The 144179-nt window shown below is 40.0% G+C and overlaps 2 protein-coding genes across 3 annotated transcripts; both read right to left on the bottom strand.

Moving 5' to 3' along the window:
• Window positions 1-63086: 63086 nt before the first annotated feature.
• Window positions 63087-111013, bottom strand: LOC136884439 (pyridoxine-5'-phosphate oxidase). 2 transcript variants are annotated; one of them, XM_068229896.1, is made up of 3 exons: window positions 110492-111013; window positions 69965-70075; window positions 63087-63622 (listed from the first exon to the last, which is right to left on the bottom strand). In XM_068229896.1, the coding sequence occupies exons 1-3, from the start codon at window positions 111009-111011 to the stop codon at window positions 63375-63377; spliced, it is 879 nt and encodes a 292-aa protein (XP_068085997.1). In that variant the 5' UTR covers window positions 111012-111013; the 3' UTR covers window positions 63087-63374. The 2 variants fall into 2 exon arrangements, with proteins under 2 accessions (XP_068085997.1, XP_067012705.2); XM_067156604.2 differs by lacking the exon at window positions 69965-70075.
• Window positions 111014-123647: 12634 nt separating this feature from the next.
• Window positions 123648-143903, bottom strand: LOC136884438 (pyridoxine-5'-phosphate oxidase). Its single transcript, XM_067156603.2, has 2 exons — window positions 143346-143903; window positions 123648-129348 (listed from the first exon to the last, which is right to left on the bottom strand). Exons 1-2 carry the CDS (start codon window positions 143890-143892, stop codon window positions 129101-129103), a joined length of 795 nt encoding a protein of 264 aa, XP_067012704.2. The 5' UTR covers window positions 143893-143903; the 3' UTR covers window positions 123648-129100.
• Between the last annotated feature and the right edge of the window lie 276 nt (window positions 143904-144179).

Genomic DNA, 144179 nt, shown 5'->3' with positions numbered 1-144179 from the left:
TATTATTATTAGGTATTATTATTATTCGATATCGAGAATAAACTAATGAAAATAATCCTGTATCATATGATTCCACCATTGTTCCGTTAGTGATCGTATTTCTTTCAACTCCCTGGTCGTGTTATTTAAAAATTGGCTTTTTTAAACAAACATAGCTACCATACTTTTCATCATTAGTACAATCTCATTTGTCATCCGATTAATTTAACAAACGAGATGGCCATGTGGGGGTTTGCCAACTGCACAACTAACCATACGTAATGGTTACCGTTAACCGAAGTTTACTGGGACAGGCTATTTCATTAAGAGTAATGATTTGTCTGCTATTGTTTGGTGGTCTAACCTAGGTATGTGCAATGTTTTTCAACTCTGTCGTCCTTTATTGAATACTGATCTACAGTAGTAATGGGTCGGGGTGGAAATATTGGTTTGCTAGATAAACACAGCGCCAACAATTCCACCGCAACAAACATACAAGTTTGAATGAAAAACGACAAACAAGTAGACAAGGTCTGTCATCCAGGACCCATTTTGTCATTTTGTCATAAGCAGGGACCAAATTTCTACGCAATACTAGCAGGTACCCGCGGCTTCGTCCGCGTTTATTAATTCAACCGCGTTAGACGTTTCTAAACTGTTTAATTAAATGCAAAAGAAAAAATATATTTATTAATATACATCGTTTTTACTTTTAATATAGGTCGTTTATATTATTTTAATATTTCACCCCTTTCCACCCCCCACCCGTAGGGATGTCTTACCCTACAGTTTTCTTTCCCAAACAGTAAGTCATATGAGTATCATGTTTGGTTCAGTGCTCTGCTGGAATGTGCACACGTACATCCATGATCTCGGTGATTTTGGACATTCCTTTCACCGATTCTGGGAATGAACTTTGGCTCAAACGGCATCCAGATTGTCACGGTTCATCTTAGCTATCCCAAAGACTATGAACTCGCCACTAATATCGGTCTTTTTTTTACATTTCACCACTTTTTTAGCGGTGCTAGGGGTTTCTTGCCTCCACAGTATTTTTTTTTTTCACATAGTACTGATATGTATCTAGTTTGGTTGAGAGCTATGCTGCAACATACACATTCAACCGTAATCTCTGTCACTTTCGACATTTTCTTTCTTCACTCCTTCTCACCCCTGTGCAATGGGGACTGAACTTGGACTTTTCATTTTTATATACCGTGTATAGAAGAAGAATTTAAGTTTAAAGAAACACATCATAATCTTCACATACTGTTGGTTAGGCAACCCACTGATCAGACTTGTCATGCGGTTTACTTACCTTCCCCTATTTTCTTTCTTTCTTTTTCACTCTTTCCACCCCCAATACCAAACTACCCATCAGTTTTCGTTCAAACCACTTTTTAAACGCTCCCAGGAGTAATAAGAACAAATTGTCAAATTTTTTGACCAGATCGCTCCAGTAGTTTTTGAGTGCATTTGTGACATACATATAAACATTCATTTTTATATAGAGAGATAAAATTGCGAAATATGTACATGAAAATATAGCAAATATCAGTGAAATATAATCTATATGTATAAAAATCTTGTCCTAACTGACTGACTGACTGACTGACTGACTGACTGACTGACTGACTGACTGACTGACTGACTGACTGACTGACTGACTGACTGACTGACTGACTGACTGACTGACTGACTGACTGACTGACTGACTGACTGACTGACTGACTGACTGACTGACTGACTGACTGACTGACTGACTGACTGACTGACTGACTGACTGACTGACTGACTGACTGACTGACTGACTGACTGACTGACTGACTGACTGACTGACTGACTGACTGACTGACTGACTGACTGACTGACTGACTGACTGACTGACTGACTGACTGACTGACTGACTGACTGACTGACTGACTGACTGACTGACTGACTGACTGACTGACTGACTGACTGACTGACTGACTGACTGACTGACTGACTGACTGACTGACTGACTGACTGACTGACTGACTGACTGACTGACTGACTGACTGACTGACTGACTGACTGACTGACTGACTGACTGACTGACTGACTGACTGACTGACTGACTGACTGACTGACTGACTGACTGACTGACTGACTGACTGACTGACTGACTGACTGACTGACTGACTGACTGACTGACTGACTGACTGACTGACTGACTGACTGACTGACTGACTGACTGACTGACTGACTGACTGACTGACTGACTGACTGACTGACTGACTGACTGACTGACTGACTGACTGACTGACTGACTGACTGACTGACTGACTGACTGACTGACTGACTGACTGACTGACTGACTGACTGACTGACTGACTGACTGACTGACTGACTGACTGACTGACTGACTGACTGACTGACTGACTGACTTCATCAACGCCGAGACAAAACTTCTGGACATAAAGAAATCAAATTTTGGGGATACATTTATATTAGTGTGTAGGTGTTCACTAAGCGAGGACTTTTGGATATTCTTTCACTAAGGGGATGATAACGGGGTGAATTTTAAAATGAATATATCTGTACCTCAAACTTATTTGCTTATTCTTATTCTTCTTCCGATTTTCCAACATCTTTAGGGTCGCGAGTGCGAACTGTGTCGCACATGTAGATTTGGCCCCTGTTTTACGACCGAAGCCCACCCTATATGGAGGGATGCTATCACTGTTGCGTGTTTCTGTGGCAGTTGGTAGTGTAATATGTTGTCTGTGTTGGAACAAGCATAAACACCCAGTCCCCGAGACAGAAGAATTAATCAGACGCCATTAAAATCCCCGACCCGGCCGGGAGTCGAACCCGAGACGTCTGTTTTAAACTATTAAAACATGCTGTAATTATCAGTTAAGAAAAGAATTAGAGTAAAATCAAAAATTACCTCCGGAACATTCGTCAGTATAACAATGCACTTGCATTTGCTTCCGTTCAAGTGGATACCATAAATGTTTCATCATCATCATCATCATCTGTTTACACTCCAGGTTCGGTTTTTCCCTCGGACTTAGCGAGGAATCCCACCTCGACCGCCTCAAGGGCAGTGTCCTGCAGCTTCATACTCTTGGTCGGGGGATACAACTGGGGAGTATGACCAGTACCTCGCCCAGGCGGCCTCACCTGCTATGCTGAACAGGGGCCTTGTGGAGGGATGGGAAGATTGGAAGGGATAGGCAAGGAAGAGGGAAGGAAGCGGCCGTGGCCTTAAGTTAGGTACCATCCCGGCATTCGCCTGGAGGAGAAGTGGGAAACCACGGAAAACCACTTCCAGGATGGCTGAGGTGGGAATCGAACCCACCTCTACTCAGTTGACCTCCCGAGGCTGAGTGGACCCCGTTCAAGCCCTCGTACCACTTTTCAAATTTCGTGGCAGAGCCGGGAATCGAACCCGGGCCTCCGGGGGTGGCAGCTAATCACATTAACCACTACACCACAGAGGTGGATACCATAAATGTTTTAAAAAAATCAAAGATACATTAAGTGGTATGTAAGACTGTCTAATATTGTACTGATTTGTGTATTCCTTACTTCACCAGTAGTCCATAATAATGTCATTTGCTTTACGTCCCACTAACTTCTTTTGCGGTTTTTGGAGACGCCGAGGTGCCGGAATTTAGTCCCGCAGGAGTTCTTTTACGTGCCAGTAAATCTACCGACATGAGACTGACGTATTTGAGCACCTTCAAATACCACCAGACTGAGCCAGGATCGAACCTGCTAGTAGTTCACCACATATTTTATGAACATGGGAGATTTCTCGCACGGGTCCCCTAGTCCGATAAAATTCTCTTGCAGGCTGAGAAGGGCCGTTCAGCATCGCAGAAAGTCACCGGTACATATCTTGAAAAACAAAACTAGCTGGATGTAATATCTTCCGGGGGCTCTTCTTGTTTACCACTAATGATCTTGCAAATAAAACTCTGACCAATGAAAGGCAACAAGCCATCGCAGATTCTGAGAAAGGATTAGAATTCTATATCAGATGAAATTCACCAATTATTTTACCAGTCTGAAAATTAAATGACCTGACACAACTTTTAATGTTTTGAATAATTACCTAAATATGCATTCTGCCTAGTGAGCTTCCGTAGCTCAGGAGGCAGCGCACCGGCCTCTCACCGCTCGGTTCCGTGGTTCAAATCCCGGTCACTCCATGTGAGATTTGTGCTGGACAAAGCGGAGGCGGGACAGGTTTTTCTCCGGGTATTTCGCTTTTTCCTGTCATAATTCATTCCAGCAACACACTCCAATATAATTTCAAAGTTTGGGCTGGGAAGAATTGAGAGAAAGAAGGAGAGCTGCTCGACTAAGTGGTATGTTCCGAGCTGTCAGCGGAGAGATGGCGTGGAATGACATTAGTAGACGAATAAGTTTGAGTGGCGTTTATAAAAGTCAAAAGACAACACCTCTACAGCTGTTGCCGCACTAATTATACCCTTTCTTTATAATTTAGAGTTTTCTTCAATTAATAGAACTGTACAGAAAAATTTGACATGTTTTACCTTGTACTTAGTGGCAGCATGAAAATACAGAAGGTTGTTCCTAAATAAATGGAAATGTATATCAAAGGTTCCTCCCGTTTGGATATCCTCATCACTTTCGATTTCTCAATATTGATTTCCATGCCATATTTTCTTCCAGTTTCCACCACAGTTCATCATGTGTTGCAGTTGTCTTTGATTTTTGGCGAGCACTTCCGGGTCATCTGCATGTAAAAATATGTCATATTACTAACAATATGTAAAAATATATCAAATTGCTAAGAATATGTAAAAATATATTATATTACTCAGAATATGTAAAAATATGTCTAATTATTAAGAATATTATTAAGAATACCTGTCAAATTACTAAGAATATGTTAAAATATCTCATATTACTAATACATACATACATTATCATTATAGACTGTCATGCCTTTCAGCGTTCAGTCTGCAAGCCTCTGTGAATTTACTAAACGTCGCCACAATCCTCTATTTGCAACTAGTGCTGTGGCCTCATTTGGTTCTATACCTCTTATCTTTAAATCGTTAGAAACTGAGTCTAACGAGGAACTCCTTCCAAGTCGGATTCCTGTCTCTCTTTCCCCTCTTTCTCACTATTGCTCCTATCATTCGGATTAATGACAAGGCGATCCAAATTCATATCACACAGACCGTCCGATTCCCATAATCTCAGCTCATCCGTCACCACGTGATAAAAGGCACGCCACATTACAGTTGTTACACTGACCAGAGTCTCGTTAATATTCCGACTTCTACGAGTTTTATTAATACGCGCAACGTATGCGTTTACCACGCTGCTCATCAACTCTATGGAGATGAAATGGAGGTAAAGTTTCCATCGAGCCTTCGCGGACGGACGATGTCATTATGGTTAAAGATACAATACAGTGCGTATGGACTATTAGAGATAAAACATGGCGGGTCAAGCATGAAGGCATGGGTCCCAGGCGTTCTTCAGATTGAATTACTTGCTTATATTAATGACAATGAATCGGTTCTTGTATTATTGAAATCATTTGAGAAATTATATTTAGGATATTCTGCACGTAGAATCGCTTTATGCTATGATTTGGCTAACGAACTATTTTGATGTCTCCGCGCAGGCGTTCTGCGTTAGCATCAACCAATAAACGTCAACATGAACACTTGCTCTTGTTTACAGCATGACTGGTTTTCTCGCTGACGACGCGGTATAGCAGTCTCGTCCTCAGACCTTCCTCTAGCGGACTACAAACAGGTTTTCCTTCTTTTGAAGCGCAAGATTAGGATATTCGAATCCCACACCGGTATTTTTGTTCAGCTAGTTACCTGGGATGTGGCAAGGTTTCTTACTTTGAACACTGTCCACTATCATATCTCTCACCGCACTCTTGTCATGTGAGTTATTGCGAGGCTTGACCAGAAGCGTGCAATTCCCAGCCGATACAATACCTGCTTCCGGTCTGTGTGTGCACCTCCTGTTGTAAGGTACGTGTTCTTCGTATCTGTGCTCGTTTTTTAGAGTTCATTCGAGGTAGCCGTAATGAATTAATAGTGGCGCTCACGATTCCTTTTCTCTCCTAGCCGGTAAACACACATCTCATTATATTATTCCGGTTTAGGGAGAGGGACCGATGTATTTCATAATTATACTAAAGCGGTAGGATGCATAAAACTAGATCGCAAGAGGCCGATGGACCATCCTGTACATAGAGAAATGAATAGAGAACAATATGTTACAATGAGTTTAGAAGCAAGGTTCATAATTATACGGTTATAATCAGTCGCGGCTCCTGCTTATATTTGGTGGTGACATATGTCCTTTCGCACTGTAATCCACAGAGCAGAAATATTCAGCCTGGAGAGGCTACAACCCGCTCTACAGCAGTGATAACACAGGTGGCCTTGCCAGGAGTTAAGCCGACAGCTTGTCCGCTCAAGTGGGTACGCATACCTTCCAGGCGTTCTATTTGGTGATACGAACGTACATTTGTCCCCACCAGATAACATTTGGAAGGCTCTGAAGTACTCCTAAATAAAACAGATTTTATTCAGCGTAGCTACTCCAAGATGATGCCTTTATCTGGAAGTGTAATTAACACTTTTGCACTTACATAAGAAACACGAGCAACAAAGAAAAAGGATCTCACTCAGTGTTCCCACTGTAACTTCGAACTGAGGTTCTACTTAAATGATGTTGTTACTAATGTCGCGCAATCATCACATAGTATCACGCATGCTTAATCGTCAACTGTGGCACAAACTCGCAAGTTTCTCACGCACAATATATCCACTCATTCTAATGATACATGAAAACATTGCCTAGCAAATTTAATCATTGCAGCGTGGTGAAAATAATAATCATCTAGCTAAATGCACGCATGCACTGAAATGTCAAATTTTAGTTTCTCGAACGAAATTCAAACTAAATTCTTCACTTGATACCCGCTGACGCCCAGCTCAAGAAATTTGTATCTTGTTATTTGCAGATTAGCCGACAGAGAAAAAATGAAATTAGTCTCCCAAGTTTCTTTCAGACTCATATAAATAAGTGCACCCTAAGAGAATAAATTAAGCCTTTCATCTGAAGCATTTACATAGCGATCTAACAAACTACAATACCTGTCATATTATGAAAACAAAACACCATAGCTGGTCCAAAAGGAAAAAAGATAGACTAATTTTCACTTCAAAATATTAGAACTCAGCTTACCTCAGTTTATTTGCTTTTAGATGAAATCAGCTCTCTTGCCTATCTGCATCGTAAAATTATACAATGTCCTGTTAAAATTTGATAATATGACTTTCAAGACAACATCACACCGGCATTCATTAATAAACTTATACATTTTTATCATTTAATTGCATTCCTAAAACTACTCGTACATCTCTGTCATTCTGTAACTGGGGGAGTTCAGCCGCTAATCCAGATCTGAAAAAATCTTGAAGCAATATAGGAACGTGTACATTGATAACACATATTTCAAACTGTATTTGATCAACATTTTTTTAAATCCTTGTAACAATCGAACCCGCGAGCTCCCGAATGCAAGCCCACAGCTGTGCGACCGCAACCGCACGATCAATTCGCTCGGGTTGTTATTATTATTATTACAATACCCATCACGCGATACGTATCCTACATCAAATCTTGCGGCAGTGACCACAACTCAATCATGTTTCGTTATTTTTCCCTCTATCGCACTGTGCCTTTATACTGCACTCCCTTGCGTCAAGAAGGGTTAGTTGCTTACATTCTGTTTCTTTGAGGCGTAACATGTGTAACACTTCGCTTGCCAAAGAGAACTTCACAAGAGGACAGTTAACCGTCCCTAGGGAAGGACATGGTCACCATGACCGAAACGCTGTGGTTACTTGAGCATTGTCCCTCAAGGGACTGTATTCGGGCCACTAATAAATTATGAACTTTGTGTGAGAATGTAAAGTGGACGTGACACTTGTTGAGCACATTGAAATGCGCATCCTTTACAGGTTAAGTAGTGTCCTCTTGGTACAGTGGCGGAACGAAGAAATGCCAACCTCCTCCCGCTTAGTTTAACAATCTCTCTCAAACAACGTCTCCGAGGATTAGTACTAAAGCATTTCTGAATACAAACTGGAGCGCCAGCATTATTCTGGTAAGTTCAGTATCACGAGGTGAGTTTTGAAATAAGTAAAACAGATGGATTTTGAAAAACAGACATACTAAACGTATAGAAATAAAAAGAAAGAGAAAATATTCTGAGTCAAAAAAATTATTTTTTCTGCAGGGAGTATAATTTAAGACTTCGCACTGGAGTACCTAGGCATAGGAGCGCAAATAAGCGGTGACAGCAAACGTAGCGGACGTAGTTGTCTGAAAGATACGGCGTGATTACGTCTATAGAAACTAAACGAAACTGAACTCACTAGTTATATACATGCACAACCAAAATAAAATAGATAAATAAATAAATAAAATTAATTAATTAATTAATTAAACTGAACTCACCAAATGAATGAGACCTGTAAGATAGTAAATGTGTATTTTAAAAATTTGCATTACGTGCTCACGAAAGTGAAATACAGTACCAGTTTCCTGATCTAATCTCCGAAGCGACGTATGTGGACTAACTTGCAGTCTTGCTTATACATCTTCTACTCTCTCCTGTGAGAGAGCTGGTCTCCTTAGTTTATTAGTTATTAGTTATGGAACTAGTACTACACCACTTGTGAACGAGTTGTTACACGTAACGTTTTGATGGTACTGTAGAACCGGGAAATTGTCTACGGAATTTTCGAAGGCACCTCTTAAATGGTTTCTTCTTCTTGTGCAAATAACACCCCATCAAAAAACATTCTCTGCACTGTCGTGTACTTCACGATCGTGATAATAACCTCATAACATGCCTTAAAAGTCCTATACAGTAATTACTAGCGAACTGCTGCACAGCTGTCAAGACTTCTTATCACGCTAAGCTTGACACAAGCCATATAGCGCTCGCTTGGGAATTCTTGAGGCCTGTAAGGAGAAGTGCGAAGTATTAAAGTATACTCCCTGTATTATTTTGTAAGTGACAACGCATAAATTCGAACCTTAGCATAAAGAACTCTTGAGCTCACACTGAGGCTCATATCCCTGGAAATGAAGATCCGATCCTAACGATTAAGGCGCCAGTTTTGAAGACCAGGCATCATAAAAATACGAAGAAAGTGTGAGTCATAGGTTTACATGTTTTGACCTTTACAGCTTGAGTGGGCGAATAGATTCCTAGCGCCAAACAGCCTGGAGGTAATTATTCAGCGCAACTGGCAGTTTTGTTATCGTGCAGAGTAGCTTGCGACAAATGTAACAACTTGACAGAGAATGTGATGTTAATTCATTGTAACTTACTAATTTGTATTAATTAATTTTATTTAATTTATACTAGACGACCCCTGCTTCTCCGCAGTATTCTTTATAAATAGGTCAGATTAGGTGTCTATAAATGAAATTGCACCTTGCGTTGAATTTATATGAACCTGTTAATTTTGTGTCAAGTGAATTTTTAGATTTCTTTGTTGTTCTGTTGACTGAAAATTTACGAACTATTTTGTAGTTTTAGAGTTATTGTTGTTTGTTAAATTTAAAGTTTTAATCTAATTATTTTGTTTCGCGTGGAAGTTTGTCCTTGTTGCATCCCATATTTTCTGAGAAGTATAGTGAGTTTCTCTCATAGGTTGGCCGACAGTCGCGCCCAGCTTATCTGCAGTGTAACCAACTCAGCTTTTTCCCGCTAAATTTAATTTAGTTAATCCAACGTTTAGCGGCAACAGAACACTATTCCCGCTGTAGCGTGTTCCCCGCTAAATCTAGCTTATTCAATTCAACGTGCCTCATGTGACGTGGCGTTGTGGTTCCCCTAGTATGAACTCTCTCATTGCAATGATGTGGTAGAAACAGCGAAACTAGCTATGATCATGGTATGTGGCTAATCATTGGTCCATCGGTAGCATCAAACGTACCGGGCGAGTTGGCCGTGCGGTTAGGAGCACGCAGCTATGAGCTCGCACCCAGGAAATAGCGGGTTAGAACCCCACTGTCGGCAGCGCTAAAGATGGTTTTCCGTGGTTTCCCATTTTCACACCAAGCAAATGCTGGGGCTGTTCCTTAATTAAGGCCACGGCCGCTTCCTTCTCACTCCTAGGCCTTCCCTGTGCCACCGTCGCCATAAAACCTATCTGTGTCAGTGCGACGTAAAGCAGCTAGCAAAAAAAGCATCAAATGTGCCATTAGTGGTTTATAGAGAATAGTTGCCTTGTTGTACTTCCTCTCAAAACAATAACCACCACCATGTACACCTGTCAGGAATAGCACAGTGCACATAATTAAATATCCATGGTTTTAGGTTATAGTAGTTCGCTAATTTAACAGAACAAAAAAGAATTTCATTCTCTACCGCTGAGCAGGGTTATAAATATTTGGCTTGCTTTTTGAACTTTCTCTGGTTGTGATTTTGCTTTTTGTAGCTTATTTTGGATGATAATCTAGCTTATTAAATGAAAATTGGGTTGGAAACACTGCTTATCTGCCTCCCGTTGATTCATTACCCCCCGCCCCGCAGCATAGCAACAATGACAGCACTTATCTCAATTTATCACTGCATAACATGAGATAACAATTACAATTAAGAAAATAAGAATTAAGAATATTAAGAATTAAGAAAATAAGCTCGTGCCTTATGACGGGAGGTGCTGGAAATGTTCTTCCCCGGTATCCACATACATCTATCATCGTCTTAGGAAACTCCGATTCACACGCATAAGTTCGTGTTCCGTAATTGAGGCTATTTCAATTTTCACATTTTCGTAGCCCAATCCCGGCGTCTTGTCCAAGTCGTTTTAGGGATTTTGTAGGCCTATGTTCTATCTTTCTGCAATTTAATATACTTTTTTCTCGTTAAGTACACGTGTTTTATCAATTCGCTTCTTATCGAGTAAAGAACTAGTTCCTGTCAATTTCTTTATGAATTTCCGCACTGTCTCTTAATGTTTAGGACGTACACCTGGAAATTGTGTTACAAATCGCCTAACGACTTCCGTGCAAGGCTCTGTTTTCACATAATTATCTACATAAATACCCTTTCCTCTACCGTGTACACACGTGGAGGCATTATAAGAATTATACCCTGAAGTAACACTTCACAAGTCAATAACAGTTAGAGCGACAGATCAATACTCAATACATGTTCTAAACACGGACCTGAACTGCGAAGTGCCGGCATTCCCGTGCTATCGCTGCGCTGTGTAACGGGAAGCAGACAAACTAGACGCGCCCGCCAGCCAGCCAATGAGAGAAACTCGCTGTAGATGATCCTTTCAGACACATAATAAAAATGTGATAGTTGTATGCGTTTACGCGTCGCGCTATAGATATCGTCCCTGTTCTGCCAAAACGGCGAATGTTACAATGCTCTTCCTATGCATTGTTTCCCTTAGGACTGGTCACGCCTTCAAGCCATATATTGATATGCAGTGCACCAGAACAATTTTCGTTGAGTTCAGTTTCCTATGTGCGTGTGTAAAGGAAAATGAACTTTACTGTACCATACTGAAGGAATGTGTGTTTGCATGGCATTTACCCACTGCTAGAGTGTGATGTATTTAAGGTTCATTTTCCTTTACACACCCGCATAGGAAAATGAACTCAATGAAAATTGTTCTGATGGAATGCATATCCATATGTGGCTGGAAGGCGTGACCAGTCTTAAGGGAAATAATGGATAGGAAGAGCATTATAACATTCGCCGTTTTGGCAGAACAGGGACGATATGACATACACGATTCCAACCGTTATTGAGACTGTCACCAATTAGCCTAGCAAGCCTAAAATCTGTGGATCCAACACTAATCTTGGTCATTTGGAACATTTCCTTTTTACACCCTTCTCACTCCCCATGCAGATGGAGGCTGAACTCGGACTTGCATGGCATCGAGAGTATCATAATTCATCTCATCGATTTGTTCATGTTGCTCACTTCCAAGCTCCAATCGTAGTGGTACTAGAGGTGTCTTACTCCCACACTATTTTTCTCCAGATAGTAAGTCATAAATAAGTGTACTAAGTTTGGTTGAAATTGCTAATTTGCCTGTAAGCGCCTGTCATTTTTAATTGTTTAGCTTAGTCGATATTTTTATGTAAAGCTATTGCTCCTTAACTGTTCGTCACCATATTTTTTCGGAGAAAACCTCTGTCAAAGGAGTCTTTCGGTCTGATCTATAGCACTTAAAGGTCTTCTTTGGTGTTTCTAAACCAAGACATCGTGGGTGTAGGTTCTGAATCAAATAGGTGAAAGATCTGTTTGATCAACCTCTTTCCGTCCATTCATTTGAGGTGACCGCAAGATCGCGCTCGTCTTTTGCAGATCGTGTCTGTAATTTTCTCTATTTTGTAATAGACTTCCTTATTGGATCCTTTCTTTGTGGATTCCATTCTAGTAATTGGGTCCCATGATTCTCTTAATTATTCTGCGCTCCTTTTTCCCCGGTTCTTCGAGGAGTCCTTCATTGGCATTTAGGGATAGGGTTTTGGATGCTACATAACTACTTGCTTCAGAACCGTTTCATACTGAAATATCTTAATGTTATTGGAAAGACTTTTTTTTGTTGTTGTAAATCGCGTGATTTTTGGTAGGCTATTTCAGGTTTGCGTATTGGTTTCCCAAGTGCTTCCTTGTCCAGTCCATTTTTCATTATGATCTCATTCAGGTACTTATATTTTTCTACTCACCTGATGTCCCCGTATTTCGTCCGAAGTTTGGGGGTGCGTCTTTGATGTTAGTCATTACTTATGTTTATTCAAACGATATTTGAAGGCCAGTTTGTGTGGAGACTTCCTGTAATAGCTCGATTTGAATCCTAGCACTCGTACGACAGAATGGCGATGTCATCGGCAAAAGATAGACAGTCTACCATGATTCCCTTGTATTTGATTCCCATTTTCAGTGGGCTATAGTCGATCCTCGTTCGCCAGGTCCGGATGATCTCAAGAATGCAGTTGAAAAGCATCAGAGAGAGCCCATCGCCTTGTCTGACTCCTGTTTTTACCTCAAGTCTTATTTAAGGTACAGCCCCAGTATTTGTCTGATGTGAAAATGGGCTGTCGACAGTGGGGTTCGAATCCACTATCTCACAAATACTGGATACCGGCCACACTTAAGCGACTGCAGATATCGAGCTCGGTTATATCACGTTTACCTGCTCTCAGCGGAAATGAAACGTGATACCATGAGATTTGGTTGCGAACAGGTTTCAGTGGAGCATCTTTTGAACAGAGACTCCTTAGGTACACTAAATTTACATGTGCAAGCGCTTTCCATCACAGGAATGCTGAAAACTTTGAAAGTACAATTTACTTGTTCGTGCAAGCGGAATGGGTTATGGCTGGGAAACAAAGAAGGAATAAATGTTGGCAAACATGCAGTAAAGCGGCCATCACCGCACCACTTTGCTTGGAGATTGGCCATTATGCAAAGAACGTAGTAGACGTGTTGAAGTACTACAATGGTCCAATACATTCTCACAAGCCCATTCAATCTGCCAGGGATGTCTTGTTCCAGTCTCAAGTGTTCATGGATGAGAGGCGCCCTAAACCACACGAAGATTTTTACATATATGACCTACAGTATCCGCAAAACACTATAAACCCTTTCCTTGCAGAAGAATTCGCAGGAGAGAGAGAGAGAACATTTTTTTAATATTTGATTTTCGATCTTGATAAGTACACAGATCACATTCTCTGTTTCTCCGACAGATCTTGTCGAACTCTTTCAAGAGTAGAGTACAGAACACGTGCTGCATTTCTTTATAAATTCGTCAAATAAGGTGCCTTCATATGAAATCACTCGATGCGTTTCCCGAGTACTTTTTTCAATGTTTACTTTTAGGATTTATACGAGGGCAAGTCAATAAGTATGCCGGCCCTGTGGTGTAGGGGTAGCGTGCCTGCCTCTTACCTGGAAGCCCCGAGTTCGATTCCCGACTATGTCAGGAATTTTTACCTGAACCTGAGGGCTGGTTCGAGGTCCACTCAGCCTACGTGATTAGAATTGAGGAGCTATCTGACGGTGAGATAGCGGCCCCGGTCTAGAAAGCCAAGAATAACGGCCGAGACGATTTTTCGTGCTGACCACACGAAACCTCGTAATCTGCAGGCTTCGGGCTGAGCAGGGGTCGCTTCGTAGGCCAAGGCCATTCAAGAGCTGTAGGATCTTGTGGTTTGGTTTGGTTTGGTTTGGTTTGGTTTGGTTTGGTTTGGTTTGGTTTGGTTTGGTTTGGTTTGGTTTGGTTTGGTTTGGTTTGGTTTGGTTTGGTTTGGTTTGGTTTGGTTTGGTTTTAAGTCAATAAGCATCTGCAATCAATTTGTATAACTTATCACCTTCTTTCAACATACTCACCCTGCTCTTCAATGCACATGGTCCACCGTTTCAAACTTTCTGATACCCTCTGCAAAAAAGGTTTTTGGTTGCTCAGCAAGCCACGCATGCAGCGCTTCCTTCACCTCATAATCCGAACCACGGCTGATGTGCACATGGTTTGCCACGTCATCAACAGTCACGCGTCTGTTATTCAGGATCATATCACTCACTTGTTCAATATTGGCATCAGTTACGACTGCAGATGGACGCCCGGATCTTTCCTCATCCTTCACGCTCGTGCGACCCCTCTTGAACTGTTCAGTCCACTGGTAAATACTTCGCTGTGGCAAAACATTGTCAACATATAGTGCTGAAAGCCTTCTATGGATTTCCGCTCCTGGCACACCCTCAGACCGCAAAAGAAACGGATTACGGAACGCTGTTCTTCCTTGGTGCAAACAGAGAGAGGTGCGGCCACTTTACGTCGCAACAGCGCAAGCTGTACTGGTCTGATGACGCTGAAATCTACCACAGACGTAGACAACGGTGCCGTCTAGCGGCTGATGAGCACACAACGTCACAGAGCCAATCTAAAGACAATTTGAGCAAAATTGCAGGTGCTTATTGACTTGCCTACGAATTACCTGTTAATTGTGTGTCATTCCGTCTCTGTGGTGTAGCGATTAGCTGCCACCACTGGAGGCCCGCGTTGGATTCCCGGCTCTGCCACAAAATTTGACAAGTGGCACAAGGTCCACTCAGTATCGGGAGGTCAAATGAGTAGAGGGGGATTCCTTCCCTCTCCCCATCCCTCACAAGGCTCCTGTTCAGAACTGCAGACAAAAAGGAAATGGCGTATGGCTTTTAGTGCCAGGAGTATCCGAGGGCAAGTTCGGCTCGCCAGGTTTTTGTCTTTTTATTTGACACCCGTAGGCGACCTGCGCGTCATTATGAGGATGAAATGATGATGAAGACGTCACATACACCCAGCCTCCGTACCAGCAAAATTAACCATTGATGGTTAAAATCCCCGACCCATACGCGAATCGAACCCGTAACCCCTGTGACCAAAGGCCAGCATTTAGCCATGGAGCCGAACAGCACATCAAGTGAGACCTCCTGAACGAATTGATGATGATGATGATGATGATTATTGTTGTTTTAAGGGGCCTAACATCGAAAGAAAATTATAATTGTATCTATTTCCGCGTCACATAAATATGATGTCCACAATTCCAACTGTCATTGGGACTGACTGTCACCAATTCGCCTCGCGGACCCGAGAAGTGTGGATTAAACACTGATTTCGGTCATTTTGGATATTTTCTTTTTCAACCCTTCTAACTCTCATGCCGATGTAGACTGAACTTGGACTTAAACGGCATCCGTAGTGTCACTATTCATCTCACCGACTCCGAAAACTGTGGATTCGACATTAATAGCCCAGAATTATACACATGAAGTAACACTGGAAGTAACCACTGCTGAGACTGAAAATGCACTTAAACAACTAAGGAATAAAAAATTCCCTGGGGAGGATAAAATAACGAATGAAATGCTGAAATTAGGTGGAAAATATCTGCTAGAATTCGTGAGAATACTCCTCAACAAGTGCATTAACTCTGGAAGAATACCAGAAAATTGGAAAAATGGTGAAGTGAAACTACTCTTCAATAAAGGTGATAAAGGTGTTTTAAAATATAGATGGTGGACGAATAGCAGTGAAATTAAGAAAATGCCATAGCTTTCGTGATATTTGAGATATCGTAAAATAGGTATACTTTTCGCCGCTTTGTACAGTTCATAAGAATAAATTTGGAAAGAGAATCTTAATCCAAGGAGTGGAAATCAAAACTCTGAAATTTGCGGATGACATTGCTATTTTATCTAAGACTGCAGAAGATACGAAGAAAATGCCGAATAGTATAGACAGAGTCTTGGGGAAGGAGTACAGGATGAACATACTGTAAATAAGTCCAAAACAAAAGTAGTGTAGTGAAGTCGAACAAAGTCAGGTGATGCAGGTAATATTATATTATATTAGGAAATTAAGTCTTAAAGGAATTAGATTAATATTATTACTTGGATAGTAAAATAACTAACGACGGCAGAAGTAAGGAGGACGTAAAATGCAGAATAGCAAAAGCAAGGAAGGCATATCTTAAGAAAAGAAATGTGCTATCGTCAAACATTGATGTAGGAATTAGATGCTTTTTTAAGACTTTCGTCAGGAGTGAGGCATTGTGTGGAAGTGAAACCGAAAGAAAGAGAATAGAAGAGGAATGCTGAAGGTGAGATAGATAGACCGAATCACAAACGAAGAGATACTGTATCGTATTGGTGAGAGGAGATCGATTGGGCTAAATTTGACGAGAAGAAGAGAGGGAATGATAGGACACATCTTAAGACACCCAGGACTTGTTCAATTGGTTTGGGGAGGAAGTGCAGGAGGGGTAACAACGGTTGGGATAGGCCCTGGTATGAATATGACAAGGAGATTAGAGTAGTTGTACGATGTAGTAGTTATGTAGAAATGAAAAGATTAGCACAGGATAGGGTGGCATGTAGATCTGCATCAAACCAGTCTATGCGCTGATGACTCAAACAATAACAAGAAGGAACTCTCTTTCAGAGACATAGCAACGCCGGAAATAAATCTCTTTAAAGGTAGTGTGTGGATTAGTAGGAATGCTAAATACTGATCCAAAGTAAACCATATGAACTGGAACTTTACGCTTCTCGGTGCAGTTTATATAGTGATTTGAAGTGCTCATGGGTGGCCATAACTGAGGAACATGTTAACAAAGAGGGCGTTTGAGTACAGATGGTCGATGTGATCTTGCAGACTGTTATGTGAAGTATTGATGGATGGCCATAACTGAGGGACATATTATCAAAGACAGGCGTACCGGGCGAGTTGGCCGAGCGGTTACGAGCGCGCAGCTACGAGCTCGCACCCGGGAAATAGTGGGTTCGAACCCCACTGTCGGCAGCCCTGAAGATGGTTTTCCGTGGTTTCCGATTTTCTCACCAGACAAATGCTAGGGCTGTACCTTAATTAAGGCCACGGCCGCTTCCTTCTCAATCCTAGGCCTTTCCTATCCCATCGTCGCCATAAGACCTATTTGTGTCGGTGCGACGTAAAGCAACTAACAAAAAAAAAAAAAGAGAGGCGTTAAAGTACAGGTGGTTGATGTGATCCTGCAAGCTGCGATGCGATGTACTGATGGATGGCCAAGAGTGAGGGACATATTATCAAAGAGAGGCGTTAGAGTACAGGTGGTTGATGTGATCTTGCAGGCTGTGATGTGAAGTACTGATGGATGGTCATGAATGAGGGACATATTATCAAAGAGACGCGTTCGAGTACATATGGTCGATGTGATCCTGCAAGCTGTGATGTGAAGTACTGATGGATGGCCAAGAGTGAGGGACATATTATCAAAGAGAGTCCGGCTCCATGGCTAAATGGTTAGCGTGGTGGTCTTTGGCCACAGGGATCCCGTGTTCGATTCCCGCCAGGGCCGGGAATTTTAACCTTAATTGGTTAATTTCTCTGGCATGGGGGCTGGGTGTAGTGTCGTCTTCATCATCATCACTTCATCCTCACCACGACGCGCACGTCGCCTACGGGAGTCAAATCCAAAGACCTGCATCTGGCGAGCCAAACTTGTCCTCGGACACTCCCGGCACTAAAAGCTATACGCCATTCCATTTCATTTTTATCAAAGAGAGGCGTTAGAGTACAGATGGTTGATGCGATCTTGCAGGCTGTGATGTGAAGCATTTATGGATGGCCATAACTAAGAGACACTCTAGAAAACTGATTACATCATTTGTGGGAGTTTCATAGGCCCTGAATCAGTTTCCCCCTTTCAATGCACTGAATCCTACACTTATCGACTATACAGCGGTACCTCGATATCTCGAATTACCTCGGGAGCTAAGTTCAAGACCGACTCCAATCCTCAGACCGTAATATTAAAAAAACAAGGCGGCCGAAGTAGCCGAATTGCTGGTATTGGCTAACACGAAAATATCACGTACATATTATACAAACGGCGGTAATTTAACTTGATACATGCAACATCAAACGGAAAATCTCTTTTACACGTATGAAAACGCTTCGCCAACAAGTACGCACCACATATAATCAACTAGTCACGTAGGGCCTATATTCTACTAGAAAAGAGAACAAGCTGATTATTTAGAAATTTTGATTAGTCAAATAACGCATTCTCTTAGATTTCACTTTGCTGGATAGATGAAAGTACATGATAAAACTGTTAAAATGATATTTATACCTTCATTTTGAATGTTTGAAAATAAATTAAGGTGAGAAATTCCTCAATTTATTAGGTCTCATGAGAACTATGAAACATAATTTGTTGCCTTAGTTTTGAAGTGGTCGAAAATTTCGTATGTTCAGCACTCAATGAAAGGGAAGTACACCCGCAATAATAATGTTATTGGCTTTACGCACCACTAACTACATTTTTACGGTTTTCGGAGACGCCAAAGTGACGGAATTTAGCCCCGGAGGAGTTCTTTTACGTGCCAGTAAATCTACCGACACGAGGCTGACGTATGTGAGCACCTTCAAATGCCATGGGACTGAGCCAGGATCAAACCTGCCAGAAAGCCAGCGCCTTAACCGTCTTAGCCACTTAGCCCAAGTTCACCCGAAATGATTATGTTAACCCAATGAACGGCCCTGGTAATGGGAACATAATGTTGACATATGGCATAGCAGCCTTAGTAACGAAACGTTCAGACACTAAAGGTATAATAGGTTTTTACCCATTAAAGAACATGAGTGCAAAAACCATTGACTCTAAACATTGAAATTTAACCACATGGGCGAGCTTCAGTTTGGTGGTACTCTGCTTGATAACAGATAACCACAGCATGAATCGGAAGTTTTGGTAGTGTAAAACCCTGCGTTATAAACCCAGCTAATCGCTCCAAGTCACTATTTCATCTGTGTAACAGTATACAGATTGCTCCATCTCTCACACGTATAAGTTCTGTTACAGTCCAAGAATCCAGCCAAACATTTCCGTAGGCAAGCACAGATTATTGTAAAATACACTTGCATCTAAACTACTCGACACTTTGAAGCACATAAACACAGACGGAATATCACAATATCAGTTATACTCCATCTAAATTTAAAATTTTCGAGGAACAAGCAAAGGTTCACCGTTTGGAATTAGAGAAAATTCTTCCTTAACCTCAGACTTATTCTCAAAATGATATATGCACATTACAATTTTGTCATCGACTTCAAAATAATCACGATGTATATTCCTAATCTATTTCTATGTTAATGTTTTATAATAGTTGTATGAGAGGCATTGCCAAAGTCAGACTTGAATCTGGTTCACAACATGATCAAAACAAACACATCCTCACATTACTGCGTATAATTACAGGTCCTACGTGTCCACTGTGTCATGTAAATACACTCGCACATTTATATTCTAGAAATAAACTAACATTTATCGTCAACTTTCATTAAATTATACCGAATACATACGATAACAACAAACCAAAACAAACCCACGTTTCCAACAATTCCGGCTACTCGATTCGCCATCTTTGTCAGATCGAGAGTAGCATTAAGGTCTGAGGATTGGAGTCGGTCTTGATAAGTTTTACTTCGAGTTATCGAAATTTCGAGATATAGAGAATATCGCTTTTGAGCATGTATAGCACATAATTGAATCATACGTATCTACGGGCTTATACTGAATACATTATTTTTAACAGTACCTACATAAAAATATACAAACAAACTCCATTTTACGGCATCACTTTCATTATAACACTTATTATAGTAACATTTTAGAAGACAGGACACAGCACATACAGTTGTGAAACAAGAAACATACCTCCGTTAACACCTTCCGAATAAAATCCGTTAGTCTCTTCGTAAATGGAGCAAATCCGAAAATTCGGGGGTTGCTTTCGTACGTGACCGGTTATTAATTCTCACCCGAGAAACAGCGAGGCTTCGCCGATTTTCCGATCACTAGAAGTTAGAGTTCTTCGGTTCCCGTTATATTAGCCTCCCAGCATCATAGTCCAGTCAAGATACACATCCTTGCTTGCAAAAGGTCCGGTCGTTCTGAATTTTGTATATGTTGTTAGGACCTAAACCAATATTTTAAAAACCAGGTTTGCCATTTCCGAAGTGCTGTGCGAGCGGCGGTGTACCCAAAAAAACCATGAAATTTTCGGACTTTTTTCAAGTTTAATATCTCAGTGAAGGAAGGGTTTTACCGCTATCGTTACTCTATACACGTTTAATGTAGTCTAAATTTGCTACAATTTGAGACAAGAGGGAGCTCTATACAGCAATTGGTTCCCAAGATATAGTTCTTCGAAAAGAGGCAATTTTTTCCAAAAAGTTTTTTTTTTCGAAATGGTCACTTATTTTGTGAAATATCTTCTAAAATACGCATCCCACGTCAATTATTATATGTATTTTGTGAACCAATGGCTGTATAGAGCTCGCCCTGGTCTCAAATTGTAGCAAATTTAGTCTGCTTTAAAAGTGTGTAGAGTGACTAAACTGAGATATTGAGTAAAACCTGAAAAAAGTCCGAACATTTCATGGTTTTTTGGGGTACACCACCGCTCGCACAGCACTTCGGAAATTGCAAATCTGTTTTTTTTTTTTAATATTGGTTTAGGTCCTAACAACATATACAAAATTCAGAACGACCCGACGTTTTGCAAGCACGACCCCCTTTCCATATTTAACTTGACTGGACTATCAGTGTAATCCTTTCTTTACTTGTTAACTCTTCCTCACAAACCACAAATGCCGTATTGCACAGTTAATGCTGCACAAAATTCAAGTTAGAGAGTTTTCTTTTTTGCTTCAATGGAGGAAACGTTTGCTTCGAGAAATCGAGAAATTCGTGTAACCGAATTTCGAGTAATATAGAAATAAATACACGCGAATAATAGGAAAAACGGCCCGGAAATTTAGGTTACTTCTAGATACTGAAAATTCGCGTAATGGAGGTTCGACTGTAAATTCCATATAGATGTTTCTGAAAAACGATTCATTAGATGCAAAAAAAATTAATAGTTACCAGTTTGAGTTTCATTTTGAATAACATGTTTATGGTCGTTTGATTTTCTCAAAGGGAAGTTTAGTACTTTTTTTTACACTGCAGTTTCCCACTTCTTGTGCACATGAAATAAAAGGGATTAGAATTCAGACTGATTGCTGAGGGTTAGAAAGGAAGCAGGGGAATGAGGGGGAGGTGACTGCTTGATTTCGAGACAAATATTGACTTATAGTATATGATACGTGATCAGCTTACGAAGCCCCCTCTATACGCGCGTTTGGAATAAAACAGAAGAACTGTTTTCAGTCGTGAACCTAATTGAATACAGGGGGGGGGGGGCAGTAACAAGAGGGAACTATTATCTGCAAGGCTGGTTGGATGATGATGGCGTGCAGGGGCGCCAACGTGAGGTACGTATTGCGGTGGGAGTGGGGTGGATAGCCATTAGACAAGCCCGGCTGCTATCCATTTTCTTAGGCTTGGTTTTCATCGGTGGACATTTGCAGAGTAGAAATCGACCCACAAGTAGTAACGACTGGTCCGTGATCTGACAGCCCAGCACTCCGACCGGCCAACAGAGCGGAGGACGGGTGGACGCGACTCTACGGAGGCTCTACTAGAGTTGGCTATATCTCATTCCTCGTAAAGAAAACAGTAACTGCTCTTACGGACCTACAAGGAGTGAACACATCCCCTCTGAGATATCCATAATTCCTCGTGGTGAAGGAATTGTACTGTACTTCAAATCAAATCAAAATCTCTTTATTTGCAAATGAGTTGTCTACCTCGGTGCCAAATGGTACACTAAAATACATTATTGTCAAGCACTAAATTTTAAATTAACAAGAGACGAAGAAAATTTTCCTAGAATACAATATTATACAATTTACGCTAATAATTTGTTCTATTAAACACACACATCATCCTTAATAAATTTATATGGTTTACAAAATTCTACTTGTATGTATTATGAAAGACAGATAAAAAGTATGAGGCATTTTTGCCCGTGAATTATTAAAATAACTACATAACATTTTTTCATAAATATATTCGTAGGGAGGAAGCACAATGAGAGGAACAGCCATCGCTTCGTTGCCTTCCTTCATTTTCCTTCTTCTGTTTTGCTCTGGTACAAGCCTCGTGTAGTCCCTCACTCTGTGAACCGCCGGCAGCTCACTTCTGTAGTGAAGTCCTCTACAGTATTTATTTGTTGCGTGTGTGTTTTGAGGCTTTAAATCAGTGCGTACTTGTCTTGTGTTGAGTTAGAGTTGGTTGTGTATTGCATAGTATTTGTGTTTGTTCCATTATTTTCGTACTGTACAGAAGTTGTTACTGAAGATTTTGATGTTGTGGTGTGCAGCGATACGTCATGGCATAACTTGTACTGATAAAAAAAACTTGCCGTGTGTTTTATTCGTGTTTGGTTTTGTTATTTACCTGTTCTTTCTTAAGCGCATTTTAATTTTACCACTTTTTTCACGACCGCATTTAATTTGTACTATTGTTTTTGTGAGCAATACGACAGCACAGTAGTACCCCGCGTTGCCTGGGGAAACATATTAAATGCAATTAAATTGATCCTTCACTCCTCGAGCCCATAAAAAATATTATTTTTCTAATGTCTCACCCAATTTGCCTTACACTTCATTGCTGAGGTTTTTTTTGTGCCGTAGTTTACCTCTGATTCTGTACAAACAAAAAATATCCCCCTCCAGTTCATAAAAATAATTTTCAGATTAGTTTCTTCCGCTTTTTTATCTTGAACTTAAATATCGAATTTCACAAGGAGTGAACACATCCCCTTTGAGACTTTGAGATACCCATAATTCTTCGTGATAAAGGAATTGTACCGTACTTTGTAATGTATTATGAAAGAAAGATAAAAAGGATGAGGCATTTTTCTCGTGAATTATTAAAATAACTACATAACATTTTGTTTTTCATAAATATATTCGTAGGGAGGAAGCACAATGACAGGAACAGCCATCGCTTCGTTGCCTTCCTTTGTGTGCCACCATTTACTTGTGATGGTGTTGAGCAAAGCCGTTCGATATGGCAACCTTGTTGTCAGAAGAGCAATACTGTTTTCTTAACAATGGAATGAACTATAGTGTGTATATGCTTCGGAACACTGAACTGCCGCAATCAGCTGTCTCGCTGCCTCGACACAACATGGCTTCACTGTTTCGAAGCAGTGAAATTGCTTCGTGTGTCGTGTCGCGGTGAACTAAAACTCCAGTCCTTCCGTACATGTCAGCTACATCGGTGCTTCGAAATAGTGACAGAAACATTTTTTTTTAATTTAATTTCCGGGTTGAACCGTGTTGTAGTTGTCTGCACATCACGTACAGTTTGCCGACGTTTCGAATACATTGCAGTATTCTTTGTCAAGGCGACTGAAATACCCCTACTCGATCCGAGGTAATCAGTCTCCCAGGCACTACTAGAGTGGCCCTGATCTTGGCCTTTTATATCCTAGCCTTTCTGGCTGACGTAAGCCCTGGCTGTCTCGTGAGTATTCTGGAAAGTGTGTGTCACAGCCAGGTAGTGGGGGCTTACCCGCGCTGTTATGTAATGGGGTTGCGGCCCGTGTGTTTATGTTGTGGTCTGTATGTCTTAAACTATGAATGATGGGCATCCAAGAATTACTGATTTTATATCCTTCTTCTAAATTTATGTTGTTCGGATGTTTCTTGATTTCGATAGCCTCGCGGATTTTCCTTTCCAGATTCCAAGGGATAGCTGCTAGGATCTTGGTCTTGTCAAATGATATTCCGTGCCTAGTTTCGTAGGAATGCTTGGCTACCGCTGAAATATCTGTGTTTTGGTTCTTGGTGTGACGGATATGTTCTTTTAGGCGGGTGGAGATCAGATGTTTTGTCTCACCTACATAACAAGCTCGACAGCTACATTCAATGTGATATACTCCAGGGGCCTGTAATTCTATTGTGTCTTTTACTGGTGGTAGATAACGGGCTAGCTTCCGGTGAGGATTATAGGTAGTTTTTATGATGTATTTGTCCAGTACCTTGCCGATCCTGTCTGTAGTGTTTTAATGTATGGCAGTATCGCTGTTTTCGGGCGGGTCAGTTCTTCTTTCCCGTTGTTTTCTCCTGCGGCGGCCTTTTCTTTGTTCTCTTCTGATTTTTTAAGGACTCGTCGGATGTTATTGAGCGAGTAGCCATTTTTCCTGAGAGTTCTCGTGACGTTTATTTCTCTTCCTCGAGGTGCTCTGCGTCAGATATCGCTATGGCCCTGTTCACCAGTGATGTTAGGACAGCCTGTTTTTGTGATGGGTGATGATGAGACGAGGCGTGTAGGTACCTGTCTTGAGTGGGTTTCTTGTATACTGCGTGACTCAGCGTCCCATTGGGGTTGCGTATTACTAGCACATCCAGGAACAGGTTTTTCTCCGGATACTCCGGGTTTCCCCTGTCATATTTCATTTCAACAACGCTCTCCAATATTACTTCATTTCATCTGCCATTCATTAATCATTGCCCAGAGGAGTGCGGCAGGCTTCGGCAGCCGGCACAATTCCTATCCTCACCGCTAGAAGGGGGCTTCATTCATTCCATTCCTGGCCCGGTCGAATGGCTGGAAACAGGCTGTGGATTTTCATTTTCATTAGGTCAAGAGTTTTTTTAATGATATTTGTTGGTGGCGTCGACCCCTGTGGATCTTTTGCCACTACTTGCACCATATGATATGAACATGCGTGTAATTGGAATTGCGGAAGTGTAGAGTGTTGTATGTATATTAATCATTTACAATTAAAAACCCCTGACTCATGGCCGCCGGATGACAGGCGGACGCGTTGCCCCCTACACCGCAGGGCCGGACAGGTCAAATTGTTACTTCACGTACAATACCAACCTCGTACTCTTCTTTGATTTTATTTATCATTTTATAATCATTCAAATGAGTTAATTCAGTTTGTTAACTATCTCACTGTCCGCCTCTGTGGTGTAGTGGTTAGTGCGATTAGCTGCCACCCCTGAGGCCCGCGTTCGATTCCCGGTTCTGCCACGAAATTTGAAAAAGTGGTACGAGGGCTAGAACGGGGTCCACTCAGTCTCGGGAGGTCAACTGAGTAGAGGTGGGTTCGATTCCCACCTCAGCCATCCTGGAAGTGGTTTTCCGTGGTTTCCCACTTCTCCTCCAGGCAAATGCCGGCATGGTACCCAACATAAGGCCACGGCCATTCCTTCCCTCTTCCTTGTCTATCTCTTCCAAACTTCCCATCCCTCGCCAAGGCCACTGTTCAGCATAGCAGGTGAGGTCGCGTGGGCGAGGTACTGGTCAGCCTCCCCAGTTGTATCCTCCTACCCAATGTCTCACACTCCAGGACACTACCCTATGCTTTCGTAACTAGTTTAGGTTATTTGTTAATGTATGTAAAATTCCGATTTCCGACTCGTCTTGAATTTCATTACCCACTTTATAATTATTCAAGTTAGTTCATTAACTTAGAATAGTGTTTTACTATGCTTTTGTAGCCGGATTAAGTTAAGTTTGTTATTGTACATAGAAAAAGGCCTACCTATTTTAAACTCTTCCTAAATGTTATTAATCCTTTCATAATTATTCAAATTAGTTCCTGATTTCGATCTTAACTGTAAAACTGACCCCTTTTAGTATCATTCCAAACGCTTCGTGAAGAAACAAACACATAATATTACTATATACTAGTACTACTATAATGTACATCATCAATTAATCGTACTGTATTTTGTACATTTGCTCATTAAATATGTCATGAACCTCATAGTTTATCGTTATCAGAATATCGAACAGTTTATTCAGTGAACTGAACTTAGCTATGAAGCGTGATTCATGCTTCACCACGCCATTGTCCAGTAGAGATGGGGAAATTCTGAACGAGTGATTCATAATGAACGAATCTTTGCACTGAACGATTGAATCATGATTCAGTACCAGAAATGAATCGACTCGTTTGTCAATTGAAAGCTGAATCGAGATGTGGCAGCCGGAACTCGTTCCTTGGTTCCTCCTCCTTTGATTCGTTCTAATTCATATCGCCAAATTGGGTGTCCACCATTTTTGAATCAATGACAACTTGTGAAGAACGACTCTGTTATTTTTTATTTAACCTAAACTAAAAGTACGGTTCACTAATAAAATACGCCCCTAACCTTAGAGGAAAAGGCAATGATCACGCCGTTTTACGGAACTGATATACACTCAACTTCCAGCTCGTTCCGAAATGTTAGGTTAAGTTTGTTCAAGGTTCACGTTCGGGAAAGTGATCCTGTTCATTGGCCCACTGTTTTTCGAAATACATACAACAGAAAAAGCAAATTGTAATTTTTTAAAAAAGAACGAGTCAGATTACTTCGATAACGGAATGACATGGGCGGCAATGCATTATTTTGCTTTTTTAAAGTGCACGGGTATTTACTGTTTATGAACCATTATTCTTGCCCAAATTGACCATGATCCATTTGATGATGACATTAAATCCATATTCTTATAATTGGGCCCAAGTTTGTTTCCTATTATTTCGCAGCCTACTACAGACAGTTCATAATTTTTCGACTGTGATGAATGAAAATCCACAGCCTGTTTCCAGTTATTCAACCGGGTCAGAAATCGGAATAAATGAAGCGGCGAGGATAGGAATTGTGCCGGCTACCGAAGCCTGTCGCACTCCTCTGGGGCAATGAATAATGACTAACAGATGAAATAAAAAAATACTGGAGAGGGTTGCTGGAATCAAAGAAAACAGGGAAAGCCGGTATACCCGGAGAAAATCCTGTCCCGCCTCCGCTTTGTCCAGCACAACTCTCACATGGTGTGACCGGGAATTGAACCACGAAACCCAGCGGTGAGAGGCCGATGCACTGCCGCCTGAGCCACAGAGGCTCTACTACTCTTGTCATTAATGCTAACAATTAACTTGTAAACTTGTAGCAGTCATAAAGAACATAACAGACTGGTTCATCTGATTCCATGGTTTCGTTTTCGGCTCCTACTCACGCGGTAAATAAATGAACGAATCAAATGAGCGAATCAAATGAACGAATCATTTTGGTGAATCGTTTCAAATGAACCGGTTCTTCTAAATGAATCAGATTACCCCATCTCTAATGTCCAGATATTGCTTGTCTCGCACTCCGAGACGGAAGTGGGCCGTGCGTTGACACACTGTTTCGTAGGGTTGGGCAGACTGGAACAGTCAGTTGTTCCGGAACATAAGGTGCTTGAGGTGGAGTGTTTCGGTACAGTGTGCCGGCACACGGCAGACGGGACTGTAACTGCGCAGTAGGGAGGCAAGATTGACATGCTCCGCGTCAGCAGGAATATGTTGCTGTACCGGACGTGCTGTATGTAGTTACAGCCAGAATAAAGCTGCACGGAACGTGAAGGAACAGTCGGAATACTGAAATTCGCGCCCAATAATCACGTCTAAAGACCACTTTTAGGTTAAGTTTTTTGGTCAATATCAAATACACATAACAGGTGTTTAAAATAACTAATCCAAGGATATTTTCACCACTTGAATGTATCGGCCTGTACTGTAATTAGGGCCAGGATAAAACTTCACGGCACGTAAAACAAGCAGTCGGAACTCTGAAATACGCACCAAAAAAGTCGTGTCTAAATGTTGCTTTTACGATAATAATGTTTTTATTCATTCTGAAACACACCTGCCACAATTACACTGGCAGGAGATGTGTTTAAAAATGTCACAACGTTATTTTCACCAATTAAAAATATACTCGCACAGTTGAAGAAACATTCATCAGTACTCTATTTACGTACAAAATATACACGAAAATAAAAATTAACCCATGCAAGCAAAACACGAATATAAAAACTAAACACTATATACAAGCGGAACATGAGATTAAAAATAAAACTATACAAACAGAACAAAAAATAAAAATGGTGGGATTTTTAAGTTTGAAATGTCTTGTCATTGTGCCGGTTGAGATCCCTTTGCAGACAAAATAGAAGAACATAACTTGCATTTCACTCTGGGCGGTTTTATTCTAGTAAAATGTCTTAAACAGGACTCCGGTGCGACATTATGCAAAGTTTACCGTTTTTCATAGGTTATATTAACATGCTTCAATGAAAACACTCTTATAAAAACAGTTGAAAACAAAACAGAACACATTACGATATTCGCATGTACCGAAGGTCAGTTGCCGGTGCAACTCACAGAACAAAGAGGATATAAGAATAATAATCATATGGCCTCAGCTACCGTGTGCAGACATTTCAATTTGACGCCATCTGGCTGTCTGCTCGTCAATTTCGACGTTCCGTTTTACTCTAGGTCCACTAGATGGCAGACAGAGTAAACCGTATCTTTCTTGGGCGTCTGTGGCTGAGATTTTAATGAATTTTGTCAGGTAAGCACCAAATGTGTCACCAGATATCTTTTACGTGCCGACATCGTACGACATGGAGTGTCGAATGGACTTTTTTCCGCCCTTAAAAAATCCGACTACCTGTGCCGGGTTTGAGCCCGCTATCTTGGGATCCGGAGCCCGACACTCTACCAACGATCCACAGACACAGCTTAAAGAGATATGACAGAAGACGGAACATGGAACACGGAACAGTTCAGCACATGGCGGCACAGAGCCGGTATCGACAGTCAGCTGGTAGGCGAAGAGCAGTGCATAGTGGCGTTGCCGACGGGATAGCGAGTCACTATATCGGTCTGGCTTGAGAATGTTTCGGAACAATTAACACTCGGTGTTCCGGAACAGCTGAATACAACTGTGTACCGGCACAGTGTGCCGAAACAGGGACATAGTGCCCAACCCTACTGCTTCGAAGCAATTCGCTGTGCCGTATCGAACGTTTCGAAACAGTCAACAGTGTCACTTCGCCCATCGCCTCGGCATTCGGAGGACGGAGAGTGGCTGGTCCCCTACCGCCGGCTGTCCTGAGAATGATTTTCCGTGGTTTTCCATTCTCCTGCACTAAGGCGAATGTCGGGACAGCTCCTAGTATAGGCCACGGCCGCCAACCCTCTCACCTTCTCCGAACATCTCCGTGGCCTGAGAGACGGCCTTACATATTTTCAAAGAGGGGATTTAGAGAACAGATGGTCGATGTGATCTTGCAGGTTGTGATGTCAAGTATTGATGGTTGGCCATCACTGAGAGATGATTTAGTAGTAGTAGCAGCAGTAGTTTTCACTCAGTGGAGTCTTTGCCGTCATTCCCACAATTTTCTTAATAGGAAACACCCGAAGAAAATAACAGAAATTTTATTTATTTATTTATTTTTTTTTTTTATTCGTTGTGCCCAGCTGTGGAGCGCGTTTGAACTTATTTTGCACAATGTTTCTTCTTCTTTTCTTCCCAATATCTCTTCATTTTTTCACTGTGTTCCTTTCTGCGTGTTTCTGTCCAGCCTGTATTTTTTCTTGTTGGTTTCTCTGCAAATTTATTTATTTAATGCTTTTACCGTCCAGGGTGGGCTTTTTCCTTGGACTAACCTCCACCAACTCAAGCGCAATATCCTGGAGGGTGAGACATTTGATCGGGATTATAACTGGGCAGGAGGTCCAATACCTCACCCAGGCGGCCTCAGCTGCTATCCTGAACATGGCTCTTGTAGGGGATGGAAAGGTTGGAAGGGACAGGCAAGGAAGAGGGAAGGAAGCGGCCGTAGCCTTAAGCTAGGTTCCATGTCGACATTTGCCCGGAGAAATGGGAAACCACGGAAAACCAAGGAAAACCACTTCGAGGATGGTTGAGGTGGGAATCGAACCGTCCTCTGCTCAGTTGACCTCCCGAGGCTGAGTGGACCCCACTCCAGTTCTGATGCCACTTTTCAAACTTCGGTGCAGGGCCGGGTGTCGAACCCAGATATCCGCGGATGACAGCTAATTATACTACACCAGAGAGGTGGACGATAACAATTATTAAATACTAATATAATATTACAGAGTTGAGTTATACATCAAAATATGCTCCAGCTTGCTTGCTTTTTATGTTATAATTAGGGAAAGTTGTTTGTACATTTTTACGTACATGCGCACTTTTAATAGTTTTGTAGTAAGTACATATTTTTTCTAATCCTAATTTTTAAGCCAGTTCAAGCAGAAGGACGGTAACTGTACCGACATAAGGCTGGCTCATTTGAGCCCTTTCAATTACCACTGAACTGAGCCAGGATCGGACTGACCTACTTAGGTTCAGAAGGCCAGCGCTGTACGGTTTGAACCACACAGCCCCGTTCGAAGAATAGAATTGACTACGTTTGCCATGTTCGATGTGAGGTGGATTGAATAGTGGTGTATTATTGTGTGTCCTTGTTTTGTGTTGGGGTGCCGTGAGGCTCCAACCCCGCTTCATAGCTCGTGGTGACCTACCTGTTTGACGAATGACCGATAAGCGAGTACTAACGCAGGAACATAGCCCAGTACAAGAGTACAGGATAAGTTGAGGTGGAAAGGCTAGTCTTCTGCCAGCTACTTCCATCCCTCCGTAAAGGAAAAGTTATTATGAGAAACCTCCCTAGACACATCAGGTAATCCCATATCTCCTTTCGGCACTGGTTACCCTGTCGCGGTCGTACCAAGACATCCCCGGCGCTAGACCACTGCCGCTCAAGAGCCACTGTCACCCCCGGTCCATGGCCGCCTACAAGGCTTTCAAGATGGAAATTGGGGAGAAGTTTGGAACCAAGACGTAGCCAATGAAGGAAAATTTAGATGCGCGGTCAAGATAAAATTAATTAGTAGGCCTACAAGGTAGTCTTGTAAACGCCCATGTGGATGGCCAGTCATGCAAAAACTCTTCTCTACGGAGCTACTTCGCATACCCCCTTCAAATTAGAGCGTTCTTGCTGCCACCTCGTATAACATTAAGGACGGACCGCATAGAGAATATGCTGCCACCTCGTATAACATTAAGGACGGACCGCATAGAGAATATGGTGCCGCACCATTGTTGTCACACAAGGCAAGTTAAATTTCTTAATACCTAATGACCAGAGGTTTGTTTATTAAAGCTTTTCAGAATTTTCATGTCTGATAAAGGAGAGAAATGAATAATATGGCGCGCACCACACATCGACTAGTCTTCAGCTGTGGAAAAGATCATATTTTGAAAGCTATTTCCTGTAATATACAAACATGCTTTCTGCTGGATGTTTCACCATGAACTCCAGAATGGCACAGGACAAGAAAATAATAATAATAATAATAATAATAATAATAATAATAATAGTCCGTCCCACCCCCGAATGCCCGGGTTCGATTCCCGGCTCTGCCACGAAATTTGAAAAGTGGTGCGAGGGCTGAACGGAGTCCGCTCAGCCTCGGGAGGTCATCTGAGTAGAGGAGGTTCGATTCCCCCTCATCCATCCTCGAAGTGGTTTCCGTGGTTTCCCACTTCTCCTCCAAGCAAATGCCGGCATGGTACCTAACTTAAGGCCATGGCTGCTTCCTTCCCTCTTCCTTGTCTATCCCTTCCAATCATCCCATCCCCTCACAAGGCTCCTGCTCAGCTTTACAGGTGAGGCTGCCTATACGAGGCACTGGTCCTCCTCCCCAGGTGTATCCCCGACCCAGTCTCATGCTCCAGGACACTGCCCTTGAGGCGGTAGAGGTGGCATCTCTCGCTGAATCCGAGGGGAAAACCAACCCTGGAGGGTAAACGGATTAAGTAAGAAAGAAAGAAAGAAAGAAAGAGAATAATAATAATAATAATAATAATAATAATAATAATAATAATAATAATAATAATAATAATAATAATAATAATCAGGATACGACTGGGTATCTCAAGAAACAAGATATTATATAAATCTTTATTCAGAAAAAGGAATAAGGAGTTATAAGGAGTTTGGAGGATTCGATGGAGTTGGTGATTACTGTCTAGAGAAAGTACAACCGGGCAACCATCCTCATTTGGAGGGTTCTAGGGGAAAGAGTAGAAGCAAAAGAAATCTATCTGGATGGAGGAAAGATGGAGGGAACATGGTGAAATAATGAATAAATACTGGAATTACAGGAAGGCAAGGACAGAAAGAAAATCCTGGAGCTACTTTCACGTGATCCAAAGCTGTCCACGATCGAATAAATAATAATAATAATAATAATAATAATAATAATAATAATAATAATAATAATAATAATAATAATAATAATAATAATAATAATAAACCATTTACCTTCCAGGGTTGGTTTTGTCTGCGGGCTCAGGGAGGGATCCCACCTCTACCGCCTAAAGGGCAGTGTCCAGGAGAGTGAGACTTTGGGTCGGGGGATACAAATCGGATGGAGAACCAGTACCTCGCCCAGGCGGTCTCACCTCTGCAGAGTAGAGAATTACCTTTGGAATGAGTATTTAAATACATTCAAAATTAAAATGAATATTATTATTTATTATTATTAAATGTTCTACATTTTAAAGGTATATTTTCAATATAATGTTAATTTAAACAGCTGCAAAATGTTGAAGATTTCGATAAATGTGACCCAAAAAAATTAAGTAATAATTATTGTCATATTTTAATATATTTTAGGTCATTAATGCTTGCATATTTCTAATATTTTTAGGTCATAAACATCCGGTCCCTAGTAATTACACAGACCCTAGCCAAACGCGCCAGTTTCTCGCTACCCAGCAGCGAAGTATTCACATCGTGGTTACAGCTGTAATCTCTTCCAAACCACATCCTTCAGTCTCATCGATCTTCATAGCTCATCAATGACAATGGTATTCTCCCGGCTGCATGGAGCCAGTGAGGCAGAAACAGATACACACAATACATAATTGGCAATTTGTTCAATTTGCCGAGTGTGCAGTTGGAGGATTTTGAACTCCAGGGAATAGCTTGCTACGTCAAGCGCGAAGGACAATATTATAGAGAAGAGATATAAAATGAAAAATACGTAGCATTCACTTTCGAGTGGTTACGGGAGAATAGGCGAGGGATGTAAATACAGGGGTTGAAATAAAAGAGAATTAAAAAAGAGTATGCATTCTATTCCGAGAATGAGGTTCTATGCTGTACTTGGAAATACTAACATCTCCCTGCCGGCATAGTTGTCAGATATTAGATTTCAACGTACAGCATGCTTGAGATACATACAGCTCAGTAAGTTGGGTTGCCTAAACTAACAAGTGCTTATGATAGACAATTGTTTGAGAAGCCTTTCTCGTGGACAGTCGAGATTTCGTTCTGATGACGTAGAGCAAAATTATCTGCGAAACGTAAAGAATTTTCACCTTAATTTTTTTTTGATACGGCATAAGCCCAAAAGCTTATATCATGTCTATAAGTACGGGCCGTGGAAGCATCAATGGCAAGTGCTTCGGATTTGATTTCTTGACTAGCTGATGTACCCGTGCTTCACTACGGAATTCTACGTACATTGTGTATAGAATTCTAGGTTAGGTAGTGTACACGTTGTGAGCAAGATTGTATTAAATTGCATAGCTCTTAACGTTACCCCAAAATCGCGACAGGGATGTCACCATACGTCTTTTCTCATGTGAAGACTGGGTTAGGGAATTTTCATTGTAATGGGAGGCCGTCTTGCCCACCATCAGTCAAAATCAAATTTGAGAGTTTTCATTATAATGGCAGACTCACTCTCCACCTGCCTTGTTACATCCTCAGTGGTTTTCCCAACTGAAATCAACATACGTCATTGCTATGACATCGCGATTAAAAGCCATGCTGTCATATTAAATACCGTACTCGTAAATGAAAAAATACATATTTTCTCACTTTAACGAACGGTACTATGCTGCCGATCTAACAGTCCAAAGTTCCAGAACTGGAATGACCAGGCCACAGACAGCCGTTAAGTGTACACATTGCTCATTCCAATCAGCACTTCAGAGTAGGGATCTAATAGTTTGAACACCATGATGGACCAGTGTGTTAGGCACTAGCAGTATCAGAAAATGTATGAACCAGAGAAATGGAATCAGCTATTTCCCGCCAATATTCAGGCAGGCTATACTCGGTACGCAGCAGTAATCCCATCTATCGGAGATGAGTGGCAGCAGAAGAGACAAAGAACATCACGAAAAACAATGGTCAATGTAATGTTATTGTTGATAAATTTTATGAGCTTTCGATATTATAGGCCTTCGCATTTAGTTTTCTTCCAACTCTGAAATACCACTCCTATAATAGTCGGTGCGTTTAAACTGAATAAAACATCAATGATCGGAAAATGTATTCTCTATAACTTTTGATATGTAGTACTTTCCGATAGGGGCACCAATAACATAGGTATTTAAAAATTAAATTTGAGGCACCTTTCCCCTAAACTATCATTTTATCCATGGTGAATAAAATTATGTATAGCCTAGACTGTAGTTTCTTATTCTCCGACTCTACGTACCGGTACCGATTTTCATTAAGTTATGTGCACCCTTTTTCTCGTGGCTTGGCCGGACTTAGAAACAAAAATTCAAATTCAAGAATATCTCCGTTAATATAGCCAGTAAGCAAACAATGTATAAGAAATAAATGATCAGAATTTTAATTCTATATGACTTCTGTTATGTAGTATTTGTAGACAAGACTAAAAATTACCATTTCATTAAGCGTCAATTCAATTATTTATAGCCTAGACTGTAATGGCTTATTCCCCGACTGTACATACCGATTTTCATTAAATTCTCTTCGGATATTTTCTCATGATTTGCGTACGCACAGATAGACAGACAGAGAGAGAGAAGACGGAAAATTAAAAAGTGCATTTCCATCTTACGGTGAACACGGCCGATATAGAAATACCATTATTTTTTCAATTCTGAGCAATGTGTAGACAAAACATTTATTTATTTATTTATTTATTTATTTATTTATTTATTTATTTATTTATTTATTTATTTATTTATGTATTTATGTATGTATTTATTTATTTATTTATTTATTTATTTATTTATTTATTTATTTATTTATTTATTTATTTATTTATTTATTTATTTATTTATTTATTTATTTATTTATTTATTTATTTATTTATTTATTTATTTATTTATTTATTTATTTATTTATTTATTTAACGTATGGCTTTTAGTACCTGTAGTGTCTGAGGACATATTCGGCTCGCTTGGTGCAGATTCTTCTATTTGTGTCTGGATGTGGAATAATGGGATAACTGGAATACACACCCCTATTACTTTTCCCCATCACTGACAGTAGGCCTATATTGGTTACACACTGGCGGAAAATGAAATCCCAACACCAACAAGGAGTTGTGCTAGATAAGCGAAATTCGCGAGGCGTGTTTGGTATATCTAAAAGATGACGCCTATTCAAATTTGCGCTCTAGTCGGCGAAGTGGTTCCAGTGCATGGGACCTTCACCAAGATTACTTGATTCAAGAACTGGAAAAAATCCCAAGAAATGCAGCTCGATTTGGGTGGTTTCCGACAAAAGAGTAGTGTTAAAAACATGTTGCAAAGTTTGGGCTGGGAAGACTTGGGAGAAAGAAGACGAGGTGCTCGACTAAGTGGTGTGTTGCGAGCTGTCAGTGGAGAGATGGTGTGCGTGGAATGACATTAGTAGACGAATAAGTTTGAGTGGTGTATTTAAAAGTAGGAAGATATCTGAAGATAAAGTTCGAATTCGAGAGGACAAATTGGAGCAAATATTCGTTTATAGGAAGATGAGTGAGGGATTGGGATAATTTACCAAGGGAGATGTTCAATAAATTTCAAATTTCTTTGAAATCATTCAAGAAAAGGCTGGGAAAACAAAAGATAGGGAATCTGCCACCTGGGCAGCTGCCCTAAACGCAGATCAGAATTAATTGATTGATTGATTGATTGATTGATTGATTGATTGATTGATTGATTGATTGATTGATTGATTGATTGATTGATTGATTGATTGATTGATTGATTGATTGATTGATTGATTGATTGATTGATTGATTGATTGATTGATTGATTGATTGATTGATTGATTGATTGATTGATTGATTGATTGATTGATTGATTGATTGATTGATTGATTGATTGATTGATTGATTGATTGATTGATTGATTGATTGATTGATTGATTGATTGATTGATTGATTGATTGATTGATTGATTGATTGATTGATTGACTGATTGATTGATTGATTGATTGATTGATTGATTGATTGATTGATTGATTGATTGATTGATTGATTGATTGATTGATTGATTGATTGATTGATTGATTGATTGATTGATTGATTGATTGATTGATTGATTGATTGATTGATTGATTGATTGATTGATTGATTGATTGATTGATTGATTGATTGTGGGCTAGTAGGTGTGAGTCAAACATGCCTTTATGGAGACAAGAAGGCAGTGTCACCTCTTTACTGAGTTTGAACGAGGCCGTGTCACAGGGCTACGAGAAGGTGGATATTCTTTTCCACGATACTGCAGAAAGACTTGGCAGGGATGTATCCACAATGCATCGATGTTGGCAATGATGGTCACGGGAAGGCACTGTCTCACAAGGGCCACATATGGGCCACTAGGCCACTACGGTGAGGAAATACCGCTATATTCGCCGCATGACAGTGTGTGGGTCGTATTGCATCTGTAGCAGCCATCAGAGCTTCAGTTGGCACCAGAGTGACACCAGTATTGGCGCTTGGGAATTAAAAGTGCGGGGGGGGGGGGGAGATATACAGACTACAAACAGTGCTCGGCTTTGTGGAAAATAGCGGACGGGCGGACGGGGGCGGAGGGGAGTGGAGTATATACATTAAACTTTTAAAAAGCTTAAATAATTGTAAGTTTTTCATGCTCTCTGAACGAATTTGGACAGAGAGTTGACAGTTTACCAACTTAAGTGCGGTAATAATAGTTTCTTGAGATCTTGGTTCTATACTATACAATAACACTTTCACCAAAGGAGCAATAGTACACAAGTTTTACAATTAAATACAAGTACAGCGTGACTATACAATTACAATCATTTAGCATTTGACTACACACTAAGAAACTAATAGACACTAGAGAGACTGCCAGACTGAAGAATGCGCGCGGCAAGCGAGTGAATCCTACTTGAGTGTCCATGATCTTGGCAAATACCCCTGCTACTCTTCCTCACAGCGTATGCAAAGTCTCCAATACTTGCTGTGGCGCTATACAAACCAGTTAGTCGGGACGAATGGTATTTTGTGCGCATTTCCGCATTTCCGCTAATATTTTTGTTAGTAATTAACGAAAATAAAGGAAGGAATTAGCTGATTAAGCAACAGGACTTGTAGGAATTAGATTTTTTAATAATTCCTAGTTTCAGCCGGCTAAAATGGAATAAAAATGTAATATTTTCTCCACAAAGTGGGGAGACGACTGCCCCCGCTCGCCTCCTCCGCCTAATCGCCGATACTGAGTGACACAACGAACCGTAACAAATCGGTTACTTGAGGGACAGCTCCGAACCAAACGTTCTGTAGCGTTCATGCTACTAACTCCAAATCACTGCCATCTGCGAGTTCAGTGGTGTCAAGCTAGAGCTCATTGGAGGGTGGAGTGACCTGTTGTGTTATCAGATGAGAGCCGCTTCTGTCCTGATGCCAGTAACGGCCGTAGGTTGGTAAGAAGAATGCCAGGTAAAGTTGGAACCAAACTGTCTGCGGCGTCGACACACACTCGGCCTACACCAGAAGTTATGGGCTGCGGAGTGATTTCCTATGGCAGCAGGAGCACTCTCGTCGTTATTCCAAGAACCTTGACAGCGGATTTGTACGTCAGACTCGTGACTGAACCGGTAGTATTCAACGGGGTGTTTTCCAATAAAATAATGGTCGCCCTTATACCGAAGATCGCCAGACCGCTCACCCATTGCGCACATATGGTACCTTATGAGACGACAAATGCAGTGTTATCCAATACCAGCATTATCCGTTGCTGATTTGACTGACCAAGGGCAACAGGCGCGGAACTCCATCCCGAAAATTGACACGTGGCACCTGCACGACACAATTCATTCACGTTTGCATGCTTGTATTCAAAATCGTGACGACTTCGGCGATTATTAATGTACCACCACGTCATATGTCTACTCGCGCATATTTGAACATGTGGCCTGGGAACTGTAAATATATAAATGTTACCTAGACAATTGCTTAGCCTAAATTTAATTCCTATAAACTAATGTCTTCCGGGTGTTGGAATTTCATTTCCCGCCAGTGTATATGCTTGTTACATGGAAAAGCGGGAGGCGTCCCGGTTTCCAGCCTGAAAAATCTTGTCGACTGACCTTAATATTGCTACAGCCCACCACTACTATTAGCCAAATGCTAGGCTTATATAGCCCAGTGCACCGCCCAGCTAACCCTGAACTTAAACATATTTCAAGGAGGGATGGTTGAAAAATAACGTAGCCGTTATTTTGTCACGGTTAACTAATTGTAACAGTTACCATTTTAACAGATATAACAATAACGTGTTACTGATACTTTTCGTAACGAAAAATAAATGTTTATAAACGTAGCTATCTTTCCATGTCGTGACTTCCAACAGTGAAAATATGAATAGTTCTTTCCCAATCTCACCGTCCATTGCCATCTACGTAACTTCTAGGGGCAATAAATATAACCCCCTTCTCAACCATAAACGAACGCATTCTTAAAAATACATTCAAATAAAGTCACATGTGTAGGATTTGAACTAGAACTAATTAAACAAATATTTCAGCTAGGTACTAGTAGAATTAAGTGAAAACCATGTAACAGGCTGTAGTGGTTCCTAACTCTCTATCTTTTGAAACATATAAAACTGCATTTAAATTGAAAAATATGAAATATCTGCATTTAAAATGGAAAATATGAAAATTAATATTCATTAAATAAAATACACAATCGTCGAACCTTGTACTCACACTTACTTCTTACCTGCTTACTTACACATACGTTATTTGAAGGGCGCCAGCTACCACTCAGTGCAGAAATAATAGAATGAGAATCTTGACTCTCTTTAAGGTGTGGGGTAATAAGCTTACTTTTGACAACATACCATATAAGTTCTGGGAAAAGGAGATTGGCGTTCGGTTCCCCCATTTAATTAGAGGTTAAGAAATTCTACTGTTTAAATGAAACGAAAGATGAATTTGATAGAACAAAATATATTCTTGAAATTGTGTATAAAAAATAGTAAGTCTTGTTGCGATAAAACAAACGTGAATATGAAATTATGACATTGCAACTGAAAGAAACTAGACATGAATTTGAATTCTTCTTGACCGGACATTTAACAATTTATACGAAATATATCCCTCACTGGTTCACTTGACTGTACCTTCAACACTTTGAGTGTAATTACAACGTATTCCTTAGATCTGGTGTTTACTGTAGATGTGTCAAGCCTAATTTGGTGATGTATCCATGTGATTGCTTCTGCTGCATCCTGATGACTACTTGGTAAGTCTATCCTTCTTTGACTTCGTGGTAAGCCTTCCCGTCTGGATCTTCAACTAAGAGACCGACCAACTGTAACCTCATTCTCTCAATGATCAATGAGTAATGAATCACTGAATCCTCTCCTTCCCGTAGACTCCCGTTGACTTAATGACCGACTGAGGCCTCTGCATCTCGTTCACACTCCGACCAACTGTCGCCTCTCCTTCCAATTGAATAATGACTGACGCTACAAAATGCAGCCACCTTTTATAGAAGTTAGGTTGACGCACCTACGTAATCTCCAGAAATAACTATTATCGACTCCCAACTCGCGACAGATATTGCATACAATGGAGAAATCCCCCGGAGCTCCCTAGGTAATCTCAAAGACCGTGAGCGCATCGCTAAATGAGCACGATGACGTAGCCATGACTCTGCATTTACTCCAGCAGTATTGCACAATGTAGCAATGTCACATCCACATCTGATATATAGCAACTCTTTACTGTACATGTATTTAGTGCTAATCTACACACACGTATATATGCATACACTCAACTACAATCACGCAAGCGACAAGCATTGCAGAATAGAATTGAACAAGAATGATAATACAATAATAGTAATCTCACAGATAAAATAATAATAATAAAAATACAGAGATCATCTTGTAACGGGATTTGAACCGTTACAAGGCGTCTATTAATAAATGTCTTAATCAAGTCCCTGGCGAAAAGAATAACACAGTCCATATTTACTTGTTTACTTCAGATCAAGAAGAAATAAAAAAAATATCCAATCTCATGTTAGAAAATCTGTGGTGTCTTTAAATTTAGATGTGTTCAGTCATTAAGATATGAAGGTAGTAATCATTGTTTAATAACAAACAATAATAATAATAATACGAAGCAATTCAATATTCACAACTTTACTATAAGGCATTTATAACAGTATTCGTGTTTATTCGTTATCATCTGTCACAAACGTTCGTTATTTATAACTGATAACATTTTAGGAAGTGTAATGAACGGTGGAACGTTATTTTAACTGTTATTATTATAAGCGTTATTTTTTTGTAATTCAGACACATTTATAATGGTTACGTGAAAATAACGTTTTCAGCCATCACTAAAGTAGTTTTGTTGAGCCGTTCTTCCGTAATGTCGGAACAAACTAACAAACAGACAGACAAAAGTTTGACTGAATCTACTTTCGACTTTTTTTTTTACACCTACTCCTTGATGAAAAAGAAATACCGGGCGAGTTGGCCGTGCGGTTAGGGGCGCGCAGCTGTGAGCTTGCATTCGTGAGATAGCGGGTTCGAAGCCCACTGTCTTCAACCCTGAATATGGTTTTCCGTGGTTTCCTATTTCCACACCAGGCAAATGTTGAGACTGCGCCTTAATTAAGGCCACAGCCACTTCCTTCCCACACCTAGCCGTTTCCTATCCCATCGTCGCCGTAAGACCTATCTATGTTGGTGTGATGTAAAGCCAATTGTAACCAAAAAAAACCGAAGTATGAGGCGAAATTTTGAATTGTACAGAAAAATTATAATTATTTAATTTATATAGATGTTGCCGAATAACATTTTCGAGCATTGCTCGAATTTATTAGGCAAAATGTTAGCGCTACCTATCGAGACTATGAGAGAGCTCTTTGGACTCCCTCCATAACCTCACTCTCGAATTTGCATATTTATAAGCAATTTATTAAGGAGATGAGAACTGGGAAGAAAGGAGATCCCCTATCACAGCTTCTGATCAAGGAGTCACCATCAGATAGATCGCGTACGTATCTCCTACGTGCATGGCATAATTCAACGTCTTATTCCAGGGGTAGCCAATAATATAACCATGGTATAAATGAAATGGCATATGGCCATATGTGCCGGGAGTGTCCGAGGACATGTTCGGCTCGCCAGGTGCAGGCCTTTTGATTTGACTCTCGTAGGCGACCTGCGCGTCGTGATGAGGATGAAATGATGAAGACGACACATACACCCAGACCCCGCGCCAGCAGAATTAACCTATGATGGTTAAAATCCCCGACCCTGCCGAAAATCGAACCCGGGACCCCTGTGACCAAAGGCCAGCACACTAATCATTTAGCCATGGAGCCGGACATAACCTTGGTAAGAAGTGTTAATACCAACGAGCTAGAATAACATAGAGGGGCTGTACACCTGACATCAGCGCTCCCTGCTTGAAGCAAGTTGATAAGGGGCAGCCATGTTAACGGTTGTCAAAAGAAAGCGGATTGGCGCGAGAGCATATGTTGAGGTGACAGGGAGATCGTGCATGCCAATTTAATTCTCTAAGTTTTAAGAAGTGAAAACATAGATTCTCGCTTTCAAGAATGCCAGCCGTAAGCTCAGCGTATGGTTGTTCTAATCGGAGTAATAAAACCAAGGATATATCGTACTTTAAGTATTACTGAATTATAGCCGATATTCCTTTTTGTAATTTCTGTTTGTAATTAAATCCATTTTATTGTTTACTTAGCGAAAGTACGGATAGCCACGGTAATTATTTGTCGAATTTTGTTTCAGATTTCGTTCAGATGCGTTGTGAGGCCGAAAAGAGATGAATGGTATCCCACTCAATTCAGTTGCTTATGCTCTGTACATTTCCAGCCCTATTTAATTTTCATTCACATTTACAAATAAAGGAAATGGAGCGCCCACCACCAAGAAAACGTAACCACAAAAAATCACATTTCGTTCAAACGTACACCAAGTATGATAAATACAGCATTTTACTGCTATTTTTGAAATGTATACAGCCTTTATTGTAGATGTCTGTTGCCACACTTCATAATGGACAACTTTCAAGCTAGTAATCCCAGTATGATATGGTAATGGGAGAAACATGATATCCCCCCTATATTATAATAAATAATTACACTACACGATTATTGTGGTAAAGTATTCATGGGCCGCCTCTGTGGTAAACTGGTTAGCGTGAGCAACTGCCACCCCTGGAAGCCGGGGTTCGATTCCCAGCTCCGCCACGAAATTTGAAAAGGGTAACGAGGGCTGTAACGGGATTCTATCAGCCTGGGGAGGTCAACTGAGTAGAAGTGGGTTCGACTCCCACCTCAGCCATCCTCGAAGTGATTTTCCGTTTTTTCCCACTTCTCCTCCAGGCAAATGCCGGGATGGTACCTATCTTAAGGCCCCGGCCGCTTCCTTCTCCCCCCACAAGGCCCCTGTTCAGCATAGCAGGTGCAGCCCTCCCTCACAGTTGTATCCCCCGACCCAATGTCTCATGCTCCAGAACACTGTCCTTGAGGTGGTAGAGGTGGGATCCGTCACTGAGTCCGTGAGAAAAACCAACCCGGGAGGGTAAACAGATTAAGAAAGCAACACGGTACTCATGAGGATGCAATAATTTTAAAAATATGAACAGCATGGGGTTGTAACCTATTGTAGGTCATATGATTTTAAGGTTTCCTGTCATAAATATTTATGTCCATCGTTTTTATTCTAATTTACGCTTAACCACAACAGCCAAGCAGGGTAACGCTTGTGTTCCGATTTCGAAGCCTATTCGTTTGTCACTGTGCGATGATTTCGAATTACCCTACAATCAACTGATCGTGATGTTGGCCTCGTGCCGCAATATGATGAAGTGGCGGTATTCACTTTAATGCTTCAAGCTTTCGGCAACGGTCTTTAATTCTATCCCAGTGATTCTAAAATGCGCATTTTCTACACTTTTCGTCATTTAAAGGCCAAGCCCCCTTGCTTTTGTGACCACAGGAAACATGGCGGACGTTCGTTCTATTAGCTTCATCCAGGCAGCGCTTCCGCCTCTCTATGTTATTCTAGCTCGTTGGTTAATACAGGTAGTATGCATGATCAGCGCTGAGTCACGAGAAAATGGGTAAACAGAATTTAATGATAATCGGTAACTTATGTAAAGTCGGGGAATAAGGAACTACAGTCCACCCCACAATTTTATAAGACGCCTTAATATCACAGAGTCGAAAGAAAACTAAAGGCCTACAATAGAGAAAAGCTCATAAAATAACATTGACCATTGTTTGGTTGTGATGTGCTTTGTATCTTCTGTTGCCACTCATCTCCGATAGATGGGATTACTGCTACGTACCAAGTATAACAGCCGGCCTGAATATTGGCGGGAAGCAGCTGGGGAGTTAAATAACTTTCTTCGTTAGCATGGGATTCCTCTGGTTCATAAATTTACTGATACTGCTGGTACGTAACACACTGGTTCATCACAGCGTGTTCCAGTCATTCAATCTCTACTCTGAGGCATATGTGCACATTTAACGGAATAATGACAGGGGAGTGTTCGTGGCTGTCTGCGGCCTGGTCATTCCAGCACTGGATCTTTGGACTGTTAGATCGGCACCGTAGTACTGTTCGTTTAAAGTGAGAAAATGTGCAGTTTTTCATTTGATCGAGTATTTTATATGATAATATTGCTTTTAATCGCTACATTCCTACTGACGTCATTGTAATGACCTATGTTGACTTCAGTTGGGAAGAAAAAAAGACAGTATTTCTGAGAATTTCGTAGCGAAGCAAGGGTAGGCCTACATCAACTAGTATGAAGATATAGCTGGAATTCAAGAGGACAGATTGGGGATGAATATTCATTTATAGGACGAGAAGTAAGGGATTAGAATTTCGGGAAATGTTCGATAAATCCCAAGTTCTTTGAAAATATTTAAGAAAAAGCTAGGTACACAATTGTTAGGGAATCATCCACCTGGGCGACAGCTCTAAATGCAGATCTTTGATGACTGATTGTTAAGGAGATCTAGAACTGGCAAACATAATCAAAGCCAGGAAATCAGCTTGTTTAGGCCATGTTCACGAGGTAGAAAGTACAGGCTTCTACACATCATATTACAACGCAAAATAGAAGGCAGGTGAGGAGCTGGGCCGATGTCGCGGCTCCAAAATATCCAAGAATGGACTGGAATCAACAACACCGAATAACTCTTCAGATTAGCTAAAGAACAGGATTCTTTCACTAGGGTGATCGCCAACGTCGTGGGGACGGGATATGGCACTTGAAGAAGTTGTATGTCAAACTTCCATACATTGAGTAACCATATTACAGTATATAATTAAGTCCCGAATTTATACTGTAGGTTTCAAAAATTAAAATTAGTTTCTTCTCTCCTTATTAGGGGTTTTTTAGTCCAACTCCGTGGCTAAATGGTCAGCGTTGAGGCCTTCGGTCAAGAGGACCCCAGGGTCGATTTCCGGTTTGAGTCGGGGATTTTAATCACGTCTGATTATTTCATCTGGCTCGGGATTTGAGTGTTTGTGTTTGATCCAACACTCTCCTCTTCACATTCAGACAACACACCACACTACCAATCACCACAGAAACACGCAATAGTGACTATAACCCTCCATATAGGGTAGGAATCAGGAAGGGCATCCGACCATAAAACAAGGCGAAATCCACATTTGCGACACAGTTCGCACCCGCGACCCCACAGATGTGGGGGGAAAAGCGTTAGTACAAGAAGGATTTTAAACCTTCATTATTAGAAATTGATAAGTTTTGGCCAAAAAAAAAAAGGAGTGGTAGGCTGTACCAAGTACAACCACTAGAGCAGGTCCATAAGAATATGATACGGGCCCCCTCAAAGAAATGTATTAAAACCTATCAATAACACACATATTTAACTACAGCAGATACAGGATGACCCAAAAGTCCCTTAACATTTGACGAAGGAATACTTCACGGAATATTGGAGGTAGACAAAAATGATTGGCATGACGTCGGGTTTTATCGACATCAACATAAAGTACAGTAAAGCTTCACTAACAGTAACTTTTCTGGTAACGTCAACTTACCGCGATTGTAGGGCAAGGACCAAGGGGAATGTTTTCATTCCCCTCCCGAAGGGAAGGGGCGGGCCACCTAGAAAGTTACGCCTTCTCTCTGGCCAGGGGATTTGGCGGGGTTGGAGGATTTGATGGAGTTGGAAGGGGGGGATGGAGATTTGCTATGTTGAAAGAGTTGGGAGGGGGTCCCGACCTCTTGACTAGCTGTTTATTTTCTTTTCAAAATATACATTCTGGTTACAATTTTCATGTTTTTACATTGTGGTTTTTACACCAATAGTTGTTTCATTTTCCATTATTTCTTGATTAGTGACGATTTCTATGATATTTTGAAATATATCCCTTACCCCCGGTTTTTTATTATTTTATGGGGGTTTATTAGGATATTTACAATGGTGTTGTTACAGGTTATTTACAATACATAGGTTATTTGCAATACATTTGTTGGTTACAGAATTATTTACAATATTATTTACAGTTGTTGATACCAATGTATTTACAGTTGTTGATTATCAAAATATTGAGAATATTTACAATTACTAGTTATTTACAGTTTTACAAGATTTATTGTTTGGTGTTGTTACAGAGTTTTTATGTTGCTTGTAGTTGGTATTCTCTGCTTCTGAAACATACAAGAAGTACCGGTACATTAATATATGGGTTTGTATTTAACATTAATTTGATGGTGGGGTGGAGGTCGCCGAGGGCTCTTTGAGTATTTTGGTTGTTGTACATGGAGTGGGATTTTTAAGGGGGTAGAGGGATTATAGAATTATGGGAGTTTTGTAGGCCTCTCTCACGACAGCTCTATTTAGACCGTACACGGGTCCCATGCGGCACACTGGCGTGTTGCCGTCCAGCGCCATCTGTTGGCCCGTTTGTGCACTCGTTGTTAGTGTCAATAAAACCCCATGTCGTGTCAAGCATGTGTGGCCATTTGCACCTGACATGTTGCTGTCCAGCGCCATCTGTTGGTTATATTGTGTACTTTGTTTCGGTGGCAATAAAACTTTGACTCACACTCTGAGTAGCTCGGACGACAGAGCGCTGGCCTTCTGAGCCCAACTTGGCAGGTTCGATCCTGGCACACATCAGTCCGGTGGTATTTGAAGGTGCTCAAATACGTCAACCTTATGTCGGTAGATTTACTAGCACGTAAAAGAACTCTTGCGGGACAAAATTCCGGCACCTCGACGACTAAAAAAAGCCGTATATGTAGTTAGTTGGACGTAAAATACCAATAACATTATAATCATTAATTTACTGATAGATATTATTTTGAAAGTTAAATATTTTGTAGGGATTGAAATACCGTATTTTTCGGACCATAAGATGCACCCTGATATTTTGACGAAAATTTAAGGAAAAATATAATTTCACTGTATTTTCAGCGAGCTCAATAGCTGCAGTCGCTTAAGTGCGCCCAGTATCCAGTATTCGGGAGATAGTGCGTTCGAACCCCACCTTCGGCAGGCCTGAAGATAGTTTTCCGTGGTTTCCCATTTTCACACCAGGCAAAAAGCCTCTCAAACCAGTACATCTCTCCTCTGTGTTGTAATTATCAGTGTTGATTGTGTTGATCGAACAAGTAGGAGTTCGAATTACAATGTCTTGTTTAAAGTTCACATTCAAATTATTCTTGAAAAAAACACGATTTTTATAGATTTGATTCCTTATTTCATAGACAGATTATATGTACTGAAACCCGCCTAATACCTAAGCAAGTGACAAAGAACCTGTAAACGACCTAAGAGACAGATCTCATGCCGATTGCTAATAGGTAAGAAAGGTAGGTATCCTTTATGGACCTTAAAGGATTCAGAGGGTCCCGGGGTCGATTCCCGGCCGTGCGGGGTTTTTAACCTTAATTGGTTAATTCCATTGGCTCGGGACCTGGGTGTCTGTGTTGTCCCCAACATCCCTGCAACTCACACACCACACATAACACTATCCTCCACCACAATAACACACAGTTTCCTCCACATAGCAGATGCCGCCCACTCTCATCGGAGGCTCTGCCTTACAAGGGCTGCACCCAGTTAGAAATAGCCAAACTCAAATCTAAACTGTGCAACCATTGTACAATCCCATCAGAAGCACACACAAACTCCTTCAGCTGACCGGAATATGACCTCCTTGGACATTCAATGGCAATATGACGGATGGTCTGTTTCTTCTCACCACAGTTGCACTCAGGCGAGGAGCGCATACCCCACTTATGCAATAATGAACCACATCGACCATGATTGGTATGGACTCTTGTTGAGATAAACCCAAGTTCTTCTGGGGAGATTAAAACCAGGTGATGGATGTTGAAGACTAAAGAGTGTCAATTGTTCGTTCTTTCTATGTCAACTATCCTTTCTATGTCAATTATCCTTTCTATGTCATGCTTCAATGACTTCATTAATCTAACATACAAATTTATTTAACTAGTTATATCTCTTTCAACAAATAATATACAACTATATTTCACTCATTTTAGCATTTAAAACCTGTTACTTTATCTTTTTCTTTTTTAATTTTAATTGGATTTCCACTAACTCCTGGAAGCACAGTGGCGATCGACACATATGTCTTGCTACTCTTCAAGAACTTGCTCCGTACTACGTTTACGTATTTGATCTACAACTTCTTTATGATTTTTGGAACTATCGACACGCAGTGCTGATCCCTAAATTCAAACAGTGCTTTATGAACTCTTCAAGAACTTACTTCGTACTACATTTAAATTCTTATTTGATTCTAGACTTCTTCATGCACAGTGCTCTCTAACACATATGTCTTACTAACGTATTTGATCTACGACTTCTTCATGATTTTTAGAACTATCGACACGTAGTGTTGATCCTTAAAATTATACTGTGTACCTTGAACTGAAATTGTAGAATACGTATTTGATTTTAGACTTCTTTTTAGCATTGAAAACTCAACTAACAGTGCTCCGTAGTGTGTTATAGTACTTCATTAACTGCATCAGACGATTTCATCTTCACTTCACATTTTTTACCTGTGCTTCTTATTTGTGTTTGACTAAACTTCAATGCACAGTGCTCCCTAAAATTTTAGTGCTTCACTAACAGCAACTAACAAACTTCACATTTTATTTATCTGTGCATTGTTTTACACTTACTTGTGATCAGCTGATGATGACCAAGAACACTGGTCGAAATCAGTACCAATGTTAATTAAATAGAAATGTAAACTTACATTTCTTATTTTAATATTATTGAAAGGTTGAACCATTTTATATTTTCTTTTAACATAATAGTCTGGATTTCAGCCATTTAGCTGGAGAAGCTGTTATGTCAGAATGAATAGGGAGATGAGGATTGTTTTCTATTCTTTTTTCCATAAGTTAAGCAGTGACTGTGATCTTCTTAGGGATGGAGGTGGTATGTGGCTTAGGGTAGGAAGCCAGTGTGTGTTAGCTAGTCGGATGCACCCTGTAATGATACACATTGCTTGGTTCAGCTGGGTGTCTACTAGCCCAGTGTGAGCACTGTTAATCCAGGTTGAGCTGCAATATTCAGCAACGGAATAAGAAAGTGCAAGAGCAGTGGATCTCAGGATTTGAGCATTATCACCCCAGGATGTACCCGCCAGCTTTTGAAGGATGCTATTTCTGGTCTTGATCTTGGCTGACACATTACAGAGGTGATTCTTGTAGGTCAAGGACCTGTCGAGGCTGACTCCCAGGTATTTTGGGTTACTACAATACTGTAGATTATCTCCTATGAATGGTATGGTTGGTTTGTACCCAGCACTTCTATTCCGCAAGTGGAAGGTAGCCACAACAGTTTTCTGAGGGTTTGATCTAAGGTTATTCTGATGAAAGTAACTGTCTAGAATCTTTAAGACTGATGTAAGCATCGACTCAGACACATCAAAGCGTTGATGTTGGACGACCAATGCGATGTCATCTGCGTGGATGAATTTGGTTACTGGGAGGTCATATGTGTACAGTTGAATAGTAGGGGGGCCAATACAGAGCCCTGAGGGAGTCCACCATTTATCTCATGTACTTTACTTCTAGAGACTTCTGAAAAAATCAGAAAGTACCTATTACTCAGCATGTTACTGGGTAATGTGGAGAGTTTCAGACAAGAGACGATGAAGGCACGTATGAACAATTATGAAGCAGAATAATAGCGAATACTATGCCACTACCATATCGCTTTTGTAGCAAGACATCATGCTTTTATAAACTTAAACAAAAGAAAATAGGCTACGATAAAAGTAACATCTCTTCGAGTAGCTATGTTGATACAGAAGTACTCAAACCTCAAACAAACACTAGCAAATTACTAGGTCAATCCTTATGCCACAGCCTATGCAGCTGGATGTTCCAACCATTACTCGTAGGCCAAAACAGGATAACTGGAGCCTATCACTGCTAGGCGTACACAGCCCTGCATCAGCAACACGGAGAAATACAAGCCGACAGAGGGGAAGCAACTTGTGCCCTCATGCACAGGTTCTTCTCGCATGGACACTGCTCTTATGTCCGGCTCCATGGCTAAATGGTTAGCGTGCTGGCCTTTGGTCACGGGGGTCCCGGGTTCGATTCCCGGCAGGGTCAGGAATTTTAACCTTAATTGGTTAATTTCGCTGGCATGGGGGCTGCGTGTATGTGTCATCTTCATCATCATTTCATCCTCATCACGACGCGCAGGTCATCTACGGGTGTCAAATCGAAAGACCTGCATCTGGCGAGCCGAACTTGTCCTCGGACACTCCCGGCACTAAAAGCCAGATGCCATTTCATTTCACTGCGCTTATGATGGACTAACTTTGACATCTGTGATGTAGGGGTTTAGAAAAATCATTAATATCTCCTAAACTGTTTTTCAGAGTGCTGTAACCTAAAAGGAGATATACGAGGGGCGTTCAATATACAGTGGAACACATTTAATTTCTCTGCAAATTTTGGTTTTAAAAATTTGGAATTTTGTTTGAGACGTCCTTCAATATTCATGCTTCGTCTTGTAGAGTTCCACTAATTTCCGATAGGTGGCAGCGCCATAACTAGCCTTCAAAATGGCATTCGTAATAGAGGTGCGCACCAAACAGTGAGCAGTTATTGAGTTTCTTCTGACGGAAAACCAGGGCATCAGAAATATTCATAGGCATTTGCAGAATGTCTATGGAGACCTGGCAGTGGACAAAAGTATGGTGAGCCTTCTCTATTACAACATAAAACCTCACACAAATCTGCGCACCCGATAGGGCTCACTAAACTTCAGTGGACTGTTCTTTCTCATCCACCCTACAGCCCATACTAGAGATGGGTAAGAGTAGTTCACCGGAAGGACTGGTGTCAGAACTGCTCAGTCCCTGATATGAATAGTTTGTTGGCAACAGTTCTTTTAGTTCCTACTCTTCTCCCTCAGTAACTTCGCTCGCAAGAGTCCAAGGCAACTGGGCTGCCGACAATGGCCAGCACGTGGGTATGTTATACCTGCACGCGCTTCACACCACAGCAGCCGAATGTACCTTTAAAAATTAACGATCATGATTGTTTTAAAGGGCATAGCAATGAGTTTCGGTGATTTGACATCATTAATATTTTGATTATAAAATTTGGGCTATGATTTCAAACCCTCTAAATATCGCATAACGTGCATTTGAATTAGGCCTATTTTAGCTTTAATATTCTGTCGATACTTACATACATTTAGGCCAAGTTTTATGGTTTCCCTACTGGTGTTTCGTATTGCAATCAATCTGCACAAGTAAATTTACATTTCACATTTCACTAGAAACCTTCTGGTTAGTCTTATTCCTACTCCTAGTCCCATTACGTCCCGCTCAAATTGCATACGAACCTCTCATTGGCCGGTTGGGACTAAAAGAACTACAGTTCCGTAGCTAGTCTTCCGACATGAAAATGTAAAAGTTTATGTCGACATTCACATAAATATACGCCAAGTGTTATGGTTTCACAACTGGTATCACTTAATACAACCAATCTACACAAGTATATTTACATTTCACTAATCACTGGCCGACCTTCTATTATGATTAGTCTTACTCCTACTCTTAGTTCCACCATGTCCCGCTCATATAGTATGCAAGCGTCTCATTGGTCAGTTGGGACTTAAAGAACTACATCTCCATAGCTAGTCCTTCCTTGAAGAGTTACTCATGCCAAGGAGCAGTTCTTTAGGAGCAGCTCAGTCAGGTACGACACATCTCTAGCCCAGATCTCGTGCTTTCTGTCTTCCATCTGTTTGGCCCACTGAGGGATGCACTCCACGGGAAGCACTACGTGGATGATGAGGAAGTTACTGATGCAGCACGATGTTGGCTCTGACATCGACCAGTTGAGTGGTACCATGCAGACATACAGGCCCTCACATTACGGTGGCGTAAAGCTGTAATGTTGAACGGAAATAACGTTAAAAAATAGGATATCCTAACAAAAGGATTGGGGAATAACATGGTGTATTTGAATCCTCAATAAAACCAAACTGCTTTTAGAAGAAAATGTTGCATTGTATATTAAACTTCCTTTGTAATAGTGTTCGAAATGGAGGGAAATTTCAAACAAAGGTAAAAACAGTGGCAGCAATAAGGGCCTCACAGACCCCGTGGAGCAGGGGCATGGTTTGTGAGGGGCCCTTGATTGTTTCTTAATTCAGTAGCTGAAGAGTAAACATGCATATTGATAAAGCTACAACAACAACAACAGAGTATTATTTGTATTACAGAGGGTTATTCCAAACTTAGGCCGTCGTATGTCGTAGGGCAAAGTTACTTTCAACAATAGGAATATGATAGTTATTTCTGAAAGAATGTGGGTTTCCCAACCTCTTCCAATAATAACCATCCCTTGCTGCCACTCACAACAATCAACAAGGATTTTGAAGTAATTAACCAGTTCTGAGAGCCCATTAGTCAGCGAAGATGCGATAACAAAGATATCCTCCTAATCTAAACTCTAAATACTGAAGTACAACGCTCGATAGCTGTAGTCGCTCAAGTGCGGCCAGTATCCAGTATTCGGAAGATTGTGGATTCGAACCCCACTGTCGGCAGCCCTGAAGATTGGTTTCCCATTTTCACACCTGGCAAATGCTGGGGCTGTACCTTAATTAAGGCCACGGCCACTTCCTTCCCACTCCTAGCCCTTTCCTGTCCCATCGTCGCCATAAGACCTACTCTGTCGGTGCGACATAAAGCCAATAGCAAAAAAATACTGAAGTTTCAAGCCTCAGCTTTCAGTGTAGTTAAGTAGGCTTACAATGGACGGTTGAGTTGTAAATTATGTGGTCCTAGGAATGAGATTATTTCTTGATAGTGTGATGGTCAGCGTATTTTGGTTACTATAATTGGAATATGCAATTCCTGTGTGTTTGAACAAAAGTGTATTATTTTAATACCTTCAGATTTGAAAACTAAATTATGTTGTTGTTGTTGTTGTTGTTGTTGTTGTTGTTGTTGTTGTTGTTGTTGTTGTTGTTGTTGTTGTTGTTGTTGTTGTTGTTGTTGTTGTTGTTGTTGTTGTTGTTGTTGTTGTTGTTGTTGTTGTTGTTGTTGTTGTTGTTGTTGTTGTTGTTGTTGTTGTTGTTGTTGTTGTTGTTGTTGTTGTTGTTGTTGTTGTTGTTGTTGTTGTTGTTGTTGTTGTTGTTGTTGTTGTTGTTGTTGTTGTTGTTGTTGTTGTTGTTGTTGTTGTTGTTGTTGTTGTTGTTGTTGTTGTTGTTGTTGTTGTTGTTGTTGTTGTTGTTGTTGTTGTTGTTGTTGTTGTTGTTGTTGTTGTTGTTGTTGTTGTTCATTGTAATGATATACAACCCTGTACTATGAAATAAATTTTTAACCTTCCTTATCAGGAAACAAGAGGCCCATTTTCAAATATTATGGGGGGAAGCAAGCTTCTTAATGCCGCTACTGGGTAAAATTCAAAAATTTTACTAATTCTAGGGTCAAATCCCTGCTTTAAGTAATAAGGAATAGGAATGTGAATAGGAACACATGAAAGGACAAGCACAAAGACAGGTCAGTGTCGAAAGAAGGAGCGAAGGGAAAGAAAAAACCCATAAATACAAAGGGCAAGGACAATCTCCACATCTTCAAATAGATTATGCCCTTCCCTCATCAGGCCCAATTCTTCTGCATCCATTTCTTACTGGCCTCCAGCCAATTTGTTTCTACTTCCCAGCTTCATCAGAAGGGCAGGATTGACAATTCCATCGCACATGTATTTTAAAATCAACATACAAAAATAAGAGCATGTAGATGGGGCAGTGGAGGTTAATTTATGAGCCACTGACACTTTATATGTATGAAACTCCCACAACACAACACAACATTCATGCACAAGCCACTGAGTCAGGTTTTGCAAGTAATCAGCTTTGTGGTCCATATCAAACTTCGTTCTGTCTGTTAGGTCATCAGCCCAGAGGCTGGTTGGATCCTCAAATAGCACCACCAAAGGTTATGCAGTTATAAGGAAAACCCAAAAACCAATGGCAGCACCATAATGAGGTGTACTAGGCAAGATGAGGAGTGAGGTAGTTTGCCATTGCTTTCCTCACTGTGTCAGAAAGGACTATTGCAGCACAACTGACCCTCTGAGCAGCACCTTTCATAACACTCAGATGCACTACTCGTGCTCTGAATGTCATTACTCAGCACTACCCATACCCCAGCAACTTCCATATTGTCACAGCCATGGATGTTGACTGGGACTTCGGTGGAAGCTACACTTTACTCTGGCCTGTGCCAAGAGATCGATGCAAAAGTACTGTATCCATCAAGAAATGACAGCAGGCAGTATAATACTTAAAGTTAAACTATTCAAAAAGGTGGTGGTGTGGGGGTGGGGAGGGAAATGTTATGGGGAATGGAGGTCGGGGAAAGGGAGATTTATTTTAAAGATCTACTGATGGCCTTCTTGGACTTTGAGAAAGCATATGACCATGTGTGCAGAAACAAGATATGGGAAGCCTTACAATAAAAGGTGTCGAGAAACAGGCAATAGAAAGATTGAGGGAGATGTAGCCTGCCCTGTGAGTGTCAGTTGTGTGAAAGTAGGAGGAGAGAGAACAGACTGGTTTCTAGTTTGACCAAAAAATTTGATTAAGACAAGGAAGAGCTCTGTCACCTTTGCTCTTCATTGTAGTAATGGACGAGCTAATGACAAAAGTGGCAAGGAAAATTGGGGGAAAGAAAAATGAAAGTGATGATATTTGCAGTCGACTTGTTAGTCTGAGGAGGAAAGCAAAGAAGATATCCAGAAACAGTTAGATGCATGGTAAGAGGAGGTGAAACAATACGGAATGAAATTTAATGCCAAAAAGAGCGAAACTGTGATCACAACTAGAAAGAAGGAAAGACCCATGAGAAGGATAATGCTTGGAGGAGAACAGCTTAGGAAGGCAGACTTTCAAGTACGTAGGAAGTATTATAGAGGAAAGTGGAAGAAATCATAAGGAAATAATTTAGCATGGAAGCCACACAGGAGCATTCCTGAAAAGTGTCAAAAGTCTGGTTTGGAGCAAGGATGTCCCTCAGAGAAGCAAAAGAGTGATATACAGGACGTACTATGTACCTATTCTGACGTATGCAGCATAAACTTGGGTAATGAGGCAGTGAGCTGTAACTAGGATGTGAAATGAAACTTCTGACAAGCAGGATAGGAGTGACAAGAATGGATAAGATGAAAAACGAGAAGGTTAGAGATCTAGTAAAAGAAGAGCCACTACAGAACAGGATAGAGGCATCTAGACTTAGATGGTATGGACAAATGAAGAGAATGACAGAGGAAAGGGTACCCAGGAGGGTGTATGAAATGGAGATACCAGGAAAACAACTGAGTGGAAGACAGGTGGATAAAAGGAATGGAAGAGTGTGTACAGAGAAGAGAAGAAGACCGGGCAAGAGAGGCGAGGGAAAAGTGGTGGGAAGACAAGAGGAGATGGACAGGCTTATGTTCCAAACAGACCTGGCCAACAGCTGGAAACTGCAGATGATGATGATTATCTTCTAACTTAATTTAAAACCATTCCTAATTGCCTGATTAGGTCTTAAAGTTGCCATTCAACTCTTTGGTTCTTTTAAAACTGACTGTTCCTGTGTCACTTAACTGTCCTCTTATGAAAAAGTTTCCAAAATCTTGTCGTGTCAATGCTCAGTCTTGGTTTTAGGAATGCTACCTCAGCTGCTCTTCTTCTTCTTCTTCTCTTTTACGTCGCACTGGCACTGATAGTTCTTTTGGCGATGATGGGACAGGAAAAGGCTAGGAGTGGAAAGGAAGCAACCATGGCCTTAATTAAGGTACAGCCCCAGCATTTGCCTGGTGTGAAAATGAGGAAACACAGAAAACCATCTTCAGGGCTGTCAACAATGGGGTTCAAATCCACTATCTCCCGAATACTGGATACTGGCCGCACTACAATGCTATAATCACTACTGATCTGCATTTAGGGCAGTCGCCCAAGTGGCAGATTCCCTATCTGTTTTCCTAGCCTTTTCTTAAATGATCGCAAAGAAATTGGAAAATTATTGAACATTTCCCTTGGTAAGTTATTCCAATCCCTAACTCCCCTTCCTATAAACGAATATTTGCCCCAATTTGTCCTCTTGAATTCGAACTTTATCTTCAGATACTTTTAAAGACACCACTCAAACTTATTCGTCTACTGATGTCCTCCCACGCCATCTCTCCACTGACAGCTCGGAACACACCACTTAATCGAGCAGCTCGTCTCCTTTCTCCCAAGTCTTCCCAGCCCAAACTTTGCAATATTTTTGTAACGCTACTCTTGAGCGACTACAGCTATCGAGCTCAGTAGCGGCTCTTCTTTGTTAAAATAAGTTTTGCTATAACTATTATGGTACAATTGAACATCTTGGGTATATGTTATTTGGAGACATCTCTGAAGCTGAGTACTTTCATATTAGGATCGTGTATTAACTTTCCTCAGTCTTCCTAGGGTTGTCATCATCCAGCTGTTGTCCTTGGAGAGGTGTTGTTGCAGCGAGTGTGGCTTTCCATCTGGTGAAGTAGTCTACTGTAGTCTTTAAATATAATTAACCCTTCAAGCCAGTGTTAAAAGTTGGCCAAGTTTTACCTTACAGAGGTAGTAAATTTTTGAAAAATATCACACTTTTACATGCTGTCACAAACATTGCTATAATTTCTAAATGATTTGCCTGATTTTGTTTAAAATAAGTGGATACACAGCTCATGTCATGCAGATGTTGTATCTATACACAAAAAGATGGCATACAACGTAAAAAGTGCCTAATTACTTTCTTGCTGGAATAAAATTTGAAACAACAGGTGTCCATGACCACTCAGGTGAGCATTCTCTTATATTACTATCATTATGTACATCACACATAATATCATCATCACTAACACTTTCATTATCACTCGGTTTATTCTCATCACTACTTTCACCTAATATGTGTCGAGAGCTGCATTATATAAATACAGACCATGTGAGGACACAACCATGTTGTTTACAACGATCAACGTTGATGAAACAAATTTGTTTACGCCAACACAACGCCGCATTACAGTAGAAGATACTCCCCTGCATAGAATGATACCCTGTGCTGTGAGCCGTGCTAAATGTTCACGTTGACAACCAATAGATGACACACAGGTGTATATCTATGACATCCCTAGCCTAGTCCGTACAAGTACATGTCAAACCACTCCTGGCTTAAGTTTTGTAGGTCCGTACACGTACACGTCGAACAAGATTGAACGGTTAAGGTACTATTTTAAGATGGTTTTCAAAGAAGAATATTATTCTTTGTAAAAATTTCTTCACCTAAGCTAAGAAAACAGTAGCTGAGGATGTTTCCACGGAATGAAACATGTACTACTAGTTAGCTCATTTGAAGCAAATATACAGTGTCAAAAAGGTGAAAATTCTCACGTCTATTGTATTCTAGTGAGTCAGGTTTTTTCTGGAATCATTTCCGTTCTGACTCAAACGTCTTAAAGCATCTCTTCAGCCATCACTTATTTAAGACATCGCTCTTTCTCCTTATTGGAAATAACTCCTGTTTCTCATTGGTTCATTAACTAATGCACGATGGTACTTTTCATAGACTAAGCAGCCTCCAGATAGCATCTGTGGAAACTTCGTAAGTATGATTTACAGGACTTCTAAAAGATGTGTCTCAATCAATCAGTCAGTCAATCAATCAATCAATCAATCAATCAATCAATCAATCAATCAATCAATCAATCAATCAATACTTATCTGCATTTAGGGCTGTTGTCCGCGTGGCAGATTCCCCACTAGTTGTTTATTTCTCAACGAGAAATATGCATTGTTGTTTTGTGTATCGCATTTTCACTGTGGCATGCCTCATGCGTTCAGATATCACGCCCTTGACTGGCTGGCAGTGAGTGGAATGTTTCTCCCAAGAAAGCTCCTATGCCTGATCTGGAGATCACTAGCTCCTGGCTTTCATAAAAGATCTCCAACAGCCATGTCCTTAATGACCCGCAAACAAGCGAGTACTTTGCCTATAACAGAATCCAATGGAAATGTATAGAACCACGGGCAGCTTGGTGGGGAGGCTGGTGGGAAAGATGGGTGAGGACAGTTAAAAGATGGCGAGAAATGATTCTGGGGAAGACACTAATTAGTGAGGAGGCACTCAAAACACTATTGGTGAACATAGAAGCCCTTAACTTAGACAAATAATTCAAGACGGATCTATGATACTGACTCCAAGTCATTTCCTGAATGGTATATGACTAACTGCCCTGACCACTGACTCTGAACTCATGGCCCAGACAGACCTGAGGAAGGAGCCCAGACTCAGGACGACTTCCTAAAACAATGGAGGAATGATTATCTTCTTGATCTCAGGAGCTACCACAAAGTTCGACTTCCAAACGGACAAAAGAGAGAGAGCCGAGTAGGAGATGTGCTGCTTTAAAATGATCTATGACCTAGACATCTGTGGCAAAAGGCGCAAATCACAGAAAGGAGACCAGGCAGAGAAAATAAGGTATGAACCCTCATCCTTCAGATGGGCAATGAGACAAAGATTTGTCAGTCTGTACAGCTGGTCTTCCCTCTCGAGATCGACCAAGGTGGGGAGGATGTGGAGAACTGAGAAGATGAACCTCCATAATTCCTTCCTCTATGTATTTTCATTCAACATTTTTTTTTTCTCTTTGGAATGTATATTGTTGATAGTTGATGGTCAGAATAAAATATGGATGAGCTGCAAGATATATTATCATTACACACAAATCTTAATATGATATCACATCACAAAACCCAACAACTTATTCTAATGCATTGAGTAGAATGATACATTAGGTACAATAAAACTGTGAAAAGTTTAAATCTGTTTAGATACACGCCTCTTCACTAGTTGTAACTGAGAGCCTTGCAAGCAGCTGCTAGGCTGCACCTTCCATCAGAGAGCATACTCTGCACATTTACCAGCGGTCACTGAGCTGATCTGTGCCTGCCTATGAAAGAGCAACAGAGTCAGACTTATACTTTAATGAGTTCACAGTTTTCTGTTATAAAAAGGCAAAATAAAATATCCAGACTAAATCAAATTTACACAATTAAAAACCAGAAAAAAATTTCAGAAAATATGAATTTATTACACACCATGTGAGTTGGGGTGCAATTAGGGGTGCACAGCTGTGAGCTTGCATCCGGGAGATAGTGGGTTCAAAACCCGCCGTTGTCATATCTGAAGATGGTTTTCCATGGTTTCCCATTTTCACACCAGTCAAATACTGGGGCTGTACCTCATTAAGACCATGGATGCTTCCTTCTCACTCCTAGCCCTTTCCTGTCCCATCGTCGCCATAAGACCTATATGTGTCGGTGTGACGTAAAACAAATTGTAAAAAATAAATCATCATTTTCCAGCTCCAGATTGACGGGTGTGGTGTACAAGCGTTCATCACTTCTTCCTTTCAGAATATGGTTTCTGTTCCACTATGTCCTCCCATTTGACATTCCTCTTGTTGACCTCCGATTTCACTGTGCCTATCCATCGATTTCTTGGCGTCCCTACTGGCCTCTCCCCTTTCATTTCTCTGTCAAAGTAGTTTCTTACTGCTCTTGTTCTGTCCATCTTCATAATATGTCCAAACCATTGTAGCCTTTCGTCTTCCTAAAAGCTCCGTAACAAGTATTTTGATGCCAGCCTCCTTCCTGTTTGCTTCACTTCTAATCTTGTCTTTTGTTGACTTTTGGTTCATTGTTCTGATCTGTTGACTGGATTTTAGTATAAGATTTTTTTTTTTTTTTGCTAGGGGCTTTACGTCGCACCGACACAGATAAGTCTTATGGCGACGATGGGATAGGAAAGGCCTAGGAGTTGGAAGGAAGCGGCTGTGGCCTTAATTAAGGTACAGCCCCAGCATTTGCCTGGTGTGAAAATGGGAAACCACGGAAAACCATTTTCAGGGCTGCCGATAGTGGGATTCGAACCTACTATCTCCCGGATGCAAGCTCACAGCCACGCACCTCTACGCGCACGGCCAACTCGCCCGGTAAGTATAAATCTTGTTTTATATACATATATTTAATCCTTATTTATTAAACTGACCCTCAATGGGTTTGCCATAAGACACAGTAATTTACACTTTTTATAGGGTACATGTTTTGAGTACAGAGGTGAGAACTGAAATGAAGTAGGTATGAAACATGGCAAACTTTGCTTTCTGGGGCATTTTATCATCCCAGAGTAGATTTCTCACTTGAAAATAAAACTGAGAAGCTTTTGAAGTCCTATTAAGTATTTCTTTGCTTATTGTGTTATCTTTTGAAACGATACATTCAAGGTATTTGAAGTTAGAAATATTTACCCAAGGACCTGTCAAAGACCTTTAATATTGATTAACTTAACTATAATATGTACTGTATTTATTCCTGTGTTGACATGTCTAAACCTATTAAAAACTATTTAATATAGTATATGCTTGAATTCACCTTGTCAATACACTTTTCTCATTATCCCAAAACATGATTGATGAATAAATGGTTTTCAATGATGAAAGTGATATTGACAGGGTGGATTCAAGCATATACCAAAGAATTTTAAATAGGTAAAGACCCTTAATTCGTTCTATGGACTACAGCTTATCAAACTTAAAAATAAAAATAAAAGACAAAAATAATGAAATTCAGAAAAGGAGGAAATTTGGCAAACACTGATAGATTCACTTGCAGGGAAGAAATACTAGAAATAGTCAAAAGCTACAAGTGCCTAGGACTCACACTGCAAGTGACAGGACATGCCTTTTCCAAGCACATTGAAGACAGAGCTGTAAGAGCAATAAAGGCAACTTTCGAGATAAAGAAACTGAATCTACTATCCGTCACAATAGCCCTGAGACTATTCGACATAAAGATTGCTCCCATTGCCTCATATGGCATACAGCTTATATGGAACCACCTCACATACTCAAATCTGAAGTGATTACAGGGAATTAAAACAGCCTACCTGAAAAGAATGCTCTGTGTCTCAAGAAACAAGGTTTAAAAGTAGCTTTTCGAATGAATAACACACTACAGAGACACTTCAGCAGGTACAACTTAAACAAAAAGGACCCTTTCTCAAAGTCAGGAGTGTATGAACTCAAGTGCCAAGAACCTAACTGCAACGCCACATACATAGGTCAAACAAAACGTAATTTCCATACAAGATACAAAGAACACAAAAACGCGATCAGATATAATCGGCATTCAGCCTTCAGGGAGCACATCTACGACTGTTCACACCATTTCACAGACATCAACACTGATCTAAAAATTTTACACTTCGAAAATAAAAGTAAATCTTTGAATATAAAAGAAGCAATAGAAATTTACGTCGCAAAAAATACTAATGCCAATAACCTGAATGAGCATACACATTTAAATAATTCCCCCCTATTCGCTCTACTCACATAATATCTAACAACACCTACTCCTTAAATTGCTTCTATCGTAAATAATAATAATAATAATACACATTTAAATAATTCCCCCCTATTTGCTCTACCCACATAATATCTGACAACACCTACTCCTTAAATTGCTTCTATCGAAAATAATAATAATAATAATAATAATAATAATAATAATAATAATAATAATAATAATAACGTCCCTTACTTTATTCAACTATAAATTATTGATTTGCATTCATCCATATTACATAAAGGTACATTCGCATGGAAAAGGTCAATAACTTCTCTCCCCTCTCCAATGTTGACGGAAGGTGAATTGCTTTTTTCATAATAATAATACCGTTCCTTACTTTATTCACCTATTATAAATAAAATATAAAAAAATAATAATAATAATTTACATTCATCCATATTACATACAGGTACAATTAACATGAAATAGGTCAATAACATCTCTCCCCCCTCCAATGTTGATGGAAAGTTCCACAGCGCTCCAGCCGCTCCGCCCTACATCTCCCCCCCCCCCCCTCTCCACTCTATAGTCTACCCGATTTTATCATCCAACAGGAGAGATCCACATCGATCTACTAGGCCCCTCCCTGTCCTGCCCTCCCCTCTCCACGCACAGCGTGGCTCACCACAAACTTTTCATGACCACAGTCCTGAAATAGTGTTTGGTGACAACAGACTTAACATCGGCAGTCTAGATAAATACGTAAATTTTTTCACTATATTATAATTGTATATAATTTATTTTTTGTCATTACTGTTTCATGTTATCACTTATCTCTCTATCATTGACAAGTTTACGCTACGTAAACAATACTGTACATATATAAGCTTATTTTAAGTGATTTGATAGAATCTGAGGATGTTCTTGTAGAACGAAACATGTCATTCTTTGTATGTTAGTGTGTGTTTTACAGATATGCTTTTAGTGTTTTAATTTACATTGTATTTGCTATGTGTTTGACAGACTGAAAAGCCTTTGTTACATTCTCAAAATACACGCAAAACAGAATAACGTATATCCTGGTAGACACAACCTTCTTTATAGAAGACCTGATGAAAGCTCGTAATCTGATATCAACACCACAAAGCACCAGATTTCTAGAAGACAGGTGACAGAGAGCGAGGGACATCATTCCCGGACTCCTCACCACCCCAGCGATGACAAGCAACGAATGGAAAAAGGCCAACTACCAACTGCGCCATTTATACACAAGAGTGGCAGCCCACGGACTACATCACCGAATATGTTCAACCAAGGGATACCACAGCCCCACCGACAGATGTCAGTGCACCATATGTGGAGGACCATGCAACACGTATCATATCATTGAGTGCAAAGACAGGACATTGACTTTGTCACACTATGCAAATGATGCTAATTTCATTTAATTAATTAATACCTTGTACACAATGTGTTTAATAAAATTATATTATTAATAAAAATAAATTTCAAAGAGTAAATTTCATATATCATATATATATATATATATATATATATTCATTTTCATAAGATTTTCAATCACCTTTGATTAATGCAACACATTCACAAACATAAGATTATAAAATGGCATTCAATAGACAACAATACAGTTTCAGCTATAGGTATATTATTACATAAAATCATATAATATAGAAAAGGAACAAATACATTCCAGTTTTATTAAAATTATATAAATAAACACCAATATTTACACACATAATTTTTTTTAAATAACATAATAACAAAACATGAACAAGAAAATACTCTGATACAATGAACACCAAGGTCAATGAAAGACTATTGCTTTGGTCAGTGCATTTAACGTTTACAGACTTCTTCATGGAGAAAGCCTCTCATACACCCAGTCATCCTGTCCTCTATGAACTTTTATACCATCTGGTTCTTCACCCGGTTTTATACGCCTGAAGACAATTCTGTCGTGTAATCGATCAGTCTGTCCCTGCCAGAACTCCACAGTTTCAGGTAACAAAATATATCCACCCCAAAAATCAGGGCGGGGAATGTCTTTTCCATTTTTGTACTTTTCTATTTCATTTTTCACTCGTTCCATAAGGTCTTGTCGACCTAAAAAAAATAATAAAAGAGATTATATATTTTTTATCAAGACGTAGTAAATTCAAATGCATGTCCCAAGGTGGTGTAGTTCGTTACAGGCACACTGTCAATGGAAGTGAGTTGCATGACCATTTTTAGCCACATACCTACGCTCCCGCCGAACTTAAATTTTTGGTAGTACTAGGAATGGAACCCAAGCCTCCAAGGATGGGACCATGTTATAGCGTAAACACACTACTGTACTTTATAAAGGTACAGTCAAAAGTTCCACCTTTATAATACTAAAAAAAATTATGTTTAATTAGCAATTAACAGGTGTCGGGACATGTTTCATCCTTCCTTTTTGACATCATCAGCTGAAAATACTTGTAAGATGAGTAAAATAGACAAGGTCACAAATACACATTAAAATACAATTTGGGTTATCAAATACGTCAATTTAAAATGCATGATAACTGGAAGCCGGATTTCCATTCACTATCAAATCTTAAAATATGATGCATTCGTGCCCTATCATGTGGCAAAACATGCACAGTAAAGTGGAAAATATGCGCTATCAAAATTCAGTTCCTTTTGAAACATTGTACAACTACTGTAATTTCTCCAAATTGTCTTGATTTAAGCTCATTCGTTTAAGAATATGGTGACAGATAAACACAGAAAGTGATCTTTGTACATCATAAGAAGTGACAGGTGCATACTTAAATGAAGGCATTTGGGACAAAGTGAGGTCAAACTGAACGTCTTTTGCATTTTTACCACTGCGTCTTATATAATTTTGACGAATTTTAAGTCAGGATTTGAACGGATCACTTTGTTCGACCTATCTCCAGCTGCCGCAGATACTTCTCCATGCGATAATTGCAGACACTTTTGAAGGTCCTCAATAACTGGTAACGATTGCCTGCTGTGATAACAGAGACGTTTGACGAGTGAGAGTTTCGGGTAGGAAATTCCAGGACAACACACAAGGTTCAGTGCAAAACCAAGGTTTGTAAGCTGCTATCTCAGTAACGTGGCGTCACAGAAGTGTGATACAAGTTTTGTTTTGTTCGACTAACATAGATAAACAACTGAGCCGTCAATGAGTAATGCACAATTTAAGGTTCAATTCATAGCAATATATAACTGGGACACCTTATTCCTAAGAATTACAGAGATTGACGACGGGACTTCCGGCTTACGTCAATGTTTACTCAAGCAACAGATAAGAAAGTGCTTAGTTAATTGATTTATAGGATCTCTACCTTATGTACTAACTTTGGTTGTCAGATAGTGTGCCAGGAATATATTCTCTCTATCTCTCAGTAACAGACATACTGTATAACGTGGTAAAATGGTCCCAAATTCTGCACACCAACATTCATAAAAGGCACTATCATGCAAGTTAACATTATACATGTGCCAAAGTCAGAAGAAAAGTCATATTATGCAGTTTTTCATTTTTTTTTAAATGGCGTGTGGCCTCCGAAGAGGCCGAGTGCAGGTCTTTCAAATTGATGCCGTATAGGCGACCTGCGCGTCTTTGAGAATGGGGCCCTACCTGTGATGAATTCTAATGCTGAAGACGACACACACACCCAGCCCCCGAGCCATTGGAATTAACCAATGAAGGTTAAAATCCCCAACCCGGCCGGGAATCGAACCCAGAACTCTCTGGACCAAACGCCAGCATGCTAACCATTTAGCCATGGAGCCAGACATATTATGCAGTATTAAACATCCAAATATTCGCTATTAAATCCCAAATCTTCTAAATATGCATTATGCATGAATTTTCTCCTGAAAAGGCCAAAATATGCAAACATGCAGGGAAAGAGAATGGTTATTTGGAATCGTTAAGCCATAAAACGAATATTTGCAAAGTTTGAGAAGTGTAACCAGCTTATTTAGAAACATACATTTGCATGGAAATATGGGCTCTAACGATAACATTCGAATATATACAATACAGGCTTTGCAATGAAATTTATTTTATGTAACACACTACTGGATATTAAAAAGATGTATGTAAATTTCTCTGCTTCACAGAAAAGCATAGAATCATGGATATGCTTTTGGACTTAGAAGACAAGGAAGAGAATATAGATTCTTTGGTTCTCCCCCCACTCAGTAGCTTACAACATGCAGAGGCCTTTCACTCCACCTACAGTACTGATAAAGAATTCCGATAAATATTTCCTGCATATTTAAGAAAAGGTTAGAAAAGAAACAGATAGGGAATCTGCCACCTGGGCAACTGCCCTAAATGCAGATCAGGATTGATTGATTGATTGATTGATTGATTGATTGATTGATTGATTGATTGATTGATTGATTGATTGATTGATTGATTGATTGATTGATTGATTGATTGATTGATTGATTGATTGATTGATTGATTGATTGATTGATTGATTGACTGATTGACTGATTGATTGATTGATTGATTGATTGATTGATTGATTGATTGATTGATTGATTGATTGATTGATTGATTGATTGATTGATTGATTGATTGATTGATTGATTGATTGATTGATTGATTGATTGATTGATTGATTGACAATTCAAGACTTTATCAAAGTATTCTGCTAGTATCTTGCAATTTTCTGTGTTATTGTGAGCAATGGCCCCATTTACTCTTCCATTCTGAAATTGGACGGTGGGTGTTTTGTATCATAATAACTTTTGCTTGAAAGTTCTGTAGAAGCTTCTCGCATTGTTTTTGGTAAATTCTTCATCAAGTTTGGAGGAGAGTTTTGTTTTCATGTGTCTTCTCAACACTTTTTATATTTTCATCTACCAATTTCCTAATTGTAATGAAATTTAGTCTGCTTTCTTCTGTGTTCTGTGATTGCCAATTTTGCCATGCCTGTTTTCTTGTTTCAATGTGTGCATCACATTCTAGTGGCCACCAGGTATGGTTTCTAATTTTTATTTGAGGTGCTATCTGTTCAGCTTTATTAAGTAGGTTTTCCTTGATATTCCCCAAACTTTGGGTCTGAATTCATTCCGTTGCTTTTGTGAAGTCATCTGAACTTAGTATTTTTTCCATGCTGTACTTCCGATTCTTTGTGAAAGGTTTCCTTGATTGCCATATGATCGATATGGAATTCACCTAGGCTGGAATTTGGGGATACCCATGTCTTTTGTTTTCATGGTATTTTTTTTAAATCTGTAGATTCAAGAATTAAATTGTGTGCCTTGCAAAGTTTTATTAGGCTGATGCCAATTGTATTTATTCAATTGTGGACAGGATAATCTCCAACAATTTTCTTATATACTTTTCTTTACCAATCTGTGCATTAAAGTCTCCAAGAAGGATGACGTTATTTCTATCTGGAATTTTCTGAATAAGGTCATCTAAGTGATACCAAAAAATCTCCACTTTTTCTTTGTTTTTCCTACTACCCTCATTTATAAGGGCATGTGCATTGATAATTGTGTACATTTTGTTTGTGCTTAAGAGTCTTTCAGATAAGGAATCCAAATAAACTATTAAATTCTCTTCTTTTTTTTTTAAGTTTGTTCCAAGGTGTGGTATATTTTTCATTACTCTTGGTCACATTTTCCCTTTGTAAATCCTAAAACCTTCAGAATCGAAGGTGTCTGTATCTATGTATTTTGTTTTTTTGAATGGCTGTTATGAGTATGAATATATCAGTTCGATGTTTGAGTTTTCCCATTTTTAACAATGAGTTTACATTAAAAGTTGCTAAGAACGTTGGTTGCCTATGTTTGTGTTATTACAAGTAATGAAAATCATTTCTTACATTTATTATTGTCTTTGTGTAACGTTGTAGACTCCCCAGAATCCGAATGTCTGCTGACGTACTGGTGTACGGTGGATCGTCCACCTGGGGTGAATTGTTTGACATCACACACTTCCATGGCTGATGAAAGTTATTTCTGGAGTGGCCCGAAGACCACAAAAATGCAACCAAGATTGTGAGTCCTGGAGGCAGCTCTTCCACTCTCTCCACCACTGGAAATCTGAAATTCCTTTTCCGCCTTTGAGACCATTGACCAGGTTTCACCTAGTAACCCTAGGTAACTCTTACAGGCTACTACCATCCAGAGCCAGATGGACCCAGGTTTTTTAACGAGGTTATACTTCTCCACCTCCTCCTTCTTTGCACTTGTGAGATGAGGGTCCAGACTTGGGACCGGCAATGGTGGAGTTAAGAGATATAAATTTCATGTTGAAATGAAATGTCGTGTGGCTTTTAGTGCCGGGATATCCCAGAACGGGTTCAGCTCGCCAGGTGCAGGTCTTTCTATTTGACGCCCGTAGGCGATCTGTGCGCCATGATGAGGATGAAATGATGATGAAGACAACACATACAGCCAGCCCCCGTGCCACTGAAATTAACCAATTAAGGTTAAAATCTCTGACCCGGCCGGGAATCGAACCCAGGACCCTCTGAACCGAAGGCCAGAACGCTGACTGTTCAGCCAACGAGTCGGACAATTTCATGTTGATTGGACCATATTGAACTGTGATTACATAGAAAATGAAAAGTTTTAGTTTCACAGTTTTCAATACAAAATTTTTGCAATGCAGTTTACATCACAAATGAAACATTTATTTTGTACTAGTTTTGATCTAAGTTCAAGGTCATCATCAGCCAATAACACAAATTGCACAACATATCAAAGGGTCCATAAACAATGTACAAATGCCATAAAAATATTGAGGATTGACGCTAAAATTTAAAAGTTGAAGATGAAAAATCGTCACAATGGTGATAAAAGTTTTAAATTATGCATAAAATGCATTAAAATCAGGCACTTAACTGCCGTTGAAGGATGATTCAAGTTGATTAATCTGTATTTTGTATTGAAAAGGTGGAACTTTTAAGCTAAAAATTTTAATGGTGGAGTTATCCACATTCCTTATTTTATCCATTTTTGTTATTTGTAGACAAGAATGGAGGAACTTCATTTCTGTTGCCTGAAGACGCTCGTTGTTGATTCAGTAAGTGATGCTGCTTCCAGACTATACAGGTACCAGATATATTTTGTACTAGCAAATCTCGGAAACTAATGGAAATGTTGTATCCCAAACTATTTCACGTACAGCGCGATGGAATGTGGAAGCTTTCTCTATTCTGTTGCTAATCTCTTGATGTATGGTGTTGTCTGAAGACAGAACACTACCTAAGTACTAAACGTTGTCTACAATATCCATCTCCTCATCTCCAATTCTTAGATGAACAGTTGGAGAGTTTCTACTCATCATCAACCTTGGTTTTGTTGATTTTAAAGCCAAAGATTGTAAAAGCTTCATGCCAAAGAATCATTCTTACAGTTTAAACTCAGTGGAGGAGACTGTCTACCAGACGTCAGGATATCTCCAAGGGAATGGCAGACCGTTTCTTCCCCAGCAGCAGTTGGGCTTAACATAACTCAGGAGATGGCGGAGCCTGACAATGAATGTTCCCTTTACTTTCTCCCAGCTTGTCTCAAGAAGCAAGCAAGCAAATTAAGATCATACTGAGGATTCCACATACACAGATCTGCAGAATATGAACTAAAGTTCTGGTGTGATGCATCAGACTTCTCATAGGCTACTCCCTCTGTTTTAAGAGCTTGAGTTTTGTGAAACATACACGTTAACGTTTTATATATATACTGTATATAGATTTTTGCATTTCTGACATGAGGGCACTTATACCCTCAGTCACAACTCCAGACCCAAGCCACGCCCAAGTTTCAGACTTGGCTGACATGGCCTCTCGATGTCTCTCTGACATTCCTTACCACCTTTCTTTTTACAATTTGTTTTACATTGCACTGACACAGATAGATCTTATGGTGACAATAGGAGAGGAAAAGCCTAGGAGTGGGAAGGAAGCAGCTGTGGCCTTAATTAAGGTGCAGCCCCAGCATTTGCCTGGTGTGAAAATGGGAAACCACGGAAAACCATATTCAGGGCTGCCGACAGTGGGGTTCGAACCCACTATCTCCCGGATGCAAGCTCAGAGCTGCGCACCCCTAACTGCATGGCCAACTCACCCGGTCCTTACCACCTTTAAAGGTACTTAACCTGTTTTCACATTCCTCAACAATTAATTCAAACCCATCAAATAAAGTGTCTCATTTATTTTACAAAAATGATGAAGTCAGCAGAGAGATGCCAGGTGTTAAAGACTGTATAACAATTACTGAAACAGATGGACAAATTCAAGGAGAAATTTTCAAATATTAAAATAATTTTTCGAAATTTGCTGAGTTCCGGCCAAAGTATTGTACTTCAGCAGTTCAAGTGGCACACACACTGTGTATATGTACAATCCATTAAATGTTAAACAGATTATTGAAAATGCCAGGTTAGGAGTAATTGCAAATGGTGATTTGAAAACTTACAAACATTGCCAGTCAAAAATCCATTGATATATTGCAATATAGGTAGTTTTTCATCTTCTCCTTGTAATGTTGCAATGTGGACCATCCTTGAAAAGTTATTTTGATGAAAACCTGATAGAAAAAAATTACATTTCAGTAGTGAATTTCAGTTGACCATTGCTATTTAGAGACTACTGAAACATCAGCAGATTTCATAAATTTATTTTGCAACAAGTTATCACTCTTAGTTCAGCATGACGTTTTTGCTAAACACCAGACATCTTTCATGAATGACACAAAGGAAAATTTAAAAGAATCTGCATTTGCAGTATGGTAACTCTTGACTTTACACAAAACTGCAATACGGTAGTCCAAGATGAGGCCCAGTCTCTTGTGATATGTTACAAAGGAGAAAAAATGTTGATCATTTGAACTACGAAGGGGTATTGTAAAGTTCTAATTATCACACAGAAGTTGTTATGGTATATTGGTGGTATTTTGTCTGTGTTATCATTGGCCCTTTAGTGCATGATGCTTAGAAAATCAACTCATTGTGTCCTTTCTTTCTTTTACAGTTGAGAACTGAAGTGTAAGATAGAGAAGATTGAGGCTCTGAACATGATAAAGTTTGAAAGGTAACAGTGCCCAGAAAATTCATGATGAGAGTTTATGGAAATGATTGCCCCATCTTACGACACTATTGTGATGTGGAAAAGGAATTTCTAAACTGGTCACATGTCCCTCACAGATGAGCCAAGGCCTGGAAGACCATCACTGACAGACGAACAATGCGGCCACAATGAAGAAAGTGGAGTGTTTAATCCTGGAACAACCGAGCTCGATAGCTGCAGTTGCTTAAGTGCGGCTAGTATCCAGTATTCAGGAGATAGTAGGTTCGAACCCCACTGTCGGCAGCCCTGAAAATGGTTTTCCATGGTTTCCCATTTTCACCCCAGGCAAATGCTGGGGCTGTACCTTAATTAAGGACACGGTCGCTTCCTTCCCACTCCTAGCCCTTCCCTGTCCCATCATCGTCATAAGACCCACCTGTGTCGGTGCGACGTAAAGCAACTAGCAAAAAAAAAAAAAAAAATCCTGGAAGACAGATGATCAACCATCCAAATGATTGTGAATGAAACTCATTTCTGCTATGGTAGTGTGTGGAAAATTATTAATGACGAACTGCACATGTCTATCTTGTCTGCACGGTGAATTCCACATTTGCTAACCACTTTCCAGAAAGAAACACGATGTGACCTTTCACGACAGCTGTTGACGCTGTTGGAAGAGGATGAAGAGGACTTTTTTTTATTGTCTGGTAACCACGGATGAATGTTGGATCTATCAGTATGACCCAGAAATCAAAAACATGAGCCAGGAGTGGAAGCATGCTGATTCCCCTCCCCATCCCAAAAATATAAAAAGGTGCAAAAGTCAGCAGGGAACGTCATGCTCTCAGTTTTTTGGGATTGTTGTGGAGTCATTCTCACAGATTAACTTGAAAAGGGTAAAACCATCACTGGTGCATACTACAGCAATCTTCAGGACAAGTTGCAAAATGCTTTGATTCAGAAACACCATGATATGGTCACCAGAGGCGTTTGTCTCCTAGCTGACAATGCACCAGCTTACTCCTCACAAGTGTCGATTGACAAAACAAGGTCGTGTTGCTTTGAAGTCTTGCAGCATCCGCCTTATTCTCCTGATCTCACACCACATGACTTTTCTTATTTCCAGAAATGAAAAATCTGTTACGGGGTCGCTGATTTGACAATGCAGATGATGTCATTCATGAAGTGGAAGAGTGGTTTAAGGTACAATGTGCAGGCTTCTACAATGATGTTATTCGGAAGATAAAGAAATGCTGGTAAAAACGTGTAAATCAAAACAAACTTTCTGTAACTTTTTTAATGTGATAATAAAACTTTATGCTACCCCCTCGTACACTCTGGTTTCTGATTGCATAAAACACAAGATAGTTGCTGTTTATACTTTTCAAAGGAAACAGACTGATGTTTTGACTACTAAATTTGGAGAAGTTCCCAAAATAGATGTTTTACTCTCCTGTATAAAAATATTAATTCTGTTAATAACAAACATTCCTACCAGTAAACTTAGGCAAGTAACAAGAGTACTACATTGGAAGAGTTCAGAAAAGGTGGATTCCTTTTCAAGCTTTACATGATATAAACATCAAGGAGGAAAATTAAATTGAAGACCTTAGGCAACAGCTGAAAGAAGCAATCACATCTACACAGAACTCATCTCTGGAAATGAGAACTGAATCAACAAAGAAAAATAAGAGAATGAAAGAAATATTAAATCAAATGACCTTATGATGGAGATACAAGAATGTAGCATTAGGGAAATACAAAGAAATAAGGAAGATTATACAAAAGAAACTCGAGGGAGACTTAGGAATCTTCCATGAATGAGAGGTGTCAAGAGACTGAAGACCTACAAAGCAAACTTGATCTGTTTACTTTCCATATGAAGTTGAAAGAAGTAACAATAACTTCAAAACTTGACCAAGCACTCAACTACCAAATGCAGCAAATAGACTGATTTCCACTGAAAAAGAAGCAGAGGAAGGATGAGTGAACTATGTGCAATGTCTACAGGGAGAATTTTCCCATTAATAAGGGAAGAGCAGAGGGTTATCACTTTATTAAAAACTGGGAGAGAAGCAGGTCCAGGCGATATAGTATTCACACTGAAATTCTAAAATTACTTGATGAAAACAGTGTAGATTACTAATCAAGATTTTTAATTTAGCTGTATATACAGAACAGGATACATCCCACAGGAATGGTTCAAGTCACTTCTAATCCCCCATTCCTAAGAAACTATCTCAATAGTCCCATTAGCCAAGTTCTTGAATGTTTCTAAAAATAAAAAATAAAAAAACCAAACCCCATGGCACTACAGCCCTTGAAGGACCTTGGCCTACCAAGCGACCGCTGCTCAGCCCGAAGGCCTGCAGATTACGAGGGGTCATGTGGTCAGCACGACGAATCCTCTCGGCCGTTATTCTTGGCTTTCTAGACCAGGGCCGCCATCTCACCGTCAGATAGCTCCTCAATTCTAATCATGTAGGCTGAGTGGACCTCGAACCAGCCCTCAGATACAGGTAAAAATCCCTGACCTGGCCGGGAATCGAACCCGGGGCCTCCAGGTAAGAGGCAGGCATGCTACCCCTACACCACGGAGCCGGCTGAATGTTTCTAAAGATAATACAATTCAGAATACATTTTTTTAAATGCAAACTGGACTTATGTAATAAATAATTTGGTTACCGTAAGGGCTTTGGGAAACATGAGACGTTGTTCTGACTGATAACACATACAAAATTGTAGAGACCAATCTAAAGATGTATATATCTGTATCATTGATTATGCCTGAGCATTTGATTGTGTCAGACATTCCAAACTCATGCAAATTCTGAACACAATAGGAATAGGTAGCAAAGATCTTAACATTCATCTAAAAGCTCTATGAACATCCAGAAGCTTCCCACAGAATTGGAAACTCGAAGATTCAAGCTACCCAGGTAAAACAGGGATGGCAAAGATGCTGTTTAATCTATACTCTGAGCATATCTACCAAACTGTTCTTCAAGAAGCAGAAGATGGAGTGAAAATTAACGGCAGGTTGATCAACAACCTTAGATATGTAAATGACACGGTCATCTTACCTCACTGTACTGAAGACCTCCAGCTTCTGGTAGACAGAATCATAGAGGAAGGGGGTAAACTTGAACTGAAAATTAGCACCAACAAGACAAAGGTGATGGCCATTGTTACAGCTCATAACACGCACATTCTTATTCACATTTCGTTGGCTTGCTTTAAAAACCTCGTACGTCTGATTTTTGTCACTTTTGGTATGATATGGTAAAATGACATAAATTAAATGCTCTGTTGGATTTTAAAATCCTTGTGAGTGTAGGAGTAAAACTGGCAGTGTTAGAGATAATTTTAAAAATATTGTATCTCTTCAGCATACATAAATTACTTTAAAAACCTTAAAAGTCAGACTTATGAGGATTTTAAATACAAAGACTTCTTACAATGCAACTCACAACTCAGACATAGAGGGAGTAATAATATCAATATGTGCCATTGTAGATTGTCAATTATTGTTAATTACTTGTTTAAATGTCAGTCATGTCTTCTGATGGAAGCAGAGGAAGGAAACTAATAAAATTAGCTTTGGCTCAGATAGGTGGCTAGTTACTCTATTTCACTCACATCAGTAAGCCTACTGATCTGAACATGAATATAAATTTTCTCCATGCTCCTAAAATTTTATGCTAGCTGCTAACAGACCAGCCTACTTGTAATTACAATAGAATCATACTCACATTCTCACATAACGATAAATACTGTCTCTAACTTGTTCTAGAAAGAGACCCTGATGCTAATGTACAAAGAGATGTTAGTCAAACGTCAATGAACAGGATATCAGCAAACAGTATTTTGGTCAATGAAGAAGACATTAAAGAATTTGATGAATTAAAGGTCGAGCTTCAAGAGTTTTTAAATTTTAATTTCTACCAGGAAAAGGACAGAAGTAATGTGAATGACTTGTTAGCTGAAAGAAATGATCAGGACAACAAAAATAGTAATGATAAATGCATGTTAATCAACCTCTTTCAAAACCCCACAATCCAAGTAGGTGTTCTGTGAAAGCCAGTGACCAAGGAAGAGTCAATGAATCAGTGGAGAGTCCATCCAAATGTAATAGTGATGATTATTCAACAAATGAGGACATAGTGAAGATGAACAAGAAGGAACCAGCAGCTCTACCAGTGAAACTACAGGAAAGTTTTGCAATATGCAAAAACGGTTGGCTGGACACCCCTGTTATGGTAAGGAGCTAGGAGGGGTCATTCAAATGTCAATTGGTGGATCACCACAAAGAATCAAGAGAAAAAGGACTGCCTTATGATGGCCTTGCATAAACTAGCTGTGGTAAATGGAAATATCCAGTACCATGATCAGAAAGGAAAATGGGCATGCATTGCAATTGTTCCTTAAGCCAAGATGTTTCCAAAACAAAGTGCAATGAATTGCAATGATAGGGAAGTTATATTCCAACATTTCTGAAACCTGAAGTGGAAAGGAAAAAAAATACAAGTGAAGTTGCTTATAGATAAAAGTACACCAAAAGGCACTAAAAATAAATTAAACGAAACATATTGCCAACAGAAATCATGTTTCTTTCATTTAAATAAGCAGGAAAGTAAAGTTTGCATTTGTAAACGAATGTTTCTTGGCACTCTTGGGATTAAGGAATCAACTGTGCTTCATTGGGCAACAATGAGGAGCATGCCAAATAATAATAATGATGGACAACCAAGAAGAAATACAACTAAACATACAGAAAGGAGGCAGATAATACAAGATTTCTTAGGTATGCTCCCTAAAGTACTATCACACTACTGGTACTGCAGGAGATCAAGTTCCAGTTATGGTATTACCTGGAGCCCATCTGGCAAACAAAATCCAACTTGTTTAGGGAGTAGGTACAAAGGGCACTAGGAAAGTTTTGCAATATGCAAAAACGGTTGGCTGGACACCCCTGTTATGGTAAGGGATGAAAAGGGGTGAAAAGCATTCTAGAAGACAGCAAGGTGCGACCTTCACCCCAGTTTTTACCAAGCAGTGGGATTGAAAGCAAGTTAAGATGTCAGTGTGGTCTAAAGGTGAATATCGCCAAATAGCTTAATATGATAATAGTGGAAACTCCTGCGAGAAACTGGTGACACCGCTTCTGCGTTCCATCTAGCAGTTTGACAGGCTAACTACTCTTGCTACTGCTGTCAGCTGTGTATGTCAGAAGTGTCTTATTTGTACTTCAGATAGTTTTGTGTTTGTTATGTACCACGATTTTGGAAATGGCAGGAAGAGGAGTTATTTGGGCTATGTACTGGTGTTTTAATTACAGAAGACAAAGTGATCGCAATTACAGAAGACAAAGTGATCGCAAGTCATTTTACAGATTTCCTAACAACAAAGTGCTGTGAGTATAGGCCTACCTGTTAATGTTTACGTGCCTGTACTTTTTTCTATTTATGTGAACATACTTTCTTTAAAATATTGTTATTATTAAACCTATGCATTTAATCAATTTTTAGGTGTACTCAGTGGGTTGTGAAGAGCAGAAGGGCAGATTTAGATGAAATTCTGAGGACCAAAGGACCAGAACATTTAAATAAAAGCTATGTAGTGTGCTCAGACCACTTCTCAGAAAAGGATTTCAGAAACAAAAATCTCTTAAGCCAAGGGTAGGTATATAATATTATATTTTCTTCTGGTTTTGCTTATGAACTTGCTTGAAGTACAAACAGTGCATTTTTCCATCATTATAACTTTTATCACTAGTGAATTTCTGATTATTAAATCTTTATGTTTGTTACAGAATCTGGCCAGGTGCAGTGCCAGCACTGTTATGCCACAATGTCAAACAGACAAACTTGAGGAGTAGCCCAAAGAAAAGGAAAGGAGTGCATGAATCAACCCCAGAAATTCCAGATGAGTTACCACTACCAACAGAAAGTGCTGTCCACAAAGATGATAAAGTGCCCGCAGAAGAGAGACTGAGTAAATGCTGTTCAAACTTAATGTTGAAATATAGGAATTCTCAGAAGTTGCTATCCAAGTACAGATCAGTGAATAAAAGTTTGAGAAGAAAATTATGTGTGGTGCAGAAAAATCAGTCAAAGTGTAACTGTGAGAAAAGTGTTGTTGATAAAAGTGTTGCTCAGAACTTTATAAATTTTCGACTAAATCAAGGGAACCGTAAAGCTCAGGGTCGAAGATATTCGAGTACTGACAAAAGTTTTGCCTTAGCTTTGCATTATTGTTCACCTAAGTCATACAAGTTCATGCAAAAGCATTTTTCTTTGCCCAGTACCAGGTCATTAAGAACCTGGTTACAAAGTGGTCAAGTGAAACCTGGAGTAAATAAAATGGTTCTAAGCTTGCTGAAAATAAAAACTAAGAAAATGAGAAGAGAGGATATTTGATGAAATTTCCATCAAGTCATCACTGTCATATGATCCTCAGAAGGATCAACTGGAGGGCTATGAAGATTTTGGTGTTGATATTCCTGTGCAGCCAATCACAGCTCCAATGCGCCAGCAATGTAACCAGGCTATGGTATTCAAGATTAAAGGTTTGTACCTCAATTACAAACAAATAATTGGGTACTTCCTAACAAACAATGCTATGGCAGGACACTACATCACAGAGCTGGTGCTATTTATTGTCAGTCAACTTCAGGCTATAGGGTTAGTCCCTAAAGTAGTTGTGTGTGATCAAGGGAGTAATAATATGAATGTGAGGAAACTGTTAGGTGTGACTGCAGAGAAGCCATTCATTGAGGTAAATGATGAGAAAATTTATTTTATTTCATGATCCACCTCACTTAATCAAGTCAGTGAGAAACAATCTGAAAAAGTATGACTTTGTATCTAGTGGTAAAATATGTAGTTAGTCTCACATAAGAGAATTTTACAACAAGGACTAAAAAATGATTTGAAGGTTAGCCCCAAAGTTAACAAAGATATGTATCGCACTTCCCCCCTTTTCAAATATGAGGGTATGTTTAGCCACCAGGGTCCTCAGCCATTCTGTAGCTTCTGGAATGCTAGTTCATGTATCATTCAATTCTTTGCAATCAAGTGCTGCAAACACTGCAGAGTTTTTAGAAATGTGTGATATTTGTCTGAAATTTTTAATCTTCAAGTCTCAGTAGCCCCAAAGAGTATAGGAGACCCTTAAGCAATGACTCAAGGCATATGAAAAAGCTGGATGAAATTTGTGATTATCTGAAACAACTCAAAGTTTTGAATAACTGCAAAGACAACCCTCTTTGTATTCAGGGTTGGATAGACAATATGTCTGCACTGAAACTATTGTGGTCTGAATTATATAGTGATTATGGTTTTCATTATTTGCTAACAAGGAGGCTCACACAGGACAGCATTGAAAACATTTATTCCATCATCAGAGCAAGAGGAGGTAACAATGTAACCCCAGACGCAACAAAACTTTGCAGTGCCATAAGGAGTGTTATGATAAATCAATTGCTCTGTGCTTCTGATGACAGCAATTGTGAATCTGATGTTGCAGACTTTCTACTGACTCATAATGATGTGTTGAAGTGCAAGTTTGATGCTAATGTCACTCAACAGTGTGAGTTAAGTTATCAGGTAACTGATTATGACCATGATATAATACAAGAAAATGCAGACCATTATGTCATGGGCTGGGCATGTAGCAAATTTCCCCATGCTGAGTGTAGGGATGTATTGTCATCTTGTGATAATGATTATAGCATGGGAAACTTGCACATAGAAATGAAAAAGTATGACAATTCTGAAATGATGTTTCCAAATATTTGCAGGGGAAAGTTAGGTGCTAAAATATCAGAAACATTTGAAGAACATTTTTGTCAGCTTTTGTTAGAAAGCACTCGTGGGATTAGAAGAAAATTAACTGACAGGTTTTTGTCATTGAATGAATGTAGTGTAGGCATATGTAACAGCTGTGTAAAATTACTGACTGACAAGTTTTTCAAAATCCTTATAAAGGCATATGTGAATAGAACCAATGACTCAACAGTGAAAAATATTGCCTGTAAAAATACCAAGTTGAAAAAGATATTGCATGTGTGATTTGCTCTTGAAGACTGTAGGCCCTAATCATAACATGATGATCTAATGTTTTAATTTGATAATACATTTGTTTTCTTCTTATCACTGGTTCATTCAGATCAACATCCATCTTTCCTTCCCTATATTATGTTACAAGAATGACGCAAACGTCTTAAAATCTGTATTTCGTTGGGTTGGAAGTCGAAATGTGTAATGTTTGAATAGCATGTTATGTCAGTGTTCCCTGCGAACCGCTAGATGGCAGCACTACGCGCTGTCGCCGCTGCTCTGTGTGCTAAGCGAGGGGAGTTTCCACTATTATCATTTTAAGCTATTTGATATTGCACAATTATCCGCTATAATTTTGCTCGTGGATTAACTGTTGACCAGTGCCTGGAGGAAATGACTCCTGTGGTGGGAAAAGACTGTCCACATCAAACAACAATTTTCCGCTGGTACAAAGAGTTCCAGAGGGAAAATTTTGGGGTCGAAGGTGATCCTCATTCTGGGCGACCGTCTGAATCAGTGACTGAGGAAAACATTGAAGCTGTGAGGAAAATGTTGCAGCAAGAGAAGTGGTTGACATATCGGCAGGTAGAAGAGACCCTCCACATCCCTTCACCAACTATTCATTCAATTCTACACGACCATCTCCATGTTAGAAAGGTTTGTTCCCTTTGGGTGCCCCATTCACTTTCAGAGGAACAAAGGGCACATCAAGTGAAATGGTGCCGAAAAATGCTAAAACAGTTTGAAAATGGGACTTCGCGTAATGTCAATAGCATCGTTACAGGTGATGAAACTTGGCTTTATTATTACAATGTCCCAACAAAATCCCAGAACAAGGTGTGGCTGTTTGTGACTGTGCGAAAGTCAAGGTTAGTGAAGAAAATGATGATTGCAGTATTCTTCACTAAACGGGGCATCCTGACTCGAGTTGTGCTAGAAACACAAAGGATAGTTACTGCGAAGTGGTACAGTGAGACTTGTCTGCCTCAGGTCATCCAGGCTCTCAAGCAGCTCCGTCCAAGGTCACGGCTCAACATTTGGCTCTTGCATCATGACAATGCTCCAGCACGTAGTGCTAATGTAACAGATCAGGGTTGACTATGCTTGATCACCCTCCATACAGTCCTCATCTTGCCCCATGTGACTTCGCACTTTTTCCAGAAGTGAAGATGAAGCTGAAAGGGCGGCATTTTGCATCCAACGAGGAGCTTCTGGCAGCATGGGATCAAGAGTGTGAAAATGTAACCGAAGAAAAGTGGCAGAGTTGGTTCAGTGACTGGTTTCGATGTATGGAGAAGTGTATTGAGTGTGGTGGAAATTATTTTAAAAAAGTTTAAAGTGTTCACTCACATTGCAAAACTTTCCTAGAGCCCTTTGTATGAGAAGTACTGTGCTGAAGAAAGCTTAAAATCTCTTAATTTTAAGTTTTCATTGATGTGTACTGAGAAATGAATCTCTCAACTTCTCAGACAACGAAAGACGACCTAGAAAGCAATTATAGCTTCTGCTACCTATGTAATGAGTCTGAAGGATCTCTCTCAGGATCTCATCAGTCATTTTGCATTTCATTTTGAATGAAGCCACATTTCAGTCGAGTGATGAAATAATCTTTTACAGTGATGACTGTTCCTATTAGAACAGGAACATAACTTTGTCTAATGCATTACTGAACATCTGTGTCCAGAATAACATCACCATAATTCAGAAAATATTGGAAAGAGGTCACACTCTAATGGAGTGTGTGACTATGCACTCAAAAATACAGAGATGCCTTTGCAAATCAAGATCGTAGGATATAAACTTCATGGTTTTGATCCGTATTGAACTGTGATCACAATAATAACTAAACTTATGTTGTGATGGTCCTACTTTTTAATACTATATTATGCAATCTTTACTTTACATTTTTAATCTAGGAACTAGTTTCGGCCTTGGCTGGCCACAAATAGCCTTAATACAAAACTGTACAAACATATCTAATGACTAAAACAAATGTATAAACCTACACAAATGTCGTTAAAAGGTGTCAAAAGCATCTGGGATGAACTATGTGCACAACACGTAAAATATGATGAAATTAAAATCAGGCTCTAAAGTTCATAGATGTGTTGCATCATGTTAAAATGTTCCATTAGTTCTTCTTGTTAAAATATCATCAAAATGTCAACAATTTCTAACAGAGCAACTTTTCAGCAACGGAATACATACACCATTACTTCACCCTCCAGGGTCACAGTAGAATCGGAATTCAGCTATAGCAAGAAATTTAAAACGAGGCTCCCTTCACATTAATAGATCAGCAATCAGCTCCAAAAGTTTCCACATTAGACTCAGTCAAAACCACTATAAGCAAGCACACAACATACAACAACTTACCTGGAAGGAAAGGAAGAAAAACTTTCAACAATTCGAACAATGTTATGAAGTCAAACATTTTTTAAAGAATTTTAATTGCATACAGACTTTTTATGTAACAAAGTGAAAAATTTTTTGAACAACTATTCTAATGAATAGACATAGTTTTAAGTCAATCAACCATGTAATCATCTGCTCTCATACCAGTAACACACTAACCCCACACTGTTTTTAATATCATCTATCTTAATTCGTATTTAGTTTTTAAGTAAATCAATGTATTTGTAAATCTATGTATTTTAAAATCTTAACCATTCACCTAAGCCACTATAACAGCTGAGGATGTTCCTAAACAAGGAACGAAACATGTACTGTTAACATATAAATAAAAAATTTGCCAAAAGGCAAAATAAAGTATCAAAACGGTGGAAGATTCTCAATAGTGTAAAATTTAGTGATTAAATTTTGATACGGAAAATGAAGCTGATTACTTGCAACCTCAAGAGAAATACGCCAGTTTTACCACCTCTGATAAGTACCAAGAGCTTTTCTACTTTCTTTCAGAGAGTATAGATTTCTTCACTCCTTGGCTTCTTTACCTGGTGTGAATTCGTAGATTTTTAAAATTGTTTCTTCTTTTATATTTTTGCAATTCTCGGGTTGTCCATCCTGGCGAATAAGACATGAAATAGCGGGCAGCTATCTGAGGTAATGCTGAGTCCACCGTATGTTCATGTGAAATTGTCTGCTGTGAGAAATATTATGTTCTGTTGACCTGATTAGGTCTGAGCTGTTCATTTCTGTAAATTTTTCTTCAATGTCAATCAGAGATTTTTCTGTAATTGCTAAGAATGACAGAAAGCTGTTAACAGCACTTCAGAGAAATGAAAAATATATTGAAATTGAAAGAACTAGTATGAATAATTAAATAAACTACGTTTTTCCTATTTGTTTTAAGTCCGACAGAGCAGGTCTTACGGAGGCAATGGGATAGAAAAGGACTAGGATTGGAATCAATCGTGGCCTGAAGACAGGCAACAGCCTCGGCATTTGCTTGGTGTAAAATGGGAAATCACATAAAACCACAGGGCTGTCGACAGTGGGGTTTGAACCCATCGTCTCCTGAATACAAGCTCATAACTACCTGAATCAAACCATGCAGCAAACTTGCTCAGTACTGTAAATTTCAGTCTGTGTATAAATGTTAAGGCATGCATTAATAAACTGCACTATGATGTCAACATAATCATAAGCATCTCATTTAGAAACAGAGTTTATAACTTGTAGAATACAAGCCCATTGATTTCCTCGATCGCACATCTGTCCCGTATTTTGATTTCAGGTATCTGACAACCCTGGTAGGGGTAGCAGTGTCAACAAAGCTATGGTGATGTATTATGGCTGCCACGGCTGTGAATAATATACTGTATAAAACAGAAACAAAACTAATAAGATGAATTAGTTTTCATGCGGAAAATAATCTAGCTACTGTATTCATGAAACCCATGCACAAGTTCATCTTCTGTGGGATTCACACTGTATCTCTTACTACATCTGTATGTATGTATAATACTAATTAATACTGAGTGTGAATAAAAATGTAATGTAAAATTACTTATTTATTTATTTATTTCATACCACCACCAGAGATATTTCTCCAATTACAGGTGGCTTAGTCAAAATAAATTAAATTCATCATTAAAAATAACACATGTTAGAAAGAACCTAGTACCATTATCTAAACATGACAGAAATACACTCATTTATTAAGAAGAGAAGCTCCTATCGGAATTTACATTGCATTAATTTCTTTTAAAATTTGAAGTAGACATAATACTTAAATACCAGTACTGTACTTAAAATAACATATAAAACAAAAGGAAGAAATACATGAAGTTCAAAGAAATTAAGAACTTTCAATAGCACAAAAGAAGTAACTCTAGTCTTACAATGACACCAGTTAGAAAACAATTAACATCCAAAAATATTCACGGGAAAGTGAAACAGAAAATACATTATATGTGTTTAATAAGAGAAGAAGTAATACTATCATATGACAATAATATGCTAGTGACTATTTATGCAGTTTTTGTTACATTAAGTTTATATGTACATAAATAAATGTTCTGAATTTAGTGACTATGATATGTTCATAAAAGACTTTCTTTGGCAATCAAATATAAACATTATAATAGGGATGTACTGAAACACTACCGATAGATGTCTCGTGAGTGGTAGACGGTATGCGCTTGTCGATCTTCATTTGTTCCACTATGTTTTCAATGGAAGTTGCCTAGTTAATTGATGAAATTAAAGTTTTAATCTATTGCAATGGCAGAAAACTGTGATGCCTGACTATTACAGTGTTCCAATGTTCCAAAATCAGGGTCAAGGGTATTCATACCGGTACCATCAATTTTCTAAAGAGGAGCCCTTCCATAACAAACAGTTGCACACACTTCATAGAATGGACCTAAGAAATAAAAATGTGACTCATAATATCAAGGTCTGATCAAAGTATTTTTCAATTGAAGATTTTGTCATTACTGAAACGAGTCTTCTTGTAATATGCTATGGCTAATATTAAAGCGATGATTTGTTCTACACAGCTTCTCCAAGGTCTGAAGCCTCCTTGGTATTCACCTAATTCTTCCTCTAGTTGCTCTTTGAACCTCCTGTATAGGATTCTGGAGAAAATCTTGTGCAGTCTCAGAGAGAGATACGGTACCTCTGTAATTATCCGGATTGCTTTTATCTCCTTTTTTTGTGGAGTGGGTGGATTATGGCTGTGGTCCAATGTTCGGGGAACTTTTCTGTTATCCAGATTTTTGTTATGGCCATGTGCAAGGATGTCTGAAGTGTATCACTGGCATATTTCCATATTTCTGCGAAAACTTGGTCTTCTCCGCATCCCTTATAATTTTTCAACTCTCTGAGTGCTATTTCCACCTCTTAGATTGTTGGGGGGTTTATGAGTTTAGGCGGGGTTTTGATGGGCGTGTCTGTATTAATTGCTGAAAGTTCCTGGGATTCTTCACAATTCGAAAGTTTAATGAATGCTTTTGCCATGATTTCGGCATTTTCCTTATCATTATGTGTCATTTTTCCGTCCTCACTTTTCAGTTTTAACGTGGGAGGGGCAAATTTTTGTACTTGTTTTCCAAACATTTCGTAAATGTCTCTGGAATTGGTTTTGTGGTAATTTTCTTCTATTGAGTTGATTAGATCTTTCTGTGATTATCTCATGGTTTGCCTGATAATATGTGTGACCTTTTTCCTGATATTTTTGAGGTTGGTTGCACTTTCTTCTGTTTTGTGTGTTTGAAATTTCAACCATGCCTGATTTCTTTCTTCATGAATTTTGTCACATTCTGAGGTCCACCAGGCATGTCTTTTACGTGTGTTCAATGGGGCTAAATTTTCAGCTTGTTGCCTGAGAACTAGAACCAGTTCTAAGTTATCTGTCAGTTTTATGTTTTGTGTGACTTCTCTATATTTACCATTTCTAGTTAATTGGTGTGGATCAAAATTCCTTTTTATTGATAGATCTGCTGAAATGAAATGCGATCTTTCAGCTTTAGTGTTCTCTCGGTCGGTCGGTCGGTCGGTCGGTCTGTCTGTCGGTCGGTCGGTCGGTCGGTCGGTCGGTCGGCCGGCCGGCCGGTCGGTCGGCCGGTCGGTCGGTCGGTCGGTCGGTCGGTCGGTCGGTCGGTCGGTCGGTCGGAATCGTACCCGTGATCAGGCGTCGAACACCACCACTGACCTCCCGAGGAAGCTAGTTAACCAGTGAACGATGTAAAATTCAACATTTTCATTTAATAAATAATAATAATAATAATAATAATAATAATAATAATTGTTACCGAGTTTTTGTGGTAGCTAAGCATGAAAGAAGGTGCTGGGTGGTGAATAGGTCTCAAGCTACTAAAGAGAAATTAAATTTTAAAATTTAACAAGGTTATATTTTCTTTTCAAAATTAGGTAACAACAAATAGAACAGGTACTTAGTAGCCGAAATACAACTTGAAATGTACAATTACAGGGATTAAAGAATTTGGGCTTCGAGCCCTGAAAACACAATTCTTGAGCAACAAGCTCAACTTTACGATATACCAATTTCAACAAAAGGGGCAGAAGACCCCACTCAAACCCTGGAGCCCTTGCTCCAAATTACACAGCAAAGCCTCCTCGAGGCATACAACTCTCAGTTTTAGAAAAGAGCCACTCGCTCTTAAAGTTAAGCCTCTCCCAGGCCACACCAAACTCAACTTTCAAGTTGTCCTCAAAGGACATATACACAGGGGTAAAATACCCAACCTACTGAGGTCTATTAGGTGAGAAAAGATTAATACATGACCTCTAAAATACAACTTGAGAGGAGGCGAACTTGCACTCCTAATACACTTTGCATTTAAAACCTAATCTGGCTCTGGGCCACTAACGCAAGGGCTAATCCCATACTACAGAGGTGACTTAGAGAAGAACACTTTACATTACATAAACGAAGAAAAGTTTGAGAAAATAAGTTCACCTCAAAACAAATGTGAGTGGGAGCTCGAGAGGGTTAGCACTCTCTATCCCAATATGTAGCTTTACCAGAAAAAGAAGAAAAGAGTAGTTACATTTTAGGAAAAGGTTACATGATGGAAAACGCTTCGAACCCGCCGCGAGAGTTAAACTGCCGACCTAGCAAGAAAAGAAGATATTAATAGGCCATTACCTGGTAGTAGATCGCTGCCGAGGAAAGAGGCGCTTCCCGCCTCCTGCTATGTACTTAATACACTGAAAGATGGAACAGAAGTGGCCCGGAGACCCCAAAATCAGCAGTTTATATCCTCTCGCGGAAGATTCTAGGCGTTAGGGGAAATAAAACACCCTCCCTCAAAGTTTTTATTGGTTCGGGAAAAGAAACCCCTACATAGAGGAAAAAGAAACACATTATTGGTGGAAAATTAATTAAAGAAATTCGGGATTGGCTAGATCCAAACTAAGGGGAAAAAGAGGGGTATACAGCCAACTTAAACGATAACAGAAAGAAATTTAACAAGAAACAAACTTTTGAAATAAAAATTTCTCCAACAAAATAGTTCTTTAACTCCGCACTAGGTCGCACTATTGTTGATCTTCAGTAGTGTCCTCTAGAAGAGAAAGTTCACACTTCTTACTTCAAGCGAAACAAAAACACATCAAAAGTGACACAGTTCACAAACTCAAAATTTTCCACGTGGTGACATCTTCTGAGAAAGTAGAGAATTAATAGAATAGATAAAGTTCAACCTTCCTCCAGAAGAGGAGTTTCAACTGGCGCAACTTTTAAATAAACAGAGTAGAGGTGTACCGCCCGGTACAGACCTCCCCCCCCAAAAGTTCCTCCAAGGGGTAACACAGAAGAACATAAGCTTTGTTTCCAAAATAAGGTCCAAGTTTTGATGTTGATATTAAGATTAATTGCGGAAGCATTTATAAGATTTTAGTAATTTGGTTGGTTGCAATTTCAAAATTTTGTTGTTGCAGGTGCAGTAAAGTTTTTATGTTTGTAGAAGTTGAATTTCTGAAGATAAACCTTTAATGCTTAAAAGGTGAAGAAAAGTTTTGCAATGTCCACCAAATATTGTTGTTAACTTCCCAAATGTAATTATTGCTTATGGTGACTGTCCATGTAGTTGATGTAGATTGAGTCGGATGGCCAGACCGGCCGTTGCAGCATGCGTCCAACGGAGGCCGCTCGGACCCCTCAAGTACCCTGAGATACCGCTCGCCCGCACTATGAGGGGAGCAGAGGTGTTGAAGTACGCCGCGCCCGCGGTGAACAGATACAGGCTGCGGGCATGTAGCAGGTCGTGCGCCGCACATCAGCCTTGGCCGGGAGGAGAGTTCCGGCTCGCCGTGCACATGTCGTCCTCGCTGGAGAGGAGGGGGCCCATCCCCCTCCCCAGTCGCTGCACGGCGCTGCGCGGCTGCGGGGGCGCTGAAACATTAAAGCTAGGCGGCAGAATTGTGTTGGACAATCATTTTCTTTGAGGGTACAGGCTTGTAGAGAGAGTGAGGGGCCAGCGGCGTGCAGATATTCATGGCATTTACTATTATGAAGCCACAGTGTAAGGTGGAGCAGGAGACGGGAGCGTGGTAATGGCCGTGGCAAGAACAGGATGGCAGTTTAATGGGTCGGGGCAGGTTTCACAAACGTGCTTACATCTAAAACCAAAATATTACAGAAGGGGCAGAATGCCTTAAAGTGAAACTCAAAAAAAAATATAACCTTCATATCCTTTCAAAATACTATGAAGCAAGTTAACACAGAAATTACACCGGTTTCACCTGGGACAGGTGAACTCTAAATATCCTCTCGGTGGCTGGATTACTTAGCAATAGGGTAACCGGCGTAAGAAAATCGAGAATGATACAAGGCCCATGAAATCTGGGGGCAAGCTTGCCCGCGGGAACAAAATTTTTGACCATAACCTGGTCACCTACCTTCAAAGTGGTGGGTCTCCGTCCACGATCATACCTTTCCCTAACCTTTTCATGAGACACTTTAAGATTAGCTTTAGCCTTCTTCCAAAGATCTTTAATGTTGTCCGGATCTATTGTCTCGGGCAGAATGTCATTCAGAGACCAGAGGTTAGAGAGCGGCGTGTTGGGAACGAACTTAAACATCAAAGAAGCTGGAGTAAATTTGTGAGATTCATGAACCGCCGAATTCAAAGCAAAAGCTAACCAATGCAGGGACGTGTCCCACCTAGAATGATCTTCATGATGATAGGCAATAAGTGCGGACCTGAGATTGCGGTTAACCCGTTCAGCCAGAGATGGTTGAGGGTAATAAGCAGATGTAGTTACATGAGAGATGGACAAGTCAAAACAGAATTTACGAAACAGATTTGATGTAAAAGCTTTAGCATTATCAGATACAATGTATTGGCACGGACCAAAAGAAGCAAAGATGGAATTTAGGCAAGTAATTGTGGACTGAGCGGTAGCCAGCTTAGTCGGAAATAACCAGGAAAATCTTGTAAAACCATCTACACACACAAAGATGAACTTGTTGGCATTTCCCTTCGACTGGGGGAAGGGTCCTACATAATCAATATACAGGCGTTCCATGGGGCGCGCCGCTTGATGAGAAGACAAAAGGCCTACCTTAGTGGACGTGGTAGGTTTACTAAGCAAACAAGATTTACAAGCTTTTACAAGTTCACGGATTTCACCGTCCATACCTTTCCAGATGAACATTTCACGAATTTTTTCACGAGTTTTAAAGATACCAAGATGCCCTCCTAATGGGGACTCATGATAGTATTTGAAGATCATAGGTACAAGAACCGCTGGAACAACAACTTTCATCAACTTATCATGCCTCGAAGGGCAACATAGAACACCATTCCTTAGAACATAAGGGACAGCATGTTCCCCAGAAGAAAGGGTTTCCATTATCGGAGCCAGCGTCGGATCTTCACGTTGGTATTTCTCAATATCCCTAAAAAGCATGGGAGCATCTGTTAAGATGGCATTAACACCAGATAGTATGGACTCGGAAGGTGATGAACTGTCGACCGGTTCGTGGGTCTCTACGTCGTTATGAAACATACGGCTGAGTCCATCGGCAACAACATTTTCAGTACCTCTGATATGTCGTACATCAAATTGGAAGGCAGAAATACGGATGGCCCAACGGGCTATACGACCAGTACGACGCGGCCTACCTAAGACCCAGCTTAAGGCTTGATTATCTGTCTCGAGGTCGAATTTGACATGTTCCAGATAGAGACGGAACTTTTCTAAGGCGAATAAGACTGCCAACCCTTCGAGCTCATAGATGGAATACTTGGCTTCTTGAACCGATAGAGTCCTAGATGCATAGGCGATGGGACGCCTCCCTAGTTTAGTCTCTTGAAGAAGGACTGCAGCTACAGCTGACGACGACGCGTCCGTTTGGACGATGAATTTCTTCGAGAAATCAGGCATAGCAAGTACAGGGGCATTACAGAGAGCTAATTTAAGATCTTCAAAAGCGGCTTGTTGAGAAGGTCCCCACTCGAATTTGATGCCTTTCCTACGAAGAAGGTTTAAGGGCGCCGCTCTATTAGCAAAGTTAGGAATGAACTTCCTGAAGAAATTCACCATACCAATGAACCTGGCGATACCTTTAATGTCCTTGGGAGGTTTAAAATCACGGATGGCCTGTGTTCTAGAATGATCGACTGCTACACCATCAGGTGACACAATATGCCCTAGGAATGACATAGAGGGCTTAGCAAAGGCAACCTTGGACAACTTAACAGTTAACCCAGCCTTACGAAGGCGATTGAGAACTTCTCGCAAATGATCTAGATGTTCTTCAAAGGTTTCGGAAAATACGACGACATCATCCAAGTAGTGATATAAGTACTCAAATTTGATGTCGGAAAAGACCCTATCTAGTAGCCTAGTGAGCACAGCTGCCCCCGTGGGGAGCCCGAAAGGCACGCGGTTGTATTCATATAAATTCCAGTCCGTGGCAAACGCTGTAAGATGTTTAGACTCTTCGGCAAGGGGAATTTGATTATAGGCCTGATTCAAGTCCAAGATGGTGAAGAACTTGGCCTTACGAAACCATGAAAAGCAAGAATGAAGGTCGGGAAGGGGCACAGATTGCAACACCACCTTCCGATTGAGAGCCCTGTAATCAATGACAGGCCTGAAGCCTCCTTGGGGTTTCGGGACTAGAAAAATAGGCGATGAATACGCTGACTTAGAGGGCCTAATAATACCATCCTTCAACATCTGATCGATGATTTCTTTCAGAGCCTTCATTTTAGGTGGAGATAGCCTATACGGTGGAAAACGGACAGGAATTGAATCCGTGACCTCAATTTTGTATTCAATAAGGTCAGTAACACCAAGAGTATCAGAGAACACCTCGGGAAACGACTGACACAGTTTCCGAATACTATCAGCCTGCTCCTCAGGTAGATGTCTAAGGTCTAACAACATCTCATCCTGGGTAGGCGAAATAGATGAACATGATACAGAATTACACTTTAACAAGGGAATTCTACAATTGGACGCAAATTTGAATATGCATGACCTACACTGGAGATCGAGCACAAGACCAGTGTGAGAAATGAAGTCCGCTCCCAATATGATGGGGCAAGACAAACGCTTGGCCACAAACAATTTAACTTTCCATGTAAACTTAAAAACACGAATTTTAACCAGTAAGGAACCTAGAATTTCTAATGGAGATGAATTAGCCGAAACGTATTGAACAGGAGAAGAGACATAGTCAGGGAGTTTACAAACAGATTTCAATTTAGAATACCAATCAGCCGAAATAATGGAACAAACACTGCCTGAATCTAAGAGAGCTGTTATAGGCTCGTTATTTAACTCAATCTTAAGAAAAGGAACAGGTGCGGGGGTATCCGCCGCAATCCTAAGACACTCTTTAGGGCATTCAAAAGATGAATTTGAAGGCTGGTCGTTCTCTGCATTTACAACCTGTTTACTAGGGGCTGAGTCTCGGGAAGATGGATTAGTCGGCTCAGCCGACGCCACTAGTCACTTTTTATTATTGGCATAGCTGGAATTTGCACCAGAAGTTGAGCAGGAGGGGGTGCTATTTGAGTTTGGGCAATTCTTGGCGATATGTGAGAAGGCCCCACACTTAAAACAGCCTTGTGATGACCCTACTCCATTCCTTGTCCCACTTGACTTGATCAGAGGACACTTATTCCGCAGATGGTCAGGCGACCCACAAGCATAACATTTACGGGGATTGACTGGTCGGCGAGGTGGAGGCCGAGTGTTACTAAAGGAAGGCGGGGGTTCTTTCGCCACACGCAAGGAATCGGCATACCTAACTCCTTCCGCAGAGACGGCTAATGCTTCCAGTTCAGAGAAGGTTTGCGGGCACGCCGCGAAACACAAATATGACCTGTAGGGTGGTGAAATCCCTTCAACAATAGCTTGCACGATCTGATCCTCAGGGAAGTGGAGAGCAAACACCCTAGTATAAAACTTAATATCTTGGATGAAGTCTGCCAGGTTTTCATCCAAGCGCTGTACCCGATAATAGTATTTCTGAATAAGGGAGGACCTGGCCCTAGCCGGGATGAAGTTAGCTAGCAAATGGGCATGGAAATCCTCAATAGAAGATTGCTCGGCAATGGCTCTAACTATCTTGTCAGATAGAACACCAATAGCATAAGGATAGATAATTTGCAAAATTTGACATGGGGAAAGAGAAAACACAAGGGCATGATCCTGAAATTCCACTAGAAATCCTAAAAATGAAATTACGTCACTGGTGGTATTAACGGAAAACTTGGATATACCTCTGAGCAACATTGCCAATGGATGAGGCAAGCTACTGAACCCAGGTGACATAGTCGTTAAAGGTTTCAAGGGCAAGGAAGTTAATTCAGAGCGGATGTTACTCAATGACGCACGGCGTTCAGATTCGTTGTTCGATGGGGCAGAGATAGTTTGAGCAGCAACGGTTATCCTATTGACTTCTCCCTGAGGAGGCTCTTCCTCGTTACCTACATTCACCGTGGCGGGTTGATCAGTTTTGGGAGGAGCTTCGCCGGTTAGCAATTGAGTGACCTTATTAGACAATTCAGAAATAGTTTCAAGGAGCGTATTAGCTTGCTTCCTCTGAACGTCATTCACCTTTAGAGACAATAGATCATTAACTCTATTTGCAAAGTGATACAGCCTGCCTTGCACACGCTTAATTTGATTAGGAGATGGATCGTTTTCATCAAAAAAGCTGACTACCGATGCTAGCCCAGTAATATTCTCGACAATCGTGGAAAGAGAGTCGTCAATTTCTTTCTCTCCCAAATTGGGGATGGAAATGGGCAAATCAAGGGACTCTCTAAGCTTGTTAGTGTCTATTGCAACCGTGCCTCCAGATTGAACGTTTCTGATAGTTAACTCATATATCAACTCCTCTTTGCGCAAGTAGTTAAGGAGGAGAACATCGCGAGGGCCGGGCATGATGACAGAACAATTTTGAAAAACTCAACAAATTCCAGCAACTGAGAAAATTGTTAGAGTTCGAATCAAAGCAATGTTTAGCCGTCAAAAGGGGCTAAATTGAGACCCATTCAACCACGCTCTGCTACCACTTGTTACCGAGTTTTTGTGGTAGCTAAGCATGAAAGAAGGTGCTGGGTGGTGAATAGGTCTCAAGCTACTAAAGAGAAATTAAATTTTAAAATTTAACAAGGTTATATTTTCTTTTCAAAATTAGGTAACAACAAATAGAACAGGTACTTAGTAGCCGAAATACAACTTGAAATGTACAATTACAGGGATTAAAGAATTTGGGCTTCGAGCCCTGAAAACACAATTCTTGAGCAACAAGCTCAACTTTACGATATACCAATTTCAACAAAAGGGGCAGAAGACCCCACTCAAACCCTGGAGCCCTTGCTCCAAATTACACAGCAAAGCCTCCTCGAGGCATACAACTCTCAGTTTTAGAAAAGAGCCACTCGCTCTTAAAGTTAAGCCTCTCCCAGGCCACACCAAACTCAACTTTCAAGTTGTCCTCAAAGGACATATACACAGGGGTAAAATACCCAACCTACTGAGGTCTATTAGGTGAGAAAAGATTAATACATGACCTCTAAAATACAACTTGAGAGGAGGCGAACTTGCACTCCTAATACACTTTGCATTTAAAACCTAATCTGGCTCTGGGCCACTAACGCAAGGGCTAATCCCATACTACAGAGGTGACTTAGAGAAGAACACTTTACATTACATAAACGAAGAAAAGTTTGAGAAAATAAGTTCACCTCAAAACAAATGTGAGTGGGAGCTCGAGAGGGTTAGCACTCTCTATCCCAATATGTAGCTTTACCAGAAAAAGAAGAAAAGAGTAGTTACATTTTAGGAAAAGGTTACATGATGGAAAACGCTTCGAACCCGCCGCGAGAGTTAAACTGCCGACCTAGCAAGAAAAGAAGATATTAATAGGCCATTACCTGGTAGTAGATCGCTGCCGAGGAAAGAGGCGCTTCCCGCCTCCTGCTATGTACTTAATACACTGAAAGATGGAACAGAAGTGGCCCGGAGACCCCAAAATCAGCAGTTTATATCCTCTCGCGGAAGATTCTAGGCGTTAGGGGAAATAAAACACCCTCCCTCAAAGTTTTTATTGGTTCGGGAAAAGAAACCCCTACATAGAGGAAAAAGAAACACATTATTGGTGGAAAATTAATTAAAGAAATTCGGGATTGGCTAGATCCAAACTAAGGGGAAAAAGAGGGGTATACAGCCAACTTAAACGATAACAGAAAGAAATTTAACAAGAAACAAACTTTTGAAATAAAAATTTCTCCAACAAAATAGTTCTTTAACTCCGCACTAGGTCGCACTATTGTTGATCTTCAGTAGTGTCCTCTAGAAGAGAAAGTTCACACTTCTTACTTCAAGCGAAACAAAAACACATCAAAAGTGACACAGTTCACAAACTCAAAATTTTCCACGTGGTGACATCTTCTGAGAAAGTAGAGAATTAATAGAATAGATAAAGTTCAACCTTCCTCCAGAAGAGGAGTTTCAACTGGCGCAACTTTTAAATAAACAGAGTAGAGGTGTACCGCCCGGTACAATAATAATAATAATAATGGTGCATGGAATCTGTATAGGCTTGGTGGTGATATAATGAGGGGAATTAACAGTATGAAGGGGTTGATTCTGAAACTGAACCGGGCCATCGGACCCAAGGCACGCATTTTATCTATTTAGCCATAAAACCGGACTTTAATCTGCTAAACCTTAGGCTACCATCTCCACTGATCAGGGGTTGAGCATTGGCTGTACCAGAGGCCAGGGCAGTAGCTTGTGAAGCAACCTTGACGACACAGTAGGTTTCTCAGTTGGCTATTGGCTGCAGTTCAAAACGCTTAAGGCTTGACGTTCACTAAACCAACCATCGAAAAGAGGTAACCTAAGTCTAGTGGTAGCCCACGTCTTTATCCCAGCATACGCCACTGGTGTGCAGTTGTGTACCCTGAATCACAGAGTGGTCTATAATTTTACACTGTAACACGATCAATATGCCTTTGCTGGCAGGACCTAGTGTTTACAGTGCACTATGTTTTCTGGTATATGCTAGAGCAATCTTGTTACTTTCATTGATCTGTCTCAGCTTTATCCTTGGCTTTGACAAAATGAAAGTGACTGAGGTATGAGTGATGCTAGTAATGCCATTCCTTCTGCAGCCAGTCCCTGCTATGAATGGTGTGAAAATATTGCTCATAGGGTCAGTTGGTGCATGCATTTCAGTGGGCTTGGCAGACTGATATGTAATAGCAACTTCTGGCTCAGTGAGGAAAGCAGCGGGAAACTACCTCACTCCTCATTTCCCTAGTACGCCTCTTCAGTGATGCCTAGGCCTAGCTGATGGCGGAGCTGTTGAGGATCCAACCAGCCTTCGGGCTGAGGACTAAACATACATACATACATACATACATACATACATACATACATACATACCATCAATATCAGACTTCCTATACACGTAATAATTCATCAATTCCGATTTTGAAATATTTCTGTCGTATGACCCAAACAAAGGCCTTGAAACTCAAGCGCTGAACGAAAATTCAATCCAGTAGTACGGTACTGGATGCAGCCTCTGGTACTGCAGTCGCACCAATATCGCGCTTTATCTACGCCTCTAACCTAAAATATATATCACGCATGTTTTCAATAGGCTATTTGCACTTAAAGAATTCAATCTTAACAAAAACACTAAAAGTAAAGGTTACTACTTTTAGTTCTTCCCAGCGGAAAGCGCATGCCGTGTATTACTATTACCAAATACAGTAGAGATAATACGCGATACTGAGCGAGATATCGAGGGACAGCTACTGGAGCACACTCTAGTGGATAGACCTAAACAGTACTGATTCTCTCATAAGAGCACGTGTATTTTTGTGTTAAGTTTTTTGGTGTTATTTATGCGTTTTCAGTGAGTTGACGTAAATAAATAGTAGTGTGTGTCATTCCTTGATATCTCCTCTTAACATGAGGGGAAAGGTATGTGCTGTGTTTGGCTGCAGTAATTACGAAGTAGAGAAAAATGTGCGGTCGTTCTTCAGGTTCCCTCGTGACAATAACATGTAAGTAATATTGTGTTTGCATATATATTCTTCCAGTGACAGAGATTTTTATAGTACTTCATGATCTTCTGACCTGCTCGACCCATATTTTAACTGGCTTAAAATGTAATACGCATATTTTATTCTAAAGTGCAGCAGTTAACCTTAAATACCGATGTGTTGTTTTAGGTGTGATCTGTGGGTTTTGAAATGTCACAGAAGTGATTTGGATAAGGTGTACAAGAAAGAAGGGGCGTTACGCTTATATAAGAATTATAAGATCTGTTCAGATCATTTCTAGGCCAGCGACTTCAAAAATCCTCGACTATACAGCCAAGGGTACCTATGTTACATTTTTACTCTAATTGTACGTAAATATTCCTCAAAGCATCACTATCGACAACATTTTCACACTTTTCTTTCTTTTATCCCTCTTCTCAGATTAAAGCTGGGATTTTATAGATTATCTTTCTGTTAGTAGGCTTCATGTTAAGAGGAAAATTGTCCAGCTATTAAATGTTAATTCGCCGGGCTGAGTGGCTCAGACGGTTAAGGCGCTGACCTTCTGACCCCAACTTGGCAGGTTCGATCCTGGCTTAGTCCGGTGCAGTGGCGGCGCGTTCTATATGTTCAGTGGTTCAGTGAACCCCCTAGAAATAGATAAGTCTAGGTAAAATGGTTTATCAGAGCCTATTCCTTAAATTTGCTCTGTATATCAGCGCGCGTAGTGGTATTTTTTACATCAACACTCGGTTGCTCTCAGGAACCAGCGAAGAGGTTCAATTTCAGGACTGGTGGCGCGGAGCCGTGAGACGTAAGGAGGGTGCGCAAGGCGAGGGGTTATGAGAAGCAGGGAAAACATAGCCTAGGAATCGCTGGCAACTGGACCAGCGATAGACACGAGTTACATCGAGCAGTTCCGAAATTAGCCGAAACATTGTCAGAGCGCGCGCTTAAAATTTGCTGTATGTGGTAGGTTTTGAAGGGATTTTAATTTGGCGATTTTGCCATTCTGATATAATTAACAGCAATGAGCCAGAATATTTTGCTAACTACGGATTGTATAGCATCAATAGGCGAACGTAGCCCAAGATTATGTAATTAAATGAAACTTTTTATTAGTAATGCGTGTTTTATGAGAAGTAAATAACAAAAAACGTCAACACATAAATAACAGTAGTCTGCCTAACACGTTCTTGAAGAAGTTATTCCTACGTAAACAACGTCTTCAAAATGAGGGGAAATTGGATCAGCTTAAAGTAATTGCACCTCATATTCTCTGTCTTTCATTCTTCATTGTTTTGGTAACTTCTTCGAGCTGTAGCCGTGTCTCTGCAAAGCAAAGTCGCGTTTCTAATCAAGCAATGTCACTGTTTTACAGCTATGTAAACATCAGGTAACAATAACAATCTGAGCACGTTCTTTTCCACAGCAGTGAACCCCCAGACGTTTTATCCACGCGCCGCCACTGGTCCGGTGGTATTTGAAGGTGCTCAAATACGTCAGCCTCGTGTCGGTAGAGTTATTGGCACGTAAAAGAATTCCTGCGGGACTAAATTCCGGCACCTCGGCGTCTCCGAAAACCGTAAAAGAGTAGTTAGTGGGACGTAAAACAAATAACATTATTATTATTAAATGTTAATTCATTGCATCATATGTGTAATATCTTTCTGTTAGTAGGCTTCATGTTAAGAGGAAAATTGTCCAGCTATTAAATGTTAATTCATTGCATCATATGTGTACGGAATGTGCCGATATTTTTATTGACAGGTGTCTTAATGTCATGATACAACGTTGTTTCGTTAAGGGACTAATTCACTGAACTAGTATTAACCACAAAGATAGAACATACTATTTATTGCACACGACGCAAAACATGATACATACACATGGCTACCGCCTTTATACATCCCGCTTTTGTCTTCAATGTCCCATCAGGCCTCACACACCACCGAGTCCAAGTAAACATTGATATCCTGCCAGTGTCCACCATTTTTGAGGCCAAGAACAAATAAACATAACCAAATTTTCGTAACATCCTCCCACCTTTTAATCACATGATTAAAACCACTAAATTCACAACCAAAACAAAACAAAGCAAAGAAAAATCTACAAACTGAGACGAGATGGGATTCGTATCTTCCTCCCACATCTTGTAGTAACCACTCGTGGAACAGTTCTGCTAGAGACAGGCACAGCAGGGCTCTTCTCCTGGACCTCTTCTTCATTCTGCCACTCAGTAATGGGAGTTGCTTCCAGTGGATAGATGTTCTGCACAGGCCGGTCCAACTCACCACCAGCAGTCTTCACCTTGACCACCCTGATGACATTGTCCTTCCCAGGATATACAGCAACCACTCTTCCTAAAGGCCAGTCCATTCTACGTGCTCCATCACTTCCAAGGATCACTACTTCCCCAACCTTTAACTCTCGACGGGGGTTCGTCTGACCTTTCCCCGGTTTAAGTTGTCCTAAGTACTCTATCCTGAATCTTTTACGTAATTCTGTCCTCAGATGCTGCATATATCTGAATCTCTTTCCGTGGCTTATCTGATCCATGTGATCAATATCGGGCACTCCCACCCTAGGAACATCCTGAAGAAACATTGCTGGAGTCAATGCTAGTAAATCATCACTGTCTTCAGATAAGTAAGTCAACGGTCGGGAATTAATGACTGCTTCAGTGTCCATTAATACTGTCAACAGTCCCTCGTAATCCAAAGAGGAACGACCTAAGATTCGTCGCAACAACTTCTTTAGCATCTGAACAATACGTTCCCAAAACCCTCCCCACCATGTAGCTGTGGGGGGAATGAATTTCCAAGCGATTCTCAGACAACTAGCTTCTACACTCACTTTCGTCCAGTCAAGATCACGGAACGCATTTTCAGCTCCCACAAAATTCCTTCTATTATCACTGTAAATAACATTTGGTCTCCCTCTCCGAGCAATAAATCTTCGTAACGCTTGAAGGAACCCTGGAGTAGACAAAGTCCTGATGAGCTCAAAGTGTACAGCTCTGTAAACAGCACATGTGAATATCACTATCCATGCCTTTTCACCCCCGCGGAGATGTAATGGGCCAGCCAAATCCACCCCTACAATCTCAAAAACAGAAGCATCTCGAATTCGATCCTCAGGCAAAGGTGCGACCTCTGTGGTAATTCCTTTCACTTGGTATCTTCTACACTTGACACAGCCAGAAATCACCTTTCTTATGGTTCTCCTACCATTGACGATCCAAAACCGCTCTCGCAAAGTAGAGAGCAGAACTTGTACTCCAGCATGAGACAATTCCAAATGTTTCTCCATAATCATCATGTGAACTAGCTTATGGTTTGCAGGTATCAGAATGGGAGTAAGGAATAATTCTTCATCCTTTCTTCTTATTAACCTCGTCTTGACCCGAAGTAACCCACTTTCATCTTCAAACACATTGAGAGATTTGAGGGACGACCGCTCCTTTTCTCCGAGCATCTCTTGCGTCACAATCTTCCATAGCCTCCTTTCAGCCATTTGCAACTCTTCCACTTCAAGTTCCTTTGAAGTGTGTCGTCCTCTCCTTCCGGCTGTGTTGTGGATGAATCGCAAAATCCAAGCTGTCATCCTGACAACTTTCGTGTACTTTGAAAAATAATGAAGATACCATTTTTCTTCTGGTTTCGCAGAAACTAAAACAGTAGAAAGTCCTTTCCTTTTCTCTTCGTTGACCTTTTCTTCATCAGGCATGACATCGTCATTAGGCCACTCAGAACTGGGGCATCTCAGCCACTGAGGACCCTCCCACCATTTCGACATCAGGAGTTTCGTAGCGGAGCATCCCCTGGAGGGTAGGTCAGCCGGATTATTCACTCCACGCACATGATTCCAACTATCAGGGCTCGACAATTGTTTAATTTCCTTCACCCGGTTGGCCACGAAAGTTCCCCAGACTTCTTTCCTCTTGATCCAGCAGAGCGCTGTTGTCGAATCCGTCCAATAATAAGTTGAAAGGTCTCCAATTCCTAAACTTGCCTTTACGGAGGAAGCAAGACGAGCTGCAATTGAACAAGCTAAGAGTTCCAACCGAGAAATAGTAGTTTTCTTCAGAGGTGCTACACGAGATTTCGCCTGTAAGAGTGTTACATTTGAATTTTGACCATCTTGTGATCGAAGGAATACAACTGCGGCATATGCTACGCCACTCGCATCGCAAAATGTGTGAAGGCTCCAAGATTCCTGTGTTTCACAAGGTGCCATTTGTCTAGGAATTTTAATATCAGGCAATACGTTCAGTTCTTGCAGCCAATTTTCAAACCTTTTCCTCATTTCGTCCTCCATTTCTTCATCCCAGCTCATTTTCTTCCGCCAACTTTCCTGTAACAGCAACTTGGGTACTATAGAGACAGGGCAAGTAAAACCGATGGGGTCAAAGATGCTCTGGGCAGCAGCCAATACATTCCTTCTAGTGATCTTCTCACCAATCCTCGATACGTCAATTTGTTCACAAGAAAGAACATCTCTTGCTTTATTCCATCGAAGACCTAACACTGAAGTTACCTCAGAAGCGGATGAATCTCTTTCAGAAGAATTTAGCCATGTGTGCTCCCAGTTACGAAGATCGAACCGTGCTCTGCTCAGCAATGCAGTAGATTCTTCCATAAACATACATAATTCCTCCTCATTGTCCACAGAAGTGATGCAATTATCGACATAAAAGGAGTTTCTCAACTTTTCAGCTGTCCCTCGGTAGTCTGTACTATGTTTCAAGTGTAGATCTAACACTGTTTCCAGCAGAAATGGGCTGCAATTCAGTCCAAATACTACTCGGCAGTGACGAAATGCCTTTAATTCTCTTCTCTCTATATCCTTCCACCATAAGAAGCGTAACCAATCACGGTCCGTTTCTTGGACAGATATCTGAAGAAAAGCCTTTCTAATATCCGAAATCACCCCTATCCTATTCTTCCGAAACATCAAAAGAAGTGTGGGGATTTGTAGTAGCAAATTAGGTCCTTTCTCGAGGCACTCATTCAATGAAGACGTATCCTTTGACTTGCAGGAACCATCAAAAACTGGTCTCACCTTAGTGGTAGAGTTGTCTTTAAATATTCCTCGATGTGGTAAGTAGTAACATCGATCTTTGTTTTCTTCCTCTGGAACCTCTTCAATGATGTCCTCATTTACCCTGAAACACCTTTCCGTATTCCTCAAACTTTCCTTCCTTGATCAGCCTGTTCGAAACAGAGATCAATCTCTTTTCCGCTATCTCCTTGTTGTTCCGTAGATACTGACGGCTCTCCAGCCAAGGTAACGCAACTTCATATCGGCCATCGCCATTAATTCTTACTGTATTTTGAAAGTAGTTACGTGCGGCTTCTTCCATTTCTTCTCTCGATTTGTTTTCCACTGGATCAGATATGCCTATGGTATCCAAGTTCCATAAGTCAGCTATCGAGGCAGATTGAATGAACAGTGAGGTTGTATATGGAGCTAGAGTGTCCTTCTCCCCTTCCTTCAGTCTGCCTGTCACTGTCCAGCCAAGCGCAGTCCTAACGGCTACCAATCCTGATTCAAGCTTATGCATTTCATCCATCAAAATATTTCTAGCAACATCAGCTCCTAGAAGAACCTCCACGTCAGTTGGATCACTTCCCACATCTGAGAGCCATATCTTTTTCTCTCTCATCTCCTTCATCCAGGGCCCAAACTTCAACTTTGGAATTTTACCACAAATTACCTTCTGATCGATTAACTGCAACGTTGTACTATATGAACCATCGCAGCTGCTCACCTTTACGTTGTACACATGGTGGTCTTCTTCACAGGTCTCAGCGCCTCCAAACAACTTATGAATCATCGTCTCTGTTTTCAAAGGTTTGTATCCCATTTCCTCAGCCGTCTTCTTCAAGATGTAGGATCTCTGGGATCCACTGTCTATCAATGCCCGGACCTTCTTCTGTTTCCCCTTATGTGTCAGCTTGATACACAATGTTTGAAGAAACACCTCCTTTGTGGCACTCTGAATGTTCATGGAGATATTGCTCTGGTTTTCCCCACCTTCCCGAGTTCTAGGTTCAAGTTTCTCTTCAGCCCCTTTCACATTTAGTTTATGGCACATAATAACAACATGAGGGTTAGTGCACAAGGGGCATCGAATGTGTGCCTTGCAATTCTTGGCTCTGTGCCCTAACTTCAGACATGCAAAACAACAGTTTTCTTTGGCTAGCTTGTTACGTTTTTCTTCCAAGCTCATTTGTTGAGCAAGATGACATTCCTTACTCTCATGTGGTTTACTGCAAAACACACACTTTCGCTTCTTGCCATCGAATTTCGCAGAGAACAATGAACTTGCAGTTGGTAGCGATGTATCTTCAGAAATTTTCCCTCTTCCCTTCTCTTGTTTTTTCCTATCGGCTAAACCGAAACCTGCCTGCGCAAAGGTAATCCTTTCTTCTCCCTCCACTTCACGTTTAAGGAAATTAAGAAGAGTCTCCAGTTTATCTTTATGTGGACTGATAAAATCTTCATTCCCTGACGATTGATTTCTGAGCCATACCCTTAAAACATCTTCAGGTAAGCACGATTCTACCAGGGGGAACAACATTGACCCATATTTATCTCTGGTTACACCTATGGATTCTAATGCTCTTAACTTGCTCTCTAGTGTATCATACAAAGCGGCTATCCCTGATTTATCTTTCTTATGGGACACATTCTGGATAACTAACCCAATAAGCTCCCTAACGTAATACTCAGTCAAAAGATCTTCACGTCCAAAGCGTTCCTTCATACACTCTATAACCTTTGGATAGTTTTCGGCAGTGGCAGGGAAGCTATTTACCAGCTCTCTGGCTCGACTGTCAGGTTTGGTGCACTGAATCAGATACTGAAATTTATCTTCAGATTCTATATCACAATCATCATGGATTCTTTTAAACATGCTCCAGAATCCGAGCCAATCCTTTATTTCCCCCCCAAACTTGGCTAGTTCCAACTTAGGTAGTTTTAAATTCTTTTTAGCTGTAGATGAAATATCCGATCTGTGATCTTTAACTATGCCTACATTTTCAGTACATAAATTCGTCATCTTTAACTTAACTTCGTCCATATTGTCTCTATATGTTTCAATTGCCTCGTACTCACGGTTATAAACATCGTCCTCTTGTTCCAATGTTAGTTCTAATATTTTTTCATCTAGTGGGGAAAGGTCAGCACTTAACCTCTCCAGTTTCATCAGCATCTTCTGTGCCGATTCCAGCTCAACTACTTCACTAGTTAAACTTCGCATTAGTTCGTTATACACCTTTGTAAACGACGCCCGAATTGGTTTACGTTGTTTCACTAATCTTTCCATGGTCGTGTGCCGGTATTTTTCACTGACAAAAGAAATCTTACGCACCGTATTTTATCGCAACTTTTCTTACTGTACGCGTTATTATCACGTCGGGGTCACCATATTGTTTCGTTAAGGGACTAATTCACTGAACTAGTATTAACCACAAAGATAGAACATACTATTTATTGCACACGACGCAAAACATGATACATACACATGGCTACCGCCTTTATACATCCCGCTTTTGTCTTCAATGTCCCATCAGGCCTCACACACCACCGAGTCTAAGTAAACATTGATATCCTGCCAGTGTCCACCATTTTTGAGGCCAAGAACAAATAAACATAACCAAATTTTCGTAACAAACGTTTTTAAATGAGAAAAAAGACAAATCCAACAGTAAGAGTTCAGGCAGGAATGCTAAAGCTAAAAATGTAATGCATAAATGGAAGACAAAGCCATTTCACAGCAGTCCATTTCACTTCTTGTTTATATGTCTAATTTCAGTCTTTGAATAATAACCTTTTAAATAATTCTTCATTCATTTATCCAGAATTGCTTTAGCAACTTCGAAGTTAATATCTCAATAACACGTTCTTTCTAGACGTAATTTATTTATCCATTTCCGTATATACATTTCCATTGATATTTGAATTTAGCGCGATTTGTTCAGGTCAATTCACTACGAGCGCCACCGTCGAATTGTCTCCCATTTTAGCAAGGCGAAATCCGTAAGTGTCGCGTATTATTTTTACTGTATTTGCTATTACGTCGCCTAGCGGACAAGTTGTGCGTGATACATCCCTATTAGCAGAAAAGTAAAGATCAATACGGCTGGGATTATTTACCAGCAAATTATATGTTGAAGACATTTTAAATAGAGAATACTTACACAATATATTGCTAGGAATAGTGGTTATAAAGATATTTCTAAAGCATTAGTTAGGTTTCTTAATGTTAAACTGCAATTGCTCAAGTAGTTGACGAATATCAATTCTATTATTTACAAGTTTATACAAAAAAGGTTTCTTGTGACAGTTCTCTCCGGTTGTTCGTGATTTAGGTATACTCAAATTCCTTAATAAGTTGTACATGATGTAAAAAGTCATGTGGAAAGAATTACAATGATTTTTGTAGTAAAGTTAACGTAAGAACTTTTCAACTTGATGTTGAAATGCATTGTAATATGGAGACCATAGTACAGATGCAAATTCCAATGTTGATCTAATTAGAAAGTTAAATAAAAAGGCTTTAATGTTGTGAAAATCCTCTGTCTATCTGATTAGCAAACCTAACTTTTCGTATGCTTCATTAACTGTGCTCATAATACGTATGTAATTTCAAAGACATGTTATGGGTAATTTTTACTCCGTGACCACTTACAAATGATATTGGCCTTAACTGCTCTTCTTTAAGATTATATGCTCAAATAGGCATAGATTTATTATTTGATATTCTCTGGAAACAATACTTTTTGATACTTAACTCTAACACGTTTTGTGTGTTCCATATATATCGCATATCCAAACCAAGTTGTAGGATTTCCTTGGAAAGCTCGATATGTTCTACGTAGAGAAAACGATCTGAATGACTAATTACACCTGGAAGATGACTAATGTAGAGTTAAAAGAACAATGAACCAAGATTTGAGCACTGAGGAAACAAAATTTTGCATTATAAACTTATGACATGATTTATATTGCTTCCTGGCAGAGATATATGAATCAATTAACTTTAAAATACCAAAAGACAAGCTGAAATCTCAGAGTTTCCTTAACAGTATAATGTGATCTAATTTATTAAATGCTGCCGAAAATTCCGTGTAATCTATATTACGTCAATAGTTCCTCGTTTAAACAAAACATGAAAAGCATATCGGGTAAAAAAAACATTAAATTACTGACAGTGATACGTAACCATGCTGATTTTCATTAACAACACTTTTGGCATGGCTGAATACAGTAGGGTAGCCAGGATCGACCGACTGGCGGGGTGGGGGTTACAAAATGATAGAACATAATGAAGGTGCTTGTGCGTGTGTAGTGCGCGCAAGTACGGGTGTCATAAGGACACTAACACACAGGGGCGAATGCTGGTCATGAAAGTCAGGCTTGCTCTTCCATTCGTGAAAGTTGGTGGGGTGGGACATGCATAGTTCTAAACGAATAAAATTTATAAACCCAATAATCGCTAAATCACATGAACATTTTAATCATCGGTTACATGAACATGCATTCAAACTGGTTACGTCACACCTTCAAGAATGGCCAAAAGAATAACAATCAGGCACATTTTATAATTATTAACAAATCATGACAAGCCAGTGATTATATAATTTAAACAAGTAAACGTCAAACTATGTGCACAGAAAAATTGCAACTATTTATTAGATCTTCCTACTTGAAAACAAACTTTACTCTGCGGCTTCTCTTTACAAAACCATCAATAACTTCATCATAGAAAGAGGACTGTAATCTAATTTTTGCAAGCAATCCTTTTTCAATCGACAACATAGCTAATGATGATAGCCTCTCCTGACCTTGAGTCGATCTGCAATATGTATTAATGTGTCTCAGTGTTGAAAAAGAAGGTTCTGCTGAGGATGTAGTAGAAGGAATTGTTGCTACAAGTTTGATGAGCTTGAAAATTTCTGGCATACCCATGTACAGTTTATTAGTATGCATAAACTGCATTAAGTCTGAAACACTTTTCTCTTTAAAATCAGAAGATGAATACATCACACTTAATTCGGTTTTTAAGCGAACAATGTCGAAAAATGACCCATAGGTCTTTTCTAGGGCAGTAACATCACTGTCTGGAAACCTATTTCTGTGCTTCTCAAACAAATCACAATCCAACAGTGAGAAGAACACAAATTTATTTATGCATTTAAAACTCTCTCCTATTTGGACAAATACATTGTCAATAATTTCATTGAATAGACGTTTGTATTTTGATTTTTCTAGTTCATCAGTAATTCTTCGATTTTTAGAGCACGACTGCCCTCCATAAACATAAATTTCAGTATCAACATGTCCATACAAACTATCAAAACCTTCATCTCTCATAGACTGGATATTTAAAAAGAGCTACTCAACCTTCTTGCCACAGTACTGAATATCGAGACTTTTTGTTTGTAGAATATTGAACACAGTATCGGAGAATGAAAAAATCTTGGAGAACACTGCCAGCAGAAATCTAGTGTTGAACTTAAGTAAGAAGAACAAAAAATCCTTGTGCTTTCAATGTAGTGTCTTCATCACAGTCGTCTGAAGTATCCTGTACATGTTGAAAGAATTTCACCAGTGTATCATAATATTCCTTCACAGTATTAATAAGATGTGAAGCAAAATTCCATCTCGTTGGTGCTACTGTTGACAACTTCTTATGAACAAAATCTCGAAGAGCAGCTGCTCTCTTTGTAGACTTTGAAAAAAAAAGCGGCAAGTCCTGACATTGTTTGGAAGAAAATTGCACATTCTTTGATTTTTGAAGCAGGCTGCTGTAGTGTTAAATTCAATAGGTGGCTATAACAATGCACAAATGTCGCACATGGATACTGGTCTTGAAGTTAGTTTATTAAGCCCATTCACATGACCGGCTAAGACAGCAGCACCGTCATATGTTTGAGCCACAATCTTTTCCTCGCAACTGAACTCTTGTAAAATAGCACGAACATGATTTAAGAGGGCTCCAGCAGTGCGATTTTTACTAAACCAAGAAACCTCTCTTGAATTTCACCACTTTCATCTACAAAACGGAGTAAAGTAGAGAGTTGTGACTTATTAACAATATCGGACGTTTCGTCCAACATTATTGCCACAAAAGTTGCTTGTTTAAGCTCCTCCTTTATTCTTCTCACAATTACTGAACTTATTTCTGCTATTACATCATTTTGGATTGTAGACGACGTCCCTCTAAAAATGGTGGTCTTTCAGATGAGCTGCCAGAAGAGGATCATATTCACTTATAATTTGTGGAAGTTCGATGTAATTCCCTCTGTTTACAGAATTTGCATACTCGTCATGTCCGCGAAATGGTAGTTCCTGTTTTGCTAAAAAACACACTGCATCGATCAGTCGTTTAAGTACCTATGTCACGATTTTTCTTTACCTTTTCATTACGAAGTTGGTCACTGATGCGTTTCTGTTCATCCAGCTGGTGGTCGATCCTTGTACGCCCAAAGCTATTTAACTGCAAAACACACTTCATATGGTTTGCAGATTTCTCATGTCTTGTAATGGACAGTGTCAAGGTGTTCAAATTGTCAAAGCCACTTTTACATCATACTCCGATATCAGCAGAAAATAGTAAACACGGCCAGCAAAACAGTCTATTCACTTTCTTGGACCCTGTCAACCAGTGCGTATTATTATATTGAGATACAGAGAACGAACGTACACATTCTCTATTTTTCTCCCTGTGCTGTGTCTTTAAATCTGGCAGCGCCGGACAGGGCCTGCTATTCTTAATATTGTCTGTTTTCTCTTGGATAGTCCTTCGAGAAAATGGATTTGATAACAAGCTGTCAATAATGCACGGTTCGGAACCCATTGCAGCACTTCAAATCATTCAGAATAGATGATCAGGAACTTACAGTACACTACTCACTGACACAACACACTAATAGATCTGTGGATCTGTAGCTCCCAGACCAGAGCTTCCAACTACACATTACAAACGTGACAGCTTGCAACCGGCCTTGGAATGAAAAAAACCTGCGCGCGCATACATTTCTCGCTGTGTCGACAGCTCCGCTGAAGCTCCTAAGACACGAGCAAGCCTCGCTGGACTCGCCAAGATATATGCAACATGCGATTTGTATAATGCAGATCTATTACAGATACGGTATATATTGTAATTTTTTTAACTCGCCTGCTTTAGAAAAATATTACGCTTGCGCAGCAAGCGTAGCATGCTCGGAAAAATCGCCCCTGCTAACACAAGTAAATTATGTTGATCTTCAGATTGCAATACATTACAATGCATTACAAAACCTTACATTAAAATCCAGAACAAGAAACAATATGGTTGAAGTAAATAGTTTTACGGCGAACGGTATGTTCAGATTAGATCTAAAATCCTACTTTCGAGGTTCCTTAGAAAACAGATAAAAGAAATCTGTTGGTTTTACAATTTTGTCTCTATGAATATTCAGAAGAGCAAATCCTTTGTGTCAACTTCAACGTGTTTACTGTCAGTTTCTATTTATTTTCTTTTGTAAAAATTCCATGGAGTGTTCTAACCCCCCAGTAACCCCTCCTCCCTTGGCTGCGCCCCTGGTTGAATATATAAAGTTCATTGTATGTGTGTCCAACCATTGTCCCGTTTCTCTTCGGGGTCAGGAATGAAGTGAGACGAACCTGCGTAGCGAGTATTTACGACCGGATGCCCTTCCTAACGTCAACCTCACCAGAGGAATTAATGAGATGAAATGAATGACGTAATATATGCTAGTAGGGAGGGAGAGGCTCTTAGCCTTTTCCTGTCGAATTTATGGAATGGTTCCCATGCCTATCAATAAAGTCGTTCTTGTGTACTACCGCAGGAGCATCAATGTTTATTATTGTTCCATCAATACATCCACATACTTACGGCATACGAACAATAGCACGAAACTCTCGAACTATGTGCCCAGTTTACCCTGGCCAGTCCACAACTGAGGGAAACTTGACAATCTTCACTGCATTCCCAACCGAATGAACTGCTGTGCACTCACTAGATTTTGATACACCATGCATATCACCTACTGTTCGATATTGCCCTCAATTTTCTAACCTGTGTAATGTTATAAGTAACTGTTATTTTGGGGATTGAGCACAGTTTCTGTTAGTTGAATGTTGAAGTTGATTACTTACATCTTGTAGGAGTGACTCCAGTTTTACTGAACTCATTCTAAATCTTTCACTGTTTTCATAAAAGCTTGTGAAAGCCACGTTAACCCTATTTCTGAAAGTTATTTTACGCCTTTGTTCACCCCCTACTATATCTTCATCACTATCGCTACTACTATATAACAATCCATGTCCCACACGAAAATTAACACACAGCTTGAAAACTAATTGATTATTGAGTATTCAACAGCAAATTGCACAGACTTGTATTCAACCTTCCATGTCTCAAACAACTTGTAAGAGCAAAGGTATTTTCTACAATTTCTTGTAGTCTACAAGTACCTTTATGAAACACAACATGAATTTTGATTTGTTGACAAGTATTGTAGCTTGTATAAATTCACTTGTACCTTCAAGTGCTTTTATGAAACAGGAATTAAGTTTTTCCAACAACTTTTATGAAAAATTACTTGTAAATTGTAGACTTCTAGCTTTATGAAACAGGCCCCAGGACTGGGCTAAGGGCCCCGTGATCACAACCCACGATCCAAAGTTCAGAGCCATTGGTCCCCTTTTAGGCGCCTCTTACGATAGGCAGGGGATACCGTGGGTGTCATTCTACCGCCCCCAACCACAAGGGGAAGTAGTACTCCCTTACGCAGACGTTCTGTCAACGCTTATCCTGGTATGTCCTTTCATCTATATTTCGACAACTATTTTACATTACTGAACTTGTTGGAAAAGCTACCCAAAAGATAAATGAATCGTATCGGTACCTAGCAGAAGAATACACAGTCACAGTGTCCACTCCAGAAATGGAAGGATGTGAGGAAAGCACTGCAAGGGAGTGTTATGTTGTTGAGTGTGGCGATATTGTTGTCCGTGATTGGAATGAGGCTCAGTACGAACAGCTTCGACTGATCACTCAGTATATCCATTTCAACAGGTAAAGCTATATTCACAAAAATAGAAAAATAACAGCGCAGTACAGAAGCCTAGACCATCTGGACCATATAATTCCCATATCAGAGGAGGTGACTGCAGTGACGAAAGTATAATCGTATATGGGGTATCAATTCAAGGCATTAATTGTTCACCATCAGCGCCTATATGACAGTTTGTAGGGGGGGGGCAGACCTGGGGATACGTAGTATTTTTAATATTTTGGAAGATAAATGGCGGCTTGTATTCTGTGGTAGAATGACCCACGGTATTCCCTGCCTGTTGGTGGGAAACGGTACTACTGCTTCTACGTAATACTGACTTTCCAATCATTTACTTGAAAGGAAAACACCTGACTAGACTAGATTTTTGCCTTTCCCTGAGAGCTAGGGGGCGGGGGCGGCCCCACCTTGCCCCCGGGTATGGGCGCCCTTGTGTGTTCACTGTATCCATGCCGCTCAGCGTAATGCCCGGCAGTTGCACAAAATGAGGAGTAGAAAATTGGATCGCTTGGCTTTTCGTCGCAGAGTTGCAACTGCACTTATTCCTGTTAATTCAACAAAAGCCGAGGTCATCCAAGACATTCCATTCACAAAAATGCAGACATTCGATAAAATGGCACTGAACATGATGTGATACCTCAAGAGAAGCAAACAGGATGACGATATTGCCGTATCAGGACCGTAACAAGTGTTTCGTAGCATACTATACGAATTGAATACAGTCTAGAGCAAGATCCAAAACCATAGACAGAGCGTAAACTAATTTATAAAGCTGAGACTCAGTGTAACTAGGTCCGAAAAGTGTACTATTCAGCTTCACCGAAATATATTCCAAAATTGTGTCATGAGTAGTTATAATACGATAACCATCATGACATTTCAGACTACATATTTATATGAGTTTTGAGGTTACACAATTTAGATTTTAATTGGCGCGTTTATTTCAACATTAATGTTCATTCGTCATAGGGTACTTATACTTTTAGTGTACTATATATAGTATGGCATATATGAAGGCCTCAAAGTACCTCAACAATGTAGAAACTTCATAAATATCTTATTTATAACTAATGAATGTGGGTATTTTAAGTTCTTAAAAACATAACTCGTATTGATATGACAAAGAATGGCTCCTGGTAAGAAAATGAGAAACAACGGAAAGCCATGTTCAAGACTGCCGATTATGAACTTCGAATCCAGTACCCCACTACCTCCCAAAAACAAGGTTAAAGTCACACGGCCATGTAGGCAACTCGCTTGGTCACAAACACGTTGGAAACCACGCGAATCACATCATACGTAATAAGCAGATAAATTCACTTGCCTGCAAGTATGGTAGTCTGCCTGCTAGCCCATGTAGCAATCTGCCAATCTCTAGGTCTATCGGCAAAATATTTATCAGATTCATCTTTGCTGATTTTTTCAACTTTCCCATGAACACGAACTTGTCTGTCAAGAGGTTCCCAGAAGAATGCTAGTGATGCTCTAGGATTTTCTTCTAAATCCCGACCCTTTCGACTTTCGTAATTAGTATAAAACTTAAAACCATCAATGGTAAAGCTTTTCAGTAACATCAAACGTCCTGATGGAATTCCATCTTTGCTAGCAGTTGCCAAACACATGACGCTGGCTTCTCCAATCCCAGGAGTTTGACTGGCCTCGTCAAACCAAACTCTGAACTGGCTAAGAGGTTCTTTCCACACCAGATCATTTTCCGTAAAAATATCTGGCTTGTCTCTGAATTTCTTTTTCTTGGCGCCTGTTTGAACTTCAATATCCTTCTCAACTTTTGGTTTCCTCGGTAAATTTGATTCCTTTGTTTCCTTCAGTACCTTCAGTCCCATCGGTTCCAGTGTACCTTTTGTATCCTTAGATCCCTTCTTCTTATCTTCGGAGAAAGAAACATATTTCACCTTGTCATAAATCATTACAGAGTTTCCCCAAATACGCAGCCGAGATCTAGATAAGAGAAGCATAAATTACCGGCAGGTTACCGTACTATGCAACAGAATTAGCACACGTGTTTGCTATTTATTGTTATTTACGAGGTGTTGTGAACTACACATGTAAACAACATAACAAGGAGTATGCAACATACAATAGCCTAATTCAATACTATACCAGCGAAACTTGAAATTTTAGCTGGAATCGATACATCGATCTATCTATGTTTTGGACAAAGACGATCTGCTTTATACCAGAGAAGACCGCCAAGGCCAACACCAATATCAACTAAGACTACCTCCAATAGCATCAGTTCTATAGTGTATTTGGTATCAGACCTTAATACACCATGGCCGCCGCATCGGTTGAATCAAGACCTGGTCGAATGTAAGGAAGCCTGTGATACTTAAACATAACCTTCTGATAATCCTATTGAATAGCTAAATTGCCAATAATAACGAACAGATTTAAATATATGATGTTAAATTAAAAATTAAAATATGAGATCTATCTGAAAACATAGAGCATTTTAAACCAAATATCGACGCTAGACACGTGTAACGCAGAGGCCTATTCTTAAAAAGCTTATTTGTGCACTAATGACTTTGATATATCAGCGATATTGAACACTGTTGCAATTAGGTTACCTTCAACATTTCTCAAGTACAGTATATCTATTTCTCTTCTAAAAATAAATGTAAAAGTATACTTTGTCGCAAGGCAGCCTCTGCATGAGAGGAAGTATTTCATAAAATAAAATAACACTAGAATTCTCTCAAGTTCATGCTTTACATGTAAAACGTAAATGATAGGGTTATATGGTGTATCGAGTTGAAAATATGTTAGCAGGGAAGGATAATAATATCCTTGTTTCGTGGATATGATATCGAATAAATAAAACACCGACATCTACTCTATTTTCTGCCATACGCAATACTTTTCATCCTCGGTACGTCATATCACACTATATTCCTGATTCTTGAAGCAGTTTACTATTTTCATTCAAGAATGCTTTACTTGGGATAATAGAACCAATTCTATGTAGACATACTGTATATCTAGATAAGCAATACGTGTACAAAAAAAAATTTCTATGAACTAGTATAGCCCAGGAAATGGGTAACATAGGATTGCATTATAAAATAACAGACGTGGGGAATATCTGATGCGTTTCGAAGAGCGGCAGGTTCAAATCAGTCAGCCACCAATAACATGCATTTAGGGCTGCCGTCCAGGTGACAGATTGCCTATCGGTTGTTTACCTAGATTTTCTTCAAGGATTTCAAAGAAGTTGGAATTTATCGAACTGGCGTGGTTGGGTAGTGGCCACTTGTGGTAAATTATTCCAGTCCGTAATTCTTCTTCCTATAAATCAATACTTGTTTTAAAAATAAATGTATTTAAATGAACTTCCTACTATATTTCCATACGCATTTAAATATAATAACCTAACTCGTTCAAGAAATTTATTAGAAATATAACTCTGCCACGAATTTCAGTTCTCTCATAACAATGATTCTGATAACGATTCACCTAACTGTTATTCTCCATCTGTTACACTTCCGATAGTCTTTGTCTCTTAATAGTAGAATCGATTTGAAGTTTTCTCCTCATCCTGGTCGATTTCCAGAGGGAAGACCAGCTGTATAGGTACCAGCTCATGTCTTTGGCCTTATCCGTAAAAATAGCTAATCAAGTACACGGAAGATATCCTCTCGAATGAAAAATGTATCCTCGACTGTTTTAATGCACCCTGATGAATTATTTGTAATTATGAAATCATCACGATGGGTACACTTGATTTGAATGCGAGCGCATCTGCTTTAATATTATTTACATCCAAGAACACAACACAAAAGACATGGTCCTAATAAATCTGTTTTAAACCCAAATTTCAATAAAAATATCACTACACTAAGTTGCAAAATCAGATCAAAACAACAGAAAAAAATAAGCATTATTTTGGCTCACATAGAGATCTGCAAGTCCCAGGACCTAAACCTGATCCCTTTACATGAATGTTTCTAATGCTTTTTAATTACCGGTAATGAGAGAGAAACTCGCCCAAGGTAAGTTTCTTCTGACCTTAAAGATATCCGCTATCAGGAAGAAATCGTACCCGGTCGTGTGTAAACTACATTACTGGAATGAAAAAACGCTACTTTAACACGCATCAGTTTTATCTTTTATACACTGGCCACGGTCCTTGGGTTTTACGTGTAGTAGGATATTTTGAAATTTGGAAAATTTTTCAAATAATTTTTATGCCATGATCCTGAGGACTGACAGGGATACGACCCAATACACCTAGAGCTGTCTTGTCTATGACCCTGAGCATCGTTGGTATGTGTAGTCTTCGTAGATTCGTGAATTGTGGGGAGTTGGTCATGATGGATATGACTCTGTTTTGCACGATCTGTAGTGTTCTAATATATGCCTTGGGGATACATCCCCAGGCTTCACAGCCGAACATTAAGAGAGGCCTAATACAGGCTAGGTACATCCTCTTTTCGAGTTGAACAGGCAGATGCCTGTCTCTCAAGAGAGGGTACAGAGCGAACGTACGGACTTTCACTCTAACGATAGCCTGGGCAATATGATCTCTCCATAAAAGTGTCCTATGCAGGGCCATTCCCAAATATCTTGTCCTGGGTTACCACTGTAGGAAGGCATTGTTAAGTCAGTGGTGGGTGATCTATTTTAAGTCTAGTAAAGGTCATTGGCAACCGTCTTCGTCGCGTTAACCTTAACACGGTTAACGTCGCAGCAGCCCTCAAAGGGCTTTGAATGTTCGGATAAGTACAACCTGTGACAATAAAGTTCGGTGAATAGTCCTGTACCATCAACATAGATGAACAATGCACGACAGTGACCTTCCTGTCCTTCGAAATAGTCCCCTCCCATAACTATGCACTGCTGAGATCGGCGATACATGTCCTGAAAGTTTGCAAGAAGGCTTCCTTTGGGATGGTGTTCAAAAGCCTCGTCACGTTTCGTTGGATGTCAGGAATATCGTGAAATCTCTTTCCTTTCAAAACGAGTTTGAGTTGTGGGAATAGGAAGAAGTCTGGAGGGTTGAGATCTGGCGAGTATGGGGAATGTTCAAGTTGCACCACCCCCTTTCTTGCCATGATATGTGGGCGAGCGTTGTCATGGACAAAAAACCATGAACTTTGTTGTGCGTACTGGGGCCGTACCCTGCGTAGAAGTTTCATGAAACGGGTCAAAATTTCAATGTACCGTGCAGCGTTCAACGTCGTTCCCTCAGGTAGAAATTCTTTGTAGATAATGCCTTGACTATCGAAAAAGGTGATGAGGATCGTTTCGATGCGGGACTTTTCGGCTCTGACCTTTTTCCGATGAGGGGATCCCGGAGAACACCATTCCATTCTTTGCCGTTTCATTTCAGGGTCGTACCTGAGACACCAGGTTTCATCCTCAGTGACAATACAGTTCAAGAAATTTGGTGTCGCATTCGCCGTTTCAACAAAATCCTGTGAAGCCTCTAAACGTGCCTGCTTCTGATCGTCAGTCAAGTGATGTGGCTCAAGACTCGCTTTGAAAGGAAAGAGTTTTGACGATATTCCTGACATCCAACGAAACGTAACGAGGCTTTAGAACACCATCCCAAAGGAAGTAATGTTTCCAGGACATGTATCGCCAATCTCAGCAGTGCATAGTTATGGGAGGGGACTATTTCGAAGGACAGTAAGGTCACTGTCGTGCATCGTTCTTCTTCGTTGATGGTATAGGACTATTCACCGAACTTTATTGTCACAGGTCGTATTTAAAACTAAGATATCATTTAGCTACAACGTCGAGAGCAACATCATCTGCATATTGCGCTATACGTACCTGCGGTAATTTTGGAAGATCGTTCACCATGAGGCTGTAGAGCACCGGTGAAAGTGTGCTGCCTCGGGGTACTCCCGCTTCCACTCCGCGAATGGAGGAGCGCTCACCATCTACACTAACAAAGAACTATCTTCTGCCCAGGAAGCAGACTACCATTCGAGTCAGGTAAGTGGGTACGTGGGCAGCAAAGTGCACTTTATATAACAACAATGGGTGCCACACTGTATCAAATGCGTGTTTGATGTCCATGAATACAGGCTCCGTGCGTTAATGAGAGAAATGCACCGCTGCGCTACGTGTGGCGAACATTGTAAGTTATCGTGTGTTGCCACGCAATTTGCTGTAGTCTCGCCGTGCGTGGTCGACAGTGGAACTTCAGAGTGTTTTATATGGCAGCTATCAGCCTAATTCTTCCAATCTTGCAGAAAGTGGTCATATTTACAACAGAAACACTTCGCAGGAACCAACGATAACATGTTAGCGAAGGTAAATGCTGCTAGGGTGGCGATTAATTGTTCCCGTGAATGCTCTACGTGAGAGAAATGTACGCATATTTCAGTTGTTAATTATGCAGTTCTCTCAGAAATAATCAACCCTGTGAATGTTTTATTAAGAAGGAATTCATACCTTCCATTGTCGTCTCAGTTAAATGTAACTTAAAAGCTTTTCAGTCTCGGACACACCAGTTCAGTATAAATATTACACTATAATATACCTGTAAAAACACTCTATTGGACAAGAAATACACACAACAAAGAACGAAATGTCATATCGAACTGGTACGTGTTTGACAGAGTGAAAAGCTTTTAAGTTACAACCCTGAGAATGATCTTGCCTTCACATCTCAAGCGCGGGATTTTAACAAGAGGAGAAAATTAGAAGAACTTTTCCGATAAAGAGGCAGAGGCTTGATGTTGGACCGATTGAAATTCCTGATTTTGAAACAGCATGTTCATTATCAAGAAAACTTGGCATGAAGAGAAAAAATAAAAATAACTCAAAGTTGTCAATGATTGATTATTTACATTATATTTCTGTATTTATAGTATCAGTGATGAAGTCCACGTCCATAGTGTAATGATTAGTCCTATTAGCCACCGTCCCAGGGTTCCCTGTTTGATTCCCGATTTTGCCAGAAATGTAAGATTGGTATTAGGGCTGTTGTTTGGTTAAAACGGTATATGCAGCTCATTTCCACTAGGACCGTGCCTGAAAATAGTTAAATCACCTCGGGACGAGGACACGAATTTACGTACGATCATGCATTTGTAAAATAAGGTATTTCTATGAGCTATTAGTTTGTGTAATGTAGGCCTATTTCTGTAATATATATTTCTAAAATGAAGTGGCATATGGCTTTTAGTGCCGGGAGTGTCCAAGGCCATGTTCGGCTCTCCAGGTGCAGGTCTTTTTTGATTTGACAACCGTAGGCGACCTGCGTGTCGTGATGAGGACGAAATGATGATGAAGATGACACCCAGCCCCGTGCCAGAGGACTTAACCAGTGATGGTTAAGATTCCCCACCCTGCTGGGAATCGAACCCAGCACGCTAACCATTTAGCCATGGAGCCGAAAATTATATTTCTACATACTGCATTTTAAAATTATTTGATGTCGTGATTGAATACTGTAAAATTTCAAACGTTGCTCTGTATTGAAATATGACATTATTATTATTATTATTATTATTATTATTATTATTATATACTGCCTATCATTAAGACTACGGTTAGAGACTACAATATTGTGTCTACTAGTGTGGTTTGAAAAAGATGGCCTACTGCAGCTTACTTTGCAAATATAGCATTGGTATAATGAGTTGTCTGTAACTGTTAATCCATTTGTAAAAAAATTAAAATGAGTTTCATAAAGAGTTATTTTATATTAATTAAAGTACTTAAAACTATTTACTTCTTGATGTTTACTGCTAAGATCCACTGTCTTTTGAAACCAATTTCACTAGATCGTGAAAGAAAGCTCTGTATTGCAGTCTCTATTAAAGCACCCAACAGTAAGCACAAAGTTCTGCCGGAACGTTATGGCATTAAAAATTAATAATCTAAAGACAGCACTATAAAATGAATAAATGCATGGAAACATCGCCCGTACTCCAGCTCCGTACGGTCAATTTGTTGATGAACATGCCTCTAAGAAGTTCTCGTAGTATCCACCCGCAGCAGCACATTGATATACGCACAGAGCCTTAACAGTTGCTAGTCGTATACCAGTCCCAGTACCTGTAGTGTGGCACTGCGTTTTGTCCTGAACCCGAACTGTTAGGGTCGTATTATATCATGACTATTGAGATGAGAATTGAGGCGTTTTAAGATTCATCTCTCAAACATCTTTGAAATATGGGACAGCAGTGAGATGGGTCTATAATTTTGAGGGAAAAGGTGGTCTTTTCCGGGCTTGGGGATCATTATCATCTTTGCTATTTTCCATTCACTAGGGAAGTTGTCAATGAAAAAACAAGCATTGAAAATATCTGCCAAAAATGTCAATGCATTGGGGAGCAAATGCTTTAAGTGCTCTGTTGTTACACTGTCTGGGCCTGCGGCTTTGCCTTTTTGTAGTTGTCCGATGACCCGCCTAATCTCCAAAGGAGTAATTTTGTCAGAATCTTTCATGGTCGTTTTCCACTGTCTTCTCAGTCTCTAAACGTTTCGCAGAATCTCGTTGTGAATGTTCACAATGTCTTCGTCGTTCGTAGCCCTGTTGTCTGTGAATTGACTCTCTAAAGTACCGTATATGCGAAAGCTTCGACTTTTTCCAGTGGGGAGAAGGCCAGCCCATGTCGCCCGTGAATAGCTCGTTTTGTTGCTTTAGATCTGCTAAGGGAGCGAGTGACGCGCTGAAAGTCACTGTCGCTCTTAGTTAAGATCACAGTTAGCGACACCCACAATCCAATCTTAAGTTCAAGTAGTCTGGCCTGAACAAAGTCCTTTAATTGTTTGTATTCTTTCTTATCGTCAGGGTCTCAAAATCTCTGCCGGCGCTTCCTGATATTATCTTTGATTTGAATCAAATCCTGAAGTAGATCCGGAGTCTGAGCCTGGTTGTCTGGTGACTGGTCGTGAACCCCTATTCTGTTGCCATCAGGTGGATGTACTCCTGTGTTAGCCGGGCCATGGGAGTTGCGTATATGGCCTTGCCGCTGGGGTGTATTATTTCTTGTGTTTGAGCCTGTCACCGAAATTGTTTTTGCGTGTCGTATTGCATTACGCATTTTATGAATAAAATTAGTAATGGCAAAGTATATTTTGTCTTTAGTCTCTAAAGTGAGCATTGTATTAATATTTTATAGAGATGTCGATTATATCTAGAAAAATGAATACTAGGTCTGACGTCAAGTAGAGGAGCTCTCTGATGGGTCCACGTAAGATAAAAAATGATGGGTACATTTGATTTGAATGCGAGCGCACCTACTTTAATATGATTTACATCCAGACACACAACACAAACGACACTGTCCTAGTATATCATATTAGTTTTAAAACCAAATTTCAATAAAAACATCACAATAACGTTTCACATCAGACCAAACTAACAGAAAAACTAAACTGATGCTTCGCACATACGGTACTCATGTTTATTTGAACAAACCGAACGCGGCACCATTTTAGTTAATATCGATAGCTGCATTAAGGTCTGATTTGTAGATGGTCTTAAGTCGACCCAACCATAGTGGACATCACAGTCGTGGACATCTCGACAATTCTTAAAGTGACTTAGGTCGTATACCTGCCGGTCCTCAAGATCGCGGCATCAACATAATTAGAAGACTTTTCCAAATTTCAAAATTACCTACTAGGCGTAAAACCCGAGGACCATGGCTAATGTATAAAAGATAAAACTGATGCGTGTTACAGTAGGGGTTTCTCATTCCGATCATATATTTTATACATGACCGGATACGACTTCTCCCCTAATATCTTTATAAGACCAGAAGAAACTTATCTTAGGTGAGTTTCTTTCTCCTTAATTAAAACAAAAACATCAGATACATACATGTAAAGGGACCAGGATTAGGTCCTGGGACATGCAGATCTATATGTGAGACCAAAAAAATCTTAAAGTTACGTGAATTCCGTCGAGGGTGGGCCGTATTTACCGTTCGGGTGGAACTGGAGAAAAACCGGTAAGAAATCCGAAAGGAGACATAATTATATAAAGTGTATTTGAGTTGAATGTACTGTATGGTCAACAACAGACAACTAGGGTGCTAAGCCACCATTCTAGCGGCGTGAAGCGAGCTCCTACTTCTGACTACCCACCGCCATCTGATCCTCTTATACTGCCTGCTCCATGCCACTATTTTAATACAGGAAGGCGCGAATACCAATATTTCTTCAGTTGCCGTAAGAGTGCAGTCATAGACGCATCAGTGTATAGGTAAATGAACCTCATTAGCCAATAAGTTAGGTAAAGTACTCTCTTTTGTCGGATACGGTCTGTCAAGTTCACTATCGCTGCTGCCTTCTTTCTAGTGAAAAATTTACAAGGTTCCGATCCTTATATCTTATTTAAGAAGGTGATTAAAGCTGTGAAGGATAGTGATTCCTTGTGATAAGGACTTTGACGGACAGTCACAAATTAAACGTCTTCATAAGACATTAAGGACAATCTCAAATATCCAAATGATTATCAATCGAGAAACAGAAACTCAAGTCCTAGTTCGCAGATAGCTACTTGGTTCATGTTGTTCAACAGAGGATGAAGTGAGTGACATTTGCGTCAGCAACATCTCACTGCTTAGAGCTTCGACACCACTTACGAAACTGATTATGCATCAGGACAGAGCATAATACGAGAACTTGTTACTTCTTCCCTTTCAGAGTGTGTCGTCAAAGAATATCAGCAAACTGTTAGTGATATCCTAACTGATATTGCATTGGCGAGAACACACAAACTTAGCCACACGGTGTACCACTCCAAGCCGTCGTTTAGGCAAATCTTCAAATTGTGCGATGAAGAAGCCAACTACGGCTTCATACAGGTAATTTTACCGATATTTAATATAACTGATGTACCGTAATTTACGAGCCTCAGTGAGCATATGACTATATTGCATAGTGTTTTGTAGGCTGTCATCATTACTATATGTTTAGAACATTGTGCGTCTATGCCTGCCGTCTAGCGGAGAATTTCTGACTCGGCCTATTCGCAAAAAGCCTCGCATAGAGCAGGCAGTATAGGAGGATCGAACGGCGGTGCCTATGGCTCATTCCACGTTAAGAAAACAGTATTGCTCTTACGGACCTACAACGAGTGAACATACCCCATCTGAGACACCCATAATTTCTCGTGATTAAGGGATAGTATACTGTACTTTTTAATGTATTATGAAAGATAGATAAAAAGGATGAGGCATTTTTGCCCGTGAGATATTAAAATAACTACATAACATTTTATTTTTTATAAATACATTCGTAGGGAGGAAGTGCAATGGCGGGAACAGCCACCGCGTATTGCCTCGCTTCATTTGCCATCTATGTTGCTCTGGTACAAGCATCTGTGAACCGCGGGCAGATCACTTCTGTAGTTAAGTTCTTTATTGCACGAGTGTTTTTAGGCTGTAAATCAGTGCGTACTTGTCTTGTGTGCCTATTTGTGTGATCTCTTTCTTTTAACATTAACACCGTGATTTCTTTTGTAGAGATGTCGTTTACGGTATTTATTTGTTGCGTGTGTTTTTCAGCCTTTATATCAGTGTAGAGGCCTAATCGTATTCTTTTGAGTGAGTGTTATGTGATTAGCCTACGTGTGTGATTTCTTTCTTTTAACATTAATAGTGATTAATTTGCGTTATGGGTGAGAACGTCCATAAAAATAAACAGGGAGACGTACTGAGGAAGAAACAAAAGCAAACTGTGCTTAACGTACCTACTTAATTACCTTTCTCGAAAGAATCCAGATAAAAGTCTCAGCTGGGTGGTTAAAGAAACTGCTGAAGCAACAGGCATTTCTGAGAGGACTGTTTATAAAGTGCGATCAGCAGCCACTACAGGACCTTTGGCTTCTCCGATTAAAACAAGAGAACGTAAAGCACCACGGAAAGACAGCAGGTCAGTCAAGTTCAATTATTTTCTTCGCAGTGGTGTAAGGCGTAAGTGCACGAGTTTTTACTTAAAAACCAACCTCCAACCTTGCAGCAAGTCCTACAGTCTGTGAAGAATGATAAAGACCTTCCCGAGTTGAAAAGGACAACTTTGTATCGTTTGTTGAGAAACATGGGTTTCCAGTACGAAAAGAAAGGAAATTCGGCTCGTTTGACGGAAAGAGAGGACATTATATCTTGGCGTCACAAGTATCTGTCAACAGTTAAGAAATATCGAGACGAGGGAACATATTTTACACTGATGAGTCGTGGGTTAACACAGGGCACACTGTTGGGAAAGAATGGAAAGATAAGACCATTTCAACCCCACGGGATGCTTTTCTGTCAGGACTATCTTGCGGTCTGAAGTCACCTACAGGTCGTGGTCCACGGTTCGCGTTAGTTCATGCCGGTAACGAGAATGGGTTCGTGCCAGGGGCGAAGTACGTGTTTCAGTGCAAGAAGAATACCGCAGATGCTCACGACGAAATGGACGGTGATTGTTATGAGGAGTATTTTAAAGAACGTCTACTACCGAACCTGCCGCCAAACTCTGTTATTGTTCTTGACAATGCCTCCTATCATAGCCGCAAGAAAGAAGTTCTGCCTACGAAGGCATGGAAGAAAGAGAACCTGCGGTCATGGCTTCGAGAACGTGGTGTAGTTTATGATGAGAACATGCTGAAAACAGACTTGATGGCAAGAGAAAGTGGTGTCACGGTTCTTCGTTTACCACCATACCATTGTGAGCTGAATCCTATTGAACTTGTTTGGGCGCAAGTGAAGCACTATGTTGCTATGAACAACACTACGTTCAAAACAAGGGAGATGGAAAGACTCATCGATGAAGGTTTCCTACGCGTGTCTACTGAAAACTGGGCGAACTACGTGAAACACGTGAAAAATATTGAAGCGGACATGTGGAAATCTGATTTGATCTAGGGCGAAATGGAGCCCTTCATTGCTGCCGGCAATATCAGGAAATGTATGAACCAGAGGAATGGCATGCTAAAGAAGAAAGCTTTCTAACTCCCCAACTATTTCCTGCCAATATTCAGTCAGGCTGTTATACTCGGTACGCAGCAGTAATCCCATCTATTGGAGTTCAGTGGCAGCATAAGAGACAAAGAACATCTCAACAAGAGAAATTAATTGACATCCATCTACTGCAGTCAATAACAATGCTGAGCAAATCGTGGGCTGATATGAAGCAGGAAACAATTGTAAACTGCTTCTGCAAAGCAGGATTTTCGAAAGGTGACTCAGGAGCTGTAGAACACGAAGAGGAAGTCACTCCTGTTCCTGAAGAAAGGGTGGAGAATAAGCAGTGTGTTAATCGCAAAGCTGATTTTGAGGCTTACATAAATGTAATTAGCTTTGCATCGCACCGACAGATAGGTCTCACAGCGACGAAGGGACAGTAAAGGGCTAGGAGTGTGAAGGAAGCAGTAGTGGCCTTAATTAAGATACAGCCCCAGCATCTGCTTAGTGTGAAAATGGGAAACCATGGAAAACCATCTTCAGGGCTGCCGACAATGGGGTTTGAACCCACTATCTCCCAGATGCAAGTTCACAGCTGGAGGCCCCTAACTGCACGGCCAACTCGCCCAGTGGCTTACATAAACATGGACTCTGATGCTATGGTGATGCTATAGTGGTGGAGCATCCTGCGAATACTGTCAATGCTGCTGCCGGGCAAGAAGAGGAAGAATAAGAATAAGATTCCCAACAATAAGAGTTGCAAGAGTTGGAACAGCCCTCTCCTGTACAGTCAGCAGGCCAGGTGTTAAGTGCAGTGGCTATTCTTTGATCCAACATACAGTCAGTCAAATGTAAATAACAGTGTTTTCACAGCAATAACTGTTACTGAAACCTATCTGGAAAAAAATAAGCTTAACAATAAAAAATAAGAAACAGATTTTTCCCAAAGGTATTCCTTGTTTCACTACTACATGTATTCTAAAACAGGAGAAACAAACATATTTTTTTCCCCGAAGTGTTTCTCGTTTTACTACTGTAGGTTAGGCCTATGTATTCTATTTTCATAAAATGTTACTATCATGTTATAATTAAAGTGATATCATAAAATGAGAGTTTGTTAGTATATTGCTAAATATTGTTAGAAATTGTTACTGTATTTAGTATCAGCCCATTGATACATATGATTCAATAATGTGCTACACATGCTCAAAAACAGGATGTTTCTTTATCTTGAAATTTTGATTACTCAAAAAAAAAAAAAAAAAATTAGCTCCTGAGGTTTGTGTGTCCTGTTTCTCTACAGGGTCAGGTGATTCAAGATATCAAGGTTCCACTGTATAGAAAATCCTATTTCCATTTTTATACCTTACATTTTTAATGTTCTCCGAAAACCATGAAAGTAGTTAGTGGGGCATAAAGCCAATAACATTATTATTAACATTTAAAATGTAAAAACTGTAAGTTCATCAAAGGCATCACCGACATTAAAATAGTGCTCAGAGTAATTGAATAAACTGACAATATGGTTGTGGGTTGTTCAATAATCCATCTGTGAAAGGTAGTACAACTAGTTATAAATAAATCCAAGCAATACATTCCGCAGAGTAAATTTCATATATTGTAAATATATTTTCATCGTAATTTTCAGAACACCTCTAAAAAACACAACACATTCAATATAACAAAATACACTATAACACAGTGTTCAACAGGCAATACACTTACAACAATAAATATATCTTCATATATAACAATAAAAAAGAATGTAAACATTGCAGTTCTATTCAGGTTATTCATATGAACTCCAACATTTTATAGAAACAATTTGTGAAACTAAAATATAAAGTCTGTTCGCAAATTAACCGAACTATGAAAATAACTCTAGGGGTACCTGCAGCCTTGTTAGTTTTGTTTCTTTCTAACTACTACCCACCCCTATTAATACAATGTTCCTGGTGCTGTTTCCGCTCATAGAAGCAGTTCTGGTAGGTAATTTGGGGAACTGACCTCTAGAAGCTCTTAGCTGCTAGGCCTAGAAAATAAAATCCCCTGAATCCTTGGGCACTAGCGCAAGAACAGGAAGAAGATGGATGAGAAGAAGAAGGCAGGAAACTGCAAGGAACAGCAGTTTATCCCGTGGAAAACAAATTCACCACGCAAGTGGACAAAAGACTTGAAAGACAAATCCAAATAAAAACACTGCGGAGCAGCCGATTGAACAAGAAACCATCCAAAGGAATCAGGACGGTTTCCCCTGGAACAGGTAAAATGTTTGTAAGGTCCAAAAGTAGGAAAAATAGAATTTAGGCAACCAATGGTGGTTTGAGCAGTTGCAAGCTTAGTGGGAAATAACCAAGAAAATTGGATAAACCCATCACATACTAGCACGAATTTGCTGCCATTACCTTTGGACTGAGGAAAAGGTCCCACGTAGTCGATATACAAACACTCCACAGGGCGCGAAGCATGGTGAGAAGACAGAAGACCACCCTTGGCATTTAATAACGGTGGCTTTCTAATGAGGCAAGTTTGACAAGCTTCCACGAGTTCCTTGATTTCCCCACCCACACCTCTCTAAATGAAAAATTCTCTAATCTTCTCTCTTGTCTTAAATATACCCGGATAACCACCGAGAGGATGACAATTTTCATCTTCTGGTCATGACACGGACGACACAAGACACCATTCCTCAGAACATAAGGGACAACATGTTCCCCAGAAGAAAGAGTCTCAATGATCGGTGCAAGAACAGGATCTTCCCGTTGATATTTACCAATGTCATGAAATAATAAAGGAGAATCAGTAAGAATAGAACTAATCATCAAATCTATGGAATCATCAGATTCAACAACACAAGGAATTTTACCAGAAAACATGTGACTCAAGCTATCGGCAACTACATTCTCCGATCCCCTAATGTGACTGACACTGAATTGAAAAGCCGAAATTCTGATGGCCCATCTAGCAATATGCCCAGTTCACCTGGGTTTAGCAAGAACCCAACTCAAGGCCTGATTATCGGTCTCCAGCTCAAATCTAACATGTTCTAAATAGAAACAAAATCTTTTCAAAGCAAAAAAAAACAGCTAAAGCCTCCAGTTCATATACGAATACTTAGCTTCCTGTGAAGACAAAGTTCTGGAAGCATAGGCGAAAGGATGTCTTCCAAGTTCAGACGCCTGAAGCAGCACAGCCACAACGGCTGAGGATGAGGCATCAGTCTGTATGATGAAGGTATTTGAAAAGTCAGGCATGGCCAAGACCAGGGCATTACAGAGAGCAAGTTTTAGGTAATCAAAGGCAGCTTGCTGGGAAGTACCCCATTCGATCCAGCAGCACCCACAACAGTCTTCGAGGTCAAACTCATCCAACTGTTAGCTAAGGGAAAGAAGAATAATTTGCAGGATCGTGCACAGCTGCACCTGTGATTCTCGTTTGATCTCTTCAACTGAATGAAATTATCATCCTTTCATCATCCTGCTGGGGCTAGGTCAGGTGAGTAGGGAGAATTGAGAAGTGCAGTTATCTTTGTGTTCAACAAAAATTCACAGTGATGTGTGTGCTGGCATGTTGTCATGGCAGAGGCTTCACAAGTAGTTTCACCTCAAGAACACACTTTTTCTCCTCACATTTTCTCTCAAATGTCTCAAGACTTCAAGATAATGCCAGTGGTTTTTTCTTCGACTTCACCTGCAGTGCTTTCTTGGGTCTGGGTGAATTTATCTCCGCACCACTGTGCATCTCCGTAAACATTTACCCCAGTTTAAAGCAGATGTGAATGCTGATACGCTGCTCGCAAACGTTCAGGCATCTCAATAATCGAATACATACTTACTCTACACACTTGCAATCCAACACCGGCTGACTACCATATTTACCAGCCTATAACACCCCCTCACCTATAACAGTCCCTCCCTCTATTTTTTTGACTATTATTGGTGGGGAGGGGGGCTTCAGAAAAAAAAAAAATTATTCCAAGTGACCAGGCAGCAAGTGCAACAGTCAGGCTAAGTGGTTCAGACGGTTCAGGCGCTGGCCTTCTGAGTCCAACTTGACAGGTTCAATCCTGGCTAAATCCGGTGGTATTTGAAAGGGCTCTAATATGTCAGCCTCATGTCTTTAATTTTACCGGCACATAAAAGAAATCCTGCGGGACTAAATTCCGGCACCTCGGCACCTCCGAAAATCGTTAAAGTAGTCTGTGGGACATAAAGCAAATAACATAACTATTATCATTATCACCAATGTACAACACTTCAATTAACTTAAAACCTGCATTTCTGCACCACCTGTGCATTGGCGTCGGCTACTCTCTCCCCCTACCACAGATTTCTCAATGCCCTTCCAGCTTCCGAGTTTCGCGACCCATGCTGCCACGCGTAGCGTGTAATATGGTGTGTAATTAAGGAAGCGTCCAGTACACAAGCAGGAGCAAAAATATGCCAGAGGACCAGTTTTACAGCATCCTTCACTTCGAATGTGTTTGAATTTGCTGCAGAAAATGGAGAGAGTAACAAGTCATACATACAAAGTGCAGCCATATATGATTCATTATTGGCATAACCAAAGGGAGAAATTATTGGGAGCGAAGAAAAAAATTGAATTCCTTTTGTGGTGTGAAGAAAGGAAAATACAAAAATGCATACTTAAAAGTTGGTATTAGAACCAAACATTTCATACCGCACAGTGACCTCCCTAGAACCGTTTTTTAATGAGCAGACTGCCATGCCATTTTTTTTTTTTTTTTTTCAGACCGCCCAGCTAACATAACCTATATATGTGCTAGTTCCATAATATTAATATATATTTGAGTCGCTGGGTGTTCCAAGTTTAAATTTAAATACTGTAAAACTGTTTATGGCAAATCTTCATTATTGTCAGAATAATTGCATCAATTACACCAGAGTTTGAACGTTTAGCTTGACTGCCACAAAGTGTCGTGCGCGAGGGGTGCCTGGATTAGCGTGGAATCGCATGCGATTCCGCATGACATCACAAACCCGTACAGCACTCCACAGCAACAAAATGGCAAGCCCCCGTGTTACCTGAATGTGAACAAGCAGTAGAACACTAGAAATTCAAAATGCTCTGTTATGTCTTGTTTGCGATAACTAGAGCCCGAATTTCTATGCACTATCAAATCTCAAAATATGCGTGCACTCGTGCACTATCATATGGCAAAACATGCACAATAAACTAAAAAATATGCACTATCAAAATTCAGTTTCTTTTGAAACATTGTACAACAACTACCATAATTTCTCCAAATTGTCTTGATTTAACCTCATCCGTTTGTCTGTCAGCACATTCTTAAGCACAGAAAATTATCTTTCTATGTCACAAGAAGTGACAGATGCATATACTTAAATGAAGACATTTGGGACAAAGTGAATTCAAATTGTATGTCTTTTGCATTTTCACCACAATACATCTTTTATAAGCTTGATGAATTCAAAATAAGGATTGCAACGGATCACTTTGTTCAACCTATCTCTAGCTGCCGCAGCTACTTCTCCATGCGATGATTGCAGACACCTTTGAATGTCCCCAATGGGTAACGGTTTCCAGCAATGATAACAAAGACCTGTGGCGAGTGAGAGTGCCGGGTAGGAAATTCCAGGACAAGAGGGTTCAGTGCATTGCCAAGGTTTGTAAGCTGCTATCACAGTAACGCGGAGTCACAGAAATGCGATACAAGTTTTGTTTTGCTCGTCAAATGTAGGCAAAAAATGAGCCCTCAATGAGTTGTGGACAATTATACGGTTTAGTTTATCTCAGTGTATAACTGGGACACCTTATTCCTAAGAAGTACAGAGATTGACGCGGGGCCTTCAGTCTTACGTCAATGTTTACTCAAGCAACAGATAAAGTGCTTGGTTAATTGGATTATAGACCTCTACCGTAGCCTATGTACTAACTCTGGTTGTCACTTAGGATGCCAGGAATACATTCTCTCCGTCTTTCAGTAACCTACAATATAACATGGGAAAATGGTCCTGATTTCTGCAAACCAACATTCATAAAAGGCAATATCCTGCAAGTTAACATTATATATGGGGGCCGATGACCTTCGATGTTAGGCCCCTTAAAACAACAAGCATCATCATCAACATTATATATGTGCCAAAGTCAGAAGAAAAGTCATATTATGCAATATTAAAGTCCAAATATTCGCTAATGCATTATACATTAATTTTCTCCTAAAAAGACCAAAACATGCAAACATGCAGGGAAAAAAACATAGTTATTTGGAATCGTTAGCCATAAAATGAATATCTGCAAAGTTTGAGAATTGTAACCAGCTTATTTAAAAACATGCATTTGCATGGAAATCCGGGCTCTAGTGATAACACTAAAATAGTTCAATTTTGCAGTTAATGTTTATCTGTCTAGTATTATTTATGGCCAGAGGGAAATAAACTGAAATGGTATCATATCTTTTTTTTACACCCTCTTTCCCGTCCGGCTACTCATTCCTGACACCTGGCTGATGAAAATTTCTGAGGAGAACACTGCTGCATGATGACACACAATGCTGTGCAGCCTTGAACTCTGCGCGGGGCTGTGTGACTGTGACATGCGCTTAGTCGTGACAAGTCAGCTGTGGTAAAGAAAGGACAGGGCTGATACAAAACTGTTTAAATGTACTAATATCACCTTCTGTGTAAATATAGATTTAAATAACTATTTTGTATGTTGATTTAAAGATGCTAGATGTTCCTTTTACCTGCTTTTAAACCATACGAACCTAAGCTATATTATGCAAAATTTTCACCTATTATAACCTCCTCTCTTTTTGAAGTTGAAAATTGGCGGGGGTGTTATAGGCTAGTAAACACAGTAATAGTTTCAAAAATGCAAGGCAAATGACCAGTTACTAACTGAAAACCACTAAGACTTGCCTCTGCACATTTTCAAAGTTTGGTTATTTTTGGAACAGGCCTTGCATTAACAAAACATGTACAACATAATACTCTGTCTGATACATTGTTACCAAGAAGATTATTGGAAGACAAATTCTTTGGTCATTATATTTAACATCTCTGTGCTCTTCATGGAGAAAGCCTCTCATACACCCAATCCTGATCTCCCTTATGAAGTTTTATACCATCTGGTTCTTCCCCAGATTTCAAACGTCTGAAGACAATCCTGTCGTGTAATCGATCAGTCTGTCCCTGCCAGAACTCCATTCGCTCTGGAATTAAAATATATCCACCCCAATAATCAGGGCGTGGAACGGCTTCTGCCTGCTTATATTTCTCTAAAATTTCACTTCTGCGTACCATCAGTTCCTCTCGACCTAAAATAAAATAAACCATTTCAGACATGTCACTGTAAAGAGGTAAACTATGAACTCCAACATGTATAAAATTTGTGAAAATAAAATAACAAAACACGAACAACAGAATACTCTTGAAACAATGTTACCCAGAAGGTTAATGAAAGACAATTTAATGATGGGTTCCAGAAGAAGTTTTTACTACATAGAAATAGTGCTCAGTCAGCATGGTATTGAATTAACTAGTGATACGGTTGCGAGTTGTTCAATAAACCATCCGTGACAGGTAGTGGTAAAAACTACATCTAAAACCCATCATTATGAGCAAATACAACAACATCTCTGTTACAACCATTAAATATTGTATTGTACTGTTCAATACATTTAGCATAACTGTACTACAATGAAAGCTATCATAAGTCGGCCGATGGGCACGGGGCAGTTGACTCGTCACTTTCCACTCCACAGCATAGCAAAAAAAACCCACGAAAATTCTCTCACCTTCTCAGCTTTGCTCCGTCCTTAGGATGTTCACCAAGTGTGGATCTGTCACTCCAACTGTCTCGAGTAATTAAGTGTCAGATTGGGTAATAATTCTCATAATGCCTCCACATGCATACACAGTACAGGATATTTATGTACGATAGTTATGTGAAAACACAGTCTTGCAGGAAAGCCATTAGATGATTCATAATTCAATTTCCAAATATCATGCGGAAATTTGTAAACAAATTGAGAGGAACGGGTTCTTCACTCAATAACAAGTGAAGGGTAAAGAAACGTACTGTACTAATGAGGAGAACATAAACAAAATCGCTGAAAAATTAGAACACACGCCTATAAAATCCCTACAATGACTTGTACAAGAAACCCGGGTTTTGAAGACCCAGCACGGCAAGCTACCAAACATATCAGGAGAGAAATAGCCTTAATTATGGAAGACAAACTAATGTGTGTGAATCGGAGTTTCCTAACACAATGCCAAGAATGTGTGGATGTAGCAGGAGAACATTTCCAACATCCCCTGTCATAAAGTATGTGCTTATTTTCATAATCTTAACAGCCTTTTCCTTTTTTATAGTGGATAAAATATGAAATCAGTCCTATTATTTTATTTCTGTATTTACACTGGTCAAGTGGCATGTCTAGGGGCAGTAATTTTTGAAGCATACTGTAATTCATAACAACTTTCCTGGTGACAAAGAATTCTCTATATCAGGGATACTCGCCAACGTATACATGGATAACCTTGAGCATAACAGAATAATAATAATAATAATAATAATAATAATAATAATAATAATAATAATAATAATAATAATAATAATATTAACAGTCTGTCTTTGGTTTTGCTATGTCGATGACACGTTGGCAATAACTGATAGCGATTGCAACAACAGTGATAACATCCTAACATATTTAAACAGTTTAGATAGTTAAATCAAATTTACTAAGGAAGACGAAAATAACAATTCAATTAACTTTCTAGATATCACAATCACAAGAATATTAGACAAATTTTATTTTCAAATCTTTAGACAACCTTCCTTTACCCCTACAACCATAAAACATAGTTTGTTGCATCTGCAATCACATAAGGAAGCATCATTTTACAGCTTCGTTTATAGAGCATTGAAAATTCCTCTTTCGGCAGCCAATCTAAAGAAGGAAATGAACATCATAAAGGAAATTGCAAGCTTCAATGGATACAATCCATTAATCATTAACAAAATAATCAATAAGGTGAAATTGAAGTTAGCCACTAATCTTTCTCCAATAAAAACTAACAAATTAAAATATGCAACCTTCACTTATACTGACCCAATCATACATCAAGAAACTAATCCCATAAAAAAATAATCAAAATTGCTTTCAAGACTCAGAACTCAATTCGAAATTTGTTTTTCAATCATAACACAATCAATTCTATAAACAACAAATATTTTCGCTCGGGCATTTATAGGCTTAAATGTACTGAGTGCAATTGTTCTTCTGTGGGACAAACGGGGAGAAGCATTTTAACTAGATACACTGATAATTTCAACGCTCAAAAACATAACAAATTCTCAGCTATGAGTAATCAAACGAGAGACTCAGGCCAAAGCTTTACTATAATAGAACGCGATCTTCAGATTAAAAAAAAATAATTCAATAAGGGCAGACTCATGACCAAATTCGAAAAACTTTATATTTTTTTAGATCAGAATTATAACGTAAATCAAAACTTGAATGATCCAATAGACATTAAAAGTTCTCTTTTTGAACAATTACCAATCCTATTCCATCAGTTAAATCTTCAAGATAATATTTTATGTAAGGTTTTAAAAACAAAAACAATAAACACTACCATCAGGGCGACAAACACATCACATCCCTCTTCCGCACGAGTTGCAAGCAACTCACCCTCACACGCAACCCACAAGCCAATAGCCCCGCCTTCGCAAGACCACTCCCCTCCACCAAGACAACGCACATACAATACGCGTAGCAGGACATCGGCGACCACCAGTACTCACACATCAAGGTAACATTCAAGTGGGCGAAAGGTAAGCGTCAACACAGCAATACTTATAATTTTTCTGGTTACCCTCTCCCATTTTGTTTTTTTACATATTTAATCTGGTTAATTCTAACTTCTCCCTTTACAAAGCTTATATACACTCAACAGCGTGACATCACAACTGTCCCACAGCCTGTTCTCTTTTTGATCAACAAGCTAACACTAGAATGCCACAACATTGATGCAACACGCCAATACCACAATATTAATGTATACAAAAGAAGATAGTTAATGACACTATTACAATTTTAATGCACCACCAAATATACTCAATAATACTCAATTAATAAGCCTTCAATTAAGAATACAAAAATAAAATAACTCCTACCTTTGAAAGTTGCCAACATCAAATTTTATCAACCTTTGAATGATAACTAATCACTAGATCTGAGCATATAGTTAAATAATATGTCAAAACTTTACGTGTTGGAATGTATTTCCTTTTTAAATCTTGTTTTAAAATGTTTTAACTCACTTCAATTTTACCAATGTCTATTGTATCATATAGGTTAATTAATCACTTCTTACTCTTGACCAAGGCATTAGGCCTTAAACATATTAATGATTCTCATGTCTAATCAAGTTCCTTAAATAATGACTATACACCATGTTAATGTTTTAAATCATAAGAATTTTTAGATTATGCCATAGCTGAACAGGTACCTGTTCTGGTATTGAGGCAATGATAAGGCTGACGATGCCCTTTAAAAGGGGTGAAACATGTCCCACATTTATAGTTTAATGAACAAAGAACATTAATCTTACGACTGATTGTATTGAATAGGTGGAAAATAACATACAATAATAAATTTTATGAATTTAAAAAGTACAGTAAAGAATCTGACATTGCCCATTCACTTGCAGGCACTGTAAAATTCTATGAGATACATTCAATAGAGTACAAGGAATAAATAGAGGTGTGAAAATACTGCATTTTTGTACAATTACCTGACATATAGAACATTGAACAGAGAACTATATAACTAGAGCACCTAGACAAACTTATTTCGGTTAAATGGATTGCACTTGCCACTACAAAGTGAATCATTGTCCAGGAAAGTTCTCAAGTTCAAATTGTTTTAACAGTGAAAATCTCAAGTGAGAAGAAGAGGAAACAAAACAAGTTATGTTGAAGAGTAAAAATGTACATTAAGTTGTTTTATTATTTCTTTACATAACTTGTTTCAAATGGTTCATGGTGAGGGTTACTAAAGTCATGTCCTAGTTCATGAAGCATGGGCAACGGCTGAGTGGCCTAGTAAGTGGTCCTGAGAGTTAGGATACCAGTTGCTATGGAATGGGAATGGGAATCTCGGACATATTCTGAGTCATCGCCCTCCTTATGCTCAGGCTCTAACCCGTTAGACGAGAGATCCTCACCTGGACTATGTGTAAGTAGGGTAGCATCCTGCTTCACGAATTTACCGAGCTCAGAACATTTTAAGTTAGCCTCGAACCTATGGGAGTAACGGAGTCCCACTCCCATTTGACAGGCAAGGGACTCCTTGGAAACAACTTGGCGAACAAAATGGAATTTGATAAGGAGCTATCAATATTAATGGGGCTTATGGAAGAAAGAAAATAGAACTGGCTGAGTCAGCAAAGAGTGGCCTAGTGGCGATTTTTGATGTGCTAGGAGTAAATGCTATTCGGGTAAGGGGAGATAAAGAGGAAGAGATAGGAGATTATAAAGTGTACCTGACGGGTGTTAAAAAGGGAAGGGCAGAATAGGCCCTATGGGGTAGGGCTGTTCATCAGGAATACTACTGCACGCAACATAGTTTCTGTTAGGCACGTATATGAGCGAATGATGTGGGTAGATTTGGCAGTTGGAGGAATTAGGACGAGAACTGTCTCAGTGTATTCACCATGTGAGGGTGCCGTTGAGGATGAAGTTGACAAGATTTATGAAGCATTGAGTGACATTGTAGTCAAGGTCAACAGCAAGGATAGGACAGTGCTAATGGGCGATTTCAATGCGCGAGCTGGAAATAGAACTGAAGGATACGAAAGGGTGATTGGTAAATGTGAGAAAGATATGGAAGCTAATAGGAATGGGAAGTGTTTGCTGGACTTCTGTGCTAGTATGGGTTTAGCAGTTACGAATACATTCTTCAAGCATAAGGCTATTCACCGCTACACATGGGAGGGTAGGGGTACCAGATCCATAATAGACTTCGAATTCAGAAAATCTGTTAGTAATGTACAGGTTTTCTGGGTTTTTTTTTCAATGATAAAGACCACTATATGATCTGTAGTGAAGTAAGTATCTATAGGCCCAGGATACAGAAAGTGAAATCTGTCTGCAAACAAATAAGGGTAAAAAATCTTCAGGATGAGGAAATTAGACAGAAGTACATGGATATGATTAGTGAGAAGTTCCGAACAGTGGACAGTAAGCAGGTTCAGGATATAGAAAGGGAATGGGCAGCATACAAGGATGCTGTAGTAGAACAGCACGGGAATGCCTAAGGACAACTGTGTGTAAAGCTGGGAAAAAGCGAACATCTTGGTGGAATGATGAAGTGAGAGCAGATTGTAAACGTAAAAAGAAGGCTTATCAGAAATGGCTTCAAACAAGGGCTGATGCAGACATAGATGAAAGAAACAGAGCGAAGCAAATAGTTGTTTAATCAAAAAAGAAGTCGTGGGGAGATTTTGGTTATAACCTGGAAAGGCTAGGTCAAGCAGCAGGGAAACCTTTCTGGACAGTAAAAGAATCTCAAGAAGGGAGGGAAAAAGGAAATTAACAGTGTTTTGGGTTATTCAGGTAAACTCACAATAGATCCTAGGGAATCACTGGACAGGTGAAGAGAATATTTTGAAAATCATCAACGTAAAAAGAAATCTTTCTGGTGGTGCCGCGAACAACCGACCTCATGGAGAGGAGGAAAATGATGTTGGTGAAATCACGCTCGAGGAAGTGGAAAAGGTGGTTAATAAACTCCATTGTCATAAAGCAGCAGGAATTAAATGAAATTATTATTATTTATAAATTTCATTTTCCGTATTGTGTATTGAATGGTGGAAAAACACATTTCTTATCTATACTTTAAATGAAATTAGACCTGAAATAAGTGATGTGCGCGAATGACGCCTGGTATTACAAGAATCGGTTCCTACGACTCCGAGGTCGAACTCAACATCGCATGCGAGGAATCGGTTCCCGATGACATCACCAGAGTGTGCTGGGGGCACTCACTAGAGTGAGTCTTCCGTATATAAGTGGGGCAAATTAGAAAGTGCAATATTTACTATTTCTTTTGTCTTCTTCTTCTTTATCATCATCATCATCATCATCTGTTCACCCTCCAGGGTTGGGTTTTCCCTCGGACTCAGCGAGGGATCCGACCTCTACTGCCTCAAGGGCAATGTCCTGGAGCTTCAGACTCTGGGTTGGGGGATACAACTGGGAAGGATGACCAGTACCTCGCCCAGGCGGCCTCACCTGCTATGCTGAACAGGGGCCTTGTGGGGGGGATGGGGAGTTTGGAAGGAAGTGGCCATGGCCTTAAGTTAGGTACCATCCCGGCATTTGCCTGGAGGAAAAGTGGGAAACCATGGTAAACCACGTCCAGGATGGCTGAGGAGGGAATCAAACCCCCCTCTACTCAGTTGACCTCTCAAGGCTGAGTGGACCCCGTGCCAGCCCTCGTACCACTTTTTCAAATTCTGTGGCAGAGCCGGGAATCGAACCTGGACCTCCGGGGGTGGCAGCTAATCACACTAACCACTACACCACAGCGGCGGACACTATTTCTTTTGTATACAGTGAAATGTCTTATTGATTGTCATGAATGAATTATGCCACATAATAATGATATAACAATTTATCCTGGTAGTCTGGAAATCACATCACATATTTCGACACTGCGTGTTGCAAATGACATTGTTATTTATGCTTATACTGTATTTTTCTAATGTGGTTTTCAAATATCGCTAGTATAAACGTATAAAGTCTGTGGAATTAAGTCACATTTTTAATAAGTACACAACCTGTTTCGTAGCATACCTGTCTTCCGTTACATTTAATTTGCAACAAACATTTCGTGCTACTGTCCGGCTCATTGGCTGGATGGTCAGCGTTGAAGCGTTCGGTTCAGAGGCTCCCGAGTTTGATTCCCGGCCGGGTGGGGGATTTTAATCACCTCTGATTAGTTCATTTGACCCAGGGACTGGGTGTTTGTGTTTGTCCCAACATTTTCAGACAACATACTATACTATCAACCACCACAGGAACACACAACAATGATTACATCCCTCCATATGGGGTTGGCATCAGGAAGGGAATCCAGTTATAAAACTGGGCCAAATCAACATGTGCGATAAAGTTCGCACCCGAGAACCCATGGGTGTGGGACAAGTGGTAGAAAAAGAAGAACTTTCATACTATTGCTCAATATTTATTAAGAGAAACTGTCAAAATTACTATTTTTGTTTTCTCTTTAGTACAATAATTGTATTTTGTTGAAATATTAGTGTTATATTATGTCATAATCCCCATACAAGTTTTGATTTATTTACAATCCAAACAATTTGATTAGTTTCAAAAAGAGAATCATATTTTCTGATCAAATTACAGTCGCATTAGAGTGCATAACTCCAGGACACTATGAGAGCAGGCATGGCTTGTAAAGTGACCTGGTTATAAACCAAAACGAGCTCACATTACAGAACACATTCGTGTTGCACGTGTTTATGTATCCGCATCATAGATGGTGCTACTAGTTCCTCGGAATCGATTCTGGAATCGGGTACCCGATTCCCCAGGCATATGGAATCGACTCTTCGCGATTCCAGTCGCAACCCATCACTACCTGAAATGGTGAAGTACAGCGGGAAGGCAGGAATGAAATGGCTTCATAAGATTAATAAAATTACCATGGAGAGTTGGTAAGGTACCCTCAGAATGGACAAAAACAGTAATTGCACCTATCTATAAGCAAGGGAACAGGAAGGATTGCAACAACTATCGAGGCATCTGACTGACTGACTGACTGATAATAAATGATTAGTATACCAGGCAAAGTATTCACTGGCATCTTAGAAGGGCGGGTGAATCAGTGGTTGAGAGAAAGTTGGATGAAAACCAGCGTGGTTTCAGACTACAGAGGGGGTATCAGCATCAGATATTCAATATGCGCTAGGAAACTGAAAAATGCCCCTACGAGAGGAATAGACAGTAGTGTACGCCATACCAGGGAACTATGGGACAGATTACTGAAATCAATCAAAGGCATTTATGCTGACAATTGGACTGCAGTGAGAATTGATGGTAGTATGAGTTCTTGGTTCAAGGTACTTACAGGGGTTAGAAAAGGCTGTAATCTTTTACCTTTATTGTTCATAGTTTACATGGATCATCTGCTGAAAGGTATAAAGTGGCAGGGAGGGATTCAGTTAGGCGGAAAGGTAGTAAGCAGCCTGGCCTATGCTGACGACTTGGTCTTAATGGCAGATTGTGCTGAAAGCCTGCAGTCTAATATCTTGGAATTTGAAAACAGGTGCAATTAGTATGGTATGAAAGTTAGCCTTTTGAATACTAAATTGATGTCAGTAGGTAAGGAATCCAAGAGAACTGAATATCAGATTGGTGACACAAAGATGGAACATGTACATAATTTCAAGTATTTAGGATGTGTGTTCTCCCAGGATGGTAATATAGTAAGAGACTGAATCAAGGTGCAGTAAAGCTAATGCAGTGAGCTCACAGTTGCGATCAACAGTATTCTGTAAGGATGTCAGCTCCCAGACGAAACTCAGTCTGTTTCAGACCAACTTTGCTTTAAGGGGAGCAAAAGCTGGGTGGACTCAGGATATCTTATTCATTAGTTAGAAGTAACAGACATAAAAGTAGTGAGAATGACTGCTGGCATAAACAGGTGGGAACAATGACAGGAGGGTACTCAGAATGAGGAGATAAATGCTAAGTTAGGAATGAACTCTATGAATGAAGCTGTACGCATGAATCAGCTTTGGTGGTGAGGTCATGTGAGGAGAATGGAAGAGGACAGGTTACCTAGGAGAATAATGGACTCTGTTGTGGAGCGTAAGAGAAGTAGAGGGAGACAAAGATGATGATGGTTAGAATCAGTTTTCAATGATTTAAAGATAAGAGGTATAGAAGTAAATGAAGCCACAGCACTAGTTTCAAATAGAGGATTGTGGCGACATTTAGTAAATTCACAGTGTCTTCCAAACTGAACGTTGAAATGCATACCGGTTTATAATGATGATGGATGTATGTATGTATGTATGTATGTATGTAATTGTTTTTGTACCGGGCGGTACACCTCCACTCCGCTAATTTAAAATGTGCGCCAGTTGAAACTCCTCTGCTGGAGGAAGTCTGAACTTTATCTACGCTATTAATTCTCTACTTTCTCAGAAGATGTCACCACGTGGAAAATTTTGAGTTTTTGAACTGTGTCATTTTTGATGTGGTTTTGTTTCACTTGAAGTAAGAAGTGTGAACTTTCTCTTCTAGAGGACACTACTGAAGATCAACAATAGTGCAACCTAGTGCGGAGTCAAAGAACTATTTTGTTGGAGAAATTTTTATTTCAAATGTTTGTCTTTGCTAAAAAAAATTTCAGTTATTGTTTAAGTTGGCTGTATACCCCTCTCTTTCCCCTTGTTTTGCATTTAACCAATCCTGAATTTCTTTGAGTTATTTCCGACCAATCCGATGTATCTTCCCCCAACTTGGATATGTTTCTGTACCCGAGCCAATAAAAAGTTTGTGGGAGGGTGTTTTCATTCCCCTAACGCCTAGAACCTTCCGCGAGAGGATATAAACTGCTGATTTTAGGGTCTCCGGGCCACTTCTGTTCCATCTTTCAGTGTATAAAGTACATAGCAGGAGGCGGGAAGCGCCTCTTTCCTCGGCAGCGGTCATCAATAAGGTAATGGCCGATTAATAAATTCTTTCTTTGCTAGCTCAGCAGTTTAACTCTCGGGGCGGGTGCGAAGCGTTCCTCCATGTAACCTTTTCCTAAAATGTAACGATCTTTTCTTCTATTCTCTTTTAAGCTGCATATTGGGATAGAGAGTGTTAACCCTCTCGAGCTCCCACTCACATTGTCTTGAGGTGAACTTATTTTCTCAACCTATTCTTCGTTAATGTAAAACAAATTGCTCTTTTCTAAAGTCACCTCGGTAGTATGGGATTAGCCCTTGCATTAGTGGCCTAGAGCCAGATTAGGTTTTTTAAACAAGTGTATTAGGAGTGCAAGTTCGCCTCCTCTCAAATTGTTATTTTAGAGGTCATGTAATTGCCCATTTTTATTTAATAGACCTCGGTAGGTTGGGTATTTTACCCCTGTGTCTATGTCCAGTGAGGACAACTTGAAGGTGGAGTTTGGTTTAAATTTTGAGAGCGAGTGGCTCTTTTGAAAATTGAATGTTGTATGCCTCGTGGAGGCTTTTCTGTGTAATTTGGAGCAAGGGCTCCTAGGTATGAATGGGGTTTTCTGCCCCTCTGTTAAAACTCGTGTTTGGGGTAAAACTGAGCTGATTGCCCAAGCAGTGTAAAATCTGGGCGCGAAGCCCAATCCCTGTAAATATTGTAACTACCCTTTTTGATTTGCTACTTTGTACCTGCCATGCTTGTTATTTCTTTGTTTTTGAAAAGAAAATATAACCTTGTTAAATTTTAAATTAATTTTGCTTTCGTAGCTGGAGACCTATTCACACCCGCACCTTCTTTCACCTCTACCTACCACGGAAAACTCCGTAACAGTTTTAAATGAGGTTTTATATTTTCTTTCAACCTCTATATGTCAAAAGCTTTCAGTGTATTTTAATATAACATGAAATGAGTTTTATATAACACTTCTATAAGCATGTTAAACTCCATAGTTTTGTAACTCGATATCCTCTTAGTCGGCATTAGATTGAGTTTGTGCGACTCTACTGTACCACTGGAATGTGTGTACAATCAATTTATGTATCAATTCATCAACTAGCAGCAAACAGTATTTAGTTATCACCAAAGCAGCACTACACTAGGGTTAAGCGGAGAGAACTCTGCTTTACCAGGTCTCCTGATTGAAGGCGAACTGGGAAAAGAGCCACAAATTGATGGATGTACCTTTACATTTCTCTCGGGATAGCTACCTACAGGATTGTTTAGGTTAGCCTTCCCTAGTGAACTGTTGTTCTCTAGACTGAAAAATAGCATGTTATATATATATTTTTTGTGTGTAACATCTGAAGCCATCTCTTTTCAGTTTCAACTCAGTTAATTTATAACTGTTAGGTTCATCTTCTGCCACTAATTAGTTCATTTTATTTTGTTTCTTTTTCAGGCATAATTCTTTTACCATAGGCCTATGTTTTCTTTCCACATAGTTTATAATTTATTTATTCAAAATTAGTTTTGGCAACCTGAAGAACCTAACCGTTATATGCCTAAACTAACTTATGTTAGGCTTCAAACAGGTGTCTTACATTTGAATTTAATGTAATACCAGACTACCTCTTGAGGTTGCTTTCAAGGACAGAGTATACTAAAAGCCTTAAATCAGTGCATTCCTCTGTTGGTGGGGGCAGTAGAATAACACCCATGGTATTTTCTGCGTGTTGTACGAGGTGACTATACGGAACAACAGGAGCTCTTAACTTGGGAGTCTGAGTTGACAACCATGGGGCCCTTAGTTGAGTCCTGGCATTGCTTCCACCTACTTGTGTCAGGCTCTTCACTTTAATCTATCATATCCAACCTCCTTTGGTCAACATTTGTATTTTTCCAACTGCAACGGAATTAGGTGTCGAGGCTTAAGGAGTCTTTCATTTTATTTTTATTTTTTTTTATTTTTTATTTTTTTGCGTTGCACCGACACAGATAGGTCTTATGGCGACGATGGGACAGGAAAGGGCCAGGAGTGGGAAGGAAGCGGCCGTGGCCTTAATTAAGGTATTTGCCTGGTATAAAAATGGGAAACCACGGAAAACCATTTTCAGGGCTGCCGACAGTGGGGTTCGAACCTACTATCTCCCGAATACTGGATACTGGCCGCACTTAAGCGACTGCAGCTATCGAGCTTGGTGTCTTTCGTTTTCACGCCCTTCATGGCCCCTCTCTTACTTTGGCCGATATTTTCATTTTTTAAAGGGTCGGACCCCTTCAATTTTTCCTTCTGATTACTGTTAATGGTTGCCCTGTTGTTCTTCCCCTTAAAACAATAATCATGTCCACCCACCTTAAATCAGTACATGGGTTAAATAATAAAGTAATATTCTGCGAACATAACAGCATAAGAAACAAATCATCAAATCACTGAATTAAGAACTAAATTCAAAATTTTCACTATTCTAGCATGCCAAGATCGTAATAGAGGGAGTGAGCTGTATAAGTGATTCCGTAGTAGGGTGATGGAACCTTTCGGCGAAGTGATCAAGACCTCTTTAAACCAAGCTCGATAGCTGCAGTCGCTTAAGTGCGGCCAGTATCCAGTATTCGGGAGATAGTAGATTCGAACCCCACTGTCGGCAGTCCAGAAAATGGTATTCCGTGGTTTCCCATTTTCACAACAGGCAAATGCTGGGGCTGTATCTTAATTAAGGCCACGGCCGCTTCCTTCCTATTCCTATACCATCTTTACCATAAGACCTATCTGTGTTAGTGCGACGTAAAAAAACAACAAAATAAAAAGACCTCTTTAATTAGTTCTGTCTACAGCAAACTGTCTACAGAAATAGACAAAAAGATTAGAAATGGTCCATCTAGCTCTGAACATGAGACCAATGCCTGAAATATCAGCTAACTGGTACTTCTCCTTATAACAACATATTGTGGCATTGTAAATGACAATTTCCTCACTTTATTTTAATGTAATTTACAAAATTTTAATAAGGTGTTAGCCAGTGAATTCATGTGTATGTTACTTCTAACATAAATTACTATGGGTTCTACTACTGTAGCTATCCATTTGATGAAATTGAACTCTTCCCCTATTCCAGAATTCTGTTACCTTAATTTAGCAGCCACGTGTACTAACAGAATATGCTCTACGTCGCACCGACACTGATACGACTTACAGCGATGACAGGATAGGAAAGGGCGAGGGGAGGGAAGGAAGTGACCATCCCTGATGTGAAAATGGGAAACCACTGAAAATCATCTTCAGCAGCCACATATCAATTTCAGTTCATCCTTCCTTGTTGTTTCCTCTTTACATAGAGTTATTATTTCATGAAAATTTTGTTTTGTTCAGCCTATCCGAAGAAAATTCTCATGCATCACTGACCCCAACCACCCTTAACAGATCTGTCACAGTGCATTAAATGTCGAAGGTGATGATGGCGCAGTATTCAGTACTTTACTGGTGATGGCGTTGGCATTGTGTAAATAATATTCGGGGTGGTGGCAGTGACAATAATGGTGAAGTTTGTTGTCTGAAAGACAATCCGAATCCTGTGCCTACAAGTCATAGCCATACTGTGTGGATGTTGCAAGTGCTGCCACCATCTACTCGAGAATTTTAAGCAGAAACTCAGGAATTCATGTTTCTTAAACATGTAACTTATTATTTTATTTATATCTGCAGCACTGGATCAAAAGTAAACAGATAAGGAAGAGAGTGAAACATATATTATATAATAAACTATTAAAAATATGCAAACAGGAGTTACAGGAAAGATGGCAACTCTGTTTAACCTTATTCTGTAACACATACTTAGTGAGGGTGTGGTTTGGGATAGCTATGGACTATAAAAATAAAGAAAGTTATGTTGATGTTATTCTACTATTTCCAGATTTTATCTGTGCTCCCCTCTCAGATAAACATGACAGGAACACAAAATCATCAGATGGGATAAGAAACAGAAAGTGATTTACAGTTCCTGTGTAACTTGTGGGATGAGATATATCCCTCAAGTTCCTGCCAATTAACGTGTATTAATTTCTTGTACACAAGTTTCTTCTTATGTTGCTTAAAATAAGGTTTAATTGTTTTGAAAATGCAGGATTTATTTAGTGCATAATCTTGATCCTCATGCAAGAATCGTGGGGGAAGAATGAATAAGCACAAGCAACTAAATGTTAAAACTAGTGGTTACGTCATGTGGAACATTACCTTACTGGCCTGTTAAGAGCAGGCATAAGAGGTTATACATTCAAGTACTGTGTGTATTAACATACGACCATTGACCTGCTTATAGTACCAGTCAAGCAAACAAGGCATAAGTGATTAGATGCCACTTAGATGTGTGCGTATTAATTGACCACCACTGAACTACTATAGTCAGTTCTTACGAGCAACAAGATTATTGGTCCGCTTACAGTATCATACAAGGGTTTACATTAAAATTTCACACCTGGCACATACAAGCAAGGTTCTGTCAAGAGACAGTCAGGCATTACATGTTAACCTCATAGGCACCCATTCTCCAAGAGTTTCCAAACAGGTAGAAAATCCATCATAAACTGACACACTTACTAGATTAATTCACTTGCCTGCAATAACAGTACTCTGCTTGCTAGCCCATGCACCAATCTGGGAGTCTCTCGGTCGAGAGGCAAAATATTCATCAGATTCCTCTTTGGCGACTTTTTCCACTTGTCCATCAACACGAACCTGCCTTTGAAGAGGTTCCCAATAGAACGTTAGAGATGCTCGTGGATTTTCTTCTAATTCCCGAGCTTTCCTACTCTCGTAATTGGTAAAAAACTTAAATCCATTAATGCCAAAACCTTTCAATAATACGAAACGTGCTGACGGAATTCCATCTTTAGTAGCAGTTGCCAAACACATGGCATTGGCTTCCCCAATCCCAGGATGTCGGCTGGCTTCGTCAAACCAAACTCTGAACTGGCTTAAAGGTTCTTTCCACACCAGATCATGCTCTGTAAAAAAATCGGTATTATCTCTGTACTTCTTCCGCATATCCCCAATATCCTTTCCAACGCATGTTTCCATTTTTTCAAGAGAATAATTCACCTTATCAGACGTTCTTACAGAACCCAACATCAGGCAGGCATTGGATAAGCAGAGGCGGAGCATTTAAATGCCAAAGAGTAGGGATGGGCGCGACTGAAGCCTGGAATCGAGAGCGTCGACTCCATCGACTCCGAACACCGGTCTCGGTTCGCATGAAGCCTCTCGACTCCAAGAATCATATCTCGACTCCAAGTTAACTTGATGCGCATTGCGGGGCCGCACGGTCGCTTCGCATGAAGCCTCACGACTCCAAGGGAACTTAACTCTCATTGCGGGGCCGCTTGCGTGTCGAGGCGGGGAAAATAACATATTGCTGCTCATTTGCCCATTGGGTTTTTTAAGAGTATTGT

This window comes from Anabrus simplex, chromosome 12 (genome assembly GCF_040414725.1).
Source record: "Anabrus simplex isolate iqAnaSimp1 chromosome 12, ASM4041472v1, whole genome shotgun sequence".
In the NCBI taxonomy this organism is placed as follows: Eukaryota; Metazoa; Arthropoda; class Insecta; order Orthoptera; family Tettigoniidae; genus Anabrus; species Anabrus simplex.
This window is presented reverse-complemented; position numbering and strand designations above follow the sequence as displayed.

Bases quoted from the DNA above. Each gene is read 5' to 3' on its own strand.
- LOC136884439 (XM_068229896.1), bottom strand. From the start codon at position 111,011: ATGGGACTGAAGGTACTGAAGGAAACAAAGGAATCAAATTTACCGAGG. The intron at 70,076-110,491 runs GCAAGTGAATTT...TTTTTCTATCAG, and splicing joins GCAGACTACCATACTTGCAG to GTTTTCATCAAAATAACTTT. The intron at 63,623-69,964 runs GTAAGTTTTCAA...TATTTTTTTTAG, and splicing joins ATTTTTGACTGGCAATGTTT to GTCGACAAGACCTTATGGAA.
- LOC136884438 (XM_067156603.2), bottom strand. From the start codon at position 143,892: ATGCTCCGCCTCTGCTTATCCAATGCCTGCCTGATGTTGGGTTCTGTA. The intron at 129,349-143,345 runs GCAAGTGAATTA...ATTTTATTTTAG, and splicing joins GCAGAGTACTGTTATTGCAG to GTCGAGAGGAACTGATGGTA.